Below are 103,439 nucleotides of genomic sequence, written 5' to 3' on the forward strand. Positions count from 1 at the left end.
ATCTGATCAGCTGGACACAACAATTCTATACTCATGTTCAACGGGGTGATCTCTACAAAACCTGGATTCGTCATCAAGAGGACTGGGCTCTACTGTTGCCGAGACCATCTGAGGTGTTAATTTTGCCAGTGAACACTGGTAAGCACCAGACCCCCTATGTGGTCCACTGCATCCAATGATGTTGTACTGTCACTGGGTCATGGGTTACTGTAAATTGGGATTTCCAATGTAGTGTGAAAACAATCAGAGTTGGAACGATGATGTGTCAGTCTTGGTCTTGGCAAGGTGTCATGGCTCCTGGTGTTCTAAATTACGGCCTATTATTAACAGGCTGAGTTTGGCTATAGAAATCTACCTCTGTGCTTAATTTGGAGCTTGCAGATTTGCCAGATAGGTGCCTAGAGATCCCAGAGTATGGACGCATCTCAATTTGAGACAGTCCTCACCCTGGGTCCTCTATACCCATTCCGGCAGCTCCTTGTGACGTGAAAGATTTAAAATACAAATAGAGTGCAGCTCTCCTGTGCCCCAGCTGTCACAGTCACTCGCAGGCTCTGAACATTCATAACAATGCTCCCAAGCCAGGAGATACCTCCACCACACTAGACCAGCTCCTCTGTTATAGCAAGTTTTACACTGTCTTGGAGAGGTGTGGTGGGTCCTGAAGCCCTGTGTATAGATTCTGAAGCCTAATGGGAAACATAACATTTGGCAGTCATTTTGCCTCTTTAAGAGAATGTAACATGTAAACTTTGCGTGTTGTATCAATAGAATATTTTGTTAATTAAAAATTAAAATTACAAAATGATTTCATACTTTATGTACAAAAATCAAACAAAGCCAAATACTTAATAAGAAAAAGTGTTTTTTGGGGACATCTTTAAATTGAACTGCATCTTTAGCCTTATGCCAGATTACCAGAGTGCACTGGAAATTTAACACAGTATTTAGCAGGTTTTCTACATTTTATAAATTTTCCCCATGTTTATATCATGCATTTACACAGCATTACCTTGGTTTTCCACACTTTACCAAACTTCTGCTCAGCTTTTACTATGACTTCAGTGTGCTATACAAAATATCAATTTTCCATGGTATATAATGGAAAAACATACAAAATTACACCTTTAAGGCGCTATGTGCAAAGATTCAAATTCTGGGAAATTACAATTGTATGCTGTTAACATATCTGTATTCATGTGAATACAACATTTCCTACAGCACCTTATACTCTACAATCATTGGAAATGAGAGGAGTACCATAGGGCTCAATATGGCTTTAGCAAACAATATTGTTTCTTTCCAGCAATAAACCCAGTCTTAGGTCTTCCTTTATTTAATCAGTAGCTAGCTGAGGTTTTGTCCCCTAGGCAATTCTGTCTTGATTTTAACTAAAAAATGGCTGTTGTCTGAATAGATCAGAGTCAGAACAAATGATTATGAAACTGTTAGGCAAATAATCTTGTCTGATTAAAACTCCATTGTGTATTAACACACGGAACTGATTTCCCTAACAGTTCACTGCGTGCCTCCAAGTGTGAACATAGCAACAGATATTATGAAACTTTAATAATTTTATTTTATTTTACCACCAACATGATATCACCACTCAGCACTGCAACCTGCAAAACTGGAATCCTGCACTTTCATTCAAATGTATCAAAGGCAAATATTCTGTATCAAAGGCAATCCTGAAATTACAGCATATCATTACACAAAATGCACAAAACAGTAGAGCTCTGTTTCATGTTCATCAGAACCAAAGCAAAGTGAATTACTTGCAACTTTACTTCAGGCTGCCGCCAATGGTCAATGATCGTTCTCAGTGTTAACTACTGTAGTTTGAACATTAAGAATGTTCTAGCAGTGACAGTTCATGTGACAGCAGCTAGGCCAGCTCTAGAACTCCCACTGCCTGTTACTCTGTTGTTTTTTATGTGTCTCTAAGGTTTTGGGGACATAAACAATTGAGAATCTCTACAGTACGTGCTTCTTCCAGATTCTGAAGAAACTGAAATATTTCCATTCTTCTGAACCTTCTCAAATAGCCGCTTCACTCACATACAGATAGTGATGCTAGTTCAAACCTGAGAGGATGAGTTCATTGATTAGGGCAGCGGGTACAGCCATACAGTCTCAGATGCCAGCTACTCAGCAACAGATGCTGAAACTAGCTGGAATTAGTTTGAGGTGAACAAAGAGAACAGGAAAAGGTGTGAATGCTTATGTCGTGAAATTGGAGAGTTTGAAATTTAAGTTGTCAAGCTGGAGGACAACAACTGTTGTAATAACATCTGCATAGTGGGTCTTCCAAAGAGGAATTGAACTAGACAATCCGGTTAGATTCTTGGATAAATCAGTCTGTTTATTTTGGCATAGTGGGATATGGTAATGGGAGAGGTCTCTGTGGTACCTACTCTTCTGGGGGCTATGACAATCAAGTTTGAGGTCTATATCCTCAAACTTCTCGACTTTATTGACAGACACGATATATATTTAAAAAATAAATTCTACATACTGTATAAATGTTAAAATAATAACACCCAAGAGGGAATATTACTCCTTTTCCCTTTGGACCAGAAGAGGGGCTCATGGAGTCCCCCCCAGGGCCCATAGTCGAAGCCTTCTGGGAGTAGTCTTCCTTCATCACTCTCTTGCATGGGCTACAGAGCAGATTGCAAAGGCCAGCCAACTGCTCAAACAAAAGAGTAGAATCTGAGGATATTACTCAGACATTCACTTAATTAAAATGTACTGTCACCTATAAAACATATCAGAGCCTAGTTTGTATGCAGTTAAATAAATAAATAGACATAACTGAACTCTTGGGTGGACCTAAAACTAGACACATGGCCCTTCAGGAGCTGAATTTGAAATCCTTATTCTAAATTACTTCTAAATTAATTTAATAAATATCTTAATCATTTTTAGATTGACAGAACAGAGGGAAAAATGGATAGAGTAGAGTTCTGTACATGGAAGTCTTTGAGGAAAACCTGCTTCACCTTTCAACAGAAAAATTATCCAGAGCACAAGGCAAAGTGGAGCAGCTTAAGAATAAGAAAATGGATGTCCTTGAGTGGCCCAGTCCTGACGTTGAATCCTACTGAGAATCTGAGAAAAGACCAGAAAACTGCTGTCCTTACATAATCACCATGCAATCCCCATGCAACCTGAGTCAGCTTGGTCAAATTACTTGTCTATTATTTTAAACACATCTTTCCCACGAGGAATGGGCAAAGATTGCAACAAGTCAGTGTGCAAAGTTTGTAGTCTTACCAAAAAATCGGTGTGGCTGTAATTGAGTTTACAGGTCTGCTTATGCAATCAACATTATTGACTATAACTTTTCTTACAAATCTTCAATTGAGCACTCATGTTTTGAATAATTCAAGAATAATACTTCTTAAAAAATATCTATACATCATTTTGTTACACCATAAAATGGAACACCATAGGAAGGGTCTCAATACATTTGAAAATCACTATAGATAGTGCTTGAGGTGGAGTGGTGACTCTGTGGCTAAGGATCTGTGCTTGTGGCTGGAAGGGTGCCGGTTCACATCCTGTGGCTGGCAGAGGAATTCTACTCTGTTGGGCTCCTGAGCAAAGCCCTTAACCCCAACTGCTCCAGGGGCTCTGTACAATGGCTGACCCTGTGCTCTGACCCCAAGCTTCTCTCCCTGTCTGTGTGTCTCATGGAGAGCAAGCTGGGGTATGCAAACAGATGAATTCCTAATGCAAATTGTATATGGCCAATAAAGTGATCTGATCTTATAGATACACAATATGTCAGTTAATCTGTTGATAACTGAGCTAATAAGGATTACACATATCTCATAATTAAAGCATTTTAATCATTTGTGAGCTCCACATGGCAATCTACTGTAGAAGAGGTGTCTATAAAGTGTAAAGAAAGAAATATAATTTGCAATCACTCAGTACTTTCACATAAAATGTGAAAATATGATACAAATGTGGAATTTGAAGTTTTATGAAAAAGCTATAAAGAACTGGGCTAATAAACTTGAAATGTGTCAAAAACTACTAAATGAAAAATAATTTACAACCGCACAACACTAAACTCAGGTGCATGGAAATAGGAGACTTGGCCACTCCTTGAAATGAGGAATCAACACAGAGCCTCATAACGTTTGTTTTTTTTTAAAATGCCACATGCTGTAAACAAAACTACTCATGTAGGTTGGTTCATCTCATATCTCCAATGGCACCTTGCCAGCTTTAGCACAAAACCACAGTTGACTTCTTAATTCTCTGGAAGTACCTGGAAACCGGTCTAGTAAGAGTATAAATTAAAACGCTCCTTCTTGAATGTTGACAGACTTGGCGCAAACTACAGCACCTGGCAATTAGCAGCCATGCAACCAAACTGGTTGTAAAGGATCTCAGAGTAACATTAGACTGAGACACAGAAAACTGTGTAATGTTATTGAGGTTTTGGTATTTAATTAAGCTTGTCATCATCTCAGAAAGCAAGCATTGGCGATGTTTTCACACATACAAGTGCAGAAAACATTTTCTTGGATTAGTCTTTACTAGTCTCGCTGTACCTTCCAGCTCTCAGTCCTTATTTCTGAGGGTGGAGTGTTTCAGACACCTGCTGCAACCTGAATAATGATGAGGCAGAGCCAGTAAACCTGTTGTTTAAATGGAGCAGAAACAAACATCTGATACATTGTAGATGACAGCACTTCCCGCTCACCAAATGTACAATTCAGTAGAAATCTTCATCAAGATCTAACAATAAATATTTTCATTAATGAAGTTTCAGTTTACATATAAAACTATTTAAAACCAGATCTTGTAGTTGATTATAAAGCAGGGGACTTTACAGGGGACTGTAAATATATCATAAATACATCTCCAACAATGTTCATTTGATTATTAAGTGTAAAAAAAATGTTTAAGCTGTAGCTATTAGTGAACAGTATGTCTTATATGTCCACTGTCTATAGAGATGCATTATTTTTGTTCTAAAGTATTTAACTTTGAACACACAAGATTTTAGATTATTGTTTTTGTCCCCTATGAAAATGCTCACTAGAAATGTTACTCTATGGTCATATATAGCAGATTTAAATATTAGTTGACATGTGAATGAATAATTTGAATATGAATTCAAATGTCAATATACTGTAGGTTGTTTTAAAATTGGTTGACAATGAGGTGATAATAGCTAATGAAGGTCTTAAACAAAGCTTTACTTGACCAAACTTTAATTTTAATAGAATCAGTTATGTTGTTTCTTTCCCTACAGCATAATCAGCTGGAGAATGTTGTGCCTTGTCTGTCCTCATATATCTGTAGAAATCTGACTCTGGCTTGGGATCATTACTCCTGGCTTGAGTGAATTTTAAACAGACACCTGTTGTTGTATATGATGTCTCAGAAATAGTCGAAAGGCTGGATAAAATAACCAGGAGTAGCCACTGGGTCATAAGTAGGATGGTAACTCATAAACCTCCATTCCTGGACCATGGCTGGACCCAGACTATAAAGCCTTTTGTAACACTGTTGCAATTCGGGGCACTGTGAGAAATACACCTTGTGTTTATCTCCTTCAGTTTTCTCTGGAAATGGCCATTTTCATCACAATTAAACTCATCACGAACCTTTAATGAACTGTGTTGTGACTCCTTGCATCCCAACATATCCTACCAAAGCTGAACAGTCTCCAAATCAGAGAAATGATGGAGTCACGTTAAAAAAAAATCTTGGGTAGCCTGTTCCATACTCATAATTAGTTTAGAGAGAGAAATGCCTTCCTTTTGTGTTTAATGCGTTTATAAGTTTTTTTACATAATTTACAGTACAGTATATCTTGATCCTGAAGCCTCAAAATATTGAAATGTATTTTTTAGGTGAATTTCAAAAATCAAATAATGGGCCATTTTGATATTTTTTTTTCCATGAACAAAATTGACAAATACATTTAAAATCGTGCTCAAATACACTCTTACAATATCAAGGGAGAAAATTTACTATAGAAGAAAAAGAAAAGACAATATACAAATATATATATATATAAAAATCTACAAATCAGTCACTATTTTTGGTTTGATATGATAGGAAAAATTGCTCCGTAATTACAGTGCTTGTTGAGATTTGATCAAAGATATGGAGAGCAGTGTTCATTTATCAGAGCCTTGGAGTGAAATGATTTGGTTAGTTAAATAATGTGTAACATTGAAAAAGCTGGCAATAGTGATAGATCTCATTCTTTTTCTTTATCTTCCATCCTATTTGACAGTCAAAACCTAATTCACTGATTTGAATGGTCCCTTTACTTCCTCTGAGCAGCCGATATGATTTCATTCTTTAAGAAAATCTCCCAAAACAAACCGTTGTCACTTAGGGAAGCAATTTCAGATAAACGTGAACATGAAGATAACTTTTGGCAAGCTTTTCTGTCATCCAGTGCTGCTTTAGAAAAGCCATTGTTCACACAAGAGATACTGAATTAGATGTTTCTTTAATTGCTCTCATTTTATCGGGGGCTCAAAGGTACAGTACACAGGATATATAGTTTCAGACATTGACTGAACAGATTTGACTTTTTTTGTATTTTAAAGTTAACGATATGAGTTACAGAAAAGACGATTTTATTTACTTCACGATATTTGACTATTTTAAAACAACTTAGAATTTTAGTTAACAGATCTCTGATTGATACTCCATTTCTTTCACAGACTAAAATCTCTATTTCTCTATCTCTATTTTGAAAAGTATTTCAGTACTTTCTACAGATGTTTTTGGAATTCTAAACAGACAGGACATATGGATGCAAGCATGGATTTGAGCCGCTACTGAGTTTTGCTTTGGCTCTTTAGTAAAACTTGTGTGCTAAACAACACATGAAGTATAGAGTGCAGTATTGTTTAAATCATGGACATAATGCAGAAACTAGTACACTGAAGTCTAAACACATCAATTTAAAGACACCAATGTTTAAAAGATTATATGAAATACTTTCCGGCAAGACTATGAATTGGACTTTGCGTTTGTACTCTAGATTGGTGGAAATTACGGTTTGCCAGCTTTATTTATGAATAATTCTAAAACAATTAGCTTATGCCAAAATAAAGTGCTACTCCACCTAAAAATCAAAATACTGTGAAAACATTATTGTAAAAGAAGTGAAGGTATATACCTCAACATGAAATTAAAATTCTAGGTCTGAAAATAAAAATGCTTAAGTGCGGTAGATCTATGATCTCCGCTTCTCTGTCAAAATTCAAGTGCCAGAAGGAGACCCTCACCTTCAAAATTCTTCCTGGAATTTTGTTAAGTCTGGCCAGTCTGGCTATACTGGTGGGGTCACGAGAGTCCGCGCTTCAGCCACAGAACAGCTCGTATACCCAGCACCATGAGTGACCTGTAGGCAGGGTAGCATGTCAAGGTAAATTTCCTATCTTCACATATCAAGCACGTTTTTTTCTTTTGAGACACGCTATTTTTTTAAAAAATATATTATGTTCCAAACCTTAGGAGATCGATTTACCACTCATATAACCTCCTTTTACTTTATATTAATTTCACAGAAATTAAATACTGTTCCATTCCAGTTGCATCATCTGACTAGTCTACAAAACAAATGAAAAAAAAGTGCTTTGTATCCCATCCCAGAAAGAGATGTTAAAATACACAGCATTTGGGACTTATTTATACAGGGGGAAAACAGCAATGGGAGAAAAAGTCTTTGTACCGCAGAGTTGCAAAGCAAATAAAACTACATGTTGTTTTGGTGTGTTCTGGTCCATCATAATTTGAATAGCCATCACAGAAAACACTTTTTAATGTGTTTATTATTATAGCAAATTATTTGCTGTACATGATAACCCAGTTTTATATTTAAAAACTAGAAGATTTTGCATACATTTCTACAGTAAACCTCTTGTTTATAAATTATCCTTAATATTAATCATAATATGTAGCAAGAGTTTTTTTTAGGTCATGTTTTAAAGAGCGAGTGTGAGCACTCTGCAAAGCAGTTAAACTTACAAAAGATCTCAAAGCTGTTTAAGTCACATTTAGTCATTTTCTACATTACATTAGCACATTCTCTCATTATAGCGGGGAATAATATTTAATTGACTTAAGAGGTCAGATGAACAAAAACAGTAGAATCCAACAGAAGACGCCAACATCTTGTTACACAGTATATGGAGCATCATGTTACCTAATGTGCTACATCACCTCAGGAGAGCAATGATGTCAAGCCTGGTAGTTTGGTCTCTTGGCCATCCATTCATTTTCTTACTGTTTTATCCAATACATGGCCTTGGGGGTGCCAGAGTCTATCCCAGCACGCAAAAATGGCGCAAGGCAGGATACACCCTGGACAGAACATCAGTCCATCACAGGCACACACAGAGAAACACAGAGAAGCACACTCACACCAATTTTTTGAGAAGCCAATTAACCATACCAGTATGTCTTTGGGCTGTGGGAGGAAATGGGCACCTGGAGGAAACCCATGCCAACATGGGGAGAACATACAAACTCCACTCGGACAGCACCTCAGGTCCCGAATCGAACCCAGAGCCAGCTAATCCCTTTGTCTCTTATATTGGATTTTTATAAAACACCTACTCTGTTTCCATGTCTTGCTAATTAACTAATAAATGTGCTAATTGCAGCTGGGCTTGATAATTGAATAGCTCAGTATTAAGCTACAATGAGTTTCTGAATATTTTCTCCATGCAGTATATTAAAACCTTTATTTGTTTGGTGGGGGGGAGACTGAGATATAAAAAGGCTAATTTTAATTAACTTTCATTTCTATCAAATGTAAAATGACATTGTCTTCACCACTCCCCAATACACATAATCAAGAACATATTTAAAATGATTTGTTAACCTGCAGTGCTTTATACAAAATACAGGTGATGGGTCATATTTTTGTTCTGACGGACTTTTCCGTCGTTTTACATGGATTGTTCATAATACTCCACACCTTTTTAAATGAAACATGATTTAACCACTTGTCACTTTGCAATATACCCCATAATTCATTTTTCACATTGGAAATATTTAATGCTGCCACCTACTGTCAGTAGATGAAACTTGAAATATCCTTTCTTCAATTCTTGAGAGCAAAATGCAGCTCCTCAAGCCCACCTTCCTTGTGCCAGCAACATGCACACAAAGGAAGAGCTCCCCTTGGGACAATCAGAGGCCTTTCTCATCTTTAAAAAAATAATCATCCCAACCCTTCTGTGTGGCAGTTACATGAGCTTCCCCTGTTATGGTTTCACAGCTCAGCTTCCGATTACAACATGACTGGTGAACGGCTGGACTTGAATACTACATTTAAATAGAGTACTGGATTTATAAACTAGAGGGGATATGCTATTTGGGAAAACTGTTAAACAATTAAACATAATAAGTAAGACAATGATCAAGGTTAACTGAAACAAATATCTTAAACTGGAGTCTTTTTTGGTAATCTGTTCAGCACTAATAGGCTCCTTTTGTTACAGATAAAGGTCAGGAGAGAAGAGAACACATACACTGTAGGGTACAGACCAGAACTATACTCTAGACTTGGTCTACAGACAGAGTCAACTTGCTTTGCTTGTCTGCCTAAACTGAAAATAAATACAAAATATGCCAGAATTAGATAACAGTATACATACTGTCTATTACATTCTGTAATAAAAAAACACACTGAACTACAATTAATGGTTTATTTCATTTTCAAATGCACAGATATATTTATATGTACAGTATATTTCACACAGTGACATGCAATCTTCAAGGTCAACTTGTTCTTTATATATAAAGGCTCTGAACTCTTAGCTACCACAAATCAATGAACACACAAAATGTGCTCCTGTATCAGAAAAGGATGGCAAAGAACAAGATGTAATAGAGTGTGAGGCATAGCTCGCAGTTTTTAATTGAGGGGCATGCTAGAACTGCCTTTCGCATAGCTCTAATCATTCAACGAAATAACACATCTGTTCAGAATGTCTGCACATCAAAAAACTAGTGTGAAAACAAAATGAGGAAGTTGGATCACAAAATGTGTTCTTGCTGGAAATAAACCGCACTCCACGGATGTGTGTGTGCCCGGGCTGAGCTCGGTGTTTCCCCTCCTCTGCACACACCTCTCAGCCATGCAAATCACATGCCACTGGCTTCCTGGTTCACAGACCAGACCAGCTGTGTTACACTGGAACTGGGGTACACTGACAGAGCAAAATGATCACTTCAAATGAGTCATCGTAAAATAGCCGATTATAAATTTAACTAAAGCTGCAGATTAAAATGTTTCCTAATATACAGGATATTAGAATTTATCATTATCATTTATATTTGGGTACATTTAACAGATTGGCTTTGTTTCCTTTACTAAGAGCTAGAATGCCTAATACATAATGAGGTGACAAGTGATTACCTCTCTAGCCCTTTAACTTAATCCAGACTCTTGATTAACATTAACAAACATGCAGTAAAGATTGATGATTCAAACCCACACCCAATAAAGAACCCCCAGTCACATTCTTGTGGTGCTGCTTTACAATCAAACATCTCAAATCATGTTTGAGATGCTTTTGTTCTGAGATGTGCACTTGTTTATCACCAGTGTTTAGAATAGCATTTTCTAAACAGTTACCTCACTGAAACAATTTGTTTACCTACGTTTTAGTTCTCTACACATTATGAGGAATTTTGGAATATTTGAAATGGAAATTGTGAATGAGTGATTCATGAATGAGCAACCGAAGTGTTTTGAGAAAACTGTGGGGTAAGAAGGTTATCTATCGTAAACTATAAACATACGGTGTGCTGCAGTTATATTCACCAGCTGTCCATAACATCATGTTGTGATGAATTACAAGTTTTTTTCAAATGAACTCTTCCCATTGTTTCTTATGTAGTGTCAAACTTCTGTTTTGCATGTTACCTTTCAAACTACTCATTTCCAGCTGAACTTAAGTAATGCATTAACAAATAGGGTGCTTATGTCGAATTGTATTTATCTCATTTAGATGGAGTAGGATTGTGCAGATCACGGCTTCTTTGAATGTGTGAAGATGGCAAGATGTCAGAATAATGTGGAAACTCCGCAAGGGGTGAATATTATATAAGTAATATTAAATAAGATTACAATGCGCTCAGAGGGTAAAGACCAAGCAGTTTTGAATTAAAAGCATGTTAGGGTTATCAGACTGTATGCACCAGGAACAGCTCTAAGCTATCCTGGTGTTTCCCACTCCTGGGATATCCCTGTGTTTCTGTTTCATTCGTGCTGAACACTGGGAAGGCAGCACAGAGGCACAGTGGTGAGCAATGTTGCCTTGCAGTGCTGGGGCCCTGGGTTCAGCTCCTGGGGTGCTTTCTGCATGGGGTTTGTATGTCCCGCTCGTGGTCCAGCGGGTTTCCTCCAGGTTCTTGGGTTTTCATTGGTTCCTCTGTTTTCTGGCTTCTGGAAACCAAGTACTGGCTTGGTGCGTGCGTGCGTGCGCTTCCATTGTGATAAACTAGCATCCCGTGCAGCATGGATACTGCTTTGTACCCTTTGCTTGTCAGGATAGGCTACGGCTCCCCTGTGACCCTGTATTTAATATAGTGGTCAGAAAAAAGATGAATGGATGAATATTTTGTTATTTCGCTTATTAAGCTCTTAAATTGAACTCTCAGTTCCTACATAGTAGATGGTTAGAAACAAACGTTTTAGCTGTCCACTTATTTAGGTTTGCTTCTTTGACTTGTCTTTATTTAACTAATGGGGATATGCAGCACCAAGAACACTTATTCCCATCTCTGCTCATCATTACTTGAGTGACAAACCATAGAAAGCAACAGAGGAAAATCAATTATAAAGAAGATCCTTTGTGCAGAAACTGGTTAAAAATGATTTAATTACGTGTTCAATAAGCTTAACTGATGAAGAGTTCAGTTAGACTGACTCAGAAGATGGAGAAATACTCCAGGTCAGGGAAACACTCCGTTTCTCCAATAGTGCAACAAAGCGAGAGCTACTATTTAAATAGAAAAACAGACGAAACCTGGCAGAAGGCTGCATGCGTATGAATGATTCCTTTCCTTCACTGGGCCCAGAAAACTACTCCAAAATTAGAATAATAATTTCATCCAGCGCCTGTTCACTGGGGCTGTCCACAGCTCCCATCAATCTTCTCTGTCCAGAGAGAAGCTGAAGCAAAGTGAGACCATGTCTTTTGGGGACTGGTGCCTTTCACCAAACATTCACATTTTCCATCAATCACATGTGACTATAAAGTTTACAGGATTCCTTTCTCTTCAATGGGGAGCTGAGAAGGGTTCAGGCCACACTGTTTCATCTGCACAGCAATATCGAAGAGGTAGTCGTAGCACTCACACCTGGAGGAGAGCCAGAGATGTGAATATTAACAAGGAGTGTGACGCATTCTGTCTCACAAGTGTTTGTATGGCAAACCTTTGAATAATAGTAAATGTCAACAGGTAAATGACTAAGTCAATGCAAACACATTAAACTATGCCAAAATTATCTTCATTTAATAGGTCAAAATGAAAATGAAATGTTTGATTTTGTTCAAGCGTCCCGCTTTTTTCCTTAGTATTCCATAGTCCATATATAATGAGCAGCTTTCAGTGTAGCCAGTAATTGGTTAGTTACTAGATTTATAAACAAGATATTCTTAGTGTTCTGTAACACCTAGAGTGAACAAAGCTCTGAACACATTCACCTGGGAAACTGGTCTGCACACTTATTTTAAATACACTGAGTCAATGTCTTGTGGACCAGAGCTGGTGATAAGCCCAATCGAGAAAGAAAGGCTTGTGTGACTCACGTGGGAACAGGACCCTGGAGTGCTGTCAGAGATCACTGGACTCCTGGGCTTGAAATAGTTCTGCATCTCAAACACCTTTTCAAACAAGTTAATTTTCTAAAGCTGAATCTCACCTAATAGAGATTTCAGATTATGAATTGGTCTAATTATTTAACTAGGAAGCTGACTGTTTCACTTCAACCTTCTGAATATTTTGTGGCTGTAGTGAAATGGAGATGGTTACCCGCACATCTGTCTGCTGCTCCTAGGCTCCCCTGTTAACTCTGATCTCCATCCGATTATGTGAAGTAATTAATGCGATATAATTCTGCTTAGTCCACGGGAACATCATTGCTCATGGTTGCTACACAGCGACTGCAGATTTACAGTATGCTTCCATTTCTTACTTGTCCTTACTGTCCTGTGTGACCAATTGTAAGAATGACGTGTGACCTTGATTATCAAACACGTCTGAAGAACGATCAAAGGGCCTTCTGTATTCATTAAGAACAGAATTCTGAAACTGAGAATTAACTAAAAGAACATATCAAATTTAGCCCTCTTGAGAAAAGAGGAGCGTGCAGACGTGAGATGGTAAAGAGAGGCACTCACATGGTCTTGGCTTTTTCCCAGGTCTCCCCCCAGACGTACACCCCGTGTCTGCGAACCAAAACCGCACAGGAGTCCGGGTACCCCTCCATGGCACGGGCCATCCGCTCCTTCAGGTCACACTCCTCGGGGGTGTTCTCGATGATGGGCACCACCAGGGTCTCGTCGTATCTACAGACAGAGAAAAATACAGGACGCACGCTGCACTGAGCACAAAAAGAAGTCATGCTGAAGCTATATCAATTCCCTGCATTTGATTTATGATAAACAGGACTTTGGGGCCACACAGCAAAATTTAGAAAAGGACTTTAGGACTGAACATAGCCAGCCCTTCTTCACTTAGAAAGAAACACATTTGTAACACATCTGTAACACATTTGCCTAGCCGATGTGCAGCATTTTGAGAATTGGGTGGATAAGACATTGAGGTAAACTAGTTACTGATAAGCATGTGAGGAAAACATGGTAAAGGACTTAATTTTCTATGTTCTCTAGAATGCTGTAAGGCCTTCTATGTTTTTATTTAACATTCCAGCTGGGCACTGAATGACTTCATTAGAGAACCTCCTGAACAAGTATAAGCTGAACACCTTGACTAGGCATCTTCCCGGTCCATCTACGTAAATCCCAGGATTCTGGTCCCTTTGGACCAGCGACATAGCCAGACAGCACAGTCTCTACTCAGTACAGCTGGTCACCGTTACTTAAGTTACTTACATATACATGAACATTTACAATATTCTTATAACCAAGACTGACTAAATGAAAAAGACCATTAGAGATTTAGCATGAAGTAGATTCTATGTGACTAGTAGAGGTGCTGTGCTTTTGTTTCCTATCAGAGTAGAGTAAAAAAGGGCAAGGTGGTAGCATGATGTGAAGATTTTAGATTCCTAGATTATATTTTTGTTATTGATGACAATATATATTTAACAAATAGAAGCTTTTGAGGTTCAAACTGAGGGCAACTGGTAGATAAATCTGTGTTGCTTTTATGTGCTACACCCCAAAGCCATTTCAAATGCAGCACAGCTGACAAGTGAGCTAACAATTTGTTGAAAAATTATATATTACTCCAACTAGACAATTTTTCCAGCTCCTAAAATTACAGTAAGACCCATCTGGTGGGATTCTATCATTTCCACTGCTTTTTATATTACTGCCATTCCTTTGATGACATTGGTCACTGCACTGTAAGACATCTCGGTGTTTCACACTTGCATGGAGATAAAAAATAGCCCTGCCCTTTATTGTACTTGAAAACTAACAAACCTCACCTCATACCTTAACACAGTCATCAGGAGAGACTACATAAGAGCTCTAGGATGTCTAAGACCTGCTGTAACTAGCGGGAGGAAGCAAGACAGATCTTTAATCAACACTAGTTCCATCATAGCACTCTATGCAAACCACGCTATTTTATTGCTTTGTCCAGGCTTGATTTCTCCTTAGCTTATGATTCTATTCTTTATTAAGTTATGTTAAGTATGATTCACTGCTTTAATTTGAAGAGGTTTCTGACTGAATCAGCTCAAACATGTTGTGGCTTGAGTATATCTTATAAGAACCGGATCCAAATTGAACAAATTACTTTAAAAAAAAGTGACATCTCTTACCTGGAAAAATATATAAAACATATCATTTATCTTTGGTTTAACTTTAAATAGAGTGTACATCACAGTACTAATGTCTGAAATGTCAAGTTTCATTACACTGCACCATGAATGTATGTCAATGTTTTAGTATGTTTTTGATAACACCATAGCTGTCTGCTTGCAAGTTTGTGCTTACATTCATTCCCTTATTCACATCACATGTTTCTTTTCCTATTTCGCTATTTTGTTAGTTTTATTTATTGGCATGGAGGGCAGTGGCTGTATTTTTACTGTTTATTCATTGCTAAAAATTAGAACAAAAGATATGCTCAATGTACGTATCATTTGAACTTGATATTGCAACTTGTTTGGAGCAGAAAACAAAGAACATGGTGCATTTAATGAGCTATTATGTGTTCTGCTAAACCCAGCCAAACTATACTGTACAACCGCAGGGCTTGAACAAAAGAATTAAATACAAAATATCTGATACTCAATGACCATTTTCATCGGTGAAGATACTGAAAAATTGGCCAATACAGTTAGTATTGTATTGTGTGGGTATAACAAAAAATAACTCGTGATCCCTAATGTAAAAAAAGATGATTGGCTCATAGCTGGATGTGACTGCATACTTGTCACTTGGGGGTTCATGGGGTTGGCAGATGAGCACAACAAAACATTATTGGTGATTCTGAAGTATTTAATCAAAACTGACTCAAAATCACACCGACACTGTGAACTTGAAGGGGATTTGGGGAAAGAATTCCCATAGTCTGTGTGGCAACAGAATGTCCTATAAAAAAAAAAAAATCTCTCCAAAGAACACTAAACTAAGAACTATGCACGCATGGGATCTAGCATTTAGCAAGAAATAGACCAAATTACATACGCCATCAGTTCACACTTCCCCAGCTCATTGCCTTTTAGCTTTCAGTTTATGTTCCTGGAGGGGACGTGCTTTGCAAGAAAGTGGTTTGATTACTGGCTGACGTATCTGCAAGCTTGTCGTGCAGCTGTACCTGTAGTTGGTTCCCGAGGAACCTTTCCGGATGCCCTTGATCATTTCCTGGTGGGTGATCCGGAACTCCTTCCCAGGGAACAGCAACGTTGCCATCACTGCTGCCTTGGAGTGGGTGTGGATCACCGCCCCTGCCCCTGGTTGGGGAGGGAAGGCACGTGACGCAGAGGAATATATCCATATAAGCAAGAGGAATTAAACGGAAGTGGAAATAAAAGCTAAAGCAACATGGGTTTCTGAATACATGCATAAACACTCACCTAGAGTGTATGGCCACCTGGGTCTGCACATCTGGGTCAGAGATTTGTCATTTCTAACATATCGGGTGCCTATAAGAACTACTGGCGTCTAATTTTTATCAATTTCCATACAGTAGGACAGTTGACCCTGAAAGAACTGTGAACAAAAACAGATTTTTTGTACTTCTGTACTGAACACATTTAAGGAGATGAAAGTGAGGAAAAAAAAATTCAAGAGAAAATAGGCGTGCTGAACATGAAGAAACTTATCACTGTGCATGGTCAAATTCAGAAGAATTACATATATAGATTTTGAATAATGATTAAGTGTTTTCAGCATCATTTTGATTTTGTAATATCAAAGTCATTCCTAGCTGTCATAGTCACCAGGATCTTTATTGTAGAAGCACTAAACCACCTCATTAGTGATAGGTTTGATTGGCCACTGGAATGAGGCGATTTAATCTGTTTAAAGTCTGGTGAAAATGAAGAAAGAAAAACATAGCAACTAAAATACCCTTATTATCATGTGAAGAACTGTTGGGAGCTGTAGGGAAGAGAAGCAATAATCAAAAGAAAAATATTTAATAAAGCGGACTGAAAAGCATTTGCACAGCCAAACCCTGTGGCCCAGCAGATGTACACCGGTATACAGTTCTGTGGAACAACAGTCACACCCTTGTTAATTTTGTGAATGTTTTGCATATTCCCACTGGAGTGGTGGCACTGTGGCTAAGGATCTGCACCTGTAGCTGGAAGGTTGCCGGTTCAACTCCCGTGGCCAGCAGAGGAATTCTTCTCCGTTGGGCCCCTGAGCAAGGCCCTTAATCCCAGCTGCTCCAGGGGGTGCCGTATAAATGGCTGACCCAGCGCTCTGACCCCCAGCTTCTCTACCTGTCTGTGTGCCTGGGTGTCTCATGGAGAGCAAGCTGGGGTATGCGAAGACAAATTGCATATGGCTAATAAAGTGATCTTATCTTAGATTTTCACCACTATTTTTTCATTTAGTGATTTAGTTTTTGTTAAAGAGGTTGTTATTATAAGTACGAGTATACAAAAGTCACCATCTACATCACTCGGTGACCACCTGTACTTGTTCAATCTGGCTCCCTTTATACATCCCTATGAACCACGTGACACTCTGAAAGCGTTCGATGGTGAAAATATGAAAATATTTTTTAAAAATACTTTTCTGATGGAGCTGCACCCTACCTCTCATGGTGTAGGCGTTCATGAAGAGAGGGGTGCACTGGCTCTTCTTCAGGCTCTTTGTGGGAGGGGGGCAGCTAATGTCCCTCTCCTCCATGTCGCACACGAACATGTCCTCAGGCTGGAGGGCAAACACACACACACCCATCAGCAATCTCTGATGGGCTGTTTACTCATTCCCACCTCTGTCCACAAAGTTTGAAATCTGTGCTCCTCTTTTAGCAGGCTATGGTGTGCTTCTGATAAGAAAAACCTGCAATTATGTGTAGAAAATTCACCCATTGCAAGGTACAGATGCAAACCAAACAAAAAGCTCCTTTTAGCGGTGGTGGTTTTTCAGGTTTTTAAGAGTTTTTAATCAAGCTCCTAGCTCGCCTGCCTGTAACAGCAACCCACCCTCTCCAACTGCACCTTTTCACTTAGCATTCTACCACACTGCAGTGCAGAACTGATTGATGACCTTGTTGATTCTGCTGTTCCCTGTTCCCTTCCAAGACTTAGCCTATCTGTTGCCTAGTCCCCCTCTTTGTCTTATTTTCCCTCTCATCCTTCCTCCCTTGTCACCCCCGCTCTGGAGCCTGATATCCAGAAACATTGTGGCTATACCTTCTCTGATTGCTCCCCGGCACCTCCTAAAGACCCTACAGTAAATATCTGATTTTTATGTGACTGATTCAAAGCAACAGCCTTCATTAGAAAGGCAGTTACCCAGTTTGAAACATTTGAAACCTAATAAGTATACATAGCAACATATCACTGAGCAGCTGATGTCGGCTGGCCAATAGCCCCTCGCACTCCTTGAGCTGCCTTAGGAGCATGGATTCTTCTTTTGGGTGGCTTCAAGGTGTGGCCCCCAATGCTGCAGAGGCCATACTGCCAATATTTCTTAAATTAATCAGATTTAATTGCTAACATAATTAAGATAAATACAGCTTAATTACAGAATGACGTGGGGAATAACCTGCTGCTTTTTATCACCTTACTAGTAGAAGGAAGACAATTTGCCAAGTGATGACCTAAAACAAGGAAGTAAAGGCTTTCAACGCCTGAGAGCAGAATCTACACATGACAAGTAGGACAATGATTAATAAAGTATACAGACATATGATGGTGCTAGTAAACAGTACTTCTGCCAAACTTTGTGCTCAGCGACAAACTTGAGAAGAGCTTTGTTAGGGCTCTAAAGCAGTTAGGTTTTGTTTTGTATTTTGACAATTTACTGCTATTTTCCTTTCTAATTAAAGACACTAATTCTAATTCAGCTTGTGTGTCACGCATGAAAGAGCTGTAAAAGAAGATAAGTGAGTGAATTAGTTATCATGGGTTGTAACACACAGACGTTTTTTTTTTTTGTCCTGGGTAGCTGACACTAAAGTTTATGTTCTGGAAAGGGTGGAAGATACATTAACACTTAATTTGTGGTGGAAGGAAGTTTGCAAAGTGATGCAGAAAGTGCAGTAGTTGATTGCTAGCACTCTAGAGATTAGGAGATCTTAGCATTAATCTACTGCTTCCATGCTTGGAGAAAGACAGCATAGAAGATACAGCATTCTGCTATCCAACACACTTTCTCCTTAATACACCACAAATATGTCCTTATTTTACTTTTTAGTTTAGAAATAACCTTTAACTTTTAATTTGAAGCTCACATGCCAACACAGCTCCGTACTCTGAACAATCTGGGTATTTTATTGGTAAAATTGTTTTTTTTTGTATTTAAAATTGTACTAGGATATATCTGACTTGTATGAAAGCTAAAAAAATATTATCCGACTAGATACCTGAGATAAGATACATTAACCAGACACCTAATGTCAAGGGGAGAAAAAAGGCATTAAACTCAAAAGGTATTCAGTTACAGGTCCCAGGCAGTTCCTCAGAGATCTTTACTAACCTGAATCCTTTCCTTCTGCACTCCTGAGGGGGCAATGTAGATGTGATCTCTGAAGGGGTAGGCCAGAGAGATACAGTCAGAACACAATCTCATTAAGCATTTGCTTCTAAGTGAAGTAACAAGAACTACTTGCTTTATTTTAACTGAACAAGACAGTTACTGCCTTTATCCAATGAGAAGTTACACCTGTCTTCTCCACAATAAAGAATGTAATCTCTATCACCTGGACATTCTTTTTTTACTCTAACACATGAACATGACAAAGGACTGTCTTCACCTCAAAAAAAAAACATACCAGTATAAATCAGACACATTTTAAAGTAACTTACAGGAGGGATTTTATCTTGATGAAATATCCCTGTTACACATATTCACACCTGAAGAAGGCTCCACGGCCAAAACGTGGTGTTTTTTTTTCTTTTCAACATGGAATAAACCTATTACTTGTTCCTATAACACTGTTATCCTGTTTACCTCTTGACAACCTCTTTATACATTTGTGATATAGATGCATTGTAGTGCACATGCTACTACTGCTTCAGCCTCAGTAGATATAGCACACTGTTCACTTACTATTTAGGCTCACAGCTGAGAGAGTAGACGGTAGTCTCCTGTAAGAGGGCAGTGACTCCAGACAAAATGGAGATTCGGTTTGCCAGGACAAGTGGTCAGGTGAGAATTTAAAAGGGCTGAGGCTTGACAGGGTCAGCCTCTGGCTTCCTTTCCTCACGCCCTCTAGTGCAGCACGCCCAGTGGAGGATCTGCGCTCTGTCCCCAGATGGCAAGGTGAGTTACACCTTGAAGACATTTTGTCTGGAGTCACCGGCCTCTCACACCTTCCCAAACCTGAATGGGCACAACTGAATGAAGATTGTCTTCACTTCATACTCTTGCTATGAAATGGCATTTGTTCTCTGAATTGGTGCTGCACACTGGATGACCACACCAGATTTCTAAGCTTCAGGCTTGGCATACTCACCCCTGCCTGAGACTGATACCCCCTCCTGTTCCTGTCACCCAGCCTAACTGGTAGAAGAGTTTGCAGAGCTCAGGAATCAGCAACCTTGGGTTGTCCTTGTCCTGGAATGGCAAAATATTAACTAAAACAAACAGCAATCTCATTCTGTCTAAGCAAATTCCATTACTGTCCAGTCAGTTCAAGGAGTAGGGCACTAGGGAGTATTCTTGACCACCATCCGGTGCAGAGCAGCTCAACATCTGTGCTGTTTTTGTTGCAATATACTGCTCATTTCTTAATTGTGCAAGGCCACAACTCGCAAATAAAATACATGTCGAAGGTATCTGTCACGTGAGTGATTATTTAATTGTGGAACGTCATAATAATTCAGCGCCAATACCACAGAATAAACGCTAAAAGGGACAATTTGCACATTGCATTATGTGCGTCTGTTGCTTGAAAGTTTCTAAAAGCAGGCTGACCACATGGCAGCGTAAACGACGTTTATATCATCGACATTCGCGTTGTCCGGATTTAAAGGGGGGAAAACTTCAATATTGTTACGTAACGTAAACACATTTTATATTTCTGAGAAAGCAACTTTGGATAAACTTACCTCAATAGATTGGGCACATTTAGAGCAGTCGCGATTATAGACCGCTGAAGACATTTTTAGCAATACTCTTCGGCAAATAAAAATTAATGCCTGCACTCTGAACAGCAAGGCCTAAACTTGCTTTCGTTCCTTGACCGTGTACTTGGTCACAAGAACGCCTGAAAGAACAGGACGATGAAAACGAAAACCGCTCGCCACCCACCCCTCACGTTTTTGAGGCACAGAAAGTCTAAACAGAACAGCCACTATGTTGGTTTTCGATGGCTGCTGCTCCCTGCTGCACAAGTCTGCGCAGCGTCTGCACAGATCTGCACAGGTCCGCTTCATGTGACGTCACTGCGCAGCCCCGGTCAGTAAACTCGGTAACTCTGGAAGACAAGATGCGCATGTTGCTGGTATCATCGTGAGGCACAGCTTGCTGGATCATCTGCAGCTCTGAAAATCTGAATATTATCCAGCCCACAAGTACCAGAATTAAACTAACTGAACATTTCTTTTTGCTTAATTGAGAAACAAATGAGTGTTCCTAAGATGCTAATGATTTAACCTATAAAGGCTAACGGAACTGGGGTTCTGTGTACCAGAGAGGTAAACTGACACCAGAGATATACTGACACTGCACTTGTAATTACTGTCAGAGGTGTTAAATTACCTTAGGTTTGCTTCCAGTCTGTTGTTCTTCCCCCCTCACAATGTATTTTTGTGAAACAAAGGTTGTCAAAATACAGCAGAGAAGCAGGCACAACATTGCAGGAACTCCTCCTGCTACAAACCCTTCTCATCCAACACAATAAGAGATGGAGCAGGTGACCACCTATTCAACAAAAGATGAGGTAAGCAGGATGTGGATGTGAAAAGGTATCATCCCAACCTGCTTTATGTACTCTACATTGTGAAATCCACGTTACAGCGTGACATGCCGCATTCCTGTGTCCAGGGGACACATTTTCACAAGAAAAACCCTGGCTTGAGGTGGAGATTACATCAACTACAACTCAAGGGCAAAATGAACACAGGTGCACAACTCTGGTCCTCACAAGAAGAATCCAGCAAGGGTTAATATCCTACTTCCTCCTACTTTTTTTAGTAGCTTGGGTGTTTGGGTACCAACTGATAATGTTTTAAGGAGGGAGCTGTATAACACACCTACACTGAATTAAACTGGAAGGGCTGGGCTTTTGCAGACTTTTCTGGCTTAGCAGTCGGAATTTGCATGCAGCTCTGCTCTTGCCTGCCCGACCGCCGAGTGCAGTGAGATCTGCGCAGATCTGCAGGCTTTACGTATAAAGGAAGCGACAAGAAGCGCGAAGGACCTCTTCTCGTGGATGGGGTCCTTCTATTACAATTGTTTTTGTAGTTAGTTATCCTGCCTAAATTTAAATTGTTTTATTTAAAATAAGTGGGAAAATGACATATTTTCGTTAAACAACACTAACGTGAAACATGTAGTAAAAAAACGTATCCATTCATTTCCGCACTCAGAAACGCAAAACTTTGAAAGGCAGTAGGGTAACTGGTAATTTCGGAGGACACAAAGATGGCGGCCTCCTTGCGGCTGGGACATCGGGGGATATTGAGTGGTTTGAGGTTAATAAAACTGAAGAAATGCACCGGCTTAACGCAAACTCAGGATGGATATTATCGGCACTTTTTTCAGTCCTCACCAATGTTTGGTAAGTGTTGGCGTGTCACATGATAAAAACCAAAACGCACATCGCTGGCTGGGTTATAATGGAAGGTTGTGTGCTACTTGTACTGCTGTATTTTATTTTTACGCACTTAGATGTTTTAAAGTTTTTAAAGCGTAAGACTAGCACGCACGGTTCCCCTTCTAAATTGTAGTACACGTACAAGCCAGAAATAGACAACAGACGGGGACATTTAACATTGATCATCTCAAGTTACTGTACATATTAGGAGTTTAGATTTAATTCATAAACATAACATTGCAGTTCTTTATATAGTGCATTATAATATGCATTAGATCAAGCAATAGGTTTATTCCTGCTGAAAAGAGAAGAATGGGAACACAACGTTTCGGGTGTTGAGCCTTCTTCCGGTGGCACACCCTTCCTCCACCGTCCACACCCGAAGAAGGCTCCAAACGTTGTGTTCTCAGGAATAAACCTTTACTTGTTCCTTTGCAGCCTACGCATGCCAACGCAGCTATGCACCTGGACTACTTCACAATATGCATTTTATGTGTATTATGTTATATCTTGTTGTTGATTTATGTTGAAATTATGTTTCAGGGTTGGAATAGGCTGGGGTAATTAGCATGTATGCTGTAGCATTAGTTAACGGCAACCTCGCCACCTTGTAGCCGATCCCTGCATGTTTCTATTACATAAACTTTGTAAAATTGAGTATATGAACAAAACTATATTAAACTGCATAGTCCACTCAACACTATTTCTACCTTTCATTATGTTATGGTGCTGCTTGTCTAAAGGAGAAAAAAAAGTCTTCTGTCTGCTAAAGAGAGACAAAGGCAATATGAAGGTTATGTGATAGAATAGTAGCCAACCTAAAACTGGGATGAAAACTCACTTTTCATCAGAGCAGTGACCCACAAAATGAGTCCAAAGCTACATTCAAGTGGAACAACAGAAAGTGAATGCTATTGAGTGATCTAGTCATGATTCTGACTTTCATCCAATGGAAAGCCAAGACTTTGAAAATCGGCCATCAATAATAAGTCTCGGTGAGAACAGTCAGCTGCAGTATACATCCTGTTATTTTATTCATTATATCTTTCCAGGTAGTGAGAAGATGAAAGAGTAATCCTTACCAAGGGATTATGAGCTCCTATCATTTTTCATACATGATTTGTGTCATATTGTTACTACTTTGTGATTAGTCTTTAAATTCTGCAGGAAAAAAAGAGAACATTCAAAGCATGCTTTTCTGCCCCCTTAGAGCATAGCAGTCCTTTGTATGATGTTCTGCTTCAGGCCCTGCATCACACAGCGTCGATTAGTAAAACTGGGTTTGGCTGTCCCTTTCTTGTTAATGCTTTGGTTACTGTTCCTTTGCATGGCCTTCATATTGCCTTCATCAGTGCTACATGTTTTAGTTTTGCATGGCTATCTTTCTAATGCAGTTTGTTTTGTCCTTATAACCATGCATTATACCTGTCTAACTTGCTAGATATAAAGCATCATGTACTATTAGGATATGGTGTCATTGACGATTTAGTCTTTAGTAGGTTTTAAAAGGTATCGTAGAACTCATTAACAAAAAGCAATCAGAACAATTGGGTGGAAAGCATTTTAAAAGTAGTGCTAATTCGATCATTTCAATAGTAATGAACAATAATTCCATTTTGTTGTGATTCTTCAAAGGGGTTGCAGGGGGCAGCAAAGTCTCTTTGCAACTGTTTTTTAATCACGGTTTACTTTTCGTACTCGTGCACTGCTTTCTGGAATAGGTAGTTCAGACTTTAAAACGGAAGACGTTGTTCATGCTGTGCATCTATTACGGTTTTTATTCCCTTTATGTTCTCATAGCAGCCCGAGCACTTCAGATGAGCTCTAGTCTCCAATTATAAAAAGAAATTTTCCAAATGAGAGAACATTTTTAGATAGATACTTTATTGATCCCATAAGGGAAATTGCACTGCAACAGCAGCTTAGCATAGTCAACGCAGCACAGTGTAACGAAATGATACAAAAATACATACAATACAGTGAGAAGTGCAGTCAAAACTAAAGAATTGATTATACAGAGTAGCTCACAGTACAAAATATACAAAAACAGACCCATAAGTACAGTACACGCATCCCTAGCATAATTGCACAAAAAACAGTTGTAAACGGGGAAAACGCCAGACGTAAGCAGAGTTTTATGTTTAGCCCCAAAACAGGTCAATGTTGCCCCTGCCCAGACACGCAGTGGATGAGTTGTACAGTCTTATGGCAGAAGGCAAGAATGACCTCCTGTAGCGCTCCCTGTTGCACCGTGGTTGGATCAGCCTATTGCTGAATGTGCTCTTCATTCTCATAAGCATGTCATAGAGGGGATGGGAGACGTTGTCCATGATGGCCATTAATTTGGACACCCTTCTCCTCTCAGCCACTACCTCCAGGGGGTCCAGGTCAGAACCAGTGACAGAACTTGCTCTTTTGATGGGCTTGTTCAGCCTGTTAGCATCGCGTAGAAAATGGCGCTCACCACAACCGACTGATAGAACACATGGAGCATCTTACTACAGACATTGAAGGACCTGAGCCTCCTCAAGAAGTAAAGTTGGCTCTGACCCTTCATCTAGATACCCTGAGTGTTCTTAGACCATTCCAGTCTATCATCGATTTTTTTTTTCTTGAAGGAGTATGGGACCTCAGCTACTTGGTTGGGAAAGCAGAAATCCACAACTCTTTTTGTCAAGAAGGATTCTGTTATTTTTGTAGTCTACCTTAAATTAATTCCCTGCTACTTTCCAGTTGTGATCCTGTATTCATTTTTGGTGAAGTAGTCCCCTGGGTTAACTATGTATGCTGTATATTGTACCCATTACAATTTTATACACATGTAATACATCTCCTCTTGCTCTGTTGTGTTAAAAGCAAAGACATGCTGCTCTTTTAATCTGTCTGGATAAACCAGTACCTCTTGAGGTAAGGACTCTTGTTTGTCTTGGTTGTCTGAACTCTTTCCATGGCTGTGATATCCTTTTTGTGGAATATTGTGCAAAACTAAGCACAATATTCAAACTCATGTGTTACAAATGCTTTACAAACCTTAACCATAATCTTCTTTTAAATTAAACGCTTTATACTGTGTGGTTTGGGGTCATCAAAAAATCTGCAGGAACACTCCTTCATGTCTGGTTTCCCACTTTAGAATCATCCAGTCAACTTTTTGTACAGTGCTCTCTTTCTTTTTTCTTTTTTTTTGTCCAGTACCATTAAGGCTGTTTTTTCTAGACCTGGACTTTTTGCTCCAGGAATTTTTTTTTAACCTTTAACATTACATTTGTTTGGATCACATAAATTGGGTTATACATAGTCCCGTAAAGTTTTTGTACAATTTATAAAGTGTGAGAATTAATTTCTTTATTGGTAACCCTCCTCCTCCACCCATCTCTGTGGCTGCTGCTGCTTGTAAGAGTCGGTGTGTCTCCTTCTGTCCTTCAGGAGTGGCCCCAGTCAAAGTGATGATGCCAGCTCTTTCCCCCACCATGGAGGAGGGCAACATCGTCAAGTGGCTGAAGAGGGAAGGTGAGAGAGGTCCTGTCTGCTGCAGCTGTGTCATAACAAAAGGAAATAAAGGAGTGCTTCTGCTGCAAAACAATACGTTTGGAGTGTTTTGTCCTACAACACAGTCCACCTGTGGTCTTCCTTCTTGATTTCACAAGTTCATCCTGCTGGCAGTTGAGCTTATTAAAAAATGTGGAGTGATATTTGAAAAAAGAAAAACACACAGAAAGGATTCTATAAACCCCTATGTTCATCCATATGTGGGGAGCTGGACTATGGCAGTGCACTGCCACAGATGTTATGGCCCGATGCGGTCCATCAATAATAGGCTGTGATCTGGGAGACCACGAAGTCGTAGTACCTTGTCAGGATTGGTGGGGAGGCCCATGTGGAAAGGTCTGGTACCATTTAATTGTTGGAGCTCCACTTGTAGCACTGTGCAGTCAGATTGGGCCCTCACTCTCCTGGGTGAAGGATGTGGTCTCATACTGACGTGACAGCATTCCAGTAGGATAACTCGCATGTGTGCATCTGCTGCTTCTTGACAGTGGCTTTCTTGTGAGAAGAGAATTTTGTAAGAATGCTGTGGCTGCCTGAATATGCAGACTGGAGCCCTGTTAAACATTTGAAAGTTGAGCTGTGAAGATTATTTAGCAGCTAGCATAGAGACTGGTGAAGAGGCATATGAGAGAGAAATAGGACGCGTTAGACCGAATCTGTACCCTGATGCATGACATGTGTCATGGATGTATAGATTGTATTGCTTCTAATGGTGGCTAGACATGGTACCAGCCCGTTACTTTCACAGTAGACCCTCCTTTGATGACAAAGGGTTAACGGTGTAGTGAACTTGCCCATGCCATGTTTGTTCAATAAAATGTCAGTGTAATAATGTGTGCTGGAGAATTCATGCTTAAAGGATGAAACCCAAAACTGACCATCCCAGCCTTTGTAATTACCTTAGAGCAAAGTCATTGTTTGGAGTGAAATGCAGGGGTAGTCACTCTATACCATAGCATCTGATAATCTCAGTGATGAGACATCATCCAGTTCATACAGCCTTGCCGATTTGTTTCAGACAGCATTATTCACATTCTACCATTCTTTATATAAGATAACATGCAGCTTAGGGAGTGGTTACATTTTTTTGTAGGAAGTAATATACAAAATCTAAATAATTAGGAATATTCAGCAAAATTGAAAGGTAAAGTAAAATCTGATTCTTCCGTGTTTTTCATCATATCCCTTGTGTCCCACCCTTCCAGAGCTGCATTTAAACATGACCACAAAAAGACATCAGCAGGAATGTTAACGTGAATTTGCTTGTGAGCTGGTTTAAAGCTAGCCAGAGCAGCTGAGAGCAAGCGGCTTTAGTGTGGAATTCTGTCGTAGGCTGGTGTGAGCTGGTGCAGGGAGATTTTTAAATTTTCACTTAACGATAAAGCATGACTGACAACTCTGTAAAATGTGAAACCAGAGGCTTGACTGTGCAGTGCAAAGCAATAGAGGACCTCAATGTAAATCCTTCCTCTTACAGATACACTGGTTAAAGTGTGGCTGCTTTATTTATTTATATAATTGAACACAAGGGAAATGTCACCTTATTTTAATTTCTTACTTCACAACCTATAAATACTTCAACAGGGTGACATTTTTTCTGTGGTACTTTTTAAGACTAAGAACATTTTGGTTGTTCATATTGGTGCGTTAGATAAGATGGCTTAGTGATGAAGGCTTGCAGCTTTAAAGCTAGTCTGACAGGAAACAAGTGCAGAAGACAGAGGGCCCTGTTCGGTTTTTAGTTTCACACACCAATGAAATAGGGTTCTAATGGATGACATTTGGATGGTGGTCTTCTCATAATTCTAAATTATTTTTTTTTGAGGGGGAGGTTAAGCAGCTGCACTTTATTAAATTTGAGAAGTGTTTATTGGCTCTTTGTTTTAAACTTAGTGCTTTTTTTTCTTTTGTTTGCCCCTGGGAAATATGTGGACAGTCAATAATCATTAATATTTTAGCTGTTCAGCACTAGGGATGACCTTCATATCACTCTTTTCATCCTTGCTTAACAGAACTATTGGGACTAACAGACACCTTCTACTGTTTCAATACTCGAGTGCTGCCTCTCTGTGGACAGTCACAGTATTTTATACGAACTGGGGCTGGCTCAACCAGAATAGTGAAGCTCTGGAGTCAATTGTAATAGGTGTTTAAATAATTAACATAACGTAAAGTTAAAGTTACAAATCAGTGCATGAATATACCTGGCAAGTAAATTTCTGAAAGTAAAATAAGTAAACAACACTCTAGTAATGTGTGTGTACGTGTGTGACACAAACATCTGTTTACGAACCCTAATGAAGAAGGGTGATTGGTAAGCGAAATAGTTACAATAATCACAAGTGCTTAGCTCCAGCCTTTTAAAGAACCACATTCTCAGCCACCCACGTATTTCTGTGATAAACAGATTGGGCGTCTAAAAGGCCTAAATTCAAAATAAAAAATAAAATAATCAATTGGCAATGGAGATGCAGATCTCGGCTTGGGCAGACATTGTTCCTCCAGCATTAGTGTTGGGAACCATTACTCTTAAGCTGATGTTAGACCAGAGGCAGAGAGACTCTTTTTCCCCTGTAAACAATAAATTCATCCGAAAACAACAATTTTAATGTTTATTTTGCTAAGAGAGTTTCTTCAAAAAGAATACAGTCGATTTCCTAAATTTATACTTGGTTTCTTCGGGTGTAAGTTACCTGCAAGCTTCTGTTTTTTCAGAGTGAAGGCACCAAGTACAGGAGGTGTGGCTTGTAAAAGAGGAGCTGCTTTTGTCATCCGAGTTAGAATTATGATGGCCATTCACCTCTTAGCTTGTAATATTACTGTATTGGAGCATCTTTTTACACGTCTGCCTATTCATACTTCCAGTTTAAAGAAGGGTATTGGTTCAGTTGGTGTGAGCGGTCATTGCAACACTCTGTGGCTTTTCAATAATCACAGAAGGTCTCCTTAATGCTGCTATGACACATAATAAGTGTATGTCAGATGTATATCAGTTGTGTGTCTTATGTATACATCTGATGTATGACAGTTATATGACATATACCAGACATGACAGTATTTCTTGCGTTCTGTTGAACGTTGTTTTTCTAATTCTTTGTGTTTCTGGTGTAGTTCTGGATGTTAATTCTCTATTAAAAGACGAGACAATAAGACTATTCAGCTGCTGGAAGCGAAAGCAATTTTTTTTCTTGCACTACTCTACTTGGAAACTTGATTTTCTTTTAGGAGTGCAAAGCTCTTTCAAAACGTGTGTTTTGAAAAGTAGGAGCACTGACCCAGGGAATTGCAGTCAAGCTGTTTCTTTTGAGCTTAAAAGCAGCAGAAGAGGGCGCTGTTGTTTGTGAAACGCTATATGAGTGTTTCTTGTCTCGTGCAAGCAAGTCCTAGTCTTGTATAGTTTTTGTTCTTGCTTTTGTTTTAGAAACCAAACTAAATTAAATGAGTACCTGTTCACCAGCTTGAATTGTTAATAATTTAATTATTAATAAGTTAATTTTCCCCAAACTTTGATTTCTCACTGTGCATGGGGGAGAAGAGACGTTCAAGAGACTGGGGAGAACAAAGAAAAATGAGAACCTAGTTTCCTTGAAGTCATCTCTGGATTGTGTGTGATGTGACTTATGGATTGTAATCTCCCAGCTGAAGAGAGTATGGATTTAAACAATAAATTAATTAGATTTATCACAGACAAAATCTTATAAAATTAATTTTATCTAAAAAACTTCATAGTTTTCATGGTCAAAATTTACACTGTGTTGGGGCTCATCAGTTATACTGAAACATATCTCCATCTCTTATCTGTTCTAAGAGAGAACAGAAAAAATGTTTTCTAAAAAGTGTGAATAATTCGAATACTTTAAAAGCATGTAAGGAATACACGGTCATTATTCCACATCTTCTCGAGGTTTGATCATGTTAATGTTTTTAATGCATATGTTTGCTGTCATTTCAATGTCTTCATACTGAAACAAAATCAAGTACACATTCTAAAGTATCTTTAAATTTGTTAACATTAAACTTTGTCACATCGTACTCTGGAAGAAAATACTTTGAAAATCAGCATCTTCCATCCATCCGTTTTCTAACTGCTTCTTACAGTTCCGTGTAGTAGGGGAGCCTGATCCTCTCCCGGCAAGCAGTGGGCATGAGGCAGGATACAACCTGGACGGGACACCAGTCCAGCGCTGGGGACACAGACCCAGACATGCACACACCCACACCAGGACCAGTTCTCCCACAAGCCAGTTAACCTACCGGTGTGTTTTTGGACCATGGGAAGAAGCCCACGTGAACAAGCGAGCATGGGGAGAAGATACAGACGCCATGCAGATAGCGCCGCAGTACTGGAGTTGAACCCAGGGCCCCAAGCATGAATTCTCCATTAAAAAGAACTTAATGCACATCACCATTAGTTTGTAGGATACCAGCTCATATCTTGGGACTTGACAGATGGAAGCCTTACACAATGTTAAATCTTGATTAAATTTGCTGCTATTGATATTTTCCCCCAGGATTTCCTCTCTACTACACGTTTAAGCCTTTTTGTTTCCTCGGTTTCTCTAGTGAATAAGACTGGCTTTGTGTGGCATTCTCTGGCACAGAGAGAGATGTGTGCTTCGTGAGCTCTTCCTTTCCTGCAGTGTGGGTGTTTTCTTTTTACTTGCCTATTACAGGCATGTGGCGGAAGTACTTTTGGGATCTGGAGGAGTTCTCAGTCATGTATCTCCCAGGCACTTGCCATTCAAGCCTCTTACTGCGAGTAGCCCCAGCACTCGTGGAGTCCAGACTGAGGGCTTAAAACAGTAGAAGCTTTAAAATAACCATCCCGCGGGATTGGAAAGAATACATTATAATGGAATACACCTCTACATGCTATTGAAATTATTAAAGGAATAGTTCTAATTTGTTTTTCAGCGTACATTTCCTGGCAGGATTCAGAAACAGATCTGAATCCACCACCTTCACTGTGACAGTCTTACCTCTCGTTAACTCTCGTTGAGCTGCGGTTCAGTGCGTTGGCACCGCTGACTCGGGCACAGAGCAGGCCATCTCTCTTTTTCTCATTCACAGGCCTGGCGGGTTTTATACCAATCCACACAGGCTAATGGGGGCTGGTTGCAGGCATTCCCCTGGTTCTGTCAGGTGTAGTCAACTTTAACTGAACTTGTTAATGATGAGTTTCATCATCAGGGTGATTAGGCCAGATATGATTCTGTCAGTCTGCAGAATGAACCAAACAGCCACAGCTTGGAAGGAAGGATATAATGCACACCCTGCTTGTGCTTCTCGTGGCACAAGGTCTTACTTGTGTTTTTCTATTTACTATATTTTATTAACATCTTGCAGTTTGTTTATGTATAAATAAATCTGGACAGGTTGTGCTGGCAGTGTAAACAATGAGCCCTGTTGTCACTTCACTAATATTCCAATTTTATGCAGTCGGTCATCTAAGATAGCATTACTGTGCATAGAAACTTTTTTTTAAATTAACAGAAAAGATTTATTATCTTTCAATTTTACAGAACGTTGTAGATAATACGCAGACTAGATACTCTCAGTTTTAGCCACCACATCATGAGTGAATTCACAGAGGAGATTTTGGGGGTTGTGATTGGCTGCAGTTGAGGCACAATGATCGAGGTTTGATCCGTTGATCTCTGAACTGAACTCCAAACAAATGGCATTCTTCTACTGAGCCACTTAGAGTGCTTCATCAGCACTACCTTCGAGCTGCGTGACCTCGGTGGAATTTTACTGTGAATGTCTGATGTATTGTGTGATCTTGATCTAGATCTTGTGATCTAGGTGCTGTCTGTTGATCTTTGCAGGGGAGGTGGTACAAGCTGGAGACGCACTCTGTGAGATCGAGACCGACAAGGCTGTGGTTACCTTGGAATCCAGTGATGACGGCATCTTGGCAAAGATCTTGGTGAGTTTGTTCTCATTGTAAAACAGTGTTTTTATTGATCTTGCAATCAGTCTGTAATGTCCCATATTTGGCTGTATCATCCTGAGCTTGAAAAGTTAGTAACCACTCACCAAATCTAACAATGATGACCTGCGTTGCTTAATCTGGTAGTCTGGCAATATCTGCAGATAAGTTTCATAATATGAAAAGAGCCATTTGTCAAAACACTGAGAAAAGAGTGCCAGGATCTTCCATGGTCTGAAGGTCATTTGCTATAATGCTCTGGAACAGTGAATTTTGAAATGTAGGGAAGAATAAAACATCCCCAGTCCCAGAGTACTAGAAATCAAATAAATCTGTGCGCTGTCTTGTCATCTGGTTCAAAATGTCAATAGTAAATTGAGCCACAGGCAACAAGGAATGTTTTTTTAAAGGTTTTATTGTGTGTATATTTGACAAACTCTGTTACTACTCTGTCATGTTATACTAGTTTTTTTCCAGCTTTCAATAGGAATGCATGCTTTCACTGGAAATGCAACTTGGCATTGTTATTGATTAACAAAAATAGCAATCACGACATTAAGCACAAATGCTTCTTACAGAGTTAACTCTGCTTTGTCTGATTTTATACAATTGTTCTGATAGCGCATGGCTAGATGTATGCTCAAGCTGAAGAAGGTGATGTTCCTCACTTTCTTGAATGAAATTAAATTATAAACCAAAGAAACAAAAAAAGCTCTTGAAACTGATAAAAAATGAACGTCTAGATATGGTATGTCAGAGATGTCACGTTTTTTACAAAGTTTGCTTACAGTCTCAGACTCCTCCAATCCTTCCAGATCCCCTGAGAGTTTCTGTACTGTCTCTCTCTCCTGCTGGTTTTGCATTGGCTGACAGATTTTTTTTTTCAGTTTTTCTTTTCAGAATGGTTTTGCCTTTATTTAGAATATTAAAAAAAACATTGCTGACTTTATTTCTTTTCTCCATAATTAGAGCTTCTTGTTGAAGCACAATGCACTGGGGAAAGAGACGCTTAGCTCTTCTTTTTCTTTTATGTGGTAGCTCTGCATATTTAATGCCAAACTGAAACAGATCACGAGTGTCTCTGAATTTCAAGGGGAAAGCTTACTTTGCATAAGCAGACTTTTTTTTCTGAAGACTGAAGTGCACTGTTTGCAGATAACAGAAGATTCAGTCTGCTGGTCTGTCTATTGTTTCTTATCTCTGATGTGATTAATACTACTCTAGATGCACACTGTGTTGAAAATGTGAGGATTGCCCCAAGTATTGTCAAGACTAAAGATGCAAATGTGTTTAATTAATCACATTTATTTGTTAACTTGCATATTAAATAGTGCACTAAAAAGATGGATTTTGACTAAATTGTAATGATTTTGTATGAAATGTCATGTCTTAATCAAGAGGCATAAATTTACTATGTGGTTTATACTGACCAACTGCTCATGTTTCATGTCCATTGCTCATATGGTGCAGCTGTCATGAGACCAAAGAATAGTGTTAATCCTGGTGACCTGGTTTCCACTCTGATGTTAAAATATGGCCTACCTAATGTTCTTCCTTTATTCAACTGGTGAATGGATTGCTTACTTCTTTATCTGGTGTCTAGTTGGGCTGTTGGTACACAATGACTGCTGCACATCATTCAGAAGTAAATAAATTACATATCCACCTGTAAGTAAAATACTTTAGGATCCTATGGGATGCAAATTGCTGTATAAATGTAAGGGATTATTATTAAAATCAGTAATAATTCACAGAGATTTACTTGGTTTTACAGAATGTTCAATTGAAAGCCTTTTTCACTTCACCTTGGACTCTGTCTTGTTTTGATATTATTGTTGTGTATTATTGGTGTGTAAAAGCAGTAAAGACATTGCAGAGCAAGTAAAGGTAAATTCCATTCCACAGGATGATGTGGTTTTCACACGTCTTTCGTACTTAATTAATTAGTTGGATAAGAATTTGATTCAAAAGTTTTTTCCTAATGATCTTTGCATGTTCAAAGATACCTGTCAAATGTACAGGATCTGATCCTTTAGATCTTAAATTGCTTATCCTTGCTCAAGAGGGTTCACAACAGGCTTAGACTTAACGTTTGACATGCAGTTAAAATTTAACATTACACATTTAACTGGTCTCCACTGGTGACTGAAGCTCGTACTGCTATCGAACTGGAGTGTGCTATATAAATACTCGTGCTTATTAGAATAGCTATATTTCTGACAGCTTCACCCCACTAAAAAAAAAAAGGAAAAGGATGTGTTTGTCATTTTGGGCGAAACATTCATGAAAAAAGAACTGCTGCATGCAGCAGACAGAATATGGAGCTTCACTGCTGCGGTACAAGGACAGTACGCTCAGCTGTGGTTATTGTCTGTCATGTTAAAGACACCAGAGGGACATGATTCACAGTAGGCTCCATGTCTGCTTGCTCATATCTGCCCACAGTCCCTTGGCTAAAGGATTGTTCTGTTCATTATTGTAATTGAAACCACTTTCTATTCTTGACTGCTGAGTGGCATTTTATAAAACAAGTATTGTAATGCTTATCCAATTATACAGTCATTTGCATGCATTTATAAGGGATTGCTTTTCATTTTAATCCAATCAAGTCAGAATGATGTGGATTCTGCAGAGAAACCCTTTTTTTTTCCTCATTGAGCATATTGTGGGTTGGCCTTACCTTTGTTAGGTTAAGAATGGGTTCTTGTAACAGAATGGGCATTTGCAGCCACTGATTGGTAATTGTTGCTGTGTAGAAATGTGTGTACTGTACTTTTGAAATATACAGATACAGTCATCTAGAATGCATGTCAAAATTCGCTCTCGCAGGAAGCACTCCTTGGCGTACTGTAGTGCTGTCTGGAACACCGCTTCCAGCCCTTCACAACTCAAGACAGATCGCTAGGTGGCACTTGCGTTGCATTAGATGTTACTGAAATGGTAGCTTCATTTAATCTTTTTATTTACCCTGATAAGAATATTTTTTGAAATTATAACATATTGCATCTCTCGCACTGGACCACTATGTGTGGTAGTTTGAAGTCAGTACATACATTCATGTAAGGGAAGCCACCTTCTTTAAATCCACTTATAATAATAATAATAATAATAATAATAATAATAATAATAATAATAATAATAATTGCTTACACTTATATAGCGCTTTTCTGGACACTCCACTCAAAGCGCTTTACAGGTAATGGGGATCCCCTCCACCATTAATGTGGTGGTCATTAAAAATTCCTGGGATTTTTAATGACCACAGAGAGTCAAGACCTCGGTTTTACATCTCATCCGAAGGATGGCACCTGTTTACTGTATATTGTCCAATTCACTATACTGAGGCATTAGGACCCACATGGATAATAAAATAAAATAAAAAATGACCAAAATATGATAATGTTTCCAAATATATTATTAATATTTATATAACTGATAGTGGTAGCTGAAGATTGTTTTAAACAACTTCAAAATTAAATCTGAGCATGTAGACCCATAGAACACGTTTGTGCCTAGTTTAATTTAAGCAATAACTGTGCTTTCTCTAATACGTTATTAAAAGAAAAAAAATCTTAAAATATTTCTTTTATTGAAACTTGAAAAAAATATGCTTACATAGTATATCAATAACTATTAAAAATATTGTAAAAAGTCTATATTGTGGTGTGGCCAGCTCTGTGTCAGAGAGCTGAAGCAGTGCAGTGGGTTCTGTTTTCTCTGAATGGCTTCTGTGGTAGTTTCCATGGAAACCCGAGATGGGGGGAGAGATGGAGGCAGGTGAACAAAGATTGATTGATAAGGTGCAGTACAGTACTATGCCAAGCAAGAACAATGAGGAGATTTCATAAGCACTTATACTAATATACACTCAACACTGAGATGTTATTTTCTGTGTTTACTGTTTGTAAACATGTAGACGCTCGTATTCCAAGGCTGTTTTTCTTTTTAAATGTTTGTTATGTGTTGGGGGATTTTGAATCCTGACCAAGTTCAACAAGACTTAAATAAAAGCTGGCCCCTGCTGCACCCTGACTTAGTGTTCAGTCTTTAAATCTGGAGGAGGGTTAGTAGTCCTGCAAGGGGTGATTGCACACTGTCTTCTCCCCTTGGGCTCTGCTTGACCCCAGGTGTCAGGGCCTTGAATGGATTCCTGTCCAAGTGGTAACAATAGGGCTTTTAAAAACAGCAGCCTCATAAATTATGTAGTAATCCCTTTTTAATAGCAAGGTTATGCACTTGCACTTACTGGCTATATTTTGTACAGTGCCCTCCAGGTTTATTCATACTCCCAAAAAACATATTGTAACAAAACGAGCAATGGGTGGGATAATGTGTAAAACCATAAGCGCCATCTATATAGTTCCAGAGGCCTCCACTAATAAAGAAAGAAGTGTTTTTTGTAGATTTGATTTTGTTGGATTTTATTAAAGAAACACAATTATGACAATTATGTGGCCCTCAGGATTCCTGGGCTTATTTATGACAAATATCACTTTTGTTCCATGCAATGATGTCATTTTTACAGGACAACGGATTTCGATTCTTTGATAGCAAGACATGTTGTCCAGGTCCTACATGTTTTTGTTCCTGGAGTAGAAATAAATCATAGGACAACAGAATTTGAAGTTAAATATGCCTTTTCACTGGATGCTAGGGATTTTCCACCATTTTCAGGCAGTTGTGTGACTATGCAATCATATAATTTACACCTGACATTACATAGTTGAAATTCGTTTGGCATTTGGAAGATGCTTCCAGTCAAGAAATACAGGCTTGTGAGTGCACTTTGGCTGATCCAGTGCTGGTGCTGGACAGCTGTTTACACTTAGACCTCACATTCGCATGTCTCCTGATGGACAGTGAAGGAAGGACAGAGCTGGGTCTTGACCCCAGCAGCAGTCTCCATTTGCAAACCAGTGTAAACCATCTCATGTCCCATTAATAATGAAATATTGTTCATTACAGTCCGTCAGGCCAGCTGCCGAGAGCTCATGCCGTGTTTGAGTTCCTGGCCTCCTGTGTGTTGTTTATAACGCGCTGACAGCCTCTGGCAGTGCACACAGGTCCTGCACTCGGGAAGCGCAGGTTGTGGTATCCCTGGTGCCTCAGCACACTGGCAGGGGAGATTTATTGGGGCTGGGCACACAGCAGGCCTTTCAGTGGAGCTGACCGGCAGGGAGAAGGCCTCTCCGGCACTGCTTTCTGATTTGTGGGCGCTGTCAGTGTAAAGATTACACTACCCCCCATGTGACCTGCCCGGGCTTTAATCTGAAAAACAGCCCTCACCCCTGTCAGACGTGCCCCATTAGGTTGATATCTGCTGCGCCGCAGGTCACGCGTTGGTTCTGTGTCTTTAGGCTACTGAGAACCACTGGCAGATTTATTTGCTATGGATTTATTTATTTTCTTAGAACCCAGGTAAGTGATGCGGGTAAACTGGAATTTCATTTATTGAGATTTTCTTGAAGTGCACAGAGGAAACACTGCAGTATATCATACAGTGACTTAATATCCCTAATTACATTCATTGCATTTACATTTTAATTGTTCTGAGGTTATAGGTAGCTGGAAATTTTAATTAAGTCTAAACTTTTACTAATGTCTTTTGATGTGCATCTTTTTAAGAGTAAGAAGGTGTAATAAAAAATATTTTTCCAGTTAAGACTCCAATGAAGAAACTGATTCTTCCAGTTATACTAACCCATGTGGATTTGTTAGTGTCATAGTTTTTAAACTTAAAACACTGCGGCCCTATATGAATACACAAAGTTGTGCAAATGTTTTGGTTATTTAAATGAAACAGACCTTTATTGTAATACAGGTTGCTACAGTTTCTATTGAATATAATGTAAAACACATAAGTTGAACCGTGTAAATATCCTTAAATAGTTTGACTAATATTTTGTGTTTTCTTCCTGCGCTTTTAAGCCTCTGTGACTTTAATTGCTTCCAGGAGAGCCTGGAAGGGGGGAAGAAGAGCTCCTTTAGTAGGGACAGTTCTCATTAGAATCATATTGGGCCGGTTTACAGGTCTGTGGAACGTGGTGAACAAGCAACACTTGCGAAAATGCAGTTTAGGCTGTACTGATGGATGTTGTAGAGGCAGGATGCTTGGGTGTAAATAGTAATTAACAGGATAGGCTGTCTGGACCATGGCTGGCTAGAGGCATTTGCACCTGGAGGAAGGGGGCATCTCCTGGCACGTTATCAGTGCACCTTCACTCCACAGCTCAGGGGGAGAGGAGTCTAAATGGCACAGGTTGAATCCTGAGTCCTCCTCGGGCCTTGCCTTCAGGAGATAGACTGGTAGTCTCAGAGCGTGTGGGAAGTGAGAGGTTGAAAACACCAAACTGGCTCCTGCAGTTTTAGGGGCACACGTGTAGATTACAGAGAGGTCTCACTGGCCAAACAGGATCCACTAGGGTTAGATATTGATTGTGAAAAGTTAATGATTCTTAGTGAAGGTCTGGTGCTTGGTGAAGAGTAAGAGGGAAGAGCTGAGTTAACATTTTAGTGAACATTGTGATTGGACAACATGTTGCTAGTTGAGTTGAACACTAGTTCCTCGTGATTAATGAAGACAAGGAGTGAAGAGTCAATGAGGAAATCTTCTAAGTTTTCCACCAAACCCACAGCTCTGCTCTCAACATCCGGTGTGTGTACCTCAGATATAGACCATGCAGAGCAGCAGCTGTCTCTGTGGGCTGTCCACTCTCTGGATTCACATGATCGCAAGGAGAAAAGAAACATATCTGTTGAGGACCAAGTGGCATGGGCATTTACTGATTGAGCTTTTCCTGGGTGCTCATGGACTTCTCTCTGCTGCTGGGCATTGTGGATCTGCTGGGTATCACAGGGGGACATGTCTGTTTCTTCTTGGAAGATGTCTTCCCACCCCAGCCTGGGGAACTTGCTGCCATTCTCCAAGTGTTTGTCGTCTAAAATGATATTGACATTTTTTTTTGCCAGCTATACAATCACTTTTCCAAGACTGTGGAATAAGGCATCGCACAGCCCTGTTTTGGAGGCTTCACATTTTATCTATTTAAAATAAATACTAATAAGTGTCCAGAACATGCACAGATCCTTACAAAGTCCACTCGATTCTAAGTTGCATGCTATGTAAAGATGTTGGGCTTAGTTTAATTTAGGCTCAGATCAGGATCTTACTGTGCTGTCTCTCAGTGATCTCCTTTGAGATCAATGATGACTGTGAAAACTGTCAGCAAAGTTTTCACAGTTACCACTGATCTCAAAGAAGTCGATAGTCGGTTGGGTGGATTGCCCGCGAGGGGGGCTTCCACTTGGGTGGCAGATTCCGAATCCAGAGGGGGTTCAGCTCAAATCTGACACAGCTTTAGCTTTCACTCCTGCACAATACCGCAGCTTTGCAGTCAAAATGAGAGTCATTATCAGCTTTTTATAAGGGCTAATGAAATCAGTGATTAACAGCTCTTTTTAAAGACTATCCATTGGGGGTTATCCTGGCTGGCACAAAATATGTTTTTCTTTCATAACTGTTCATGCTGAGCAGCCAGAGCACAAAATCCTCTTACGGCAATGTTGCCTTCCATTAGTTTTAAGATTTAAGTCATTCGGGCATTGTGAAGTTCTTATATGATGCATTTCAATTTTCCTAAATGGTTTGTCTGACCACAGACTGCAGCGAGTACTCCAGAAGGCTTTTACAGTCTTTTCATGCTCTATATTTTTTTCTAATATGGATTCTTTTGGCCTTACAGTTGTTTTGTTATTGTGTTAAAGTACCTTAAACCCTGGATTAATGCAGGTAGTGTTGTAGTGACAAGCCATATTATTACACTAAAAATTGAGTGTTATTACACATTTCTAATAGTCTTTAGTCTTCTTAGCCAGAAAATAATCTAGCACCTTAGGCCTCTGTATAAAGCTCAAAGGAGCTTCTCTGATCAGCATGATATCCAAAGTCTGTAACAGAGACCAGGGCATTGTAATCTGGTACCGATCTCAATCTCCCAAATGATGAATGGTCAGAGATCTCTTGTGCATTTTCTTGAAAATCTCTTAGGATGCATGTGTCTTATGAAATAATTATATATTAACTTGTTTTAGACTGCATTTGTTCAACTGTTGCTGACATTTTGGATTACTATTCCAACCAGTGTCATATGAGCACAGATGCTAGGGTTAGAGAAAGTGCCTGGTTGGGGTTGGGGTTAGGGTTAGAAAAACCGTAAAGCTTTGACTCCAGTAAAAGTTATGGTTATATTCTGCATGGCTTCAAAATGTTAGTGTGATACAGGATGCAAGTATCTTACTTTTTTATCGCAGTAGACTGTAGTGTTCCTACATTGCCTATTCATCACTTGAGGAAAATGTGTTTCCCATAGACGGCACCCTACAGTATCCAACATTAAATACCTGGCAGACAAATGTGCCTGAAATGGGGGGATTGAACATAAAAAGTGCTATTGCTCTAAAATGGTGTCACATGTAAGCACAGAAATAAAAGGTAACATCATGCACTTTTGCTTCATGTTCATCTTGTCTTTTTAAATTTGAACTCTTGTAATATACAGCAAAAAAAGCAATTTTGTCTTCATTGTCCCAAAATGTATGGATGACACTATATATTACTCTTGTTGGTTTGCTATGAACGTTTTGGTGTTGTATTAATAAATTAGTGCAGTATGGTTTCATATTTTTTGTATTGATTCCAGTATTGTTGGGAAAATTACTGCAGGTGTGCGACAGAACTAGAAGAATAGATAATATCAGTTAATTATTCATTGTGCTATCAGTGGCTGACAGATAAACATTGAAGAGCCATTTTCTTAATTTTTACAGCAGAAACAGATTTTGGAAGCATAACATTTTCCCAAGGCATGGACTTAAAAAATAAAAGCTGTGTACTGAATCGGTTTGTGTTAGTGGGAAAGCTGACAGGTGGGAAGATCTAATTTGAGCAATGATGACTCATTGTACACTGATACTTGACACAGTAGATGCAGTTTGTGATAATTGCAGTTACAATACTGCACTTCAAGATGTGATCATGAAGGTTCACATTGTTTTTATTTTAAGATAGAAGCTGACAAGCAGTAGCAAGTGAAGAGTTCTTGAACTATTGTAATATAACAGAGTGGGAGTTAGTGTTAATAGAGATTGAAGGATTCTGTATAAATTAAAGATCACCTTGATTATGTTGCCTCAGTGAATACAAATATATCTGGTGTATTCTGATTTGGTAGGCAGTTAACCTATATCTGAATGTTTAAAATATTTTGAGATTTGTGAGTTATTTCACTTCAAAATATAGTACTGTATTTTTTTTAACATGTTGTAGGTGATTTAGATTGCAATTAACATTTTGTGTTAATTTTAGGCACTACTCTTTTTCATAGAGAGACCAGACAAACCTGCAGGCATGGTCAGAGAAAACTGAAGAGCATTATTAATGTTACAATTAAGAAGAGGCTTATTTGTCCTTATTTGGTTGTTACTTGCGATTCAATCCCGATAATGTCTTCAAGGAGCTCAGATGTTCTTTAGAAGTTTGCAGATTTAATTCTGTTCAACCTAACGATAGCTGGGTGAGACGGTATTGAAATGGTACCACTTTGCAGTTGTAGTCTGTGAGTTCAGACAGTTAAGCACGTTAAGCCCAGCTATGATTTTTGAAAGCTTAACCATTTATGCTCTGAATAATTTACTGGGTTTAAGGGCAGCAAGTCATAGGAAGTATACAGTAGCTGATTTATTACAATCTGATTAATTATAACTACCTAACACATTATTATTTGGTTTGCTTAGCAGTACAGTGACCTTATCAGTTGCATATAGTCAGCACAGTGATTAGATGCATGCTTAAATGTGTAAATGGAGATGCTTCATTAATCATCACCTTATGAAAATGCTTTAGGGTTAGGTTCAATGACATGGGCAACATGGACACTCTTAGACTCTTGAGGTACAGGCTAAACACAAAGCTTTTTTTTTTACTCAGTTTTCCAGAACAGTTTTGATTGTGTCTTAATAGAAAGTGTAGGAAATCAAGCTGAGTAAAGCTATGCTTGCTCTTAATGACCCAACTTCGTCTTCAGTCTGCCTGGTAACAGGCAGATAAAACCTTTAACCTGCATTTGTTAAAACACAAATGCATTCTTACAGAGCTACAAACTGTCGTTACATGTCGATTTTTGAGCAGGAAATCATGAACTCCCTTGAGTGTTTGTCTCTGGGGCAGGTGTGGTAATTGCATCCTTGATGTTGGATGTTTAATGGTCCGAAATGCTATTAGCGAGGGGAGCTCAATAAATATCTCTCTGTCAGAACTCTGATACACAAACCAATTCCTTATCCCCAAGAGTGCTTTCTGTGACATGCTTTTGCATTGCTGGGTGGAAAATCGGAGACTATGTGATCCCTTTCCTCAAAATACAACACCGTAATGTTTTGTGATCCCCCCCTCCCACATAAGGCATATAAATCAGTACAATTCATCAGCATTTCACGGAATTGTGCTCTTAAATTTAAACTGGGACAAAGGGCTTCTACTGCAATATAGATTCATGACACAACAGTACAGTATGCATAAACAGCAGACAGAGAAAGCAACTATTAATACAAATGAAAACAATCTTCATTTTCATTTTCTGCTGAAAGCTTTTTCTTATGTGTCTGCCAGCATTTGAATCTTATGGTTACTGTAGTGGTTACTGCTCACAGCTCACAGTTCACCTTTGTATACTGTACTTTTAACTGTAGTGTGCTTGTGTGCAATATACACGCTCTATACCTTGCATTAGAAATTTGGTAAATGCTGTTTTTCCTTAATTAGAAGTGATTAAATGGCTTTTACTGTTTTATAACCTCGACTGCACAATTGCTTTTTAGTGTGTTGTGGTGAGTAGTTCAGTATAGTGACAAGCAGTGGGGCCATGATGAATTAAAAGAAAAAAGCAATGTAGTCACGGCCACTTATGCTGGGGAAGACAGTGAGCCAATATTGCAATGTGTTTCTCCCTGGAACCTTGATTACACAATAGCAGCACTAAGGACTACTGATGTTATTACTTATTATAATTGGAATCCCTTTGTCCAAGCAAACCAAAAACACATGAATCTGCCTTCTGTCCAGACAGTAACCATAGCTGTGAGACATCTGTAAGTTCCAAGTGGCTTAGATCTCCCAGTTAAAGAGCTGGAGATCTAGTCTTTAGTTAACCACCTCCGACAGCAGGTTAGGGAATATTAGGTCTTTGGGATTCAGGGCTGCTGGGATGAAAGGAGGTGAAGAAAAGACTACAGCTGTTAGAAAAGGGTTCGATTTAGTGGAGAGGAAGTTGTTCTTACTGCTGCTCCAACAGAATGGTGCTTGCACTGCTGCAGGTGATAATCGTTCAGAAAAAAATACACATCATAGCTCATATGGTCACATGCTTCTAAAACTGTCAGTCAATTTTTATTAGATTTCTTTTTCATAATGCTCATTTTAGTGGCTTTTCAAAGATTTTATGGCTGTTGACGTACATCAGTAGAATGGGAACACAAGTGCATGTACATTACTGTCAAGTGTAAAGTATCATTCATGACACATGATGATTAATGTAATAAAAGAAAGTTTATTAAATGTATTTTGTGTTTCAAGAGGCTACAATAAGTTTTAAAAAAGTACAAAAACCTGAAAATGTCCAAGTCACTCCGCAATCCAAGAATGCAATATTTTAACTTGCTGCATTAATAAGGCATTGCATTACAATGGATGGTACTTCTGTTGGGCCTTCTCTTCTTTTTTTTTTAGTCAGGGTTAGAAAGACAGTTTGTAATGCCTCAGACTTGTCACTAGTTTTTCAGAACATTATGTATTTAAACAGGACAAGGACTGTCTTGTATTTTCATGATGCTGCTCCTCATCACATGGATTGAAGGCTCTGCTGTTGCTAACCAAGTGTTGTTGCTAAGCAAGATTCTGCTTTATTTTAATGACAAAGTTCTAACAATGTTTTTGGAGCTGATAATGAATCTCAAGAAAATGAAAAGGTGTGCCCTTCAGCTTAAATGAGTTCCTTTTTCACCAGCAGAGAAGTACGCAGTGCTACTCCACAGCTTGAAGAAATTTGAAGACTGGATGGTGAACAAAGAGGACTGGACACCAGCCTCCCTAAGTGCTTCCTTATCCCATAAAAGGCATGCCCCATCTGGGCAGTTATTGGGCTATAATCTGTATAAAGTTGCTGTAAGATCCTCAACCAGAGAAGAATGAGCTGTATATCTCAGTTCACCAGTGACACTATCGGCCCCCAAAGCAGGGATGAATTTCTAGATAATGCATAAGATTTTGACTCTGACATACGGTATATTTCTATTGAAACACAAAGCAAATGCAGCAGTCTGCATTTTATATCAAAAGCTCAGTTTGAACATTCATATTATAAAGCTTGCATTATAAAGACCTACTCTTTGAGATAGTGAAATACATTGGTCTGATCTCTCAATGTGCTCAGTGTTTTGTATTAGAGTTTAATTCAAATTTCCAAAGTGAATTAAGAATGCATATAAATAGCCATTAAATGAACCTAAGGACAGAGAATGATAGGGCTATGTCCCATGTGAGTAATGAAGTTTGCCTGGCTAGTGTCAGTATGATTAAAAGCAGTCTATCTGTGTGAGAAGTGTCCTGGAGAATGAGTTCCAACAATTAGCAGCCTGGTCTAGAGGAATCACTGCTCTTTCAGGGATAGGCCAACTTCTGCATGTCAGAGGGCCACCACACCATCCCGACTTCTGTTCCAGCTGCATGGTCTCTTTCTCACTGAAGTGGTGAGAGTGTGAGAAATATGTGGGTGAATGAATCAAGGATCAGTAGAGTGGCTGTTTGTCTAGACATTTGGCGGCTATTCATTGGTAACGATGAGAGATGAGAGGAAAAACTACTACCTTCTGCGGGCCGGTGAACATATGAGGTGGCTTCAGTGAGAGTGTTTACTTAGTGATCAATGTAGTTTTGTTCTTTACAAACGTGATGGAGGGCAGTTCGTTTGAAAGTAGTCTTAACACGAATAATGGCTGCTGGATTGTTCAAACAGCTGGAGGGATTGTGGAAGTGTGGAGATATGTTAATAATATTTAGTACTTATAGAGGGTAGCCTTACTGTTGATTAGTATACTGACAGACCCATTCAGCAAACAAATGTTTTACTGTTCCTACAAACCCAAAAATGGGGCATCCATCAGAACATACGTAGGACCGGCATGTACAGTAAATGCCATCACAGGCAGATAAACACAACCCGCCGACCTTCACCAGCTAGCTGCTGCTCCACAGGACATGTGGGAGAAGATCCCACAACAGTCTTTCCAATTTCTCATCAGGTTTGTGTGTCACTGCTACTTTACGTCAATGCTCAGGGTAGTCCTGCAGATAATAACTTTCTTTGGTTTGCGTGTTAACAGTGTATCACATTCTTTACTGGAAATCTTTTCATTTTATCTTCTTGTTCATGTTATCTGTGATGTTGTTAATCTATAACTGGAATTTGTAATTGCATAGACCTATTTCTTTGGTCTTTAAGATGCTGAATGTGAAAAAGGGATCCCTGCATGTACTGTACTGATGCTTTGCACATTTTCAGTTTCTCTTTCCTACATTTCTGTTTTTTGTTTTTGCTCATAAAATCATGTCTGACTCATATCAAACGTTCATGTTTGTGCGTGAAAGTAACATGTTTCCAACCTAACAGAAAGATAGAAGCTGTTTGGCAGAGGCTGATTGCATCTGCTCTATGTTAAGGTGCCAAAATATTCATGAATCTGCGCGTGGTAGGTAGATTAAAAGTTTATACATCATAAGATATTGCGTGGAAAAAGGAGGAATGAATAACTTTGCCAGCTGTCCAGGAAAATAATTAGGGTGAAATTACTGGGCTGGTGTGATGATTAATTGCTGCCTTAATCACACTTCCTCCTGAGAGATATCTGACAGAAGTCTATTTGTAAGATATGTGATGCCAAAGCAGGTTAGTTAGAATGGAAGCCTCTGTCAAACAGCCTAACATCTATAATAGGAAGAGGCAGATGTTGTAGCACAAAGTATTCTTGGAGCCTTGTGCAACAGTAGCATATAACTTGCAGTGTTTTCTAGCATCTCTTCCTCGACGACTACAGTGTTTCTTCTTTCATGTTGCACCGTGCTAACTTGATCGGAACGGAATGCAGAAGATGATAGAACGCAGACAATGCTGTGCTTTCCCGAAAGAAAAATAGAAATCAAAACAAAAAGCAGCTGAGTTGTGTGAATTCAAAGGGACCTGTGAAGCCCAAGTGGCGACACTCTGAAAGGTGCTGGAGCCGCAGTCACCCCCTCATGCCAGATGATGGCAGTCTTGTGCTCTGGGAGAGCAGAATGGATTGATTTATTGTCAATATGGCATTCTGTCATGTAGAAAAATCCAATAATTTAAAAAAATTACATTGTGCCAAGAGCACCTCACGGGAATGCATTATTAAGCCACGCTATAAATATACTCGCTATAATTACTCTTGCTTTGAGTTACTAATTATGTGCTATGGGTATGGGTTTGCTGTTACACTGGCAGAGGGAGTGGAGGGAAACTGGAGCCAACCTCAAGAGGTTCTTCACAACAGTTTAGAAAATGGCAAGAGCTCTGTTTAGAAATGGGGAAGAGTTTGATTGAAAATCTGGTGGTTTGTAATTTGGGATTCAGATGTGTTTTCCTTTTGAGCGTTTGGAATGATTAGCACACCAAAGGATGGAGTGATTAAGTGAAGAGAATAAGCCCCCCAAGGAAGATCCTAAATACTTAAGTTCCATCTTTGCTTTGTAAACCTCCCTGGCATAGACAGAAAAGATAATACGATTAAATTTAATTAGGGTTTGTGTAATTTAAAAACAGTCATTATCAATCTTAATCTATGTTGTGTTCCCAGATACCAGATTATGTGTGCTTTAAATTTGATATTGATGTCCTTTAAACCAGCATCTCAGAGGTTATTTACCTGTTGGATTCTGGGATGGTCAGCTAAAAAGAGAATGTCACCTTGAGGCCCGTGCTTGTGCAGAGAGTGTCCAGTGTGCAGGTGTGCAGTGTTCAGAGGGGCTATAAATGGAGAAGCAGGGAATAAGATGAGAAAAGTGTCCCCTGGGAGTGCTGGGAAAGGGTGCTGAACGCGAGCAATATGGAGCGACAAGAAGCTGTGGGCATGGAGCTGAGAGGAAACATGACAGCACAGCAGGGGTGCCAAGCAGCATGTTTGATGGAGGTAGATGTAAATGGTGTCGAATGTGTTCTGCATTTTAAACACCCTTTTCAAGCACGTTTAAGAAAAAAAAAAGGCATTTAACTTTGATCTAGGGAGTTATTTAATTAGATACTGTACCAATTTACACCGTGCCTGAATAGAAAATATGCCTTCTTTCATAATTGTGGTATAAAAAGAGATTACAGTTATTAAACATTGGTTTAATATACTATATATAATATACTATTATATACTATGCTACTCTTATGTACTATATAATGTACTATTGCTATCTTATATATTATATACTGTTATATCTTGTTTTCAGCTGACAGAAGAACTATTGCATGTAGCAGAAAGGAATGGGTCAGATTTTGCTGCCGCTAGTGGCAGACAATTATAAGACCTCTGAAAAACAGATATTACACTTCATAACGTGAGGCCAATATTTGACATGGCTTTGAAGAGACAGATAAAAGTCCATATTAAGTCACAATCTCAACAGAATGAGCTCAATCTGGGGTGAAAATGTGTTATCTTTTATGCTATTTTTTTACACAAATGCCAAACGGAGCTTTCAGTGTTACCTAGTTACGGGTTTTTTGATCCGATCTGCCAGTTATAAGAAAGAAATAAGTCTTGGTTGTGCTGTGCCAAATGGTGGTTCATGTGAGAACCTGGTGAGTGTGTCTGAGAATACCCAGACGAGAGCGGAGCGGTTTCACTGTAAAATTCCATTGATTCGATTGACTAGACCGTCATCTGTTGGAGTAGGTAATCATCATCAAATGTAGGACCATCATTCACCATATCTGTCTCTCCACAGAAAGAGGAAGGCAGTCGCAGTGTACGTCTGGGCACCCTCATCGCCCTCATGGTCGAGGAGGGACAGGATTATAAGCAGGTGGAGATCCCAGCGGAGGAGAGCAGCCCGACACCCCCTGCCCCTCCCCCAGCACTGTCCCCTTCACCCCTCACTGGGGCAGTTCCCGTGGTCCCACACAGAGCAGAGACCACGACCAGCACTGCACAGTAAGTCTTAGTCCATCTTTTATGTGGTTCATTTTGCCCATTGTCTTTCTGTATCACTTCTGGTATTTTCATTTGTAAGTTATTCTGAGATATTTCCAAGTTTTCGAATTGCCATGCTGGTTCACCAACACCACACCTACGCCGACACACGGTGAGTGAGAAACTGTGTGTTCTTCCAATATGTCCACTGTTGGGCTGCTTGTCTTTTTAAGCTCCACTGCTTTTAACAGGACAATGTGAAGCACTGTGAATCGCTGGGAGGAGTGGCCGCAGTCTTGCTGGGTGCAGGCAGGTCACTGTTACATGGCAAACCAAGGATGCAGTGGTTGGCTTAAGTCCTCCATTTTGGAGTGGTGTTCAAACACGGGTGCGCACTCTCGAGGAAACCCAGACACACTTATAGCCCTGGTTCAGGCATTGGCTATGTCAGTCAGGAGCTCCTTTCTTTTTTGGTTAGTGTGGAGTAGATTTTAATCTGGGATGTAGAGTTTTCTAATTTACCTTCCAATTCTAATTCTTTGAATGTGATTATTCTGAAAGGTGGCATGATTTGCGACATAATACCTGTGAAACTGCACTGTGTTCAAACAAGAAAGATTTGTTCCCTTCAGTTTATTAATTATTACCAAGTAACCAAGCGTGGACTAATGTAATAGATGTCAGAAAACCCAACAGTTTCTCTATGAATTGATTGTGATATCCTGGTGTGGAAATTCCATTTGCTGTTAAATTGCTTAGTCAGTGACAAGAAGCAAAATAGGTCATAAGGTAAAACTGGTATTGACAAATGTCATTTGTAGTTAGAGTTTTGATTCATGATTCATTTTTTATTTATGCTTATTTGACCTACTCCCCAAGATATGCAGGGTTCTCTTGTTTATTTTACAGCTGAGAACCCAGTTACTGAATTCAGTTACTAAGCATGTTTATTACGTCTTTATTACGCTGGTGATGATTTAAAGCTTTTGGAACAAAGGAATAAAACTATTACATAGCAGATGTATTCCTTTCCAGGATTTGCTAGTTACATGCTCTGATGAAGCAGGGATCTATTGATGCTATTTAGTTAAAATTATCATTTTTTTTAACATACCCTCAACATTCACAATTGAAAACCACCCAGCACCCAGTGTTGTCTTTCATATGCAATTCCTCTGCTCCTACTAGAGTAAAGAAGTGGTCTGAGGGTCATGAAGAGAACCTAGGAGCAGGCTGGCTCTGGTAGCAAAATAAACAGCAGGACCAACTGTCCAAAGCATATTTGAGAGCAAAGAAGAGTTCGTGCCAAGAAATCACAGTTCAAACACAAAGGGAGAGTCCAGGAGGCAAGGTCAGGACAAAGCAAGGCCAGAAATCCAGAATGTTGCACAAGCAGAGAGGTTGAGATTAGAGAACAGATCTAAGGTTCTCTAAGGTCCAGTGCCAGACAAGAGTAATGCACAGGCAGGTCTTAAATAGTCTTTTCCTCATTATACAGTCGTGATTGTTAATGGAATGCAGGTGGAAGACGTCCTGAGCAGGTTGTCACGATAACCAGTAGATAGGCAAGTGGGTAGTGGCTCTGATGGTTGCTGTGGTAATGGTAGCACATCCTACAGCGCTCCAGCAGGTGCGAGAATGACATTATTAAGACAAGCTGTTCATAAAACCTGAGCTGCCTCACATTGCTGTAGAGTTTGATCCTGCTGGGCAGCCAGGTTTTGTAAGAAAAAGACACCCCTGGACACCCCTGACTAAAGGATAGTCAGAGATCCCTGAAAACAAATCAGTTCTACAGATTGCTGTATGTAACTAAAAATAAGTAAAGGAATCCATAGTTTTGAAAAATCATTGGAAACAGAATGACCAATATTACAGATAAGTCATGTAACAGATAGGTGATGCTTATTTCTTTTATTAAACTATAAATGTTTTATAAACGAAAAACATTCTTCATTATAATAATGCTCTGAAATATTAGGCTACTTCTTTGTAGGAGGATTTTCAGTGAGGGTTAATATATCACAAAGGCAGCTGAACACAGGGGACAAAATGCGCTTTACTAACTGAATTTGATTGATGATATGGGTATAAATGCTGCCAGTACAATTATATCCTTCTCTACCAGCATTTTTATATCTGTTTTTTCAGTTACACGCATGAGTTGGACACATTCCTATGTCTAGAATGAATAATCTATCCATTCATTTTTCTAGCTGTATTTCCAAAGCAGGGTCAGAGCCTATCCTAGCAAAGGCAGGATACACCCTGGACGAGATGTCAGTCCATCACAGGGCACACAGAGACACATACACACCAGCGCTGGTTTTCTTAGAAGCCAATTAAGCAAAGCACAGTCTTTGGACTGTGAGAGGAAACCACAGAACCCGGAAGAAACCCACACGAACATAGAATATCCAGGATTGAAGCACCCTAGGAGTGGAACCCGGGGCTCGTGCTGACAGTGTGCCACCCACAGTAAATCAGTCTGCATTGTTTAAAAATGTAGAACTGGCAAAGACATAACTGAGGAGACCACAGGGTTTTGCAACGTGGACAGTTTCTTTTGAAACCCCAACACTTGCTTGTTAGATTTTGAGCAATTAAACAGTAAAATTGGTCTCAATTTCTGTGTAGTCCTTTTGTTCCTCATTTAGTGGCATGAGAACAACAGCAAGCACACAGCGTGCACAATTCCAAGCACAGGCGTGCTCAGTGTTCTTCTGTTGCCTTTGTGTCTCGTGACAGGTTGACATCCCTCCTCTTTGTGCTCCGTGTCCTTGACGCTAGTGGTCAATGTTTGTTTTCTAGGCACAGGATGAGTCCAGCTGCCCGACACATCCTGGACACACACGGGCTCGATCCTGGCCTGGCCACAGCATCAGGACCCCATGGGATCATCACCAAGGAGTGAGTTTGGGCTCCAGTCTCAGCAGAGTGTGGGAGAAATCAGGGAAATTATGGTTTAAATATAATTAATTTAATGCAAAGTTTTGTTTTCTTGGGGCAGTTAAATGAGTGAGGTAAACCAATGTTTTTAGGTTCTTAAGGGGAGAGATAAAACATGCAAAGCCTTTAAGATAGACACCAGCAGTTGGCAGTGCAGTATTCGTTTCCACAGAGACGTAACATTTTCTGGAGAAGGTTATGTTTCAGAGCTGTTGGTGGTGTTACCTGAAACAGCATCCCTTGATAGGCAACTGTGAAGTCTGTATATCACCTCTAATAGCCGCATCTCAGCAGTAGCAGGCTGGGGACAGATAATTTCTCATTCGCTGACTCTGTGAGGGCCAGTGTCAGCTGTCCCACTGGGACCTGTGTGCTATTTTATTAAGGAGTCCTTGTTTCTATGGATACCAGCTGCTCAGCTGTAGCCTTAGAAACTGCCAGTACTGCTGTTTTTGTGTATGTATGGGCAAGTGTTTGGGGGGAGGGGTCGCTAAATAAAAAATGCATATCGTAATAGCTGCTTATATTTGAGAATCAGTACTGTACAGATTTTGGAGATGGTAAGGCTGTAATTATGATAATAATGTAATCCTGTTAATTTAACAAAAAAGACACATTCTAAAAATCTACACTGTTCTCTAGAACCTGGTTTTGGAAAGTCCCTATCCTCTTTGGTTACTTTTCCTCCAGTTAATATATTTATATAGCTGGATCAGCTGATAGCCTGAAGGCAACAAAATCACCCGGATCTGAAATGTGGTGTACATTGCAGTAGATCTAAGTGAGAAATATATAAACATCCAGTTATGTATATTATATGAATACTTATATGAATAATTTATTGGACAAAATAAGTCTTTAATCTGATAATTTTGTGGATTGAGCAGAATGGCCAGCAGTTTCCTGATAATATGTTTATGTCGGATGAAATAGATTTCAACTCTGTTTGCCAGGCATGTACTGTAGATAAGATCTGACAGGGTTTATTGTTTTGAAAGTGGATAATGAAATTCACAGAAATGACAGTAGAGATTAAAGGTTCTGAGAACTGCCTAGCCACAGCATTATGGCTCCAAAACACTGGCAAATAATGAACGATTATTTTAAACTTCTCTCTATAAAGTACTTTTAATACACTTCAGTTTTTTCTCCACATGCTAGTTCAGGCTCCAATGTTAGATATACCTTCTCTACTTAGTAGGCCATTTTAATTTAAAAATGATAAATCTCTAGCAGATGAGAGACAGGTGAGTAAGCAGTTTGCACAAGTAGTTCAAAGCCACATGAAAGATGTGTCTCTAGCAGTTACTGTTAATTTTTCTCTGAGTCACAGTTGGAAGCACCAGATGATTAGACCCCTGTTCGCCTCAGCTGTCTAATTTAGACTATAATTTCAACTTTTCATTTCCCTTTGGACAAAGCAGAGTTGGCAGTATTACATAAGGAGGGAAACGTTCTTTTTATTTTGTCTTGTTAGCAGAATGGCTAATCAATAGATCAGTTAATTCTACAAAAAGACTCCCAGACTGGCTTGAGCTTGAATTTCTGCTAGAGACATTGCCCATTTCACAGAGTAAAAAAACTAACAAATTTTAAAATTTAGGACCTACATTCAGCTGATTGAAGGTATAATGACTTGAAAACAGACCTAAAAATGGGAATATAAAATATTATCCTCAAGGAAGACAGTGCTTGGAAAAGAGAGGTTCCTGCTTATGCTAAAGAATGTTAAATCTGGATATTGAAAGCAGAAATGTGGCAGGGTCTTCTGAAGTGAAGTGTTCCTTTCCACTTCAGATGTTCCACTTCTGTATGTAATTGTTGGCTTTTTCTCCTTTATAGGGCACATTCCCATTTGTTGATTTGCTATTAAAGTTTTCATCTCCAGTCCACTGGTAGTCACATTGGCTGTGTATCTCTTCTGCAGGTGGCATCATCTTATTTTCACTTTTGTTTTTAGCTATAAGCCTATAAACCTAAAGCAGCTAAAGCAATTTTCTTACTCTTAAAATATTAAATTATTCTGTCTACATATTTTCTGCAACTGTACTGTACCACAAATACTGTTTCAAAACTACCTTTTTATCAAAAGTCACAAATATCCTGACAAATATCCTGAAACCACCAAGCTTCAAGGTTTCTCATGGAGTTTAAGACTTAGGAAGCCAGATTACTGTATTAGACCAAATTACTGTACCTGGGCAAGTAAAATGTATTGTTTTAGATTAATTACTGGACGCTGCAATGAATTAATGGGATAACCTTTTAGAGATGCCGTCAATGTGGTGAACCTTTTTTTTCTGTGTTTATTGGAAAGAAAACATCACACTGTTGAAAACAAAAGGGTATTGAATTAAGAACATGTGGGGAAGCACAGCAGAATTTACATTTCCACAGTAAGACATTACTGGACAGTAACTTCTGTGTCATCATGACACATAGTCTGGAATTCTCCTCAGCTTCCCAATCAAGTAATGAGTGAAAATGATAAGGAAGATGACTAATACTAATAAAAATCATGTTGTTTCCTGTTCAAAAATATATTTTTATTAACAAAATTACCAGGAGCTCAATTAATTTAAGCTATTATTGCTTAAATTATGGATTTCCGACAACGTGTCCTGGATCTGAATGAAAATAAGAAGGAGTGTGTTTAGAACTGGAATCAGAAAATACTTCTTTTACTCAGGAGGTTGTATGTATCAGGAGCCCATCAGATTCCCTAGAATAAATAGTCTAGATAGAAAGAGCAATACCGACACAAGATGTTAAGGCTCAAAATGGTTCCTGGTTTTATTGTGTAGGTTCAAACACAGACAAGAAGCTGCGCAGAAACCAAAGAAAAAATCTAGTTCCCTTGCAGCTCCGATTATATACTGTGACATTAGCATGTCCAAACCCAGTATGAATGACTACACAAAAACTAATCAGGCTCATCAGCTGGGGATAACACCACCTATTTTGGTCTCCCATGCAGTGAATGACATGCCACAATTGTTATACAGGTCCTCTCAATGATTTACACCATGTTCCCATTAAATTCTCCATTCAATTAATAACACTAGCAAATTAGCTAAAGCACAGTCTAATTGTTGCTTTTGTGGCCCTAATGGTCATCCCATTGACTTGACATCCTTCAGTTCTAGGCTCAGGTGATGAGCCTTCACATAAGGTATTCCCACTAAGGTGTGCTCATAGGACAGAATCTAACAAGGGGTTGAAAATAAGGTAGATTATAATTGAAAAGAGTAATGATTTATGGCAGCCACACGTAATGCCGCATCTTATCTGGGAAAATGAACCTACGAAATTCCTTGGTCTTGCAAAACAGACCTTTTCGTATTCAGGTTTGGCATTGTCCATTGAGATACAATGATGCTGTATTGTAGCTCTTTTCCCAGAAATACCTGTATGGAAGCCTTAGGCTTTGGCATAGTGAAGTTTCCAAGATTCTATGCTGTCATGTTAAGAAAATCTCGGTCATCTTTAGCTGCACAAGGCAAACACCCAGCGTGTTGTTGCGATTGAGTCAGAAAATTACTATTTATGACCTTTACTTCTAATTGTAGAATTGTACTTCTCAACTTGCCAGAGGCAAAATAATTTGTTGTGCAAAGGAATGAAGATTAACTTTCGTCCCTTAATACGGAAGGTGTTACAGTAAAGGTACATGGGAAGGAATTCCTTATATCAGATATTTTCAAAAGCACTTTTGAAAGATGCACCTAATTAAACCAAAATTAAGTGTAACAGTTTAAAAAAATCAAATCTATACTAACAGATAACATGATAACAGAGAAGAGGAATTTTATGATCAGCTAAGGTTTATTAAAAGATGGAAAAAGAGGGCATATTTGACACTAAAAAAACTTTCTTAGACCTTAAAGAAAATTCAAATCTCTTTTAAAAAACTGCTTTTTTGAGCTGTAACTCCGTTAGGAAAAGCAGACATTTTGTCAACAGTGCCTGGAACACTGTACTGTCTATGATAAATTGAATTGCTGGGAACTGCACTGTGAATCAGGCCTCACTGTGTGCAGTTTCTCAGTCAGAAGCTCAAAGGATTTAGAGTGTTGGTTTAAATTTCAGATGTTCAAATGTGGGAACACAATAAGAAGAAAAACAATGATGGCAAATATTAAATTTTAAAACTATGAGAAATAACAATGGAAAAAGTTAAATTATTAATGCTTACGCTGTTTTATATGCTGAGAAAAGTTTGCAAAATACTGTGCTCCAGGCTGTGGTTTTTCATCTATAGTTTTGTAAATACGCAAATGTTTGTGTTTTGAGAGCTGCAGTCTAGCATGTTGCTCCTGAGAGATCCCAGCTGGGCATGCAGCCTCACTGCTGTGCTGCCAGTACGTCAGGGCTGGTACAGAACCTCTGGCCCTTGCTGGCAGAGTGCAGCCAAGAGCACAAGCAGACGGGTATCGATCGTTTTTCAAAGGAACACAGGGTGTAAAAACATTAAATATGTCATGTTTGTCTTAAGGATTGTACAGATACTAATGATTTCCCATTATGAAGAGACAAAGTCTTGAGAAAGAGTGTAAGAACCATTACCAATGAGAGGGTGCTATTTGTCCTATCTGGTGCATTAGGTCATTGGTAGCTAATTGATCTTCACACTTGATTGGCTGTAGGGTATTCTGTTGCGGTCTGTTCTTTATCTTATTAGGTTGATTCACAATAAAATATACAAAATATTTGATACAAAATTTACTAAAACAACTTCAGCTTTGGAAATGTTGGAATTTTTTTTTTATTTTGTTTCAAGTACCCTTTCTCTCAAACATTTTTTTTCTTGTGAGACACAGGTGTTGCCATCAAAGTTACATTTTAATTCACATAACATGTAGCATAACAACCATTCAGGCAGATTAATTGTACACAGATTACCTCCCATTATTATGTCCACAGACATACAGTATAATACATTTTTGCACATAAATAACATATTTAACCTTGTATTCCTAATACAAGACATTGTATATGGCTAATAAAGTGATCTTAACTAATCTTTACAAAGCAAAAAGGCCGTGGCATACAAGCAATGTATGATATCTGAAGCTCTTATGGGAATGCAGTTTATAAAGCGAAGAGTCTGCACCAGCATGAATAAACCTACAGGGCCCAAGAAAGGCTTTCAAATATAGTGCAAAGCAGCAAACATTTAGGAATGTTATGGGACTTTTTGGAGATTGAGTCAGGTGCTCAGAATCCTGAAAGGAGCTGCCAGAGCTGGACCCAAACAGCCATTTCAGTTTCTGCAAGGAACAGAGGACACAAAGCAAAGTTATTTGGGAATGGTTGAAAGAGCCATAGCTGTTGGGTCTTTAGAACAGAAGCCAATTCACTGGGATTTTTAATAAGCTACAAACAAACACCTACTGAGTTCCCTTCTCTTGTTTGTATCCTTTCTTATTGACTTTTTCTGCTGTGAAAGAGTATGGGAGGACTGTGCAGACAAGACTGTCGGAGTTTGTCAGGCTGATTGGATAGCCATGGAGGGCTGTGCAGATCAGTCCAGCTGTCGCCGGAGTGAAGTTTTTATTTTATCTGAGAAGTTTTCTTTTTAAAGTGCAACAGCTTGAAATGTGATGTGATGGAAGTCATAGCATGACAGGACATGTGGACAAGGAAGTAAATATTTCTGTCATACTGGTTTGGTAAATAAGGTTAGGTCAGTAAGTATTTTGAACAGCATTGGAGTGAGTGACAGCTACCAGAAGCCTTTATTTTGATGAGGTGAAAAGGGGTAATTCCCAGGTTAATTTCTAAGCTGTTCCAAACAGATGGCAGTATTGAGCAAGAGTTTCAGACAGTGCAGGGGAGGTATTTCTTTCTTCTTTTTTAAATTCAGATCAGCCTCACACTCCTTTCAAGACACTTTTAAAATTCCTGTCAGTGAAGACTATAAAAAGCTTGCTTTGAACCACAGCTGTCCACAGAAAACCTCTTTGCTCGCCATTCTGTACTGTATTTAGTCCTTTAATTTTAATCAGTGATGCAGCCATACAGGAATTAAGTCTTTTTTTAAATTAATTTGGTATCTGTGAGAAAGTGTTGTTTTTGTTTTTTCTAATGGGTTGTGGAGGAGGAATGTTTGAAGTGCTCTCTTCCTTTTAAGAAGTGTATTGAACTACAAAACATTACCTGCCATGTCGTAAATGTGCATTTAGGTTGTAATATGCTGAAGCGTAGCACATACAGCATGTGTGAAGAGAATAAAGCTTTTCTTTCCAAAGTAAAGAAAAGAGAGAGAAGTCTGTGAGGAGGAAATATTACACCCACATTTAATCACATGCTTAATAAATGACATAATTTAACACTGCAGTATCTAAGGAAAATCTTTCTGAGATGGAAACATTAGCTTTCAGGTTTCAGATTGGATTAAATAAAGAGCATTTTCGAAAGCATGAGTAAACTTTTCATGTAATGTTTCCTTGGTGCTGTAAGTACCTTCCCAGAACAGACCTAAGAAGTGGCAGAATCTGACTGAACACCGTGATTGTTGACTCAGAGATCAAGTTTGTTTTTGAATTGTTTTTAAATGAGCTGTGAAGATACCAACCTTTTTAGGTATTTGGAGTGTACCCTCATTTTTACCTTTTTTGTTTTCTTAGTTTAAGCCTGACATCCAGCCTTTTCTTTATTTAGAATCACACATGATATATTATTAAGTACGCGCCCAGTTGATATCCCGTCTCGTGGTGATGAACCCTTTACCCACACAGGGAGAATGAAGAAGCACATATACACTCCCTTCAAACTACTTACCCATTGAGACACTCACCTTCTGAAATGTTACAAGCTACACAGTGATGCATAGTTTGTTCCTCTGTGTTGAGGCTGATTTGCTGGTGATTTCATGTGATGAAGGTAAATCAGTAACCTGCTACGTATGACATCTGGAGTCCCAACTTTTTTAATTGGCCTTTTCCAAACTGGGATCTTTACAGGTGAAAAATATATTTTTTGGCTTTTATTGATATGGACCTTTTATAAAATGTTTAAAGGTTTAATTATAACATTAAATTATAAATACACTGTTTGTTTTAACTAATTTAAATATATGATTACTCACAGCACTGGAGACTTGGGTTCAATTCCTGGGGGTGCTGTCTGTGTAGAGTTTGTGTGTTCTCCCTGTGTTCGTGTGGGTTTCCTCTGGGGGCTCCTGTTTCCTCCCAAAGTCTAAAGACATAATGGTAGGTCAGTTGCCATTTCCCTTGGAAGGATTTTGAGCCTGAGTTTGCAGAGGAGGGATATTTTGTATTTACGGGCAGGTTATGCAGGAGGCTGTATCCTGAGAGACTGAGAAATTTGGCTGCGTTGTAATGTGTGGCACAGTTAAACCACATTCTATTCCATTGCTTATTTCCACATCAGGCTCACTCATAAAAACTTGTCTTGATGAATAAATAAAATCATGATAGATTCTTCTACTTTGGCAGTGGCAGTTTCTAACTAGCTGTTGCTCTGTGGCTGTGGGATGTGAGAGGATAGTGTGGGTGAAAAAAGAGTTATGCCAGGTTATACTGGGATCTTCCGTAAGCAGGAAACTTCACCGTCAGATGCTATTCTGTACATGTATTGTTTATATAAATGTAGCATCAGGAATAGAGACATTATTTCATTTTGAAGAAACAGTCAAGAATTAAACCTCAAAGCGTGTAATTACACCTTAAATTAAACAATTATTTTTTTTTCATAAAGACGAGGGCAAGTTAAAGTCGTACAATTACAGTATATGCCCGATAGCTTTGTTATATTGGAGTGTTTTTAATTTAAAACAGCCTGAGTTCTTTTACCCACCTTAAGCTTTTGTACATTTTATTTCTGGTACACCTGCCAGCACTGGTATTGAATGAACACCCCACCTGTGGTCTCCCAGAGGATCCACTGCCAAAGGATGACACCTGTGCTTACTGCATACCATGAAAAATGTATTCACTCATTGTCATTCAGGGAATTTTCAGCGTGGCATTCCCAAACAAATATATTCTTGCTAGATTTTTTTTTAATTGAAAAAAAGTGCTAGTCAGTCATGTTGCCAGACATTGTGTTGTAGTCTTTTTTATATAACATCTTGCTTATGTAAAGTAGCTTTATTTAAGCTAGCTTATGCTAGTTCCTGGAATGTCATTTAAAAAATAACAACACATTCTACAAGAGCAGTACCGTAGCTGGGAGCAACTCAAATAATGAACAGAATCATATTTAAAATGTGATCCATCTGCTCCAGTTCTAGCATGGGCTGATTTTTTGGGGGAACTGGAAATTGGAAACTGGAAATGTACTTTTACATTTCTTATCTGGACAAGAGTAAAGTTAATTCTGAGACCATTCCAACAATCCAGCATTTTGCCTTTTCAGTGAGTTATTGCTTAGAAAGATCTCTGAACTCTTTGGGTTTATTTTCAGTTTTTTTTTTTTTGTTTTTTCAGGTTTGTAACACTTTCTCACAAAAGCACAAGAAAAACATAAAACATTAGTCATATGATGCAGCTGCCAACTATCACATTAAACATTTAAAAGTTTGCTAAAATATGCTTGATTCTAAAGATGAAATCACATTCAGTTGTGCAGATGGTTGGCAGGAAAGGTGAACAGTACATCAGTTTTGCTTATGTTTTTGTAAAATAATTTTTAAGTGCATGGAGACAAACCGGAGATCAAATAATAACCTATTTTCTCAAGTGGATTTAAAAAATATATTTAACTCTTTTTTAGAAAAATCAAAATAAGCGCATGCATGGGTTAAAAGCTAATTAGAAAGGCCAAGATAAATATAAAAAGGAGCAATGGAGCATTGGAGACTAAAATAAATTAAAGGGTTCATCAGTATTGCAACAACAAAAAATAAGCAGTGTCTCAGAGATGATAATAGAACATTTTAGATGATGGCAGAGAAATGACTAATGTATTAAATTAATATTCAGTCAGTTTTTTATCTAGAAAGGATCAGACTCAAGCCTCAGACTGAGCATACAATGAGTTCTATATTAATATTTCCTATATAAAAAGTATTTGCAATATCACCTTTTTTAGGTAATCTCTAAATTTCAGTAAATTCTCTTGGAAAGAGCAGCAGTCAGTCCTAGAACCAAATTATTGTTGTATTGACATAGTCTACTGTTACTCCCAATATTGATTTCCTTTTTCTGCTTTATAGTCAGTTCTTAACTAAGTTAGATTTCTGCAGCTTTACATCTAAGGATTTGTCTTCCATTCAGTCCTTTGTAGAAGGTTATTGAACATGCCAATATATCTTACACCCTAAAGAGATCTTGTGAGCTAATTACTTCATTTGATAGGATAGTTAGGCATGATCTTCTAAATCCATGTAGATAATCTCCTAGAGCACAGCTGTCATTTAAGAATTGTACTAATTGTCATTTTTTTATTTTTAAGAAGTGTAGATAAAATTGAGGTGAGGCTGGTTGGTCTCTAATTCCCTGACCTTATTTTGTCTCCTTCACTATACCTAGGTATTACAATTGCAAATGACAAAGATATTACAAATATCGTGTTGTTCAGGCTATTTGTTTTCGTGTTCTCCTCTCATTTGCTAAAACAGTTTAAAAACATGTGGGACCCTTAATCTATAACTTATGTGTTATCAGTTTTCTTCTGTGTGAACATCTGTGTAAAATAATGTAAATTGACATTTCCTGCTTGTCAGACTTGTTTGCATCCCAATGACACTTCTTGCTGAATTGTTGTAATTGCAATATTGAAACAATCCCTTGGCATCAGCTTTGGCTGCATTCTATATTTGTATCTCAATTTTGGGTTTACTGATACATTCCTGGAGAACAATGTCTTGTATGTTATCAAAACACATGGAGTTTGAGCAAACAGCTGTCCAGATGTAGAGGCCCATGACATGATTATTTCAGTTAATAGATTGTGTTACTGGGAGCTGACTGGACACTGCCAAATGATATTTTAACTTCTTTCACCTTTAAAAGTGTTCAGTTTGAGCGTTCAAATTTTGATTATTAGAAATATTTGCTTTAAAAATGAGTATACTGTACATCATTTGTAGCTCAACAAAATGGAACATCATTTTGAAGGATTGAACAGAAGGTTTATTTGTACCTAAGGAATAGTGCAGTTTGTTGGAACAGATACTTATAAATCACAAGGGCTTTATAAGTTGTGTTTAAACTTGAACAGGGAGTTAATTATGTGACTGCTGGAGTCTTTATTCACAATTATAGCCCATGCTTTGCAATGTTTTTATTTTAAAGTAAGCGACTAAAAATAAATTATAGGTTAAAGTTTTCAAAACAACAGCAGGCGCAAAGTATCTGAAAGTGGGTGGTCTAATATGAAGCAGATAAAAAACTGCAGGTTAACAGGAATTGTTGCATGTGCTCAGTTATTAGAGTTTGGCTTCAGATCTTGCACAGAAAGGTGTGTGTGCTATAAACATGTCTGCCGTCGTCTTTAGAAGATTTTCAGACTGCTCAGATAAGAAGAGATATGGAGTTATAAATGCCCATGTATGTCAGATAATACACACATTATAAACCTTCAAATCTGGACACATTGAGCTGCCAGATTTCTGAAATTTCTGCAACAGAATTCTAGGGTGCATTTTTCCATCTGAAGGCAGTTTTCCATCCAAGGATTCGCTGTATTGTGAGTCATTTAGCAGGCTCTTTTTTTATGTAGTACTGCACCCAAACTAGGTGTTTGTGCATAATAATGTAATAAGGTGTAGAGTGCATAATAATTGCTCTGTGCAGTCACTGACAAGAGGTCCTTGGTCCTATCATGTGTCCAAAAGATGGGCACATGCATGTTCAATAACTTGGATTCTTCCATAGAAGAATGAATTATTTTGCACTCACCGTAGTCACCGTATTAATCATTGGTCATTTTAAACACTTTAACTCTGCAATGGGAAGCTGAATTGTAACTCAGCAAAAGTGACACTTTAAGATTTGACTTTTCATATTCACAAGACATTTGGGATCCTGTGTCGAATTACCATTCATAGATTTGGTCATAACAGTTCAGTAATAAGAATGTTTTTTTAGCAGAATAAGTCTTTTAATCGTGGTACGTTTTTTGCAGGACATGTGTTTTTTTCTTTCTGTGGTTCAGATCAAACATTCATCATTCATTCAGTTAAGTGCTCAGTTTGAATAAAAACGAGAAGGTGTTTGGGTCCTCAGGACCAGTATTGGGAAACCCTGGTTTATATTCTTTAAAAAATGCTCTGCAACATAGTTTCACTGTAACACATAAAGCCCCATTGTACTAAGATTGCTTGTTTTTTTTTTTCCTGATAACACTGGTGAATTTAAAAGCACATATTTTAAAGCAATTTAAAAGACTGAGTGTTTTAGCTTTGCTATAATAGCTTTCAAGCATTATCATGAAAAGAATTCAGAAGAAGCATGTAGAAAGTGTTGGAATAGGCACTGGAGCTTCAACAGGAGCAGAAGACAATCTTTTCTCTTCCATTCAATGCCATTACAAGGATTTGAATCCTGCAGTAAACTAATCCTAAAATGCTTAGTTGGACATCACATTGATAATTAATGATTTGCTGGAACACAGCCTTGGAATGTAATGAAAAATCCCAAGGTTTGTCTGCTCCCATGCTATAGACCTTCTCTAGGCATCTCCAAGTCTGGTCCTGGAGCCCCAGTCCAGTAGGCTTTATAGGCAAGCATTTCATAATCAATTTCCAGAGACCTGGAACAATTTAACTGAAATTAGTTGGTCAGCTGACTGTCGAATTAACAATTTAGATTTAATTTTGAACAGATGGTGTCAGCCATTAAAGACCTCAATGTAGCATCCTGCTTGCTTAATTGAGCAGTAAGTTACATGTGTTTCACATCTTTAGCATAAAGTGGGTTATTGGGACCTCTGACACTTACTGGGTTGTTTCTCTCTAGACCTGTGATTGTTGAAGCACATCTATACATTAGGCAACTAACAATTGATGCACCTCCTAGCTAATATACAATGAATTGCTCTTTAGAAAACAGTTATTGGATGCATGAATGTTGTCTGTAGTTGTATCTTTTAAGTGCAGCAAGTCACAGACTGATGGGCTGGTGTTGGTGTGGAGAATTCATGTCCTAAGTGGAAGGCTGTTTCACTTCTATCCATGTAATCACTATAATTGAATGGTTGTGTAGAAAAGGCCCATAGCATTTAAGATGAATTAATTACAATTAAAAGCTTCCATGTATATTCTAATTGCAAAACTACATTGGCTCAAAATGTTTGAAATGTAAAGGAGTTGTTGCTTTTCCCTGAGTTCTGTTCTTTCAAAGATTTTCACCTGAAAATATGCTGATAGTAAAATGAGTTTAATTTCTGTATACTGTGTTTCTGTGTACTAACAGATAGTTTTAAAATTGATCAGGTGTTTTTTCTTCACAGGCAGTATTTAGAATTTGTACACTGAGTCAGATTATATGAAGATTAAAGAGATACTTTGTGCACCTTTTTAGACCATATCCATGTTTCATATGTTTCACAGATCAGTGGTTTGTAGGATGTGAGAAAATGCAGTTTAAATACAGTTTAAAAAATATTTTTTAGTGGTTATAAAAAGGGGGAAGTGGATCACCCCTGGTTATAGGTACAGACACTATACCTATTTTAAGAGTTATTTTGAGGTTCCTCAAAAAAGTATTGACAAGTTGCTTTAACCAAAATGAAGAAACTGAAATATGTTCATTGCATAATCATTCAGGAAGTAATTAAGTAATTAAGCTGCAAGTCTTTTTGGTCTCCACCAACTTTACATACCAGCTTGGTGTGATTCTTGTCAATTCTTCCTGGCATGTTGCTTAGATTCTCTCATATAGCCGTTCTCAAGTCTTTCCACAGAGTCTCAATAGAATTCAAATCAGGACTTTGGGCCACTCAAGGAGTATACTTTTTTTTTCTGATTAATATCAGCAAGTTTATCATCTATGGCCAGGTTTTCCTCCATTGACACCCTTCTTTTTGATTCCTGTGTACTGGTGCTGATAAAACTGCATCAACTACACTCACAACCATAGTACAGCCATTGAAATGCTTAAAACGCTTCAATCTCATAGTAAACACCAGCAGTCATAGTTGTGCCTGTTCAATTCTCCCTTCTTACAATTATTGAGAACCTAGAGTGGATTGTACTAGCTTTTGTTGGGAGTCAGTAAATATTTTCAATAGGTTTTTTTGAGTAGTCCTCAACCCGGAAAATATCATGCACACTTTTAAAATGATTCCGAGTGGAACATGCCCATATTTCACATTTCTCTTAATTTTAAGGCAATGTTATATCCTCAGCAGCTATTCATCACCAAAACCGAAAGACCGATATGTTTTAATAAGACAATCGATTTGGATTTCGACCAAAAGTGAGGTGGGCTTTGAGTGACTTTCACCTTTTTTGAGCAGCCGACCAAACCTGCTTGGCTTCAAACTTACCTTTTCCTTTATCCTCCGGATATAAAGGGAAGCTGAAGAGACCCTTTGCTACCTTCTTTCTCTTCTCCCTCCACAGAGATGCTCTGAACCTGCTGAAGAAGATGGAATCAAGGGAGCAGGTGGCTTCCAGAGCACTTCCGGTTTCTCCGGCACCTCCTCAGCCATCTCCCGTGGTATCACCCATGAAGGGTTCAATTCGGCCTTCCGATCCTCCAGTCTCCATTCCTGGGAAACCCGGTACTCCTGTGAGTATCTGTACCTCTGGTCCTAAATGAAATTAGGCTATTATGTGGTGCTGTGGATACTCACACACTCATTCTTTAAAAGACTGATTCACATGTTGTAATTTGGTCAGATTTCTGAAGATAAGCAAGACTGGGTCTGGTCAGTACTGGGATGGGAAACCTCTAAGGAAAACCCATTTGCCCAAGTGGATGCTACACTTGGTGATCGAAGTTGGTCATCTCCTATGTTTTAAGAAATTTTAGGTCTCTGTAATGAATGATTACTGATGCAAAACTATTATTGTTTTTATCTGATTAACAGTATTAAGTCCAGTCTCTCAAAAACACCAAGATACCTGTTTCAAGATGACCTCAAGCAGTAATACATTGCTTTGCCCCATTTTAATGTTATTGGATTAGTTGAATTGGATTGGATGATATTGAAGATGCGTATTAATTGATTTGGACTGAATGACATAAGAACATAAGGATGGTTACAAATAAGAGGATGCCATTCAGACTGTTTGACAGTGGCATGTCAGTCCACACATCCAGTATCCACATCCAGTAGTTCTTTGAGGAAAGCCTGGGATGGATGGATACTGGATAGCTTGTTCCGTATTCCCACAACCCTGCTGGTAACGCATTGCCTCCTGTTCTTAGATTTAAATTTAAAATTTTCCACTTGCCTCCTCTGGCTCATGGTTCACTTTGTCAGTGCTTCTGGGAATTTGGAATACTTGGATCAGGTCCCCTCGTAGTCTTCTGTGATTTAGACTAAAAATGTTCAGCTCTTGTAGGCTGTCAATGTAGAACATTCCCTTAAGCTAGTGAATGAAGAAAGGGAAATCCAGAACAGAACTACGGTATGTTTTTGTAACACGGTGACCTACATTATGTATGTGATTCTAAAAGAGGTCTTGCTAGTGCATTAAACAATTTTAAAATAGCATCCCTTGATTTAAGTTCAATATTTTTCGGTATATAACCTAACATTTGTGAATCATTTTTATTACTTCAACAAATTTTCTAGAACAGGGTTCAGCAAAAGGGGATTTTTAACGACGCATACTATGAAAATACAATAAAAGTCCGATAAACCATGCATAAACTACATTAAAAAACAATAAAAGCTGTGCTTGACTGTTCTGTAATTCTCTACAGTATGCTGCCTAATTCTTTGGCATATAAAAAAACAGTTTACTTGTTTTGTCTACTGCATTATTTTTAGCAAGACCAGCCTGTTTTCACAGGAAAACTCTCACTTAAGTGTAATGACATTTTGGACAAAATTATGGTTGTTTAGAAAGCAAAGTTAGTTGCTCAATCGATTTGTTCAACATAAAGACAGCACAGCGTACTGTTTGTGTGCTTAGTAATGTGACGACTGCAATGGTGAAAACAGAGAATTTGTTGCTCAATCTGCCTTGGCTCTTCAAACTCTGCTTATGGTTGTGACTCTGCTGTCTCTCTGTGCTTAAATGAAAAAGGTCCCTCAATAATTATTTGATTGTAAATGGTTTTGTGATTAGTGGTCAACAGTACCCAGCTGTACAAAACAGGCTTCATTCTGTTTTCTAAGAGTTCTTATGACCTCAGAAACATTTCTTGATTCCACTACTCAAGCCCTTACTCAGAAAGCTTAAAACAGTGGGTATCTTTAGAAATGTTTACTTACTTGTGAGTTTACCTAGCCTAAGAGGCAGGTGAACACACATGATAACAGGGTGTTGCTGATGATTTACCCTAGGACCATAATAAAGAATGAATTTTCAACCAGTCATAAATACAAAGGCTAAGCTGAGAAAACAGAGGAAAACACCAGCATGGTGTCACATTCTATAGTGACCACTACTGAAGTTTAAGCAGAAGTGTTAGTATTAAGAATGTATCTACTTAAAAACAAAATATGAATGACATGGCTATAATTTGAGAAATTCTTTAAGGAAGCAGAATTTCTGCATAGCAAAGTAGATAGTTTGTGATTCCTGTAAAGTGAAGGCACATATCTGTGAATGTGATGTGATATATTAATTTTGACAGGTTGCTTAGCGTGAGGTCTGCATGGTTTACACATTTGAAACTGCTCTGCTGTATTGCTCTGTAGTACCGAGGGCACTGGAGAATAATATTGAACTACACTCTCTTCATAAAAAAAAAGGAGAGGAAAAAGTGATACTCCTACATGTGTGTAATTTCACAGCTTCTTAAAGTTGCCCTTCTTGATTTGGTGTTAGAATGTTACTATACCAATCCAGCGGGTCTGAGTGTGAACAGGGAGGGTTGAAGGCCTGCCCATTTCAAGACAGGGCTGTAAGAGCTGCTCTTTTCCCATGTGCAATGCTGAACCTGGAATGATGGGATTTCCCAGATCCCATCTGGTGTACTAATAAGTATTAATAAGTATTACTATAAGTGATCTAATAGTAATGCTTTTGTTAGTGTGTATATTAACTCCATGTTTTCTATTCCATTTTTAGAAAAGTCTAACCCAGTGATTCTTCTGAAGAAGTCTTAAGATCCAGGGGGTTTTCTGAGACAGGGTGTTTTCAAACCCAGCGAGAGCTGTAAATATTGTTTGAAACATTTTCTACTTTTCAATATTCTAATCGGAGCTCCTAGTTGAGGTCTGATGTTTCATGTTTTGTGTATGCTGTGGACTTTTTGCTGTGCATGTGAAACGACAGGCTTTTCCAGCTGTGTGATTTCCAGTCATATGTGAATCTCCAGCATGAGCAGTAGTCGTGTCTGGAACCTTAAAGGTAAAACACAGCAGGATGTGTGATATGAAATATTCCCAGAGTAACTTCATGAGGCCCTTAAACTTAAAAGAGTATCCCTAGGAGACTTTGTTTTTTTTTTTAGGAATCTTTGTGTTCCTTTTTTTTTGCTTCCTTGAATATTTTATGTTTGATTTTGTGCTGTTGCTTCTACTTCTATTATTTGCCTCCTTAGATGCCCAGAGAATCTGAGGCTTCCATCAGTGTGCAGCCACTGATTAACGAACCTTTGCACAGTTTAATGAGGCATGTTTTTCATTTTTGGACCCTACATCTTTAGTATAATCCCAGAAAAGATCAATGTTGCCTAACAGTCTACAAAGGGGATTTATGGTCAGCTGTCTTTCACTGCTTGTCCCCCTTGGGCTCTTTTTCTGAGTTGTGGTGATTTGTATGCCGTGGGCTACTGAAGCAGAAAAACTGCTGTGTCCCTTTCCTTTCAGCAAGAGCACAGTTAACTCTCTCGTGCATGGGCTGAGGGCTGCTTCGCTGTCCACTGTGCTGCAAGCTCACAGTGATCAGCTTCAGTCATGTCCACTTCTTGTCTATTTACTGGCCCAGTCTTGTACTGTACAGCAGGGTCTGCAGAGAACTGTCACAAATAGCCATATCCCCATATAACCAACTCCACCCTATACAGTTGCATAATGTGTATAGTACTATTTTATGTTTAAAAGAAACATTGGAACGGATTGTGTTTTACATTATCAATGTAAACAAAGCACATTTTCTTTTTGTTTCTCCAGGAAATTGTATAGTGAGTAGGCTATTGATGTGAGGAATTTCCCTATCTGTAGATCAAAAACTTAAAAAATGTTTTTCACATGAAGTAACACTTCAGAGCTGTGTAAGAGTCGTGTTGTTTGGAAGGAATCGGGCATGGAGGAGATTCCCAGTGACAGTAGCAGCAGTGACTAACAACAGCAGAAGGCAATTAAGAATGACCAATAAAGCTTGGTTTGGCAGTAGCTCAGGTTGGCTCAGAAATAGGTACCGAGACAGCAGCAGCAGCAAGGAAAATAGCTGTAATGTAGAAGCTTGTTTCATATACATGTACAAAAACGTACAATTTGAGGTGAGTTTCTTATCTGTTTTGTTGAAAACAGCAGTAAGACTAAATCTACCTTCAGTGTCCTCATATTTCACCCATTGTGCACCAGCTTCAGTAACATAAATGCAGGTAAGAGCAAAATGGTATTGCCAACTATACAGCTGCTGCAACACTCCAGGTACCAAATTATAAGGTATCAAATTGCTGGTTGCCAGAAAATAAAATAACATATCTGGTTCCAGGCATTCTACAGTGCAGTGCTCTTTGGTTGGCCAACCACTATCACATTTTGAAGATATCCTTCAGTATGTTGTGCAGGTATACAAGCTAATGTTATATCTTAATATTCAGTTTTGTTATTGTGTGGATTATAATTCAATTTTACAAAAAGGAATAAAAGTTTTCTCAGGTACTATTTTAATTTTGCAGGAGGACCAATGACTAGCAGCTGATATAGTCATATTGTATATTTTTGTAATTGGAGACGTGGAGACCTGCAGCTGAATTCTGGTTTTGAAGTCTGTGTCCCCGTTAAGTTAGAAATGATAATTGTGATAATTGTGTCATTACGTCAACATCCTGAAATTCTTAAACATCTAATTTAATTAAATACCACGTTTCTTGTTTTTACTGTACCATGTGCTTTTAAGAAAGTCACTGAATATGACTGAATACTATATGAATTACAGTATTCTGAAGTTGTAAATCATTTTACTAGAATGAAAACAGTTTTAATTCATCTTCCTTTTTTGCCCCAATCGCTAACACAGCATGCTGTCACAGGTTTTTCCACAAGGACTTTATGTCGTGTACTTGGCCCACACAGGATTGGGAAAGAGTCAGTTTGCGTCAGTACATTATGAGGTTCACCAAAAGACATGTCTGCAGGCTGAGGAGGCTTCCCCGATGATGATAATTTGACTAATTGGCAGTATGCCATAATGTAGGCCTTTTGAAATGTGCAATTAGCTTACAATGAACACTGTCAAACAGCTGCATAGATTTGTGTTCCAATTTCACTGTAGTCCCTATGTGGCCTTTGGGAAGTGGATGTGCAATAGAGGCAAGGGGGAGTGAGATTTGATCTCTTGTAGAGGCTTTTAAGTCTCGCCCTTTTTTCATCCCTCTCTTATGTAGAAGACAGGTAACAGAAACAAGTTAGTCTCGGCTACTGAATTTGTGTTCTTACCTGACATCTAAACACCAATCTCTTCTGTGGCATTTGTTTTGTAAAGTGTGCTGTATGTTGTTTCCACAGGGCACTTTCACTGAGATCCCAGCCTCCACCGTGCGCCGTGTGATTGCCAAGCGGCTGATGGAGTCCAAATCCACCATCCCTCATGCTTATGCCTCTATCAGCTGTGACGTGGGCGCGGTGCTGCTGTTGCGCAGACAGCTGGCCAAAGGTAAAGCCGTGCAATAGATATTGCCAATTTAATACTCGGAGCGCATTAGTAAAATCTCATTCGGAACATTGTTTACACGTTGGCATGTTTTTACATGCATGCATGGTTTCCATTTTCTTTTGTGTTTCTGTATTTGGTGTTTTTTGCTACGTTTAATGTAGGGCTTCTTAAACCAAACAATCTGCCTTTTTACTTATTACATTAGTGTGTAATGTTTACATTTTTAAGAGAGTGGATAATTTCTTAAGTAGCTAGCTTAAATAAAAGTATTCGAACTTCTTTCATTATTGGAGAAGACTGATGTGACAATTAACAATGTTAATTGTAGCTGTAAACGCAGGTGAAGGGGACAGAATTGTTTAATTGTTTTCTGTTTTTCAGTTAGATGCACTCAAGACACCTCAATATATTTTTGCCTTAAATGATCACTGTTCAAAAAGAGTGAATGAAAGTTGTTCACTTCCCAATACATCCAAATGCTTAACAGATTACACTATTTTTTTAAAGACACATAGCACAATGATGAGGCATAATGCCTCCTGCTAAATAAACATTTAGCATATCCTCACATAAAAATGCGAGGATCCCCCACTTTTATGAAAGCATATCAGGAGAGAGTAAATATGCATCTATCCTCCAGTTTTGTTAAAGTTATACACAGGTTTTATTGAGCTGTAGAATTTAAAACATAAATATGTAAAATAAATATCTATCACCTTAAGCGTGGACTGAGAATGCAGTTTACCAATGTTATGGTCAACTTAAACAAAACTGTGAAATATAACAGCTGACCATTATGGACATGCAAATATAAAAATAGAAGGCCTAGGTAGAATTAATAGCTGGAACTTATTGTTTTTCTTTAACCTTTTTTTAGGTGATTTAAAAAAAGATCCAAAATACAAAATGTGTGTCATTAACAGTAAGGCCCTCACTTAGACATAACAAATTAATTTGTTTAAGCTTTTTACTAGTAGTTATCCTGGAATTATTTCCTTTTTAAAACATTCAGGAAGAACCTTCAGGCCTCAAGGGTGTGATTCTGAAATTATTCAGGATTTGACTCTGACGTAAACACAGCTGTGATCCATTTTTCATTTGAAATGACTGAAAAGCTCAGAATTTCATCATTGCTCAATTCTGGGAAGCACCTATTTAAAACTGGAAAATGACACAGCCTCTATTTAGAACCTTTTCTTAGGATTTAGGAGTGCCTCTTTCTTGGCGTTATTCAAGAAATTGGCATTATAATATGATATGATGCTTTCTTGGCATTATATCATTCAAGACCAATTTAACTTGTTGAGCACTTTTATCACCTCATTTATGAGAATATGCTTGGGCAGAAGTGATGAGGTGATTAAATCTGTTGAATATCAAGCTTTGTCAAAATCAAGAAAGTAATACTCAGAAAGAAACCAATATGCCAAAAACCAATATGCCCTGCTTATCAAGAGAACAATGTCTAGAGGATATAATAAGTCAGGGCATTGTCACTCACCATCTTAGGTGAGTGATGGCTGAACACAGTCCATTAATGATAGGCCAAGATCTGCAAGACCACAGGTCACGATACCTTGCCAAGATCAACGGAGAGGTCCGAGTGCGATCGCCTAGTCGCTACAGAACGCCACTTGTAGTGAATGATGGCAACCTGACTGCAAAGAACTACTGTTCATTGACCAAAACCTGTGACCTCACTTGCTGCTGTGGGCTCATCCTGATGTGGCACCAGACATCCTCTGGCTGTTCGTGATGAGAATATGACAGTTATGGCATGGATGCGCTATTCTCATGTCCCACTACTTCAGCCCCACTGAACGTTTGCAAGATGAGCTGGGATGACATGTGGCATCTAGAGCTCTGGGAGAAGTAAACAGGCACAGACTTGTGCATATCGTGCAAGGGGAATGAATTGGAATCCTACAAGACTGTATCTGCAATGTGGTGCAACGCATTCTCTTCAGATGTGCAGCTTCTGTTGCTTATCCACCAAACAATGTAGTGGACAGAATCAAAACCAGAAACATCACTGCCGTCTTTCACAGACATGCTCTAAAGCACACTGTGCACATGTGTGTGTTTGTGCCCACACGGTTTCTGCCTTATGCTCCATGCTTCCAGGATAGGTTTCAAGCTGCCTCTACCCTTAGCAGGAATAAGAGGGTTTCCGATAAAGGGTAGATGGGTTATGTTTGATGTAATTCTTATTGTTCGGTCTGTGAGAAAACAATTTCACAAGATGCAAACTGTCTCAGAATTTTCCAATTTGAAAGAACCGTAATGGTGCCGTTAACGCACTACTTCCATTTGTCTCGGGCTCACTTCAGTGCCATTCACTGCTACACTGCCTCTCTTGATGTACTCCTGGTTGTTTTAGGGAAAAGCACATCTGATTTCCTCATGAATGCGGCAAAACAGCCAAATTTATCATTTTCTTTTTCATTGTTTGAATATGCTGTGCAGAGAAAAGCAATGATGTACATCCAAAGGGGTTCCTCCCTATAAAATTGAAACAGTATTTTAATAAGGGGTATTAGTAGCAGTAGTGGCTAATTGTTAGAAAATAAATGTTGAAAAACTCTTAAGAACTGACACATACGGTATAAAGGTTGTATGCTATCTCATAGCACTTGTTTGAGATACCCTAAGACCTGCATACGTAGTGTGTGTATAGTATGCGTTTGTAAAAACAAATAAAATTAATTTCATTAAGTAATAATTTGACATGTGCCAAAGATGATGTAAACATTATATAATACCTGGTAATCATACCACCTGAAAGACAAAATGATTCAGAAAAAAACATGGCTACCGTGGTATATGACGATCGTGTTTGCAGTGTCAAATCCATTCCTCTGACGCAGGGCCTCAAGGTTTGTCCAGCCTGCATGTTCCTGGTTGAGCTAATTATTGACCGGAGTTAAACAGAAAAAAAACAACTTTTGTACCTTGTAGCAAACAATGAGAGCCCAGCCCCAGCCAACTGCAGAGATGTGGAGCCCCACATGTGAGAAAAATCTCTCTGTGGCTTCCTTACCGTCATGCTCTCAGGGCAGCTGACTGCGCTACTCACCACAGGCGTGTACAGCTTCTGCAGCCCGACAGTTAAGAACTGAATAAACAACAAAATGTAATAATGCAATATGTCCTATACCATGTTATTAGTTGATTAAGCGCCCTGTTCTTATAGATTTTGGGGGGTTACTGTGTCATCTAAACATCCTGTCTAGTATATGGTTGTAAGAAAGTGTCCCACTAAGAAGAATGTGGCTGTATGCTGTGTGTCTTTCTGCAGCACGGTGCTGCCTGTCGTGCCCCCATCACAATACTGGGATGCATTGTGTCCAGTGGGAAGTGCCTGAACTACTGCTCCAGCGGCCCTGATTTTCCTCTGTTATCTCACTCTGCAGCAGTGATAAGGCCCAGTTTCTCCTTTCCCTTTTCCAGTTTTGAACTCTGACATACATGTGGGGATGTGTAAATGTAAGCAGATTTCAAAGAGTGGGCAAGCAGTATATATGTATGCAGGCAGGATACTTCCTAAGAAGCCTGGATGTCAGTCCGGAGCTAACCACAGGACTGATAGGAAGCAACACCTGCATGAAGTGCAGTGAGTAGACCTAGCGCAGGCAGAGGATCTGGCTGGTCCAGAGTGTACAGGGTGCTGGTGTGTGTATAATGTGTCCTCCCAACTCAAGCGGAGACATGGCAGGGAGCGTGACCAGGCTGAAGCTGAGTGAGATAGAGCAAGTCTTTGTTGACGCTGACGGTTTCTCAACATGTAATAGTCTCGCGGTGTCGTCTGTGTGGGAGACGCTAATGCAGCAGGAGGCTGGAAGCTGCTGTCAGTCTGCGGTGAGAGAGTGGACGGCTGTATGCTGTGAGCTAGCAGGCTCGGGATGCAACAGCCACTTATTCAACAGACGACTCCATGTGTGAGTTGTGTCTACGAGGCTCTGATTGATTCTAAGGGGTAGCGCTGCCCTAAGGAGGGTGTGTGGGTGCTACACGTTGCCCATTAGGGTGTTGTGGGTTGAAGGCATGCAGTGACGACGGGACGGTGAGGGTTGTCACCGTTGCGTTTGAGTGTGAAGGCAGCATGGTCCAGGCACAAGGGAGGTGAACCAGAGGCTATAAGTGAGACGAGTGAAACCGTGATGTCCAAGATAAAGTGTAGTATAAAGGCGGTAGGGCAGGTCTAACCAAATAAGAATGACCATGTCGAGAACATTACACCACTAAGTCTCAAAAGGGACTTTTAAGAGAAAAGATCAAGAGAAGTAGGGTTCACTGAGCCCCGGTTACTTTGAGCAAAGGGTCATTGCCAATGATGTTTTGTAGAACCTGGAACTGACCTCAGAAGAAGTCATGGAAGGAGCGAGAGGTATGAGAGTTGCATGGGATTATGGTATGAAAGCAAGGGCAGTGTGTCTGGAGTACAGGACTCTGAGCCTGGGGTTCCATAAGTGAAGGGCTCAGAAGTCCTCAGTATTGAAGTTAGCTCATAGAGGAAGAGTGGGAAAATGATATAGTCCGCCTTGTGTCCTAAAGTAACCTCAATGAGGGTACTGCACATGGAAAAGAGTGTGTGTACAAGAGGAAAAGTACTGCGAAAAGTTGCCAAACAAGCTGTGACAGGGAGTGCCTTTTTCAACCATGGGAAATGTCTTACAGTGCCTTACAGAGAGACAACATGAGCTGGTAGAATGATGCAGCAAACTCTGCAGTAAGATGCAAATTACCTCCTACTCCTATCAGTGTTCAGTCAGTTGTGTACAAGTAAACTGTGAGTAATCACAGTGGATGCCAGCTAGCCAGGATTAAGTCTAGCTTCCAGAGCTGATTTGAAGTGCATGTACTCCAAATGAGCACCTTTTACTGTTTGAACTTCCTGAGACCCCTGTAAATACTTTCTTTGATCTTATATTTTTTAGTGGCAATTAGTACTTTCATCTCTGTCATTAGATGACTGATGACTGAAACAATGTTAAAAAGAGTTACAAAGTACTTGTATTATACTGAATAATAGATCAACCTAAATAAAACTAAATAAAGTTCTGGGTTAAAGCTACACAGTGTGTCATCAGACAGAAACCAAAATTAAGGGATGTCTTTGGAAAATAAGAGGAACCAGAAATCTAGGAGGCACAGTGTTTGTGTGGGAATAAAATATTTCAGCATGCCTGATTATGGTCTGATTTACTGTTTTCTTTCAGCTTCTTGAATCAATAGACACCTGGCATGCAAAAGGAGCATGATGTACTTTCTGTCTTTCATAGCATTTCTTGTTTCCTCTTGCTAATGTGTTCATTCTGGTGTAAAGCTAAATATAATAGAAAAATAATCTTTATTCAGCCATTGCAGGATGAGTATGTGTTTTTTCTTGTGTTGGCAAATTGTGCCTTTAGGCATATAACAAGGAACCATGAAGATAAAAACCTGAATCTTCATTCTCCAAGCAGCTTCCGGTTGGTTATTGGAGTGTGAGATTTAATATGTATATGCACTTAATTCTGTGTTCAAGATCCGTACCTCTGTCAGGTTACAGATTAATTTGTCAATAAGGCAACATTTGTATTTCACAGTCACCTTGGAACTGGTCTTTGGCGTCTGAAACCAGTTTAAATAGTGAGAACCCTCACCCTTAAATATTAAACCTTTGAAAGTACTAAGAACGTCTTGAGCAGGAGGTGCAATATTCTCTCAGGTGCTGTAATATTTGCCTCTCAGTCCCACCCCAGTCTTCTGACATGATTGCCTTTAGTTAAGGTTGTGATGACAGGTAAGGGTTATGGGATTGAATTGCACATTCCTCTGTGTCCAGTGTTAGAATATAAGCTTTGTTCTGGCCTGGGAAGGTAAAGCCTGTCACAGACTCTGCAAGCCAATCATGCATTGTCTGCCAAAAGCAATCTGTTTTGTTTGACAGGTGATTCCTAATATTTTGGTAAGAGCTGGTACTCTGTATACAGTAGCTGAAAATGTTCTTTCACAAAAAAAAAAAACACACTAAAGAATGTTTACTAGCAATTTTGGTGTCACAAATATTTAGCAATGTGATGAGAAGAAAACCAATATGTTCAGAGTGCAGGTCGAGCCCTGTGGAAGAGAAAGTGCTGTTTTGGATCTGGGTCATGTCAATAGCAGGCTGTGTCTCAGCAAGCAGTGATGTCACTACCCACCAGACTAAAAGTGTTGCCACAACAGGGCATGACTTCTCTGCTTTTGCCAGAACAGCACCTCCTGTGACTTGTTTAGTGCCCGAAGGCTTTCAGTAACATGAGAGATGTTCCACATTTCCACTGCTAACTTTCCGTAAGGCGCTGTACAGCTTTCGGCATGTCAAAAGATGAGAATCTCTGATGGATGGATACATCAGAGGAGCCTTTCTGAAGTTCCTTATCATTCCCATATATAATAGCAGTCATTGCCAGGACCAGGTCTTAAGGGTTTTGTAATAACCAATTATGTTGGGCTTAAAAAATCCTTTTTAGATTGGTTTGTGTTGGAGAGGAAAGTGAACATAAGATGATTGATAAGAATAAAATCCTCAAGTGTTTTTTTTTTGTGTTAATCTTGAGTGAATCAGGGAGCATTTAAAAACAGCACTTGAATTTCTGCAGGAACCTGCCAGGTACTTCTTGGCCAGAGTGATCAATCCCTTTTTAATGAGAACATTGGAAACTGAATGGGGAAGAGGGGGGTCCCCCAGGTGACGGTCCGGGCGCTGTTGACATTTGCTTCATTCAGACCTCCGAAGTGGTCTGACTGGACCTGCTCATTAATCTGCTGGCTGTCCCACACAGTTTTGCCGGTAAACACAGCATGCACAAAAGCCGGCACTCCGAGGGATTTCGTTAATCCGAAGCCTGCTTTCTTTGAGGCGATTAGGCGCTGGTGCCCTTTAAGAAGGCTCTGCCGAAGCACTCAAGGCTGACCTTTCCACCCCTCACTCGTGCAAGAAAAACAGGAAAGGGGAAATGAGGTCTCATTCACACTGGAGGTCGATGGAGGTGTCTTCAAAATATCCCCTTTACCTTTTGCTCTGCAATCCACAGGGAGATGTGAATGGAAAGGAAGAAGGGATTTGGAGTTTGCGGTTAATGTATTGACTGTGGGGAGAAGCAAGACTTGTTTTATTGATTATTTTCCCTTTTATCATTTATTAATCAATCGAACTTTCTCTGCTTGATCCCATGTCTCCTGAAGAGACCATCTCACTTCTTCCTGTGCCTCTAACAGGCCCCTTGCTTGTTTTGCAGATGAAATCAAGGTGTCAGTCAACGACTTCATTATCAAGGCGGCTGCTGTTACCCTGAAAGTAAGTCACAAGAAGTGGGTTTTATTGAATAATCAGACTTCATTTCAGTTATTTAAGTCCTTTTGTGTTTTTTAAAGTAAGAGTAGCATACATCTTCTCTATCTAAAGACTCATAAAATTATGCCAAATTTTCCTAGTATACATGAACCTATAGTATAAGCATTATGCTTTTGTCCAAACACAGAGCAAAAACTATATAAACACATTAGGGCATAAACTATCAAGCATTTTTATATATTTTTTACAACATACAGTTGTCTGGGTATTTAATTTCTCAGCCATTTCTGTGACCCAGGAGGACAGTGCCGCCATGTTAGTTTTCATCAGCTGTTTGTTGATTATTTGATAACAGAGTGGCCATCTTACCCAGACTGTGAGAATTAAATTCTTTGTTTAAGTTTCTTCTTGTCTGTGAAAGAATCAGGAGGTTATTATATCTGTTCTCATTCTGGTTTACCAGTCAGCGTTTCTCACGGACAGCAGTACCTTCATTTTCATTATAGAAATGAACACCTGGAGCAAATTACTAAAGTTCATACATCTATTTAAATTGGTGTCAATAACTTAATAACAGGGTTGTCTCACAATGGGAGTGAAAATCTACAAGATGAGGTCCCGAAAGACATCATGAGCCTCAACTGCTCTACAGTCCATAGACCTACCTATGAGGACAATTTGTTCCTAATACCTTTCACCCCTACTCTCAATAACATCTGTCATGCAAGATGGCAAACAGAAACTTAAACCCAGTTAACAAATCTAAGACCGTGAGGTCTTATCTGAGCCTGTGGCCAGCACTGCAGTTTTTTTTGTCATTGGTAGTTTTCAAGTATCAAGTATCTTGATCATTATGCAGCTTAGTTCCCTTAACATTCATTTCCTGCAGCATTTTGGTTTTTTAGAGGAGAAAATTTTATTGGTGTTTAACTTGATGCTGGTGTTTAAGTTCATAAATGGGGCTACAGAAGTAAATGTGCACAGTAATCTCTTGCCAACCGTGGGGTCTGACCTTCATTGCTGTGATGTCATCCATGTAGATCAGGTTACATGGCGTGTGAGACTTTGACGTTCCATTCTTCTGCTCACTCGGATAGCTTTCTATGCAAATTGTAGATTCATTTACGCCAAACAACTGACCCAAGAGCACTATTGCATAGTCTTTCACACAATTTACTATATCTAAGACTTTACATTTTTCTTCAAAGCTCATCGCAGAACTAGATCATTAAGCAGCACTGGGCTGTTTGGCCTGATTCATGCACTTAGGAGCCACATTAGTAGAAATCGAGGACACGTCTACTGGCAAAGGCTGTGTGGTTTCTCTCTCTTTTCTCTTCTCATGAAAAGAAGTCTCAATCCGGCATGCATCACAGCTCACAGATGCTTCTCGACCTCTCAGATATCAAAATTTGGGGGTCTCACAAGTTGAAAATGTATGCAGCAAATTCTGCGCACGTACTATAACCGCAGATACCATAAGCGTAAGGTAAATTTGTGTAAAGTAAGGGACTACTGTAGTTGTCACATACTATATACAGTGTGCACATACATGGAGTGTGCATATTAAATCTTTACATAAATGAGAGTTTTCAGCTGTACTACAGAGCCTTTTTTTAATTTGAGAAAAAATTAAGTGACAGTATGATTTTGAGCTGATATGGAAGTTTAGTAAAAAAGACTTCTAGCCATACTTGTATCATCTCCTGTGTAAGTGTTAGAGTTGGTTGATGTTTGTTCCCTGTTGAAATGTGTCAATGCTGATCTGCTCTGTTGCACCTGAGTGTTTTCAGCTGTCCTCTCTGCTCCTCCGGGACAGATCTGCAAGCTTGCGGGATTCAGAGTTAGCTTCATATCTATAGTCTTCTTTGGAGACAAGGCTGCTACAGAATGTTTAGTTATTGTTAATTTCTGTACTGCTTTTTGTGCCTTCAAATTTCCACGACGATTTCCCATAGTGGCAGCAGCAGATGTGGCATAAAGACTTGAAGCACTAATTGCAGAACTCTAAAAAAAATGTCATTCATTCCTACAACTGTTTGTGATGAACTTACAATTTATCTTTACCTAGATAGTGTCCAGATTGCTTTTGACAGGAAAGATTGTAAGTTAATCTCGATTTGTTTCCAAGCTGTTTTCTTTTTATGCTCTTTGTTTTTTGGTCTGTGGCATGTGGGGAATATTGTCTGAACAAAGATAGAGGAAACACCTACAAGTGCATTTTATTATGTGTGTAATGTTTATTATTATGACGACCATGTCTCTGAACTGGTAAGTCAGCAATTACAGTCTGGCAACGGAAGTCAAAGCCCTTCTTTGTTTTGTGCTTATTAAATTCTTCTACCAGAAGAGGTCGAAGGACATTCCATAAGGGCACTCTTGCACAGATGAGAGCTGTTGCTCTCAGACCAATATGTTAAACAAAGATGCAGTAAGTGGCATGTCTGGTCTTAAAGGCTTTTCACCACCTGTCCATGAGGCCCCCCCATGTGTTTTGGGTTAGGTTTCTTCAGCCTAATTCACATTAGATACACAAATGAGCTCTGTGTCAATGAGAGGACATACAATAAAGAAGGCTGACAGTGGTGAATCTCCAAAGAAACAAAAAGTAATGGCTCGGGAATATAATTTTGATACAGTAGACAGAATCATCAGCCATTGTTTAGTTTGAAAAGGCCAACAAAATTGTATTTTATACTACCCCCTCCACTTTTGTTTGCCTGGTTCTTCTGAATTTTGCTAATACAGGTAGTTTTTGCGATACAAATCATTGTGAGAGCTGGCTCTTTAAAAAGAAACCCTTGGCAGTCTGATAGGTTTCCTTAGGCTGATGTTTGAAACACAAGTGGCAAAAGTACCTCTCATTGTCCCATTGCCAGTATCCATGGTTGGAGAGCATGACAGCCAGTGTGCTGCGACAGTAGAACAGATCGGGCCTGTGTTTAATCTATATTATTTTAACTTCATTAAGCACAATTCCAGCTTGTCTTTTGACTTGTAATTAATGGTAAAGATCTTTAACATTCAATCTACAAGATATGTTTGTGAATTGAAGACGAGGGTATTTTATTGTTATTCGTGTTGCTCGACCATTTGCACATAAGCAGCTTATTACCATGACAACACACAGTTAACAGCTTGCTTATCATGAACCTGTGTACTGAAATAAAGAAAATTCAAAATACAAGGAAGAGTTATTGACTAAATGGACATTGAATTATCTTACAAAATTCTGTGCTCTTTTTTGGTTTTGTATTTTATCATTTGGTTTCAAAGAAGTGCATTTTCCTTTAAACCCTCGTTAAATATGACATAGTGCATTCATATTAGTGCTCAACAACCTATATTTTTATAAATAGATTATATGAAAATATAATTCTTCCATTAAATTAATGTATTTCCTGAATATTTGTATATAAATCTAATTTTGTAAAGTCACATGGAAAATGTAAATCAATTAAAAATATATTCATTTAGACATTTCATATAAATTGAATAGTTTACTAGTCAACTATAACTATAGTCATATAGTTAAAAATAGACTAGTCTATTGTAGACTATAGTCATATAGTTAAAAGTCGACCATGAAGACGTGAGAGCTTTCAAACAGAGAGAATCAGTGATGAAAAGGAAGAGAGGCTCCGAGCTACAGGGTTACATATCCCTCTGAATGCAGTGAAGCCTGTAATTAACAAGTGCAAGTTCAATGTCTCATAGCACCCAAACACTACCTACGTAAGGCTGCACCCCCAGGAAATAACATGGCTAGAGATACCATTGCAAAGTCAACTGAAAGATTTGCCAAGTCTGAGATGGGATTCATGGAAGCAGGATGGTGATGTGCTTATCAGCGTTGGGTGCCTTGGATTCAACTCTGGACTCGTGGTGCTATCTGCCTAGAGTTTGTGAGTTCTCCTCATGTTCCTGGGGGTTTCCCTGGGTGCCTAAGTTTCCTCCTGCAGTCCAAAAACATATTGGTCGGTTAATTGGCTTCTGGGAAAACTGGCCCTGTTGTGTGTGTGTGCCCTGTGATGGACTGGCACCCGATCCAGGTTGTATCGCACCTTGCTTTGCATTGCTTGCCGGGATAGGCCCCTCTGACCCTGTATTGGATAAAGCAGTCAGAGGATAAATGGATGAGTCACTTTTCATTCATCCAGACCATCCCACTCTCTAAACAAAGCTGACCTGTATGGGTGAGCAACAAGAATGAAAGCCTTTGCTGAAAAATCGCAAGGGGGATATACTGCATGTAGCAGAAGGGTAAGGTGAAGGTCCAGACTTGAAATGAATAGGAAATGTATGGCAAGGTTTGATGATTGCAATCCAACTGTCTCCTACGTGCTTGTTAGAACTAGAGCAATTTTGTCGGGACGAATTGGCAGACTTACACCACCCTACTGTACAAAGCAGGTAGAGACCTGTGCAAAAACACTGGCAATAGTAATTGCTATTGTCGTCAGTGGTGCAGCATGTACTGACTTAGAGGGCTAAATACTTATACAAACGGCAAATTTCTGTTTATATAGCTTGTTTCACATTTTGCCCTCTGTTCATCCTCCTTTGCATAAAACAGTGTTCAGTCTGGTCATAACAGTTTAAAGATATAAAATCTTCATTTTAAAAAGTATGCTCTACTTAATCAGAATGTGATATTATTGACAGGAGTAGTATATACTTACACAATGAACTATATATGTCAGTTTAAGACTGAAATATATTTGAAATTGAGTGTTTAACTGTTATAATAGTGAAATATGTACACTTTCAGGATATTCAGTGCCTTGCAAAATTATTCAGACCCTATCACAATTTTCACTTTTTGTTGCTTTAAAATTTTGTCAAGACACCTTTACATAGCTATTCACATTTATTCACACAACCTGCTCTGTGCATTAAAAGCAAAAATCAAAAATAAGAAACAAATGGATAATTAATATGAAATAAAAATGGAAACTTTATAATTGCATAAGTGTTCAGCCCCTTTGCTGTGACAAATCTTAATTAGTAGGTACACAAAATTACCTTAACAAACCACACAGTGGCCACGCATAGTGGCATCTGCCTGCTATAATAGTGGTTCACAAAAGTTGAGATTTAATTCACATATCCCTGGAAAGGGGAATGGTATACAGCACTTCAAAGATCCTTGGTATCTCTTTGAGAGTGGTGAAGTCAGTCATTATGAAAAGGAAGGAAGACACTGCCTATATCAGGCTGTACCTCCAAACTATACAGCCACATCTGGAGGAAACAAAACAGGTCTGGGATGCATGCCGCCATGAGGCCAGTGGCGACTTTAAAAGAGTTATGGAGCTCAGTGGCTGAGATGGGAGAAGATGTCCAAGGGTTACCAATATCCCTGTCATTCTGCTTGTACAGATCTGAAATGAAGTACGATGTCTGACACAAATCCGACATTGTGATCATTCATCATTCCATCAGCACCATCCCCGCTCAATCATGGTGATGACTGCATTATGCTGATTCCACGCCCCCCTCTCATCGCTCACTGTTTTGCAGGAGATGCCAGAAGTGAATGTGACATGGAGTACAGAAGGGCCAAAGGCTCTGGACACCATCCACATTTCCATAGCCGTGGCAACGGAGCGGGGACTCATCACTCCCATCATCCGGGACGCTGCTGACAAGGGTCTGCAGGAGATTGCAGCCAGTGCGAAGGTGGGTACATTTTTCACCCACATGGAAAAGGCACATGACGATGATGTCTGTGACGGCATATTTTACAGATGAGTGTGTAAGCATATATACTGATGCCCAGAAGAAATTCAACATGTAGGTCTAAAGGATCGAAAGGATTTGGTGATGTTTGCCTTTACCTCTGGTTATCCTGCACTAATGGCAATTTGGTATAACGGCACCAAAAGCAGATCTTCTTAAGTTTGTGGTGAATTCTAAGGAGAGAAAATGGTTCCAAAATTGCTTTGCATAAACCAGAATTGTCGATGAGTCACTGAAAAGTAAATTTTGGGTTAGACTCCAGAATAGTGAATAGTGTACGAACATGTAAGATAAATCATTATCATTAGATGATAGCGGTACAGTTCTCCACTCCTGCCTCTCTACAAGCAGGTTCATGTGGTCTGCATGTGAGTGGTGAATACGCAAACAATATTTTAAAGCACTTCTAAAGTTTTATCTTAGGTTAAATATACACATATTACATGTTTACATGTAACATACTGGAGTAACATTTCATTAGCCGGCATATTTGATTAAACCACACCCTGTTTTTCTAGTATTTGGAGGCTTGATAACAAAACGTTTACTTTTGACTATTTTAAACATAGATATAAAACAAGACCACAGAAAATGCAAACAAAAATCCAGAGTCATGTTGTGAGTATGAAACATGACACACAGTCAAAAGTGTATTTTGAGATCACGCCATTGTAGTTCCAGTATTGTGTGGTCATGCATTGTCTTGCTGGAACATGTGCACCTATGGGTGTTGGTTTGCAGCAGTAGTATAGTTGCCCCCACTCTCCAAAGGCATTTGTGTTGACTAAGGATGCAGCTCACCAATCCCCTGAATTAGGAATGTTTGGCAGTTAAAGAGAAGGTTAGTGCAGAACAATCATGTAAAAGCAAAAGGTGTATGTACAAGAGCAGTTTAAAACCGAGTGATCTGGTATCCAATTAGTCTAAAAACGTAGGTGTTTCTTGTGTCTTTAAAATTAGATAGATAGATACTTTATTGATTCCGTGAGGGAAATTGCAGAGGGAAATTTGTTGAATGAGCTATGAGATGGATAAACCGTGAAGCAAAATTCAAGAGAATTAAATTGTATAGTTTACACATAGTAAAAAAAATTAAAAGGGGCATTGCATTCCTTACCTTAATTGGAGTAAAAAGTTGCATAATTTTGTTTAGTAATTTCTAGTTACACCTTATAGTCTTTATTTGCATCTCAGTAGATATTGTCTCCTGTCTTTATTAATGCCTCTTGTCTTGATATTGTTTCCTTTCCTGATATCATTTCCTGTCTTTATTAATCCCTCCTGGCTTTATTAAGGCCTCCTCTCTTGATATCATGCTCTGTACTGCTTAGATCTATAACACTGGAGGAGGCTCCTGCACAGTTGCTCTGTTTTAGCTATGTAGTGCTGCTTCAGTCTTCCTTTGAGCAGAAACTTTGAGAGAGTACCATCAATGATGGAAGGGGACTATTGTATTGTACTGTTACAACAACTTTTATTCTTTCTTTGTGAACTTTACGTTAATATACATGGTTCAAAAAGCAAATGTAGTGTAGTAAGGAATTTTTTACTCTTATTCTTAGCCTTTCAGTATAATTTGAATATATTAAGTACAGTATTTACATTAAATCCAGTTTGTTTAAATACCTATATTGGACTCAGAATAATGTACTGTATTACTTTCTAAACTCAGGAAATATAATTTTGTGGGAGGCAAGTTAGCACATTGCTGCCTCAGAGCGCTGGGGCCCTGGGTTCAATTCCAGACCTGGGTTGAGTTTGTATGTTCCCCATGTGCGCGTGGGTTTCCTCCAGATGCTCCAGTTTCCTCCCACAGTCCAAAGACATGCCGTTAGGTTAATAAGGTTCTTGGAAATGTGTTCCTGGTGTGAGTGTGTACATCTTTGTCTGCCCTGCTGTGGGCTGGTGTCCCATCCAGGGTGTATCCTGCCTTGCCCCGTTGCTTTCCGTGTTAGGCTTTGGCTATAACCGTGACTCTGTACTGGACGAAAGAATTAGAAAATACAGTAGATGGATACAATTTTGTCTTTGATTTTAATGTAGCAGATTAATGTTGCACCCTAATAGAGCAAGAAGGTGGTTACACAGTTTTGTGTATGGGTATCATGACATAGTCAACGTAATCTAACACCTCCAAACAAGGAGGTGGTGTGCTTCAATAATTGTATATATTATACTGCTATGCTACTATAGTTTTCAACAAACAGGCCTCTTGATGCACGGCTGAGCATTGGGTTTTAGTGATGGGCTTGTCACTGTGAAGAAACACTGAGTCAGTAAACAAAAGAAGATGATGCAAGAGGCAGGGAAAAGCCTGTAGCTGTTTGTGAAGGTACTCTGCAGTCATTTACCATCAATGACTTCTACATATTTGTTCCACTGCATGAGCTCTGCTGCTCTGCTTTCTGTCACTAAAATCCAGTAATTAGGAGTGTTACTTTCAGCAAAAATGTTTGTTCATTCCCCAAGGTAACTGCAAACAAATGGAACTAATTGATGCTCATTTACTGCAAGTACATAAATCGTCAGCTGTATTTTAATTAGTTTAGGCATTTTTAATAGGTGAGCTGTTTACCGACATCTGCAGTAATTCCTTTTCTGTGTATTTATTTTTAACAGTTTATTTTGTTTGTTTTATAGTTTATATATGCATAGATATCCTGAAGGTTATATATGCACATTGTATGCTGTGCATACCTGGGAGGTTCTGCTAGGGAAAAATCATTCTGTACTCCAAAATACTGCAGTAAATATACTTCTTTCCAGTGCTTTTTTGCTAAACAGCTTACAATGTACATAGCAACACCCAATGTACTGCAGCATCAAAAGTAAAATGAGTTGGCTGTTAACTTTTCCCTGTAGTTTAACCATAATTATTAATCAATAAATTACTTAACTAAACACTGTTAATTAAAATTTAAACTATTGTAAGCAATTCAATAAACAAAATTATCTATATCTAAAGGCAGCTGTTAGTTCCTAAACTGTTCCTAAACATCTCGTGTTGTCATCATTGTCTTAAAAACAGGTAATAAATTAGATCTGAGTTTAATAAGAATAATTAAACATAATATAAATTAAGAATAATAAATAAGCTTCAGTAAAAGCCAGACCCAGACGTTCTGCAACACAAACTTAAGAAACGCATATATCTTTCTCACCACTGTCCGTGACAGCTGCAACACAGATATTGAGCGAGTTAACAGATGTGTTTCAATGCTCACCTTATTCTGACTGGATTGAAAAGCTTTTAACTGATTTATAATGACTTTAAGAAGTGACTTCCTTTTCCTGCTCCCTGTGTTTTACTCCCATCTCTCTGATGACCGTGTCCCCTGCAGCAGAGAGAATTGAGCTGCACATAGAGAGCCGAGCTGCAGACTTGAATCATTTCCATTCACACAGCCTTTGCGCTACAGTGCAACACTTTTCACTTCGCTTTTAAAAGAAGCATCTTAAGTGGTTGTATTTAATGGACACACCATCACATTTACTCACATAATACGGCATCTTACAAACAGCAAAATACCCCATACAAAGCGCTGCTTACAGTGTAAAATAACAGTGTAAAAATGGTCGCCAAGTGTAGGGTGGGATTAGTCGGACAGTCTCCCTCAGGTCTCGGCTACAGAGCAGCCCTTCTCCACCACACCACACTGCCACTCCTGCGCATAAGCAGGCTTAAACACAGTTTCTTTCACTTCATGGCCGTGGAAGCTTTCATTACTTTTTTCATTTGTTGATGGGAGACAGTTTTCTACCTTTTGGGCAGAATTTAGTTTCTTCTCAGCTGTTGTGTTATTGCCTGATTTCTGTTAAAAGAAACTACTTTAAGAAGTTCTATCTGGGAAGGACACTTAAATCCCAGTTTAGAACTTAAATCACTGATGTGTGACTAGATTATGTTTTCCCACAAAAAAAGTCATGGGAATTACCATGCTGGGTTTTTATCTTTCTACCGTGGTCTAAAGGACATGAGTCAGCTTGAATTGCAATCGTGTTTTCTCAAAGTCTTTTTAAAACACCAGGCAAAAAAGCAGGCTTGTGTTTTAAGCGTAAATGTGTCTGATTTGCAATGTACAGGTTTGTGGCAGTATTCAGTTGCATTGCTATGTGCATTGGATTATGCTGGATGTGATCTTGCTTGGTTTCTGAATAAGGCCTTAGTCCAGGTTCTCTCATGTACGGAGGAGAGTGTGAGGCTCTTTACATGCTGTGAGCTGCTCACAGTGCCTGTGGTTCCCTCCGCTCCCTGTCTGGATACACAGTGGGTCTTGGTGCTTTTTTATGTTCCAATTTGTAGTCATTTTGACTCCTGTTGGTCAAAAAGATTTTTCAGTCTTGGGTGGGTGCAAGACATCTTAGTGAATAGGTGGTAGGAGGTGGGTATGTTCCACAGTAAATATAGTACAGTTGTGCGACCGTCATCATTTAAACAACGATCAACAAGGGCAAGGTTCACCGTTCCACCAATTTCCGCTCACACTATAGGAGCATAGCAGAGCTGACAAAGCCAATTCAGCCATCTAGTGTATTTGTTTATATTGATCCGAAGGATCTCATCCAGCCATTTCATGTATTCAATAGACTGGTTCTGACGAGTCTTTTTCTGAAATCACGGCAGTAGTCAGTCTGGGCTGCTCACGAAGGGACAAAGTCCCAGAGTAATTCCCTTTCATGCACAACTGCAAAACTCTCTTTTCATGTAATTGCAGGTCAATGCATAAATAATGTGTAGATATGTGTATAATATGTCCACAGTAGTGGATAATAAAGTAGCTATGTAATATAACACAGCAGTGCATATACTTTATGAACATGCAGAAATTAGGTGCCTTTTTTATTTTATCAAACTATTAATTTAACAGAGCTGATGAACCTTAAAAGACTTCAATGTAACAATTTAAATTCACATGCAATGGTCTGTGGAGTAATTAACCAATCTACTTGTTGCAGTCCACAGTTAGTTGTGAGAACTTTGTAACAAAGACGGTGCCCGTCTGTCTGTAGGAGCTGTGGCTGTCTGGATTACCTGGCACTTTCCCATGGGAGGAAAGCCCTGTAATCTAAACACCAGCTCAGGGCCCTGCTGATGAAGCACAGCGAGACTCGGACACAAGGCAATACTTTTAGGTCAGTATATCCGTAGATCCTTCATGGCAAACAGCTGTAAGTGAGCAAAAGGCTAACTTCTTAATAACTAAATTAAAAACTGTTTGTGTTTTTATATTCCTTTTTTTTGTAGAGTTTCATTCTGTACTGTGGTTATGAAGGCATTCATGAAATGTAAGCTCTGTCTAAAACACTGCGGAGACACACTAGTCTGAAGTCACCTGTAATACCTGAAGCTCTCTGTTACTTTATTAACCTCCCACTTTGGAATTGGCAGTTGTTAATCAGCTTGTTTACCGGGGTTACATAAAGTTACATAGACAAAAAAAAAAAGAAAATGGATTGCATGATCAATAGAATAGATCTGATTTATTTGAAGTGTTTCTCTCGCCTTTGTACAAGAAAGACTCAAAACCTGTTTTTTTTAATGTCATTTAGACCATTCAGACTGGCACTGCCTGTGTGCGTTTATTAAAAAAATCCCGGTTGGCACTGACTGGGGGTCGCGGGCACAGCAGGCGGCGTGGCTGCAGGCAGGAAACCGTACGATAAGGCGTGCACGACATCCTCAATCTGTCCAGATCCAGGGCATTGTGAGGGACCGGCCCCGCCTGCCTCTTCGCATTACTTTCGTCCGCTGACTGCCTCCTGGCGCTTCCGGTAGGCAGTGTGGTAGCCATCCCCAGCTCACAGAGGCTGAGTTACTGCTGCATGTGCCTCACCACGTCAAGTCATGAGAAAACAATCATGAATAAACAAGATAATTTAACAGACGTGTATCCAGGCATGTTCTGAGAGTATATAGAGAGAATGATGGCATGAGCAACCACGGCAACACTGAAGTAGTTCGAGTAGAGAGCTGCATCAGCATGCGTAGGCTGCAGAGGAACCTTTACTTGTTCTTTTGCTGCTACGCTGGATCACCAGAGTCACTAAGTATTGCAGAGACGTGTTATCGGTGGTGAAGGAACATTAGAGCAGTCCCCAACACTAAACTTAAAAACCCTGCAGTCTGGAATCCAGAGTACGAACTACTTGAACTTGAACGTGAACTTTATTGCCATATGTAACCGGTACTGGTACAATGGAATTCTTACTTACAGAAAGTCTCTCGATTGTAAAACAAGTGTCAAAAACAAGACAAAGTGCAAACAGTGCATCAAGACAATGTACAAACAAACTACTACTTTTCCACACTACCCTCAAACTCTACCATAGATGAATAATGTCAGTGTGTCTTCTGATATACCAATAACTGACCAGAAGTCTAAAATACATAAAAAAATATCATAGCTAATTACTTAGCAATTATATGTATAAATCTGAAAGACCAAGGAAAAGGGGGGATTTTGTTAACTACACTAAAAATCAGTATCGGTATCAAAATCTCTTGTGACAAGTTCTCACTTGAGATCAGCAGAGATGACTGCTTTCAACATTCATTTCTGTCCTTTCAACCTGCCTTTGAATCTATATTTAGAACTGTTAAATAGTATGACTTGTTAATTTAATTTGAATGTTAACAGTATTTGAAGTTACATAACAAACTTATGTATTCTCCTATCTAAATGTTTATTCTCATTCTACGATGGATGTAATCTTTTATGTGCTGTATAAAGTAAGAGTTGATCTTTCTGTAAAAAATAACTGATACGCTGAAAAAGCAAGGAAACAACTGGGAGGACAGATTATTGGCGTTTGTAAGATCTCTATGCACATGACAAACTGCATTTTATCAATGAAATCAAAACGGCATGTGGCAGCAAGTGGCTTGTCCCAGGCTCAAACACATGGTCATAGAGCTCCGATTGTGGTTCTGTGAGCACCTTAATCGATTGAGCCACTTGGAAGGCTCTACATTGTGTCACTGTAACACCCCTGACCCACTGTGATGTCAAGGTTTGCATGAAATATTTTTTGTGAAAATTAGAGACCTGAAAAAGTAGCATGTTCTGAGCAGAACCATTGCGATGTGCAGATCAGACATTCCTGCAATAGAACAGAAAACAGAAAGATGATGATTGCTAGATCATGATACAACATAGTGCTGAGCTGGGCTTTTGTCTACCGTTTTTAATTGATTCACTTATCACTTATTTTGGATTTTCTTCTGTTTTCTGCTGACCTCTACCAGTGGTGATCTATTTTTGTACTGTTTTTTACCTGCTGTTACAATCTTGTCAGTCCCTTGGAAATGGAAATAATCTCAGGGGTAACCTATGAACATTCACATGTACTCTTATTTCTTGCTTTCTTTCTTCAGTGCAGTGAGGCTCACTGAAAGGTTTGGTTGCTTGAGGAAGTGGCTGTGTGCTTATTTAACCTTGAATTCCTTTTGGGGTTTGACCTGGGCTTTGCTCTTAGATCTCTTTCATATTGTGGGTTTGTGGTGCTTTTGCAAAATACCTCTGACTTCAGCTCAAACCAAGTCATCCAGAATAGACTTCTTTGAAATGTATTATTACTTTTTCTGTAACTAAATAGGTACACAGCATGACCTCCTACCATCCATTTTCTCAAGGCTGAGAAAAAACCACAATGCAAAAACACATTGCAATATTTAGCCCAAGTTTTAGTCATTATTCTGAGATGTGTGTGGGAATGTGTATAATAAGTACAACATGTACCTGTCAATTATGTTTAAAATACAAAGTTCTTAAAAATCACACACATGAAAGGGCACTTTGTAAAGAATGTTCACTTAATAATAGTTTAATAATAGGTTGACTTTAATTTTTTGTGAACATTATGTACTGCTGTAGTGAGTGTATTTCTGGTCTGTATCACTGCATTGTCTCTAACACCACAGTCATAATGGTGTTGTTCGGGTTTCCTCAGGCTCTGGCCCAAAAGGCTCGAGATGGAAAACTGCTTCCAGAAGAATACCAGGGTGGATCATTCAGGTAAGCCTTCTGTTTGTTTCAGCAGATCCCCATTCATACCAGTATCAGAGTTGCATGTGACAGTCTGTAATGGGGTCACGCAGAGGAGCAAGGCCAAAAATGTAATTATACATCACCTATAATTTATTTCTGTTCAGAATGAAAAGTATATTGTTGTGTTTGTATTAGGCCCACATTTGGGATTTAACACCGTAAAACATTCATCTTCATGGTTGCAGTCCCTGTACAGCACAGGGAGAAAAGTAACTTTCACTTTTCCCCAAACACACTCACCTGTCTTAGACATTGATCTTCCCGACGGGCTGTGAGCTCCACAGTGCCTTTCAGGGGAGTCATCCAGAAAAGCATAGGAGCCCGTTGGCCCACCCAGAGGGGCTCAGTTTCCCTGCAAGTGAAACATGCATACAGTTAGCTGGTGGCATAAATCAGGCTCAGCCAACGACATCTGGGCCAAACAACTCAAGTCTCTTCACTGCAGGAGCAACTGAGGAGCCCCTAGACTTTCTTTTCATGTAGTTGCTGTTACTGTTTTTATGATGAGCTCTCAATCCCAGGGTATGCGGAAGGGTGGTTGTAAATTATCAAGATGCTGTGTGCATTCAAGCCAAAATTGTACTCATTAAAATTAATGACCCAGAGGGACAGAACAAATTTATATTAAAAATTGTTTCCTTAAAGTAAGGCTTCTCTTTTTATGTTTGACGTATCTATTACTGCTGAAAATACTGTGGTTGCTTCTTCAGTGAAGCAACAATAGATTACACATGCTTATTATTCCTCACAGCAGCTGTGTTTGCCTCTTTAGCACAAAAGAGAATTGTCCTTCCATTGTACAGTAACCATGGTTGCTTCATTTCAGAATTGTTGAAAAAAGCATATAAAATACAATTAGTGTTTTCCTCAGAAAAATATCACCCATTGTATGGGAGGGGCTTTTCAATCCTAAATTACAATAAAATTCTGCAGTCTGCATTTTCATCTGTGTAAAAATGACAAAGGGAAAAAAAAGTCATTTTCATCAATTCCATGTCATAATATGTTCAGGGACTCAGCAGGTCAACACACACAGTCCATACTGGAGCCTAGAGTCTCATGTCCAGAGCTATTTCCAGTTTCTGTGATGTGAAGTGGACCACAAGCACAAGACTCTCTTCTTTGACAAGATGCCAGTTCATTGTAGGGTAGCTCCCAGAGAAAGCTGGTACCCTTCTATACAGGTGGGACTGGAGTAATGGAGGCTACGAACTTGCCCAAGGGCAAGGACTATACCAAGGGCACAAACACATGACCTTTGATAGTATATACATTCCTTTTGCCATTGGAATCCTTCTTCCTGAAACATCTGGAGGTATTGAACGTACTTTTTTATTTTAAAAGCCAATCTTCTATGTGATGGGAATGGCTCAAAAATGAAGAGTTACACATCAGTGTTCACTTCAGTTATTCTATTCTGTTGCTCAGGTGGTTTAACGCCCTAACCACACCAGTTATAATCTGCTTCACAGGTCCCACCCTAATGTAGCAGATAGCAGATGATGTTTTGTAGGTTAATTATTTCACTGAAGAAGTTTCATGCTAAGACTCTCATTTTCAATCAAATGGAACAACTTGCTTTATTACGCCAGTATTCTCAGGTATGCAGGACTTTAGGAAACATGGAGTTGTTCAATGACGTCTGTATGCAATTTATTATTGATTTCTTATGAAAGAATTCTTCAGCGAGTTTGGTGGTAACTTCTTTGAGCTGTTGCCACCAGCCCCTCATTTGTGAAACATACAGCTAAAACGAGGCCCTGTGCACATCGACTGTGCAGCCACACGGAGGACCCTGGAAGAATTCCATGAGTAGTTTTCCATGTGACCCTTTCGCTCTCTTTCCTGTTAGTTTCCAACATCACGTCAGCTCGCTAAACTCTTCTGATGAGTGCTTTGTTGTTGCTTGGTGTGTGGACTGGGTAGAGGGGGTCGAGGAGATTAAAGCCATCCATTCCAATCCACAGAAAATATCTCCATCAAAGGGATGCCTAAACCTTCCTTGTTAGTTGTTTACCCTTTAATGGAAGCCTTTAATGTAATCACAAAGGGAAACAAGGTGCCAGCCTTGCTATCTGCCTAACAGCTGATATTCATATTTGCATATCTCATTCTGATCGGCATTGAAGGAAGTCCTGCAAGCAGCTACCTGTTCTGCTGGCGGAGCATGATTCCAGAGACTCACTGACTTCTTACTGCGAAAATCACAGGAATTTGGGGTTTGCTTATCTTCTCAGAGCAGAAAACCCAAATAGAGCACATCAGGCCTTGCTATTAAAAGCACTATACAAAAATGTACAGTGCTGATTACTAAACCACAGGAAAATTTCTAAAATTTCTGTATCTATTTTGTTTAATTTTCTAATTCTTTATCTTGCAAATGTATGTCATTGGATTAGTGTCAATGGCATAAAGAGAATTTTGTAATCTTTGTCTTTTCCTTCCATCTCTTTTGCTATTCATGATGATTCTCTGCAACAAACTCTCCCAAATGTGGAGACACTGCTGTATTTATATACACTGTATTTGCTTGTGATTAAGACACACCATGACTTTAGAAGGAAATATTTATAAAATACGTTTTTGGGTGACTATACAGTAATTTATGTAAAATCACTGTCATTTCACTGCAAATGCATGTACTCTATGTGATGCCTGGATTGCCAGGGTTGTGTCGGCCAGGTATCTGGGTGCTTATCTTGGTCTTCCTAAACAGGAAAAACAAGCAAAAGGCCTGATCATGCATTACAGACAGCAAGTGCAGACCTCTCTTCCGATATGAAGATCTTAAACAATACGCTATTACTTTGACCTCAGGTAGTTTTCAAAGTGGAAAAAAAAACTAATTTAGTGGGTAAGTGCTGTACTGCCGACGTGACTGAACTCTTTGTTTTGCAGAAAATAGGCAGCTATTATTTTGCAGTCTGCTCTTCAGCATTGCAGTCCTTTAGGGGGGGTTGCTGCTGCTTATGTAAATAGAAGATGTTCTCCTGAAATATGAATCCTGCATAACTCCCACTTTGCCAAGGGATACTATACTGTCAAAAAGGCACGGTCCTTCTGTGTGCACAGAACTAAATTGATTTTATTTAACAATAATGATGATTATTCTTACACAACATATTATATTTCTAGTTCTGAGTTATTTAAAACGCCTTTCCTATCATAGTATGGAAGACTAATAAATAGACTATAGCTTGTACTTCTCTTTTGTGCAGAATATATAGACGTTAATAGAAGCTGATAATAATAAAGGCAGCACATCAGAATTACAAATTGTTTATGAAGGAACTGACTGCTTTTTACAGACCTTTGCAAAACTTCAGTCCAGCAACAAAAGCAGCTGTTATCACTATTGCTTGAATTTGAGATATAGTGTATTTTTATCCATTGTGTAAACATCCATCTACCCATTTCTTACCAGACACTTTGCTTATTTCCTGGTAGCTCTGATCCTAATCCACAAGCACAGGGGTAAAGTGGGACTACAGTCTGGACAGGGCATCAGCCCTCCGCAGGGCACACACACAGAAATACAAAGGGACAATTCAGACTGGGAGGAAACCAGAACACTCAGATTAAACTCTGGACTAGACATTTTTAAGAACAGTCATGTGACACTGATTTCCCAAACAATTCACACTTCAGCTTCCATCCTCACAGAAGATAGCAATGCTGAATGTAACTGGTTCTGATCCATCCTGTCTGTGGACCCTCTAGGGCACTCATTTTAGATTTCAAACCAAAATTCTGCTTCTTGAAAGTACTTAATTATGTTGTTCCGTGTGATTTTGTGGTGGTAGATTGCAACAAAAGCTTATCTGGGAGACGGATATCACTGAAATTGTTCAGCTCCGGGAAGTCCATATTTTTTCCCATATCTGCCCTTCCCAGTGGCTCACACCCTCAATACGCAGTACAAGGTTATGATCTGAACTGGATTTGCGCTGTTTGAACTTTGCTGAAAAGAGAAGGAAGGAAATACAGCGTTTCGGCTGTGGAAACATCGTGTTTCTTTTCTTCTCTTTTCAGCAGGAATAAACCTTTAACTTGTTCCTTTGCAGCCTACACATGCTGACACAGCTGCTTACTTGAACTGTTTGAACTTTAATTTATTGTAACCTGTCTGCTTTCTGCTTCCTTGTTTTCTCCATCATGTAGCATCTCCAACCTTGGTATGTTTGGCATCAGTGGCTTCAGCGCAGTGATTAATCCTCCTCAGGCCTGCATTCTGGCAGTGGGGCGCTCACAGGCCGAGCTCTTCCCCTGCCTGGATCCAGAGGGTGGGGCTACAGTCCAGCAGCGGCAGCTCTTGACCGTCACCCTGTCCAGTGACGGGCGGCTCGTGGATGACCAGCTGGCCTCCCAGTTCCTGGACAAGTTCCGTGCCAACCTGGAGCGGCCACAGCGCATGGCACTGGTGTGAATTGGCACTCCGATGCCATGCTGCGGGCAAGGGGCACTAACAGTCTTGCAAAACCCAGCGCAACAGGGGTTTGATGGGCAGTTCTGTTGAGTTGGAGAAGTCAAATTTATTTAGTTTTTTCCCCCCCAGTTTGTTTTATGCAGTTCACGATTCTCTGTTTGGATTCCACAGCAGTTCCATAGTAATATTCCCCTTGTGAAAGAGGAGTGACAGAGATAGAGGAGGAATTTACCATCTCTTAATCCTCTCCTAACACATTGAACTTTTATATCTAAGCTGTATGGATCAAGAATAGAGATCTCAGATCCGGGGGGTTTTACTCATTGGGGGGTGCTGTTATTCATTGAAATTAGGAAAGTCTTCCTTTTCTTTCCCTTAAAAAAATAATAATTAAGCTCCACTGAGCTTCCCCAATGGGATGTTGCATCTTGACCATTTCTTCAATGGTCTTCAACCCAGGTTCCTGAGAGCCTCAATACTTCTGGCTTTTATAGATGTTTCAGTCTTTAGGTAAAGATCATGTTCTCGACCTGAAGGCAATAATGGGTACAGTTAAGCAACTGGGACTTTAGTTGGAATACAGACCAGATCTGGAAGTCTTGTGCCTTTCCATTCTGGGAACAGGCTTGGTTGGGCATCACACTATACAAAGCTTACAGTCTGTTCAGAAAAATAGCCTTATTTATTATCATATTTATTAATAATCGTGTCTGGCTTATTACAGGTTTTCAGAAGCACCTTTCTTCACCAATGCATATCTTCACTGTAGCTCAGCAGCTACGCACTTCAGTGTAGAAGCATTTACATATTTATAAAGACTTGAAAATTTCATTTTGCACTGGAATGCAGAATTTGGAAATTTTCATATGAGGTATAAAAATAAACATGAAAACAAACATATACTGTATGTAGTAAATTTTAATTAATATAGTAAAATGAGCAGGTGCATACACATACACCTAAGATGACACTTTTGTTCCCCGGCAGAAGAATATTGTTTAAGCCCACTTTTTGTTCATAGTCCCTTAAATAATTAGCTGTAACTCTTTCTGACTGCATTTTGTAATCCTGTTAGAGAGCCCTAAGGATGTTGCACCTCTGTGACCTCTACCTGGGGATTCTGTCCATGAAAACCTCACGCGGACAAAATAAGGAACCATTAGAACTTTCATAAATGCAAGATTCCGGTCTGCACGGTGGTTTGTAATTTCTTATGTCTGTAATATTTAAAATGAGTAAACGAATATCCATGACGTAACATGGCAAATATGTGTGTTTTTCCTTCTTTCCAGCTGCATTACATCACTTCAAAGATAGCTTTTGTTGTGCTAGTACCATGAAACCTTAAATTAATTGCACGAGGTGAAAATATGTATTTTTTCCAATATTATTCCTGCCAGAAGTAAGAATCAAACATGATCGTTTGCCTGCAGTCTTCAAAGAAGTGTTAAACCTTAACAATGGTCAAATGCTTTGTCCTAAATGATGAAATGTGCTACTACTGGATTACTTTTGTGTGTTACCTCAGGGACACTCAGAACATTTGGTGAGCTCAGTATAATTTCAGAGGTTTCTGTTGCACTTCCAAAAAGCACAATATTGTTGTATTGTTTTTGTTGGATTTTATTTAAAGAAATACTCAGAGATGTGAATAAATGTGGCCCTCTATTTTAATTCTGGAATTCAGTTAATTATTTATGAAGAATATGACTTTGCTCCGTACAATGTTATTATGATTACAATACAACATTTATATTTTTTTTATTCAAAACACATTATCCAATCCATAAATCTTTCCAGTCTTTTTTGTCCTTTTTTCATGGCTAATATGAAAAAAACTGTACGGCGCTTCAAATGTGTATTAATAGGCTTTGGGTTCCTGAACAAAAGATATAATTCATACTCCAGACTTTAATAGGCTCAGCCAGTAGGCTCATCATCTCGTACCTTAATGAGAATCAGAAGCCAAGAAATGCATGAAAATAATTGTTAAAATTCCAATTTGAAATCTTTCCACCTACAAACACATGTATGCCTGCAGATAGACAGCTCTCCATGCAGATGTAAAATCACAGAACAGCTGTCTGGTTGAGGCCCATCACAAAAAAGAAACTTGATTCAAAACTGAAATCCTCCATCTTACTGAACAAGCAGGGTATGTGAGTGCCATGTGGCAGAAAACAGCACGTTCAGGTTTGCTCTTCTCATCCTCTGGTGTTCCCTTGGCCTGCTTGCGTTTTTCCTGCTGAGATACAGTATTAACCTCATTCTTGGCTTTAATAAGGCTAAATGGGCCCTTAATTTTCCTTCTGCATTCTTTGTTTTATTTTTTAAAAATACCATTTGTCTTGTACTACATAATTGATGTCATCCTTCAATTACTTCAATAAGAGCCCTAATTAAATCAAAACTGTGACTGTCAGCTGCTTGCAAACCTAGAACTTACCCGATGCCATTTGCTCCTATGCAAAATTGCCAAATGTGCAAAGATGGGAATTATGGCCAACCACTACGTGACTGCATCCATCCATTTCTGTCTACTGTATCCAATATAGGGCCACAGAGCCTCACCTGACAAGCAGCAGGTACAAGACAGGATACACTCGGGACAGGACAGTAGTCAATTGCAGGGCACACACAGATATAAACACATACTAGGGCCAATTTTCCCAGAAGCCAGTTAACATAACAGTATTTTTTTGGTCTGTGAGAGAAACCTGGAGCACCTGGAGAAAATCCATGTGAACACAGGGAGAACATAACAAATCCAAGCAATGGCACCCCGGCAATTGAACCCAGGGCCCCAGCTTTACTGTACAAGACAACAATGTATTTATATGGGACTTTATATGAAACTGAAGTGTATCACAGGAAATGTGAAATAGGTTTAACATGTAGGCAAATAGGGTGGCATGTTGCATTTGCAGACACATTCGTGATGTGGTTCCTGACACTAATTGTATGTTTATAGAATGTGTCTCCTTTTGATTTAAGTAGTATTCATAATGATAATTCCTTGCATTTATACTGCACTTTTAATCCCAAAGTATTCCTAAACACTTTACGTGTAGGAGGATGTGACGTGCCCAGTACAAGTCAATGGTTTGGAACTAACCTGTGGTATGAAATGTTGGTTTAACAGAGTCCTTGGTGCTAAAGTCAAATAATGTGCTCTCTGATTGACTCCTTCCAGAACAACCTGAAGCAGTGAACTGTTGAGGGGAACAATTTTAATACAAGGCACAGACGTAAGGCAAATTGTAAGTATTTGTGAAACAACCCCGCTGCTCGGATGCGGACAGAGGCCGCAGTGCGGTGCTGTGTACGGACAGGGGCACCGAGCCGCAGATGGGATAGTGGTGTAGCAATGCAAAGGTGAAAAGCATAGATCATAGGCGAGCAGATACGCAGCCAGGCAGCTGCATGGCGGTCGCAGAGCTGCGGGCATGCCACTGAGGTGAAAACTAGTGAAAGCACCGGGGAAAGGTCTGAAAGGGTAAATCCAAAACAGGCGAGACGTTGTAGTGCTGCAGAACATTAGGCTAGGTCAGGTGATCTGGGCCATACACAGGAGTCGACACAAAGGGAACAAGCTTTCAACCAGGGAGCTTCAAAGTCCAAACTATATCATAGCCCTGGGGAGAGTCCAAGCAGCCTGCTCGTGGGAGAGATGATAACTGCCTCCAGGTGATCCAGGTCTCCTGTCATTTGGTGTCCATGGCAACCAGCTCTGAGTGACAGGTGGGTGTAGCAGAGGCTGACAGTTTGGAGATAGTTTCTCTTTGACCTGTCTGGCTAGATACGCTTTACATACACCATTTCAGTTTTACATCTTTCTTATTCTTTTGATATGATTGTCTCTCTCTATTTGCTTTTCTGAAAGATTCTTCTATGAGCTTAATCAACCAGTTTAGACTTAATATTTGCATTCATTACAATGCAACTTCTATTACCCACTGCTAAGTCAATACGGTTGTGTGCAAATGATGGTAACATTAATTTTCCTCTCCATGCACCTGATTTTCATGAGCGAACTGTCCTCAAGTGTCTTACAATTACAAAGATTAAGTATTTATAATATTTATAGTAGCGTGATACAGTGAGTTGCCAGGTAAAATGGTTCTATGTGATTTGGAAATGCTAAAATAAATTTGCAAATCACAGGTATTTTTGTTACTACTATACTATACTATAAATGTCAAACAGAGTGGAATATAATGTAAAAATAAAACATAAATCATATATTGTAAGTGCAGAAATACCACCAATAATCTCCACACTAGTCTACTGTAAGGGCATTCCTAGGGTAAGTCTTCAACTGCTAACCCAGAAGTGCTTCTTCTGTGGGTTGATTGCAGTGCACAGAGAAACACTGTACGTCAAGAGACAAAACGAAATTCAGCTCTCGCTAGCTGGCCTTGCAGGTGACTCTGTACATCCTGCACCCAAGTCATTTTGCATTCAGCCTGTGCTAGCTGACGTGCGAGTGCCATGCAAGCTCTCAGCAGAGTCTCCTGCATCTGTAACAGGAACACTGCGTACTTCCTTTCAGGTCGTTGTTTTGCTTCCAAAGAAAGGAAGTATATATTCGATGGTGGAGAGACAGCTTTTTGGCCACATGCAGCTGCGGCGACAGAGCTTCAGTGTTCTGTCCTCTGCTTCCACCAGCCAGCCTTCCGCCGTCGCCTAGTAACAGAAGGACTGGAAGGTGCTGTAAAAGAAAAATGAAATAATCATCCCTCAGTTACAAGGCACTGCCTTTGAACTTTGCAGTCATGGGGAATGTTTGCCTTTTAAGCGGTTTCTTTTTTTTGTCTCTTAGCAAAATAAAACACATGAAAGGAATTAAGGGAGTTTGGGGGGCTAAATGGGCTGATAGAACAGTCTCCGAGTTTAAGGACTACACATATGTAATTATCTCAGGTGGTCCACATTGTGACAGTCATTCCTGCTCCCTTTGAAAGAATATCATTGCACATACAGTATGAGAGACTGTATCCTTTCAGCACTGAGTCTTATTTTTGTATAGAAAGGCAAGCAGATTATACACAGATAAGCAGATATTAAAGGAGGAAACAATTGCTCTACCCAGATCAGTAACAAATGACACCTGCTTTCTGTAGTTTGATTTATTGTTAATATTTCATTTTATAGATTTATAATTCTGTTTATCTGGATCTATCAACAGTCTGTAGCTACAAGGAACAGTAGATAACTCCTCAGGCTAATATTCTCTTGAAAATATTTAGTATTAATAACAAACGATGCTAAAGTGGATGAGCTGGATTTTTTAAAGGTTGCTTCTGATGGCTAGACATGTACAGTACCAGAAAGCAGAATATACCTCTCTTGTGTTCTGCTGATAATTAAATATCCTGGAACATCTGGAGAGTAGTAGGAACTTTGGCAAAGTCATTGGGAAATATCTACATTTATGCACAATGAGGATATTATGGATGAAAGTGAGATAAAGATTGCAAGGAGGAATGTTACTCATTCTGAGATATGGTTCTTGGCATCAGAAACAATTACATATTTTCAGTCGTGACATATTGATGCTCTTCGTACTGCACAAAAGAAGACTGATTCAAGTGAGCTCCTCGACTACAATCTGAGGAGGCATTCACCATGGGTTTTTATACACAAGTTTATTAATGGGATACTTCATTTAGAGTGAAAGACTGGGATTTCAATGTGTTCTCTGATCCACTGAAATACAAGTTTCATGCACAACCTAGATGCCCTTTCCAGCATCCAAAGGAATGGGATCACAAAGTTCCTAGAAAACTATAGTCTTGTGTGTGCCATAGAGCACATGACCGTCATTATGAGCACAAAAAAACAGCAATTACATTTGCATAATTCTCTTTATTAATGATTCTAAGAAAAAAATATTTTTATAGATAATATTTATAGTAATTTGCTACAGATTAAATGCCTGTAACACAGTCTGCCTTTGAATAAATAACATGGCACAAAATCCTGTTAGTTTAAAAATTAAATCACAAGTTAAGTAGTATGCAACAAAGCAGAACTAATTTCATCATTCCATTCTGGCCCCTGGGCAGGCAACTGACATTTCATTTTCGGGAATTGCAATACAGAAATGGTTTGCTAACTGAAAGCTGACAGAATTTCCCTAATGTAATTTTGAAAATTAACAATTTATACAATCTGAAAGAAGTATGAACGATTTTTTTTCCTACATGGTCAGAACACTATCTGAATAATACAGTGTTATTGGAAAAATGTAGAAATTGAAAATGAAAGAAAAAAGGATACAGGATGTTATCTTACAATCACAAATGTTTTAATAAAGTCCTTTGTGTTTTAAGTGGCACCTATTGGTTTAGAAAAATAAGATTAATTTTAAGAATGTGAACATTTTAAAAGAAGTCTGATATACCTACAAATACCAGTACGATAAGAGTCTAGAGGATTTAAGAATAAACGTGGAAAGGTCAAGCTTTCGCAATCCTTGGGAAGTGTTTAAGAGTAGCCTTGAATTGTCTGTAACAGTACACTAAGAGCTGAATGAAACAAAAGCAGAAGCTAGCGTCTTCTGGTAACTTGGTGTTGTGTGCCATGCAGGGCCTGACATAGACACCCATGAAGAATGCTGATGCTCTTAACAATCTTTTAAGTGTTATGGTGCAAGAGGGATGGTTATACTTTTTGCTCATTTTGGTATTTTAATCTGCCTGGTGTCCGCATTACATTGTATTACATTGACTTTCCATCACCACATTTTAACAAACTTTTTCTTAATTTTTCAAATAAAACCAAACAAAAAAAATACATGCAAAAAAGTTGTAGGTTTACAGTTGGAATTCGGTTAGGTTTTAGGCTGAAGCTTAGAGTGCTGTGTGGTCTCCAGAAGTAGGGTTGTTACCCAAAGGTACTTGCATAAAGATTTGATTCTCACACTTTGTACCCTGTTCTTTCAATTAAATGTCAAGTCTAAAGTCTTATCATAAGTTACCTTGAAGCATTAATTGTCATGCATAGCTCAGTCTAGACTTTCTTAGTCTTTTTGGATAAAACAGGCATTCAATGAGTAATCAATGTTATTAAAAAGTGTGATCCTTTATTTATATTTAACTATGTACTTTCTCATAGTAATGGGTGAATGCAAAACCCAAAAGGAGAAATATGAGAATTTAACATCTGAACTATTTTTTGTCGTACTAAAGTTTCATGTGCAAGCTGCATGTTTTAAAGTGTTTCAAAACATTCATGCTGGGCTTCTGTTGAAAGAAAAGAGAAACAAAGGTCAACACAGTGTCTTTTTCTAAAGGAGGTGCAGGAAGTAAAGAAGGGTGGGGAGGATCACATTTCCTTCACTGTCATACAGTACTGTAGAAAGTTACCCACACTGATTCAGCCTATATATTACCCAGAGAGCGATGTACAAAGTCCACTGTCAGAAAGAGGAACAGTACGGAGCTTCTGGTCCTCTTTCCTCTTTCCTTTTTTTGCGCACTTTGCAGATGAGATGCGTTCTGGCATGCTGAAGGCTGCAACTCAAGTGATATCACACATTCCATGAAGAAGGAAAATCTTTCCTTGTAGTTTTATTAATTGTTTATTTCTATTTTGTACTAGGGCATGTTAAGTCTTATTGACCCATCAAACAAATATGCAAACAT

General features: G+C 39.0%; 2 protein-coding genes and 1 long non-coding RNA gene across 4 annotated transcripts; 1 reads left to right on the forward strand and 2 right to left on the reverse strand.

The window, feature by feature from the left end:
* Positions 1–9,696: 9,696 nt before the first annotated feature.
* On the reverse strand, positions 9,697–21,245 carry apip (APAF1 interacting protein). Its single transcript, XM_088611125.1, has 7 exons — positions 20,945–21,245; positions 20,350–20,450; positions 19,371–19,419; positions 17,480–17,597; positions 16,030–16,165; positions 13,416–13,583; positions 9,697–12,372 (listed from the first exon to the last, which is right to left on the reverse strand). Exons 1-7 carry the CDS (start codon positions 20,996–20,998, stop codon positions 12,273–12,275), a joined length of 726 nt encoding a protein of 241 aa, XP_088467251.1. The 5' UTR covers positions 20,999–21,245; the 3' UTR covers positions 9,697–12,272.
* A 1,020-nt stretch (positions 21,246–22,265) lies between these two features.
* On the forward strand, positions 22,266–97,057 carry pdhx (pyruvate dehydrogenase complex component X). Of its 2 annotated transcripts, XM_088611006.1 has the most exons (11): positions 22,269–22,617; positions 26,080–26,163; positions 32,031–32,131; positions 48,201–48,406; positions 51,197–51,295; positions 64,869–65,037; positions 70,106–70,253; positions 77,519–77,577; positions 83,098–83,256; positions 91,267–91,331; positions 95,526–97,057. In XM_088611006.1, exons 1-11 carry the CDS (start codon positions 22,482–22,484, stop codon positions 95,788–95,790), a joined length of 1,491 nt encoding a protein of 496 aa, XP_088467132.1. In that variant the 5' UTR covers positions 22,269–22,481; the 3' UTR covers positions 95,791–97,057. The 2 variants fall into 2 exon arrangements, with proteins under 2 accessions (XP_088467133.1, XP_088467132.1); XM_088611007.1 differs by lacking the exon at positions 26,080–26,163 and having other exon boundaries at positions 22,266–22,617.
* Positions 55,948–64,880, reverse strand: LOC148645445 (uncharacterized). Its single transcript, XR_015928060.1, has 4 exons — positions 64,793–64,880; positions 58,425–58,534; positions 58,134–58,291; positions 55,948–56,604 (listed from the first exon to the last, which is right to left on the reverse strand). It is a non-coding gene; the product is annotated as an uncharacterized LOC148645445 (long non-coding RNA).
* Positions 97,058–103,439: the final 6,382 nt, after the last annotated feature.

Source organism: Lepisosteus platostomus, chromosome 18 (assembly GCF_059453375.1).
Source record: "Lepisosteus platostomus isolate fLepPlt1 chromosome 18, fLepPlt1.hap1, whole genome shotgun sequence".
Classification (NCBI taxonomy): domain Eukaryota; kingdom Metazoa; phylum Chordata; class Actinopteri; order Semionotiformes; family Lepisosteidae; genus Lepisosteus; species Lepisosteus platostomus.

What these genes read in the sequence shown, in the direction of transcription:
- pdhx (XM_088611006.1), top strand. Translation starts at nt 22,482, where the DNA reads ATGGCGGCCTCCTTGCGGCTGGGACATCGGGGGATATTGAGTGGTTTG. An exon ending in GCATCTTGGCAAAGATCTTG is followed by an intron (nt 32,132 to 48,200) that starts GTGAGTTTGTTC and finishes GTCTCTCCACAG; the next exon opens with AAAGAGGAAGGCAGTCGCAG. An exon ending in TACCAGGGTGGATCATTCAG is followed by an intron (nt 91,332 to 95,525) that starts GTAAGCCTTCTG and finishes TCCATCATGTAG; the next exon opens with CATCTCCAACCTTGGTATGT.
- apip (XM_088611125.1), bottom strand. Translation starts at nt 20,998, where the DNA reads ATGTCTTCAGCGGTCTATAATCGCGACTGCTCTAAATGTGCCCAATCT. An exon ending in AATGTGCCCAATCTATTGAG is followed by an intron (nt 20,451 to 20,944) that starts GTAAGTTTATCC and finishes TTGCCATTCCAG; the next exon opens with GACAAGGACAACCCAAGGTT. An exon ending in TCCTCGGGAACCAACTACAG is followed by an intron (nt 13,584 to 16,029) that starts GTACAGCTGCAC and finishes CTCTGTCTGTAG; the next exon opens with ATACGACGAGACCCTGGTGG.